The sequence below is a fragment of the Vigna umbellata genome, chromosome 9 (genome assembly GCF_029865625.1).
Source record: "Vigna umbellata cultivar VRB3 chromosome 9, Vumbellata_1.0, whole genome shotgun sequence".
Classification (NCBI taxonomy): Eukaryota; Viridiplantae; Streptophyta; class Magnoliopsida; order Fabales; family Fabaceae; genus Vigna; species Vigna umbellata.
In genome coordinates, this window is record NC_142173.1 from 1,240,860 (window position 1) to 1,364,695 (window position 123,836).

At 34.1% G+C, this 123,836-nt stretch overlaps 15 protein-coding genes, 4 non-coding genes and 2 pseudogenes across 20 annotated transcripts; 3 read left to right on the forward strand and 18 right to left on the reverse strand.

Annotated features, from left to right (window-relative positions):
• Positions 1-2,500: 2,500 nt before the first annotated feature.
• Positions 2,501-6,457, reverse strand: LOC124844449 ((+)-neomenthol dehydrogenase-like). Its single transcript, XM_088098249.1, has 5 exons — positions 6,215-6,457; positions 5,826-6,072; positions 4,512-4,571; positions 3,330-3,509; positions 2,501-3,207 (listed from the first exon to the last, which is right to left on the reverse strand). The coding sequence occupies exons 1-5, from the start codon at positions 6,229-6,231 to the stop codon at positions 2,830-2,832; spliced, it is 882 nt and encodes a 293-aa protein (XP_087954375.1). The 5' UTR covers positions 6,232-6,457; the 3' UTR covers positions 2,501-2,829.
• A 900-nt stretch (positions 6,458-7,357) lies between these two features.
• On the reverse strand, positions 7,358-9,232 carry LOC148192273 (uncharacterized). The gene has a single exon (XM_088098246.1). The coding sequence runs from the start codon at positions 9,230-9,232 to the stop codon at positions 7,496-7,498; it is 1,737 nt and encodes a 578-aa protein (XP_087954372.1). The 3' UTR covers positions 7,358-7,495.
• A 2,644-nt stretch (positions 9,233-11,876) lies between these two features.
• On the reverse strand, positions 11,877-14,963 carry LOC148192274 ((+)-neomenthol dehydrogenase-like). Its single transcript, XM_088098558.1, has 5 exons — positions 14,944-14,963; positions 14,216-14,294; positions 13,508-13,585; positions 12,409-12,588; positions 11,877-12,254 (listed from the first exon to the last, which is right to left on the reverse strand). Exons 1-5 carry the CDS (start codon positions 14,961-14,963, stop codon positions 11,877-11,879), a joined length of 735 nt encoding a protein of 244 aa, XP_087954684.1.
• Positions 14,964-24,384: 9,421 nt separating this feature from the next.
• LOC124844919 ((+)-neomenthol dehydrogenase-like) lies at positions 24,385-27,001 on the reverse strand. Its single transcript, XM_088098247.1, has 5 exons — positions 26,868-27,001; positions 26,480-26,726; positions 26,051-26,110; positions 25,006-25,185; positions 24,385-24,884 (listed from the first exon to the last, which is right to left on the reverse strand). Exons 1-5 carry the CDS (start codon positions 26,882-26,884, stop codon positions 24,495-24,497), a joined length of 894 nt encoding a protein of 297 aa, XP_087954373.1. The 5' UTR covers positions 26,885-27,001; the 3' UTR covers positions 24,385-24,494.
• Positions 27,002-30,291: 3,290 nt separating this feature from the next.
• On the reverse strand, positions 30,292-34,003 carry LOC148192275 ((+)-neomenthol dehydrogenase-like). The gene is made up of 5 exons (XM_088098248.1): positions 33,847-34,003; positions 33,459-33,705; positions 32,144-32,203; positions 31,108-31,287; positions 30,292-30,985 (listed from the first exon to the last, which is right to left on the reverse strand). The coding sequence occupies exons 1-5, from the start codon at positions 33,861-33,863 to the stop codon at positions 30,608-30,610; spliced, it is 882 nt and encodes a 293-aa protein (XP_087954374.1). The 5' UTR covers positions 33,864-34,003; the 3' UTR covers positions 30,292-30,607.
• A 5,443-nt stretch (positions 34,004-39,446) lies between these two features.
• LOC148192276 ((+)-neomenthol dehydrogenase-like) lies at positions 39,447-41,094 on the reverse strand. Its single transcript, XM_088098251.1, has 5 exons — positions 41,075-41,094; positions 40,612-40,858; positions 40,383-40,442; positions 39,912-40,091; positions 39,447-39,824 (listed from the first exon to the last, which is right to left on the reverse strand). Exons 1-5 carry the CDS (start codon positions 41,092-41,094, stop codon positions 39,447-39,449), a joined length of 885 nt encoding a protein of 294 aa, XP_087954377.1.
• A 1,189-nt stretch (positions 41,095-42,283) lies between these two features.
• LOC148192277 (sm-like protein LSM6A) lies at positions 42,284-44,182 on the forward strand. Its single transcript, XM_088098253.1, has 4 exons — positions 42,284-42,443; positions 42,801-42,935; positions 43,652-43,765; positions 43,896-44,182. The coding sequence occupies exons 2-4, from the start codon at positions 42,821-42,823 to the stop codon at positions 43,940-43,942; spliced, it is 276 nt and encodes a 91-aa protein (XP_087954379.1). The 5' UTR covers positions 42,284-42,443; positions 42,801-42,820; the 3' UTR covers positions 43,943-44,182.
• An 858-nt stretch (positions 44,183-45,040) lies between these two features.
• Positions 45,041-45,951, reverse strand: LOC148192278 (protein DETOXIFICATION 51 pseudogene; annotated as a pseudogene).
• A 552-nt stretch (positions 45,952-46,503) lies between these two features.
• Positions 46,504-48,398, reverse strand: LOC124838784 ((+)-neomenthol dehydrogenase-like). The gene is made up of 5 exons (XM_047314473.2): positions 48,244-48,398; positions 47,491-47,737; positions 47,286-47,327; positions 47,029-47,205; positions 46,504-46,941 (listed from the first exon to the last, which is right to left on the reverse strand). Exons 1-5 carry the CDS (start codon positions 48,261-48,263, stop codon positions 46,564-46,566), a joined length of 864 nt encoding a protein of 287 aa, XP_047170429.2. The 5' UTR covers positions 48,264-48,398; the 3' UTR covers positions 46,504-46,563.
• An 8,199-nt stretch (positions 48,399-56,597) lies between these two features.
• Positions 56,598-63,686, reverse strand: LOC148192279 ((+)-neomenthol dehydrogenase-like). Its single transcript, XM_088098252.1, has 5 exons — positions 63,520-63,686; positions 62,768-63,014; positions 62,562-62,603; positions 57,221-57,397; positions 56,598-57,131 (listed from the first exon to the last, which is right to left on the reverse strand). The coding sequence occupies exons 1-5, from the start codon at positions 63,537-63,539 to the stop codon at positions 56,754-56,756; spliced, it is 864 nt and encodes a 287-aa protein (XP_087954378.1). The 5' UTR covers positions 63,540-63,686; the 3' UTR covers positions 56,598-56,753.
• Positions 63,687-65,533: 1,847 nt separating this feature from the next.
• On the reverse strand, positions 65,534-67,841 carry LOC148192280 (short-chain dehydrogenase/reductase 1-like). The gene is made up of 4 exons (XM_088098250.1): positions 67,498-67,841; positions 66,361-66,402; positions 66,101-66,274; positions 65,534-66,024 (listed from the first exon to the last, which is right to left on the reverse strand). The coding sequence occupies exons 1-4, from the start codon at positions 67,759-67,761 to the stop codon at positions 65,647-65,649; spliced, it is 858 nt and encodes a 285-aa protein (XP_087954376.1). The 5' UTR covers positions 67,762-67,841; the 3' UTR covers positions 65,534-65,646.
• A 4,505-nt stretch (positions 67,842-72,346) lies between these two features.
• On the reverse strand, positions 72,347-79,724 carry LOC148192281 (NAD-dependent malic enzyme 59 kDa isoform, mitochondrial-like). Of its 2 annotated transcripts, XM_088098244.1 has the most exons (19): positions 79,386-79,724; positions 78,389-78,485; positions 78,123-78,241; positions 77,847-78,014; positions 76,804-76,932; positions 76,148-76,208; positions 75,702-75,805; positions 75,532-75,615; positions 75,306-75,412; positions 75,051-75,159; positions 74,646-74,753; positions 74,397-74,462; positions 74,169-74,241; positions 73,990-74,076; positions 73,775-73,826; positions 73,609-73,680; positions 73,241-73,303; positions 72,868-72,982; positions 72,347-72,640 (listed from the first exon to the last, which is right to left on the reverse strand). In XM_088098244.1, exons 1-19 carry the CDS (start codon positions 79,503-79,505, stop codon positions 72,569-72,571), a joined length of 1,806 nt encoding a protein of 601 aa, XP_087954370.1. In that variant the 5' UTR covers positions 79,506-79,724; the 3' UTR covers positions 72,347-72,568. The 2 variants fall into 2 exon arrangements, with proteins under 2 accessions (XP_087954370.1, XP_087954371.1); XM_088098245.1 differs by lacking the exons at positions 77,847-78,014; positions 78,123-78,241; positions 78,389-78,485; positions 79,386-79,724 and adding an exon at positions 77,257-77,407.
• Positions 79,725-79,999: 275 nt separating this feature from the next.
• On the forward strand, positions 80,000-83,666 carry LOC148192282 (uncharacterized). Its single transcript, XM_088098183.1, has 7 exons — positions 80,000-80,334; positions 81,882-81,916; positions 82,007-82,642; positions 82,745-82,873; positions 82,975-83,078; positions 83,156-83,246; positions 83,334-83,666. The coding sequence occupies exons 2-7, from the start codon at positions 81,893-81,895 to the stop codon at positions 83,445-83,447; spliced, it is 1,098 nt and encodes a 365-aa protein (XP_087954309.1). The 5' UTR covers positions 80,000-80,334; positions 81,882-81,892; the 3' UTR covers positions 83,448-83,666.
• Positions 83,667-85,286: 1,620 nt separating this feature from the next.
• Positions 85,287-86,326, reverse strand: LOC148192283 (uncharacterized). The gene is made up of 4 exons (XM_088099074.1): positions 86,195-86,326; positions 85,997-86,098; positions 85,844-85,909; positions 85,287-85,757 (listed from the first exon to the last, which is right to left on the reverse strand). The coding sequence occupies exons 1-4, from the start codon at positions 86,210-86,212 to the stop codon at positions 85,590-85,592; spliced, it is 354 nt and encodes a 117-aa protein (XP_087955200.1). The 5' UTR covers positions 86,213-86,326; the 3' UTR covers positions 85,287-85,589.
• Positions 86,327-88,355: 2,029 nt separating this feature from the next.
• LOC148192284 (protein FAR1-RELATED SEQUENCE 6-like) lies at positions 88,356-91,037 on the forward strand. Its single transcript, XM_088098564.1, has 3 exons — positions 88,356-90,557; positions 90,672-90,764; positions 90,860-91,037. Exons 1-3 carry the CDS (start codon positions 88,356-88,358, stop codon positions 90,965-90,967), a joined length of 2,403 nt encoding a protein of 800 aa, XP_087954690.1. The 3' UTR covers positions 90,968-91,037.
• Positions 91,038-100,349: 9,312 nt separating this feature from the next.
• Positions 100,350-105,447, reverse strand: LOC148192285 (uncharacterized). Its single transcript, XM_088099762.1, has 2 exons — positions 105,172-105,447; positions 100,350-100,716 (listed from the first exon to the last, which is right to left on the reverse strand). The coding sequence occupies exons 1-2, from the start codon at positions 105,346-105,348 to the stop codon at positions 100,639-100,641; spliced, it is 255 nt and encodes an 84-aa protein (XP_087955888.1). The 5' UTR covers positions 105,349-105,447; the 3' UTR covers positions 100,350-100,638.
• LOC148192286 (small nucleolar RNA snoR135) lies at positions 102,417-102,558 on the reverse strand. Its single transcript, XR_015782447.1, has one exon. It is a non-coding gene; the product is annotated as a small nucleolar RNA snoR135 (small nucleolar RNA).
• LOC148192287 (small nucleolar RNA snoR135) lies at positions 102,872-103,012 on the reverse strand. The gene has a single exon (XR_015782445.1). It is a non-coding gene; the product is annotated as a small nucleolar RNA snoR135 (small nucleolar RNA).
• LOC148192288 (small nucleolar RNA snoR135) lies at positions 103,301-103,443 on the reverse strand. Its single transcript, XR_015782443.1, has one exon. It is a non-coding gene; the product is annotated as a small nucleolar RNA snoR135 (small nucleolar RNA).
• LOC148192289 (small nucleolar RNA snoR135) lies at positions 103,724-103,847 on the reverse strand (annotated as a pseudogene).
• On the reverse strand, positions 104,133-104,275 carry LOC148192290 (small nucleolar RNA snoR135). Its single transcript, XR_015782446.1, has one exon. It is a non-coding gene; the product is annotated as a small nucleolar RNA snoR135 (small nucleolar RNA).
• Positions 105,448-123,836: the final 18,389 nt, after the last annotated feature.

The window sequence follows — 123,836 nt, forward strand, 5'->3', positions numbered from 1 at the left end:
GTTATGTGCAATTTGTTGATATTTTTATCCATATAACAATTTTGCAAGTTCTTTTATGTTGTGGACTATAAATATGCTAGTTATAGTTGTGTTTTTGGTTGTAACAATTAGAGGGTGGGTTTGGCTGAGGATTTAAGATTCAATCTTTTGTAGAGGGAAGGAGATTTGGAGGTAAGGCGTGAAATTTTACAATATTACTTTTTTTTGCATGAAATTATTGTTGTTTGAGGCAGAATGAGATAATGTTGGAACCAATTTCAATGTATAAGGTGTGTTAATGGAACCGATTCTATATTTTAAGCTTTTTGTATGTTGGTGGATCAATTCTCCAACTTTACAGATCATATTTTTCAATTATATTGTATTGTTTTGAAGGTTTTAGTAATAATAATAATAACAACGGTAATGATAAAAAGATAATTTTATATTTTAATTTATTAAAATTATTTATTTTATTTTATTTTATTATATTCATTAAATCTTTTACAAATTTTAATGATTTTCAAGTGAACACCTCCTTTTCTCCCTTTAAGGAATTTTGTTATACAAAATAAATAATGAGGGTTTTTGTTATACAAAATAAATCATATATAGGTAGTCAAGTGATGGATTTTAAGGATTTGGGTTTTTGTTTGTTTTTCTCCTATGGGATTAAGCCTTCTATTTTAGCAGATTTCATTATAAGTTTTTGAATTGAGATTCACAAAGAATATAAAATAAAAATCAAACTTAATATGAAAAATAAAAATTAAGAAATTACATTTAAAGTTTGACTTAATTATTCTATATGCGGCTTATATAACCATAAATGGTATTTATTATTTCATTCAATGAAATGGTGGTGTTGCGATTTGAGCACGCAAAGTTGTCGAAGTCCATGAGAGACATTTACTTTTGATACAAAGAAGAAATCCTTATTTTTCATAAACAAAAGTAAAAATGTTCATACTTGCAAGAAACAATCAAATGTTAAATAATTTTAAATTATAAAATTAATGCTTATTCAAATGTTTTAAGCAAAAGAATTTGACAAATATTTAAGGTGTTTGTGGTGATATGGATGATTTCTCATAAGCCAAATTTTGCATACTTTAGGCCAAAGTATAGTTTGGCTTTACGTTGAAAGGAAACTTCTTCCCATTTTCCTCAAAATAAGTTTTCAAACTTAAAAAATTTACATACAAATTCACCTTCCAAGTGCGACAAATGCGTTGAATCGAAACACCTTTTTATTTCACATAAAAACCTTTTAAGTTATTTCAAAATATTTTAAAATTATACTTTTATAATATTTTAGGTTATAAAAGCCTTTCAATGGTTAAAATTATATTTATATATTTTTTTCACTATTTAAGGATTATAGTTTAAGACATTGATGTTGATACATGGTCATTTTTTTTAAGAAAAGTGATACTACATTGTGTAGTTCAACCATGACTCTGTTATATGGTGTTTAGTATTATATTTAAAGAAATTTTAACTTTTAAATTCATTAACGTAATGAAAAATGTCATATATACTTTAAAAACTAATTAGTTTTACTTTATATTAAATTTGCATAGGATTATTGTCAGATATATAAATTAATAGTAAATTCATAATGTAATTAACATATTTTATCATAAAATCACTTAGAATGTACATACATTTTTATTTAATTTATATGAACTATTTTTAAGTATTTATAATTTTAACTAGTTTTAAACTTTTATAATTATTTGTTTACATATCAATCATTTTCATTACATATATATTATTTTCAATTAGTATATTTTTCATATGGGATATTCTACTGTTCATTTTAAACTATGTCTTAAAATATTTATAGTTAAATTTAGAATAAAGTAAGGACATCCTACTTTTAAGCATTTCATTATATTAATTCATGCAATGATTAAAAAATAGTGTAATGTAAATAAATGTATCAAAATTGGATGAATTTTAAAAAAATATTAAAAAGTATTAAACTGAAATTGAATCAGTCGTGTAAGTGATTAAATGTAATAAATATTAAAAGGTTAAAAATTAGGGTTTTAAAATAATTTTTTGAGTGCCCTTTAAAAAAATAGTCTAAGCTAGTGAAAAAACTGTTTCCCAAATACTGTCAATAAGTTCAAACAAAATTTTCAGCTAGTAAAGAATAAAAAATAAAAAAAAGACTGTAAACTAGCTGCAATAACATACATAACACAGTCTAAATTGTTTCTTGATTTGGGAGTTTATCCAAGTGTATGTAAGTTTAAGAACTTACTTTAGGATACCCAGAAAAGAGTAATAGTAGATTAACTTAGTTTCTCCAACAAGAATCATAAACTCATAAGAGTCCAAAGAGTTAACAAAAATGAGTATTCATATTGCTCATACTCTGATGAAAAGAAAATATTTTGAGCTAAAATTGCGGCACTTGATTGCTGTTAAAAGAAATAAGGCTTTGGAAGCAAGTTGCTACCATCTGGCTTTAGAGGATGTTCGGTTCCTTCATCAATTAGTTAGGGTCATAAATGGCAAGGGCATACCAATTTCTGAAGCACAGAAGTACAAATATACCATCTTTACAAATTTATAAGCATACAGATAGGTAAGTAAGCCATATATTGGCTTGCAGTAAAGACAATTCAACTCTTCCATAAACTGATCATAATTATTTAACAAACAACACAGAGTCATGTAGTTCACCACTATTGGCTGTAGTTCACCACTATTGGCAACATAATCCTGTAATGTCTGCAATTCACTGTAGGGTTGTTCTCAGCAATGATGTGTAGATATGTGTCATGACACATAGCTTGTTATTTATTCATTATCTTCTAGTACACAACAAACCTTTTGTCAAACTGATGCAACTTCACTTCGAGAAAAGAAGAGACCAGAAGGACCTCCATTAGGTAGCAGAGCCAACCTTACTACACTTTCAGCACCTTCATCAACACCAAGATAGCCACTATTGAGGTTGAGATCTGTTTTCACATAGCCAGGGCAAACAGCATTGATCCCCAAAGATGGGTACTTCTTGGCAAGAGCTCTTGTGTACGCAGTCAAAGCAGCTTTTGAGACGATATATGCAGAAAACGCAGGTGGCCACCCATTGGTTTCTGATGAACCCTCTTTAAAATCATTCAGAAACTTTTTCACAACTTCATCCACGTTTTCTTCTGTTAAGCTTTCAACATCACTTAGGACTCCTCTAGCCCATTCATTTGGTATGCTCTGCATGAACAACAGTATCAAATACATCACAATGATTGAAGAAACAGTAAATAGCAAAAGTTGGCTAGTCAGATTGTAATTCCAGACACAGTAACAAGTTCACGCATATTAGTCACGTATACCTCCAAGTTCCCAAAGGTGGAGGAAACATTAACAATTCTTGGTGAGTCTGACAATTCTAGAAGGGGAATAAATGCTTCACACATTAATTTAGGTCCATAGTAATTTGTTCTAATGCTTGCTTCTGTAGATTCATAATTTTCATAAGAGAATTTTCTCCAATCAACACTGTCAACTTTTTCCTGTAGTCAAAGAGAAGAAAGTTAACCTCTTTCCTTAACGCAAATAAGGGCAAACAACTTCAAATAAGAAAAAGAAGCAGGGCTATTTATAGTTAATATGTCTTTTTCAAGAATAAACCTTTGCAAGAACAAAGATTAAGTTCTACCCACAGAAATTTGAATATAGTAAAAATGTTACCTCAGTTATTTCTTGGAGAAAGAAATGTTTATAACAGACATGACATGACATAGAAACATGCATAAGGGAATATCATTGACCAAAGAAAAATAACTGAGTGGTGGTATGATTAAAATAAAGTATATAAACTGGGAATAATTGATAGGATCTAAGTTAAGAGAATAGAAGGAAGAGGAAATGAGAGAGCAGTTAAGAAAGGCGGAAAAATGAGAGAGCGGTTAGGAAAGGCGGGATGGGAGATCTTATATAAATAGAGTTCTATTTATTGTTAGAAGATAGCTAGCCATTTCTTACGTTTTGCAAACAGGTCTTGGATCTTGTTGAAGGGAATTAGGCTCCCGAGTTGTTATACACATTTCCTTTATTTCTCTTGTTTATTTGCTTGGGTGTTGCGAGAAAAGTTAGGTCTCTTACTTAGAAACCTAAAAATAACCCTAAACTCTTTATCTAGCTTTAGGGTTAATTCCAATTCCAAATTCTAAGAGTGAGTATATGTTATATTTTGGAAACTTACGTTCGACTATGCACATCATCATGATTAAAAGCTCAACCATTATTGATCTTATGCTAACAAATGTTAGATTATGCTAAAAATTGTCTCGTTTTATAACCCAGTACTGTAGGATATTAGTCCTATCGTCTATGCAAACTAAAAAGCTGCAGACAATACATTTCAGAAAGCCATTCACAAACTAGATCAACAGATTAATTATGTCCTAACCTAAGCCTTCAATCAAATTACTATAAATTAATATTTCCTTGTGAACTTTCAGCTTTCAGGTTAAAAGACTAAGGAAATATTATACATGACTAGGAATACATACCCGTGCAGCAGCTATAGCATCATGGTCAACAGTAGTTCCTCTTATTCCAGCATTATTCACCTAATCAGAATTCAAACATTAATCAACATCCATTCCAATTTACAAATAAGTGTGTATATGATAATGGGAAGAAAAATGAACTATACAACAGCATACACAGCAGAAAAACAGTAACATCAGCCCATCTAAGAATTGGTACAGAACAAGTGCTTGTTAACTATAAGTTTCAATCATGAATATGAATATTGATGAAGTCATGAAGCACAATGAACTTCCAAAAATGAGGATCTTGATGCTCCCTGTTCTTAAACAACATAAATGGCCTTATTATTGGGAAAAAGAAAATACACAGTTTTTGTTCTACTAGAAGAAACTAGCATGGTTGATCATATAATAAAACAAAATTGTCTTTCACTTCTTAAAGAGAGGATCCAAATCACCACAAATGATCAAAAGATCAAATTTTTTAGTTTGATTTTTTGAAATTGATTTTAAGCATTCAAAAAAAAAATGCAGGGTTAGTCTATATACAGAGGGTGTGATCCTTTCCAGGACCCTGTCATAAGGGGAGCTTTATACCACCATTTAGCCCCGCTTTTCATAGTGAAGGTGCAAGCACCAAAATAGGTAGGGAAAAATGTCACCCAGTAAAAGACTGAACCTTTCACATTATCACTCCTAAATCCAGGTCTTAAGAGATGGGCTGTGCTACTTTAGCTAAGATATCCCTCTTTGATCCGGTTTTTACTATTTAAAATGAAGACAGAGTTTCTTTCTTGACATAAAAGACAGAAAGTTAAAGACATGTTTTTTCTTTTATTATTTCTTATTTTCATTTTCTGTCTTCACTTCCCAATCATAAAAGTTTATTATTGTCAATCTGCTTCCTGCTTTTAAATTTTGTACAGAAGCACACTGAAAACAACTTTTGGGGCAAAACAAAATGACCAGAATACGGATTTGATTTTCTTTACCAACAACTACAACATTAATAACCTTTTTCTCCTTCACGGCTTGGCTTATGTAGAGGATGCAGTTATATCCTTGATTTAGAAATTAAGGATTAAAACTGTAACAAAATATCAGTTCATGTATCACAAATTATGCAGATGTTATAATTTAAACTGTTAATTTTCACATCAATAGCTGAAACTGTACTTCATCCTCCAAACTTCACCAACTCATTGCATAAACATCAAATTCAAACCCTTCTTCATAATGTTACTATCTTAATCAGTTCTCTTTGTAACACACAGGATCAACAAGAAAAAAGAAAGTGGAAACATATAATAAGATGCTAAAACTCAATCATACTAAGATATCAAGTTTCCCAAACTGGGTTTTGATGAAATTCGCAAGGGATTCAATGCTTTTAGGGTCGGTCACATCAAGCTGATGAAACACCACTTGGTCAGAAACACCAAACTCTTTCAGTTTTTCAACAGCTTCAATACCCCTTTTCTCATCCCTTGCCGTTAGCACCACAGTGACACCATTAGAAAGCAATTGCTTGCAAATCTCAAATCCTATTCCTTTGTTTGCTCCTGTGACAACTGCGCACCTGTAACATAAATCAATCCAACAAAATTATGGAAAAATAAGCACTTACATATCTTTGTTATTCTATGATTGATTAAAATTTGGGCACCATATAATATGCGGTGCCAAATGGGCACCATTATGAGAGTTGAAGAAACGTGTACCTTTTTGCTGCTGCCATTGGTGATGCAAGAAATCTTTGTGAGCTTTTTGAAATTTAACATCAGTTTTTAAGAGGTTAGTTCACCTGCTCTGTTTTTTGATGTGAACGTTTTCCACAACTTCTACATAGGATATATTTCTTGACTTTTGACCTTAGTATCGGGAACAAAAGTCACCATTTATTTATTATTTTTTAAGAATTTAATATGTTTACTTGAAACAAATAGTTTCTTGTGAATAAATACTAGACATTCATTTACTTAGATTTCATACAAATGCACAGATCTATAAAATGAGTGATGTTTTATTTTTCATCATTAATCACTCAATCTATATAAAGTATATAACAATTATTGGATTACAAAGTGCCAAAAATTCATATTTGTTAGACTCTTGAACTTCATCAAAAGCGGAGAACTTGTTTTCCCCATAACTATGCTTGCAAGGTAAAACTCACAGTAATTGCAGTCACTTCATCAACTGCTAAATGGTTCCTTAGGAATAATAACTTAATAATGAAATTCTATGAAGAAGTTTGTTAGGTTCCTGGGTTTGGAACCTAACAAGAAAACACTCAAAATATAGAAACAAAAATGAAAGAATGAGTTTTGCTATTATTCACCGTAAACGAATCTCTTTACAAGGACTGAGTTTGGGAGCCTAACCTCCCTCTAGAGAGCCTAACCTCCCTCCTCAGGATGATAAACCCTGTTAGACTACAATCAAAACAATCGACCCCCCCACTACAATTGATTATTTGCTATTTATACAACCAATAACCCCGCTCTTCCTAACTGTTAAGGCAGTTAGGCATTTAATGTTTTATTCCTTCACTCGTAAACTCTCCATCCCTAACATTACACCCCGCTGCCGAACAACCTTGTCCTCACCCCGCTGCCGAACAACCTTGTCCTCAAGGTTGGAAACGGGAGGCTTGATCTCATGGCTCCTCTTCATCATCGTGTACTCATATGAATGGAACCCTCTGGCAACTGCCCTCCAATTCAGGTCTGGAGGTTTGGGTGGTGGCAATTCCTCCTCCAATGACTTCCATTCTTCTTGGATTTTATTAGCTTCCCGCATTCTGGTCACCTCTTTTCCAGAATTATAATCCCTGAAGAAATGGTCTTCGATGTCTTTCAAAGCTTCAAAAAGTTCTCTCCCATCTGTAGGTGCCTCACGAACGGCAAGGCCCTTCTTTTGTTCGCTGGTCCACCTCTTCACAAAATCCATCCTTCTCTCCCGGCCATTGATTCTTCCATCCACCTTTCCCTCCTTAGCCTTCATTCTAACTGTAAGCCCGTTCGGCCAATTACTGAGAGATTGTTTGGACTGTAAGACCGTTCGGCCTTTGAATGTAACTGTAAGACCGTTCGGCCTTTGAATGTAACTGTAAGACCGTTCGGCCAATGACTAGTAGATCGTTTTGAGTGTAAAACCGTTCGGCCTTTGACTGTAAATGTAAGATCTTTCGGTTCCTGCTGTCCTTTCACGTTCGGATTCGGCAATTCTTTCCCGTTCGCTTCCGGACCGTTCGGTTCCTTCAGTCCTCTCGAGTTTGCAGCTTGTAGTGCTAGCCCGTTCGGCTTCGTCAAGCCTCTCTCGTTGGGTCCAGCAGTCTTCTCCTGTTCGGATCCGACAGACCGCTCGGCCACTCTCGATCGACCTGGGCTATAGCTTTTGGCCTCTGACCGTTCGGTAACTCTCGATCGGTCTGGGTTATAGCGATTGGCCTCGGACCGTGTCACCTCACCGCTCGTTCGTCCCCAAGACGACTTGTCTTCTATGGCCTCGGACCGCTCGGCCACTCCCGATCGGCATGGGCTATAACACTTGTCCTCAGACCGCTCAGCAACTTTCGATCTGCTTGGTTTATAGCAATTGGCCTCGGACCGTGTCACCTCACCGCACGTTCGTCCCCCAGACAATTGGTCTTCTATGGCCTCAGACTGCTCGGCCACTCCCGATCGGTATGGGCTATAGCACTTGTCCTCAGACCGTTCGGCAACTCTCTGGAACTCCTCAACATCCCTTGCAATCCGCATCGCCACCATCCATTCCTGCGGTTCATGCTGTCGGACTTGATTCCGGATGTCCTCTTTCAATCCTGCAAGAAAATATCCCAACAGCTGCTCGTCCGGTACCCTCTTCGTTCGACCCGCCAATATCTTGAAGTATTGTACATACTCGTCCACCGTCCCCGTCTGTCTCAATGTTGTCAACCGCTCAATAATGGTTCCAAATCTTATCACCAGGGCTTCCTTCAAATCATCCCATGAACGATTCTTGGCTTTCTCCTTCCAAGCTTTGAACCAGTAGCCAGCGCTCCCCTCCATGCTCACATACGCTAATCGTACCTTCTCCTCTTCTGCTACTCCTTGAAATTCGAAGAATCGCTCCGCCCAATTGATCCAGTTCAATGGATCTAATCCTTTGAACACGGGCAACTCCATCCTCTTCCTCCAATTGAACCGCTCACCTTCTCCAGCCCCAATTTCGTCCTTGCGTCTCGTACTCCTATTGGTGTTCACAGGCACCTGACTGTCGTCATACAGTTCCCCTTGAATGCGGTGTCGTCCCCCCGATAATCGCCTCACTTCTTGAAGATCCTGGCGTGTGGCTGCCGAGTCTTGTCGAATTGCCGCCGTTTTCACTTTCATTTCCTCCCTTGACGACTCCATCTCCGCCTTTCGTCCATCCATTGACGGCTCCATTGCCGCCATTCGTTCCTCCATTCTTCCTTCTAGTGCGTTTAATTTTTCCCCCCTTTGTCTTCGCTCTCGTTCCTCCCCCGAGCATTCCCTTCTCGTTCTCTGATTCTCGTTAACAGTATGTTGATCTTCATCTACAAACCCTAGACTGCCTTCTAATCCTTTTTCCTGGTTCCACACCCTTCCTCCAAGAACTCGCAAGAGTTCTCTGGTTTCCTGCTGCATTTCTTGCATATTTCTTCTCCATTCTGCTAGCTCCCTTTTCTGTTCGCTGATCCTCCTTTCCCAAGAATTGTCTCTTCCTTCCATGCTTCCCCCCTTTCTTGACCACTTCTTGATCCGTTCTTGACCCCTCTCCTAAGGATATCCGGCAGGTCGGACCAATTGTTAGGTTCCTGGGTTTGGAACCTAACAAGAAAACACTCAAAAGATAGAAACAGAAATGAAAGAATGAGTTTTGCTATTATTCACCGTATACGAATCTCTTTACAAGGACTGAGTTTGGGAGCATAACCTCCCTCTAGAGAGCCTAACCTCCCTCCTCAGGATGACAAACCCTGGTAGACTACAATCAAAACAATCGACCCCCCACTACAATTGATTATTTGCTATTTATACAACCAATAACCCCGCTCTTCCTAACTGTTACGTACCTGAGTACGTAAACTAGCCAAATACACCCTTTCACACTCTCACACACGTAATAGAACAATAAACTAATAACAATGGATGAATGAATCTCTTTTATTGATGGTAATATCTGAATAAACAAAGGTAAACAATAATTGGGAGCATAACCTCCTTCAATTACTTTGGGAGCATAACCTCCCTCACAAGACAATAATGTCTGTCACAAACTCAATAATCAAAAACCTGTCTTTAACCCTAGACTCTAACTTTATTTATACTAATTATTTCCCGCCCATCTCTTATTAAATATTTCTCTAGAATATATTTAATATAAATATCCCTATATTTAATATTTAATATAAATATTCCTATATTTAATATTTAATATAAATATCCCTATATTTAATATTTAATATAAATATCCCTATATTTAATATAAATATCTCTCCGTATATTATCCTAGCATATATCCTTAATTATAAATATCTTATATTGAATATTTCCCTAAATATATATTTATTTACTCTAATTAACTTATACTATATTTATTTACTCTAATTAACTTATACTAAATATTCTCTCTGCTCATATACTTTCCAACCCTTATTATTACCCCTACTTTAGATCTTAACATTACACCCCGCTGCAAAACAACCTTGTCCTCAAGGTTGGAAACGGGGAGCTTGATCTCATGGCTCCTCATCAATTCATGTCTGGAGGTTCAGGTGGTGGTAAAACCTTCTCTAATGTCTTCCATTCTTCGTCCAGCATTCTGGTTACCACTTCTCCTGAATCATAAGCCCTGAGGGAATGGTTTTCAATGTCTTTCAGTACTTCACGTCGCTCTCTTCCTTCTGCCAGTGTACCAAACAGTGCAAGCCCCCTGTTCTTTTTGTCGGCCCATCTCTTCACAGACTCCATTGTTCTCTCCAGGGTATTGATTCTTCCATCTGCCCTTCCTTCCAAAGCCTTCATTCTTCCTTCCAATACTAGACCGTTTGGTTCAGGTAGTTTTCTCACGTTCGGTTCTGGCTGTCTCCTCCCGTTCGGCTCGGTAAGTCCTCTCTCTGTAGGTTTCGTCCGTTCTTTCACGTTCGGATCCAGTAGTCTGCTATCGTTCGGTTCTGGCAGTTCGCTCACATTAGGATCCGTTAGTCCACTATCGATCGGTTCCAGCAGTCCCTTCCCATTTGGAGCTTGGACTTCATGGCGTATTCCACTCAACTCTGCCTTCAACCTCCTTAGGGACAACTCCATGTTCTTTAGTCTGTGCCCCATGCTCTCCAGTTTCCCTTCAATTGCATGCATTCTTCCCTCCATGATGTCTTTCACTCGTCTCTATTAGGATCCGGCAGTTTCCTCCCTTGACGATCCGGCAGGTCGGACCAATTGTTACGTACCTGAGTACGTAAACTAGCCAAATACACCCTTTCACACTCTCACACACGTAATAGAACAATAAACTAATAACAATGGATGAATGAATCTCTTTTATTGATGGTAATATCTGAATAAACAAAGGTAAACAATAATTGGGAGCATAACCTCCTTCAATTACTTTGGGAGCATAACCTCCCTCACAAGACAATAATGTCTGTCACAAACTCAATAATCAAAAACCTGTCTTTAACCCTAGACTCTAACTTTATTTATACTAATTATTTCCCGCCCATCTCTTATTAAATATTTCTCTAGAATATATTTAATATAAATATCCCTATATTTAATATTTAATATAAATATTCCTATATTTAATATTTAATATAAATATCCCTATATTTAATATTTAATATAAATATCCCTATATTTAATATAAATATCTCTCCGTATATTATCCTAGCATATATCCTTAATTATAAATATCTTATATTGAATATTTCCCTAAATATATATTTATTTACTCTAATTAACTTATACTATATTTATTTACTCTAATTAACTTATACTAAATATTCTCTCTGCTCATATACTTTCCAACCCTTATTATTACCCCTACTTTAGATCTTAACACTAACTGTTAAGGCAGTTAGGCATTTAATGTTTTATTCCTTCACTCGTAAACTCTCCATCCCTAACAAAGTTGTTCCGGATTAATTCCACTATCTGGTGTGTATTGAAGAAAACTTAAAGACACATAAAAGCATGAAGGCGTAAAAAATGTATTCCTCAAACATGCTGCAAACTGCTTGCAGAAACAGAACCAATATAAATTTGGTGCAGAAAATAGCCTTAATGTAGACTCTGCATAGAACTAAGTCAATGTTTTCATGATTATCTACTTACTTATTCAGAATCTTTTGCTAAATAAATGGATATTCAATGATCAAAAGGGTATTGCTTCACCCTGATAAAAGAAGCAAACAGAAGGAAGATTATTTGGCAACAGTGCCAACATTACAGGAGTTTCAGAACCTTCATCAATGCTTAATATTCCAGTGTTGTTGTTCATATAAGTCTTGACAAAGCCAGGGCTCAAAGAGTTTATATGAAAATATGGAATTTTCTTGGCCATAATTCTTGTGTAAGCATTCAAAGCTGCTTTTGACATTGTATATGCAGGAGCAAAAGCTGGCCAACCCTTGATTTCCAATGATCCCTCTTTGAAATCTTTCTTAAACTCTTTGAGTACCATATCTATTTTTTCTCTTGTAAGGTTTTCAATGTCACTGAACACTGTTCTATTCCACTCACTAGATATGTTCTAAAACAGTCATAGAACAAAAATAACGAACTATCTTAACATGCTCTATCATATGTCACTTTACATTTTGTATTCTATTTACTTAAAGAACAAAAAGAATTAAATATAAGATTACTTCAATAAATTTGTTTTCTGTAGAAGAGCTGCAATGTACCTTCAAGAGACCTGGTCTTGAGGAAATATTGATAATTCTTGGTGAAGTAGACAACTGTAGAAGGGGAATAAGAGCTTCAGTTATCCTTTCCACACCATAGAAGTTTGTTTCCACACATTGTTCAACTAACTCATAAGTTCCATACCCTACTTCACTCCAATCAACATTTTCATCATTTCTCTACAACAAATCTGACATTTATAATTAGTTTCTTCTCCATTACAGTACCCGGAGACCTAATATATGGAATATACCTACAGTGTATATGGCTCTATAACAAGGAAATGAACACATAAGTTGTTGATATAGAGTAATGAGGAGAGTGATTTTAATCTAGCTAGCTAATTCAGAAATATATTATACTTGACTTTAGAGTACAACATTTAATAGTTTGATGCAGAATATGAGTAGATAGATTAATAAAAAGAAATTGTATTAAATAAGAAAAAGAATAAGAAGCAAACAAACCATTCTAAGTAAAGCGTCACCATCTAATAATTTACCCCAGTAACAACTACATTATTCTCCTGCATCAGTACCCTTAGTGATACATTATTCTAACTCTAATATGAACTTTAAATTTAGGGTTGACTATTAAGAAATAGACTTTAAACTTAACTCAATCCCATAAAATCAGCTTGTAAGCTGAGATTTACATCTATTTATATAGTGTAAATTAACCTTATCATGTGGGACTTCCAACACACTGTTCACAGCAAGACATATACATCTCGAGCATGAGATTAATATTAATGGATGATCTGATAGCAAATGGAATAATAGATTCAACAAATAACAAACTTTGCTAAGATAGGCTCTAACTCATGACTCTAATATATGTTAAGAGATGGACTTTAACAACTTAAACCCACAAAACCAGTTTGTAAGATGAGATTTGCATTCACTTGTATAGTGTACATTTTCTTTATCTTTAGTCGATATGAAATTTTCAACACTGACAGATATCATTATATCATTTTATGGATTTACAACATTTCAAATTGTATAACTCAATATCTCTATGTGACAATCAAATAATTTTACACCAATAAGAATCAAAACTAATTTAGAAAGAAAAATAAGCAATTATGGTTCATACCAAGATATCAAGTTTCCCAAATTTGGCTTTGATGAAATGAGCTATGGTAGCAACACTGGCAGGGTCATCCACATCAAGCTTATGAAAAACCAAAAGGTATGAGAGACCAAACTCTTTCAGTGTTTCAACTGCTTTCTGTTAAGGAGTGGACTTTAAGCCTAACTCAACCCTACAAAACCGGCTTGTAAGATGAGGTTTGCACCCACTTATACTTTAAATTAGCCTTATCTCTAGTCGATGTGAGACTTTCAACACACCCCCTTACGCCGAGGTATATACATCTCGAGCATGGGATTAGACATTAATGGGTGGTCCAATAGTGGCCCGATAACGGGTGGAACAATATGCCCAACAAACAACAAATATTGCTAGGATAGACTCTAACCATAGCTCTGATACCATGTTAAGAAGTGGACTTTAAGCCTAACTCAGCCCCACAAAACCGGTTTGTAAGATGAGGTTTTCACCCACTTATATAGTTTAAATTGACCTTATCTCTAGTTGATATGAGACTTCCAACACTTTCAAGCCCCTCCCTCATCTCTAACGGTTAGCACCACCATTTTTTTTGGGATCGACAATGATAGTTGTCAGGATTCATTAGTGGGAGAGTTGAACCGACAACTCTTCTCACATCTCCTTCCAAACCAACCTTATAACTCCCAAATGTTAGTGGGGGAAGTTGAAACCAGAACCTCTCCCACTAACACCACCATAACACCAATTGAAGCCAACTTCTCTCACCCCAAAACCAATCCCTTTGTTTGCTCCTGTCACAACAGCATACCTAAAAGATAGTCCAGAAAGTAATTACTTTGTGATTAGGACTTAGAAAGTCTATTCAATTATTAGAAAAAAAAGTAAATTATAACGATAACTTCTCATAATTTCTCAGATTGCTTCTAATATTCTTTCTTTTTCTGTCCTACACTAGTTACTTAGTTTTTTAAAAATATTGTACACAAGAGCTGATTTTAGTAGGGACAGGGTAGCCTCAAACCACCAACCAAGTCGCCAAGTTCAACTTCCAAAGCTTCATTCTTCGAGAGAAGATACAAAGATAAGTTATTGGTAATTACGAAGGGTACAACTCTGCCGTATCTTTTGTTTACATGCAATGTGAGGATGATGCAACACATGTATGGGAGGAAGAGAAACCCGCCCACTCTACTTTACCATATGTGGAGGAAGATATAATTTTGCATGAAAATTAAATCTTAAAATTAGGCTTAATTTTGAAAATATTATTTTTCTCCCTACTAAAAATATTAGTTAAAATCCGTTACTGATTGTTCATCATAAATCGAAAATGTGAAATTATAAAGAAGTTATTGTAAATGTTAAAAAGTAGAAATATTATATTTAAGCTAAAAATAAGTCTCAGATGTCAGTCTAATACAGTTAGAAACAAAAACTTAGTTAAACAAAAGCTAAACCTTTTTGCTTCCTCCCCCATTGTACAGAAATTAGAAGGTGATAACTATCTACTACGGGTATGTCCCTTCAATTCATCACAATGATGAACCTTATTAATAAGCAGTGATTCTCCAACTTTGGCCTTTAATAAGAATTAAGAAATACACACAACAATTAATTACAATGTATCATGTTGTGGTTTTTCAACTGCATGATTGGAATTCAACTGCATGATTGGAATCAATTGCCGTCTTCACTATCATAATTAACAAACAGTGGGAATGCTATAACAATATTACAAGTAAAAATTGTTCAAAGAAATTAGTATAAGAAAAATAATTAATTACGAACAATGTCAATGTATGTCTTTACAAATTACAAGAACATGTTGACCAATTTCCTTCTAATTTCCTTCTGGATTTGGGTATTGTAGACGGCACTTGCAACTCATTGATTCCATCCTCAAGTCATTGAAATCTAAATTTCAACCCTTATAATTTCTTAATAAAGAGTATATATTGAAAAAAGATAAGAAAGATGAATATTATATAAAAAAATTATAAATTAATTGTTTTAAAATGTTGGATTAGAAATGATACGAATTCTTGAAGTAAATAGGATTTATGTTTCATCTATATTATATCCGATCAATAATAAAGGCCCATATATTGGATCCGTAAGGTTGACGTGACAAGGTCATCTTCGTTTTTAAATGATTTGGACTTCATTATTTGGTGTAGGTGAGTATGACGTGTCTTTTTTGTTTTGTTTTTTTTAAAAGAAAGAAATTGGCAAAAATGAATTAAACATTAGAAATGAATTTCAGAAATTGGGAATTAAATTTGTTTGAATTAGGGATTCAATTTGTTCGAATTGGTTATTGAATTGGTTATTGAATTTGTTCGAATCAGGATTGAATTTGTTTGAATTAGGAATGGGGAAAAAGGTAGTGAGGAATTAGGGATTGCCAACCACCACCTCTCGTTGTTCATCTACATTGAGTCACTTCTTCTCCATCTTCATCAACCTACAAAGGAAAGAAAGAGGAAAACCTAGCAGCATATCCACTCAAAATCCAATTTGTCCAAGTCGCACCAGTTGTGCGAGCATCAACCACGCGAGTCCACCATGGAACACTAACCTAGAACCAGGTTCGTTCCTCCTCGTTCATCTCCATGGCAACCTGCAGGAAAATCAAGCCAGCAGTCTTCCCGAGCCCTAATCGCGACACCCAGAGAATCCAGACCGCGAATATTTTCGCATAGTAACCCCAAATTTTCCAGAAACTCAATTAAACCCTAAAGTCGTGATCTGTTTGCAACACTGTCGTCCTCCATTCTCCACCGCGACGCCAACCAAATCACAAACCCAGAAAACAGAGAAAGTCCAGAATCGCATCTAACATCAATTCATCTTCCTCACGCTAGACGAACAAATTCAATCCCCAATACGTGAGCAAGACGAACATGGGCCATCTTCAAACCTCGAGCCTCTTTTTCTCAGCATCAACTATGATTAAACCCTAAATCCCCAAATTGATACCCTAATTTGTGAAACTGATTCCAAATTTGCACGAACCCTACAATGTGAGAACCAAGTTCTTCCAATCTCAATCCCTAATTCAATCAAATTGAATCCCCAATTAATTCCCAATATTTCATTCATTCTTTTCAAATTTTTTTTTAAATAAATATCCACATCAGAATCTCATAGACCTACTAATGTCAGCATTTCAATTAAAAACATAATCCACCACGTCAAGCATCCATTGACGCCGTTGACTCAATTTAGTGGTAGGGGATGTAATTGTTGCTATTTTTACAAAATAAGGACTTAGACACTGAAAAAGAAAATGAGCAATTTGAAATTTTCACCTAAAATTGGGACAAACAAATGATTAAACCTTAAAATTTCAAACAAATACAACTTCAGACGTTCAAATAACCTCTTTTTCTTCCATTCGCAGAAGACACACAATTACAGAACAAGTCCATTCTTCATTAAAAAAAATTAAAAGTGAGTGGGTTCAGTAAACATAATTAAAAATGACACCCTTCAGCAAATACACCATCCAAGTTGTTTTTCAATACTTATTTATCAAAACAAATAATCAGAATCGAGGAAAAGGTGATGCTTTTGTAATTGAAGCTGATGCAAATGCAGGATTTGAATTGGAAGGTGAGAACTTGCCTGTGAGGGGAGTGAGAAAGTTGAAGGGGACAGAGTTTGAAGCAGTTCTCCCTCCAAAGGGGTTTAAAGAATTGGTTGGGATCTGCAAGGGAGAAGGGGAGAGAGGAAGAAACTTTGTGTGGGACCCACCAGTTGGAGACACATGTGCCTCCTGATATTAACACTTTCCAAGATTAGTGTGTTAATCAATACTTGTTCTTTTGCAAGATTGGGGTTAATTTTCAGCTTTTAAAGAGAAAAAAAAAATTATGTGCAATTTGTTAATCAGTTTCTTCCATGTAACAATTTTACAACCTGTTTTAAAGGGTTTTTTCAAGATAGTTTAACTATTAAATTGTATTAACCGAAATGAAAATGGCATATATTTTTAAAAACTATTTATTTCTAGTTTATATTAAACTTGAATAGGATTATGTAAGATATATAAATTAATAGTAAATTTATAATATAAAACAAGTGAAAACCCATGTGAGTATTAATTTTTTTATAATCATAAAAAATAATTAAAAAAATATAATTATTTTTATTATTATAATTATGAAATTAAATATAAATATTTTTTTACAATTTTTTTGTAAATAGTTTTTATTTATTTTATAAGTAATTTTATAGTTAAAAAATAATTAAATTTAAAAAATTGTCATATTGAAAAAAAAATTAAATTTAAAGAAACAATAAAATTCATAAAATATATTATTCATTTAACAATACATGTGTGTATTTTATTGTATATTTGAAAGTACAATACAATATTAGTGGTACATGTATTTTAAGAAGAGAACACACTACAGGTTAATTTCTTTTACTTTAATAATGAAGTTTGTACATATCAGATCCAAAAAGTCAGTTGGCGTGACCCATCAAAAATTTAGGTTTAATATCTATTTTGGTCCTTCGGTTTGTGAGGTTTATTCAAAGTTGTCCTACCTTTTCTTAGACGTTCACAATTATCCCATATTTTATAAAAAAACGGTTCGAGTTGGCGCGGAAGCTCTGCTCTATGCTCTCAACTTATGGAAGTGACGAGCAAAGCATGCGGATGCCTCCTCGTGATCGATGACCGGTATCGTCTGATCGAAACTTTCATCGATGGTGATCTTTGTCGCACTCTCCGAGCCAGCGGGGAAGCCATTTTCAAACTCACTAACAACATAATTGATGTTTACACATTTTTCCCCTATTTTGGGCTTTTTAATTTGAGAAGAAATAAATTAAGTGGAAGTTGTAAATTGTTGATTCGCTTCTGTCCGAGGGTCTTTGCCATGAGTAAGGCTTTCTCATATCTTTGCCACAACCACCAATGCTTCCGTAAGGGTTTTGAGATATGTTCTTGATAGTTATCAATAATCAAACCCTAATAGATTTTCTAGTAATTGAATTGTGGATGAATAAGATGATGTGGATCATATATAATAGTTCTTCGTTTTTCCTTTAATGGGTATCTCTCTATTCCTCCATATCTGAATCAATTCATATTTTTTTTCCCTTTTGATTGTTCAAATCCACTTTTCCTTTTCGTGAAGTTTCCAAATTTGGGCAGTAATTTGCTTTTTCCAGTTTGTTTTTCTTTCTTGGATCATAGAAATTGACATAAGAGAGTGAGCACACATAATAGGAAGAATGGGAGTGTCACCTACGACAACGCCAAACACAGTATCGATGACGTCTTCGGTTGCACCGCAACGATAGGGGTGTTGGCATTGCTCCTTGGTTTTTGGATGAAGAAGTAAACCCTAATTATTTTGAAATACTAGGTGTCACGGCACACAGTTATTAAACTAAGAATTTATTACAGTGTCGATAGTTACTCTTGTTTCCAAAGAACAAATTATTATCTTTTAATGGTTCGTTTTAACAGACATAAGTCACTTAAATAGCTTAGGATTTCATAACTCCATATAAAATCATGCATGTATACCATCAACACACATTAAAATATATATATTCTTAATTTTTATAACGTGGATCTTTCCTTACTTTTCAATCCTTTAAAGCATATCATAAGAGTTTCTTTGGTTTAAGCACGTGTCAAAGGGTCTAACATTCAAATCTGGTAAGAATAATTCAAGTTTAAATTGATTTGTAGTTAGAGGTTTATCTTGAGGATTTAAATGAGTAAATTTTGTTCAAGATAAAATGTTCTTGAATTATTATTATTAGTCATGGGTAAAACTTATTTTTCCTTACTAGTCACTACAAAGGTAATTTGCACTTGCTATATTAAAAGTAAGAATAAAATAAAAGGATATTTAAGTATATAAATATTAATTTTTATTTCATATTATTTTTATGGTATTTGTTTTATTTTGTTTGTGTTCTTTTATTCTTTTTCTCTCTAATTATAATAAAATAAATATGCATATAATAAATGAATAGATGACATCTCCGTAAATGTCCATTTTAAAGTTCAAGGATAAACATCTACAGGGCTCTCCTTTTGTTTCTTTATATTTTTTAATAGATCACTAATTAAATCAGAATACTAATAGATCACTAATTAAAATTTTTTTAACATTCATCTTCATTTTATTAATGTCTATAAATTGATTCAATAAGTATTAGAAAGCTTTCATCGTATAACATCCCAGATTATATAAAATTATATAATATAATAGTCCATATTTTAATATAATAAAACAGTTAGAGAAAGACTTGCAGATAAAGTCTTAAGGTTACAGTCATCCCAAAATGGCTATAATTTAAAATTTCTAACACAAGAGTATTTTCAAATACACAAAACGTATATGGATCCTAACTAGGCTAAGCAGCGGTGTCATTTCCCTCCAAGGCCTGCTCCAGAAGCACCTCATCTACCTCTGCTCACATCCAAATAGATGATCATTGCAATAGAAAACACAACACAAACAAAAGACAAACACAAGCAGAAGGGTGAGCTAGATATACAAAAATCATGTTATAACAGTCACACACAACATGCAATTTAATTCACATATACATAGTCACTTAATACAACTTGTTACACTTTTAAACTTCACTCGTCCGGACTTAGAATGATTGCCGAGCTATGGCGGGTCATGCACTCGTGGTGGCTTCTACTGCTTTGCAAAGCCATTGCCAATGGGTTTCACCCTACCACACTCACAAGGTTAGTCTGTTATCACTCACCTTGGACCATACTGGAAGCACCCAAGACTAGGACCTCCTGCTACTACTCACGACATGGTTCAATCCTCTCTACCTGAGAATGATTGACCATTGTAGTTTCAGGATAACCCCCAAGACTGAGCTTCCATGCAAATCATTCTAAAACACACCAAGGACACCACCATGGATCTTCTCCTTGAAGATCATGGAATTACGTCCAATAACATAGGGCACCACCATGTAACCTCCCTTTGAGATCCATGGAATTACGTCCATCAACCATACTGTCACTTTGAAACTTAACTCAAGACATGAACAACCAAGTACCATAATACTATCACATTGAATCCAAACATATAACCTCACTGATCATACACTATCATAGATACTTCTACACCATTCTAATAATCAAAACATAGTTCAAGGTTATTAGAAAACAAGAATAAAAAGAATAAAAACAGGTTCTGGGCAAGTTGTTCAGCGTACAAAACTCATTGTGCGAATAACAAAAACAGTGAGTTTTACTCACTCACATTCGCTCAGCGCACCAAGCCTGTGCGCTCAGCTAAAGTCCATTCGCTCAGCGCACCAAGTCTGTGCGCTATGCTAAACTGAAAATTCTGCTACACATTATCAGACCCTAAACCCTCGCATAGCGCCCCAAATTCGCTATTCGAATTAAACTAGCATTTTCCCAGGCAACCACCAGTCGCACAGTGACTAGATTCGCTATGCAAATCACCAGACAAAGAGCAGCACCCTCCAGTCATTCGCACAGTGCACCAGCTCGCACAGCGAATGACCTAAACAGTGAGCACTCTCTACAGGGATTCGCTATGCGAGACAGCTCGCATAGCGACTCTGCATCATCTGCAGAACGCAAATTCTGCAGAATCATGCACTCACACTAGCCCTTACCATTTCTAGGCCATTTCTCCAATTTCTAACACCCTTAATTCATGTTTTACACCTAATTAGACTTATCTAGATGTTCCTAATCCTTCTTACTACACTTCTAAAGGGATTACACTCAACTTTTACTCCTCAACATCAATTTCCACAACTTGAAGATCCCAAACCCCATTCCACCAATTTGCACTGATTTGGACCACTTTGGTGAGTCTAACAAGTCACAATACACTTGCTAAGACTGTCCCAATAGACCATAAGATCCTTAGACCACTATCTCTCAAATTCACTATCCCACTTCTTCCAAAATAACCTAAAACACTATCAAATTCCCTCAATATACACCTAAGCTCTCACAGCAGATTCCTTCATCTAAAATACTCAATTTCAGTTCAAAATCACATCCCAATCAATTCACAAGCATCAGTTCACAGATTCATAGATGCACATGCCAATACATATCATTCCATCTACTCAAAACTTAACATGCAAACCAAGAAGCAGAAATAATACATATCTCAGTATATACACATACATGCAACTAATTATAAAGAAGTATTTCTAGCTCCCCTTACCTTAGAGTTGAGCAGCCTAGCTCACAAAAACGACTCAACAGTGCCGAACTCAGCAAGAACCTAGACAACACCCTACAACCACCACATTGGTGACAAAAACGACTCATAGAGCTCAAGATTTAGCAGAGAGTGGGAAAAGGGAACACAAGATACATGCAACCAGTAGAACTGCATGTTCTAGGTTCTAAAACAGCAGAGGAGGAGGAAGGGAAACTACTTGCCAGTTGGAATGAAGAATGGAGAAAGTGATCGGTTTAAAACAGAGCCCTCTACGCCGCGGGTACTGGGGCACCACCTGATCGGAAATCAAACGACTTAGTGAAGAGATTTGGTAGAGAGAAGGTAGAGAACTTGGAAGAACTGAGTTCTAGAAAGAGAGAGTAGGGCTTGACTAATGAACCGGGATGTTCTAAAATGTGTTTTTAAGAAAGAAATTTTTGTTTCATTAACTTAATACCTATCAGCTTTCTAATTCAGATTTTTCAAGTTCTCACACGTTGCATTGTTATGCAATGGGCAATCATATTGTCATGTTTTCATCTTCATGGGTAGCTCCTCTTTGTTTTTGATTAATATATATATTTAAAAAAATTAAGACTGAAAACTACTTTATCATAATTTAATAAAAAATGGAGAGATGTAATTACTAAAAAGAACTGTGATAATCAAGACATAATTAAAAATCAGTTATGAAAAAATGTTTTGGGATGCCATATAGATGTATAACATTTTTTTGAGTGCTAAATCTATAAAATATATTAAAATATATCAAAAAGTATTTTAAATTATATATTAATTTATACATAAAACCTTTTTGGGTATATATTATTTCTAGTTTTTTGTTTTATATTTAAATATTTCACTGTTTTTTTAATATTTTTATTTATTGTTTATTTTTTCTCATAAGAATGTTTAATTTTCAATTTAATTTAAGTATTGAATAACATAAATTCTAAATTCAGATAATATAAAAATTTTATCTTTTTTATTCTATTATTCTTAATTTGTTTTCTTTTGAAGAGCTCTTTTTGTTTTGTTAAAACAATTTTTATTATCTCTTAACATTTTAACTAGTTTGACATGTAAAGTTTTCTTAAAATTTTAAGATGTTTTTTCATCTTATCAAACTTTTAATTATATTTGTTTTTACGATTTCATTCAATACAGTTTTGATATTCTTTATATAATTCTTTTTATTTTCTAATTCATTATCATAAGTGTAATTCCATCACTATAATTGTATAAAAAATTATTTACTATAATATAATAATTTAATATTATTATTATGAATATTGTTTATCATCATTCAACATATTAAAGTTTAAAAGATAAAATTATGTGCTAAATTTTAATTATTATTAGTTTAATATTTGTTCTTTCAATGATTTATATTATAATTTTTATTAGTATATAAAAATGAGATTTTGTTAAAATTTAAAAATGAAAGTGAGGAAACATTTAAAGTATTTTTAAATTTGAACATCTATTTCATTTTTGTAATTTTTTAAAATACTTTAAAAAAATTTCAACTTTTTGTTTCGTTAACAATTGTAAATTTAATAACTGTTTTGGTTGTTGTGAAAATTTATTTGATACCATGTATATAATTATATTTTTTTTTTCTAAATATTTGATTATATTATTTTGATATTATAGAAATAAAAATATATTATTTTGATATTATAGAAATAAAAATATATTATTTTGATATTATAGAAATAAAAATATATTATTTTGATATTGAATATTTGATATTATTTTTACAAGAACTTCTTATTATTTTATAAAAATGAATTATTTAATATTAAAACAATAAAAAAAAATGTAAGGATAGAGGCACGAATGTATAACCTTGTCGAGTAACGATATAAACGAGACAAAAGTTTCATACTGATTGAATTTAGGTATGGGGATGATGATGAATTTTGTCCATCCCTAATAATGACTACATTCTTGACCATCATCATCTCCATTTTCACATCTCATCTCGAACCACGTATCTTCATTGCACGTACCACCATCACCCACCCACTATCATTGTGACCGATAATGTTATTGGTGTTGCCAGCGTCATCTTCTCCCTCGCGCATGGGAATCTTTCTTCTTCCTCTCTCTAAAACAAAACCTGCCATATCTTGTCGCTACATTCAAATCACAGCTAGAGTGTCATTCAACAAAAAATAATTAAAGTTTGAACATAATCAATTCCAATTTTTGATAAAGGACAAAAAAATATATTCAATCCTTACATTTAAAATCAAATTTGGAATAAAGTAAGAACATCCTACTTTTTTTTAAAAACGTATCATACTTTCATTATGTTAATTCATGCAATGGTTAAAAAATGGTGTAATAATGTAAGAAAAAAATATTAAAAATGGATGAATTTTAAAGAAATATTAAAAAGTATTAAGGTGAAATTTAATCAACGGTGTAAGTGATTAAATGTAATAAACATTAAAACGTTAAATACTAGGGTTTTAAAATGTTTTTTTAACTGGCCTTTAAGAAAATAGTCTAAGCTAATGAAAAACAAAATTGTTTCCCATATACTGTGAATAAGTTCAAACAAAATTTCCAGCTTGATTGGTGTTAAAAGAAATAAGGCTTTGAAAGCAAGTTGCTACCATCTGGCTTTAGAGGATGTTCGGTTCCTTCATCAATTAGTTAGGGTCATAAATGGCAAGGGCATACCAATTTCTGAAGCAGAGAAGTACAAATATACCATCTTTACAAATTTATAAGCATACAGATAGGTAAGTAAGCCATATATTGGCTTGCAGTAAAGATCGTTAAAGTCTTCCATAAACTGATGCAACTTCACTTCGAGAAAAGAAGAGACCAGAAGGACCTCCATTAGGTAGTAGAGCCAACCTTACTACACTTTCAGCACCTTCATCAACTCCAAGATAGCCAATATTGAAGTTGAGATCTGTTTTCACAAAGCCAGGGCAAACAGCATTGATGCAGAAAGATGGGTACTTCTTGGCAAGAACCCTTGTGTAGGCAGTCAAAGCAGCTTTTGAGACTATATATGCAGAAAGCTCAGGTGGCCACCCATTGGTTTCTAATGAACCCTCTTTAAAATCATTTAGAAACCTTTTCAGAACTTCATCCACTTTTTCTTCTGTTAAGCTTTCAACATCACTTAGGATTCCTCTAGCCCATTCATTTCGTATTCTCTGCATGACCAACAGTATCAAATACATCACAATGATTCAAGAAACAGTACATAGCAAAAGTTGGCTATCAGATTGTGATTCCAGACACAGTAACAATTTCATGCATATTAGTCACATATACCTCCAACTTCCCCATGGTGGAGGAAACATTAACAATCCTTGGTGAGTCTGACAATTCTAGAAGGGGAATAAATGCTTCACACATTAATTTGGCTCCATAGTAATTTGTTCTAATGCTTGCTTCTGTAGATTCATAAGTTTCATATGCAAATTTTCTCCAATTAACACTGTCAACTTTTTCCTGTACTCAAAGAGAAGAAAGTTAGCCTCTTTCCTTGCAGCAAATAAGGGCAGACATCTTCAAATAAAACAACCAGGCCTCTCTGTAATTAATGTCTTTTTCAAGAATATACCTTTGCAAGAAAAAAGATAGAGTTCTATCCAAAGAAATTTGAATATACCGAAAATGTTAAGCCTAGTTATTTCTTGGAGAAAGAAATGTTTATAGGAGACATGACATAGAAACATATATGAAAGAATATCATTGACCAAAGAAAAATTACTGAGCTACAAATTTTAAGATGGTGTGAAAGTTTATTTAAACTTTTGTTGGTGAGCCTATTAGGCCACCTATATTACTGGTCATTATAGGACCACTTGTAGATGTTTCATTTGCAAATTTCACATTCAAAACATCTCGTTTTTTAGTATGAGAGGAATGTTGAAAATCTCATGTTAGCTAGTAACATGATCAAATTAAAGTATATAAATGGAGAACAACCCTCAGCTCTTAAGCAAGCTTTGGGGTCCAATTCCAAATTCTAAGAGTGAGTATATGTTGTATTTTGAAAACTTACGTTAGATTATGCCCATCATCATGATTAAAAGCTCAACCATTATTGATCCTATGATAACAAATGTTAGTTTGTGCAAAAATTTGTCTCCTTTTATAACCCAGTAATGTAGGATTTAGCCCTATCGTCTATGCAAAATAAAAAACCGCAGACAATACATTCCAGAAAACCATTCACAAACTAGATCAACAGATCAGTTATGTCCTGACTTAAGCCTTCACTCAAATTTCTATATATTAACATTTCCTAGTAAACTTTCAGCTGTCAGGTTAGAAGACGAAGGAAATATTCTATATAATTAGGAATACATACCCGTGTAGCAGCTAAAGCATCATGGTCAACATTAGTTCCACTTATTCCTGCATTATTCACCTAATCAGAATTCAAACATTAATCAGCATTCATTCCAATTTCCATATAGGTGTGTGTATGGTAAAGGGAAGAAAAATTAACTATACAAGAGAACACACACAAGAACAGTAAGATCCAACTGATCTTAGAGTTGGTGCAGGACAAGTGCTTGTTAACTATAAGTTTCAAACAATTATGAATAGGAACATGGATGAAGTCATGAAGCACAACGAACTTCCAAAAATGAGGATTTGGATGCTCACCTGATCTAAACAACACAATTATTATTGGGACAAAGAAAAATACACAGTTTTTGTCCTACTAGAAACTAGCATGAACAAAAAGAAATTGTCTTTCTCTTCTTAATACGATGCTAAAACTCAATCATACCAGGATATCAAGTTTCCCAAAATGGGTTTTGATGAAATTAGCAAGGGATTCAATGCTTTTAGGGTCAGTCACATCAAGCTGATGAAACACCACTTGGTCAGACACACCAAACTCCTTCAGTTTTTCAACAGCTTCAGTACCCCTTTTTTCATCCCTAGCTGTTAGCACCACAGTGACACCATTAGAAACCAATTGCTTGCAAATCCCAAATCCTATCCCTTTGTTTGCTCCTGTGACAACTGCGTACCTGTAACATAAATCGATCCATCAAAATTATGGAAAATAACCACTTTTAATTCTTTGTTATTCTATGATTGATTAAAATTTGGGCACCACATAATATATGGTGCCAAATGGGCACCATTACGAGACTTGAAGAAACGTGTACCTTGTTGCTGCTGCCATTGTTGTTGCAAGAAATCTGTGAGCTTTTTGAAATTTAACACCAGTTTTTAAGAGGTGAGTTCACCTGCTCTGTTGTCAACGTTTTCTACAACTTCTATATAATATGGAAAAAGTTAATTTGACAAGGTATCACTGCTCATATAATATAGGACACATTTCTGGACTTTCACTTTCAAATATATAAATATTATATCCTTAAAAAGTATACTACAATTATTGGATTGCACTGCCAAAAATTCATATCTATTAGACTTTTAAATTTTATCAGAAAAGAGAACTTGTTTTGCTCATAACTATGATTCATATGGATTTCCTGAATAAGACCTTGACTACAATAGTTCTTGATCAAGATAAAATTCCTCTTTATAGTGTTGCATGGTCAACCTCATAGTAATTGGAGTCCCTTCATCAACTGTTAAATGGTTCCTTACGAATCTATCTATAAATAATAAAATTAAAACCATCAAGCAACTTTCTTAAGGCAACCGAAAATAGTAACAAAAAGAGAGTCAAACTTTAACTATAAGGGGAAAAAAACGTGGCATTTTCGTTTTGTATAATGTGACTTTTATTTTGCAGAATGTAGTTTCATATAACATGGACACATGACCAATAAGAAACTTGATATGAGACAACTTCAATAAACTCGATAAGAGACAAGTTCGGTTAAAACAATGTGGAGATAAGCTTGGCACATTTAAAGTATAAGCTCGGCAAATAAGAAATTCTACTCTCTTTTTATCACACAGGTTTGTTTAGGGTGTAGGAAAATTTTCACCATCCCGCCAGCCTGGCAGGTCGTGGCTTGGCCAAGTTCTTCAATTTGACCCAAATGACACTCGTGGATACAAGCTCAACAGGCGAAGCATCAACATGTAAGAGCCGTATAGCATAATGACTAGCGTAAACAACAAATCAAGAGGGGTGAACTTGTTTCTTATTGCAAATTGTGTCTTTAATAATTTTCTCTCGTAATTCAAATTTCTTAACGATAAATTAAAACAAATAAGAGAGTAAGGAAGAAAGAAAATTGCACATGTGATTTTATACGGGTTCAAATCACAAGGATCCTAGGTCGAGTTATTAATCTCAAATGAGAATTAACGATCCACTATCACAACACCAACAATTGTTTCAATCACAAAGAAATAAACAAGTTTAAGGTTTAAAACACTTCTCCTTTTACTCCAAGAGATGAAACTCACTTTCCCTGAAAGCCACAAGAGATGAACACCTCCTTCAAATGTTTCATGAAAAATGATCACTTCCTTTGGATCTTCACAAAGGATGACAAGGATTTACTCAGCAACAACAACAACAACACTCAATCACAACTTCCGTGAAAGTTCTCATTCCATGCCAACACCAAGTTCTCAAAGCCTCAACACAAGGGTTGCACAAACCCTGTAACACACTTATCAGAGGACACAACAAAACAGATAAGATTTCGTATGTCTCGTATTTTAGAATGAGAGTCTCAATCCAATATATAAAGATCTCACTTAAGAATACTTCCAAAAATTTGTTGTTAACTATTTAACGCTTAATAATCGATTATCTAAATGAGGTAATCGATTATGCATTTAATGTATGCACAACAATCAAAAACATGCTTGAAAACTCTCATAATTGCATGTGATAATCGATTATGGTAAGTCATAATCGAGTATGGATAATCGATTATCAAAATATGGTAATCGATTATTCTAGAAGAAAAACGAGTTTTTAGAAAACTTTTAAAACCTCTATGTGATAATCAATTATCTTAAGTGCTAATCGATTATTATAGAGTTTTTCTGACTCCAAAACAAATTTTAAAGCATACAATACATAGAATCAAGGATAAACAACACCTTATACATAAGTCTACTGAATTACAAGAGCTTTAACACAAAAACAAGTCTTCATGAAAGTCTTCTTGCAACTTGAGCACTTGAGACATCATCAAAACTTCTAAGCTTCATCTTTATGCTAACACTGTTGGAATTTCCACATCGACTAGAGATAAGGCCAAATTATAATATATAAGTGAGGTGCAAACCTCACCTTACAAGCCGGTTTTGTGGGGTTGAGTTAGGCTTAAAAACCCACTTTCTAATATGGTATCAGAGCCATGGTTAGAGCCTATCCTAGCGAGTTCTAAGTGGGCATTCTATTCTTCTATTCCACCCGCTATCGGGCCATTATCGGACCACCCAATTTCTACTATCACGCACGAGATGTCTATACCTCGGCGTGAAGGGGGTGTGTTGGAATTTCCACATCGACTAGAGATAAGGCCAAATTATAATATATAAGTGAGGTGCAAACCTCACCTTACAAGCCGGTTTTGTGGGGTTGAGTTAGGCTTAAAAACCCACTTTCTAATAAACACAACACAAGCTCGATAGGAGATAAACACCAAGCTTGGCAGGAGAAAAGCTTCGCAGGAGAAACGTCGACACAACCTCGGAAGGAGACAACGTCATGAAACTTGACAGGAGACAACCTCAGCAAGCTCGGTAGGAGACAACTTCAGCAAACTTAACAACATACAACATCAAACATGAGAATCTTTCTTCTTCCTCTCTAAATCAAAACCAGCCATGTCTTATCGCTACATGACTTCAAATCACAGCCAGAGCATCATTAAACAAAAAAGAATCAAAGTTTGAATAGGATCAATTCCAATTTTTCACAATAGATAAAAGATAAAAACATATTTAACCCTTATATTTAAAATTAAATTTAGAATAAAGTAAGAACATCGTACTTTTCTTTTAAAAGTATCATACTTTCATTATGTTAATTCATTCAATGGTTAAAAAATAGTGTAATAATGTAAAAAAAAAGAAATTATTAAAAATGGATGAATTTAAAAGAATATTAAAAAGTATTAAAGTGAAATTTAATCAACTTGATTAAATGTAATAAACATTAAAACGTTAAATAGGGTTTTAAAATGTTTTCTAACTGGCCTTTAAGAAAATAGTCTAAGCTAATGAAAAACAAAGTTGTTTCCCATATGCTGTGAATAAGTTCAAAGAAAATTTCCAGCTTGTAAAAAAACGACTGAAATGACATGCATAACATAGCCTAAATTGTTTCTTGATTTGAGATTTTTTCCAAGTGTATATAAGTTTACGAACTTACTTTGGGATATCCAGAAAAGCGTAATAGTATATTAACTTAGTTTCTCCAACAAGAATCATAAACTTATAATAGTCCAAACAGTTAACAAGAATGAGTATTCATATTGCTCACACTCTGATGAAAACAAAATATTTTTAGCTAAAATTGCGGCACTTGATTGGTGTTACAAGAAATAAGAAGGCTTTGAAAGCAAGTTGCTACCATCTAGCTTTAGAGGATGTTCAGTTCCTTCATCAATTAGTTAGGGTCATAAATGGCAAGGGCATAGCAAAATCTGAAGCAGAGAAGTACAAATATACCATCTTTACAAATTTATAAGCATACAGATAGGTAAGTAAGCCATATATTGGCTTGCAGTAAAGATCATTCAACTCTTCCATAAACTTATTATAATTATTTAACAAACAACACACTGTGTCTAAATTAAATTTCTCAAATTATTAATGACTCTAGTTCACCACTATTGGCAACATAATCCTGTAATATCTGCAATTCACTGTAGGGTTGTTCTCAGCAATGATGTGTAGATATGTGTCATGACACATAGCTTGTTATTTATTCATTATCTTCTAGTACACAACAAACCTTTTGTCAAACTGATGCAACTTCACTTCGAGAAAAGAAGAGACCAGAAGGACCGCCATTAGGTAGCAGAGCCAACCTTACTACACTTTCAGCACCTTCATCAACTCCAAGATAGCCAATATTGAAGTTGAGATCTGTTTTCACAAAGCCAGGGCAAACAGCATTAATGCAGAAAGATGGGTACTTCTTGGCAAGAACCCTTGTGTAGGCAGTCAAAGCAGCTTTTGAGACTATATATGCGGAAAGCCCAGGTGGCCACCCATTGGTTTCTAATGAACCCTCTTTAAAATCATTTAGAAACTTTTTCAGAACTTCATCCACTTTTTCTTCTGTTAAGCTTTCAACATCACTTAGGATTCCTCTAGCCCATTCATTACGTATTCTCTGCATGAACAACAGTATCAGATACATCACAATGATTGAAGAAACAGTACATAGCAAAAGTTGGCTAGTCAGATTGTGACTCCAAACACAGTAACAAGTTCATGCATATTAGTCACATATACCTCCAACTTCCCCATGGTGGAGGAAACATTAACAATCCTTGGTGAGTCTGACAATTCTAGAAGGGGAATAAATGCTTCACACATTAATTTGGCTCCATAGTAATTTGTTCTAATGCTTGCTTCTGTAGATTCATAAGTTTCATATGCAAATTTTCTCCAATCAACAGTGTCAACTTTTTCCTGTAGTCAAAGAGAAGAAAGTAAACTTCTTTCCTTGCCGCAAATAAGGGCAAACATCTTCAAATAAAAAAACCAGGCCTCTTTGTAATTAATTTCTTTTTCAAGAATATACCTTTGCAAGAACAAAGATTAAATTCTATCCAAAGAAATTTGAATATAATGAAAATGTTAAGCCTAGTTATTTCTTGGAGAAAGAAATGTTTATAGGAGACATGACATAGAAACATAGATACCATTGACCAAAGAAAAATAACTGAGCTACAAATTTTAAGATGGTGTGAAAGTTTATTTAAACTTTTGTTGGTGAGCCTATTAGGCCACCTATATTATTGGTCATTATCGGACCACTTGTAGATGTTTCATTTGCAAATTTCACATTCAAAACATCTCGTTTTTTAGTATGAGAGGAATGTTGAAAATCTCATGTTAGCTAGTAACATGATCAAATTAAAGTATATAAATTGAGAACAACCCTCAGCTCTTAAGCTAGCTTTGGGGTCCAATTCCAAATTCTAAGAGTGAGTATATGTTGTATTTTGGAAACTTACGTCAGATTGTGCCCATCATCATGATTAAAGCTCAACCATTCCTGATCCTATGATAACAAATGTTAGATTGTGCAAAAATTTGTCTCCTTTTATAATCCAGTAATGTAGGATTTAGCCCTATCGTCTATTCAAAATAAAAAACCGCAGACAATGCAGTCCAGAAAACCATTCACAAACTAGATCAACAGATCAATTATGTCCTAACTTAAGCCTTCACTCAAATTACTATATATTAGCATTTCCTAGTAAACTTTCAGCTTTCAGGTTAGAAGACGAAGGAAATATTCTATATAATTAGGAATACATACCCGTGTAGCAGCTAAAGCATCATGGTCAACATTAGTTCCACTTATTCCTGCATTATTCACCTAATCAGAATTCAAACATTAATCAGCATTCATTCCAATTTCCATATAGGTGTGTGTATGATAAGGGGAAGAAAAATTAACTATACACGAGAACACACACAAGAACAGTAAGATCCAACTGATCTAAGAGTTGGTGCAGGACAAGTGCTTGTTAACTATAAGTTTCAAACAATTATGAATATGAACATGGATGAAGTCATGAAGCACAACGAACTTCCAAAAATGAGGATTTGGATGCTCACCTGATCTAAACAACATAATTATTATTGAGACAAAGAAAAATACACAGTTTTTGTCCTACTAGAAACTAGCATGAACAAAAAGAAATTGTCTTTTTCTTCTTAAAGAGAGGATCCAAATCTCAAAAAATGATTTAAAACTGCGATCTTTAGTTTATTTTTTTGAAATTGATTTAAGCGTTAAAAAGAGAAGAAGCAGGGTAAGTCAGTCTATATACAGTAGGTGTGACCCTTCCCAGGACCGTGTCATATGAGGAGCTTTATAGCACCATGTAGCCCCTCTTTTACGGTGAAGATGCAAGCACCAAAATAGGGTGGAAGAAAGGTCACCTAGTAAAGGATTGAACCTTTCACATCTTCTCTCACAAATCCAGGTCTTACTATTTGAGAAAGGATATCCCTCTTTGATCCGTTGTTTTACTATTTTAAATGAAGACAGAAAGTTAAGGATATGTTTTTATTGTATTATTTCATATTTTCATTTTCTGTCTTCACTTCTTAAGTCTAAAAGTATTATTATTGTCAATCTGTTTCCTGCTTTTAAATTTTGAACAGAAGCACACTGCAAACAACTTTTGGGGAAAAACAAAATGACTAGAATATGTATTTGATTTTCTTTACCAAAAACTACAATATTAATAAACCTTTCTCCTTCACGGCTTGGCTTTGTGAGGAGGATGAAATTATAATCCCTGATTTAGAAATTAAGGGTTAAAACTGTAACAAAATATCAGTCCAGGTAAAACAAATTCTGCAAATGTTATAATTTAACTGTTAATTTTCACATCAATAGCTGAAACTGTATTTCATCCTCCAAACTTCAACAACTCATTACATAAACGTCAAATTCCAACCCTGCTTCACAATATTACCATCTAAGTCCATACAATAATTTTCATCTTGTGATAGGTTCTCTTTCTAACACACAGGATAATATATGTGTGTGCCTGGTGCTTTTACTGGGATCAACAAGAAAATAAGGAAACATATAATACGATGCTAAAACTTAATCATACCAGGATATCAAGTTTCCCAAAATGGGTTTTGATGAAATTTGCAAGGGATTCAATGCTTTTAGGGTCAGTCACATCAAGCTGATGAAACACCACTTGGTCAGACACACCAAACTCCTTCAGTTTTTCAACAGCTTCAGTACCCCTTTTTTCATCCCTTGCTGTTAGCACCACAGTGACACCATTAGAAACCAATTGCTTGCAAATCCCAAATCCTATCCCTTTGTTTGCTCCTGTGACAACTGCGTACCTGTAACATAAATCGATCCATCAAAATTATGGAAAATAACCACTTTTAATTCTTTGTTATTCTATGATTGATTAAAATTTGGGCACCACATAATATATGGTGCCAAATGGGCACCATTACGAGACTTGAAGAAACGTGTACCTTGTTGCTGCTGCCATTGTTGTTGCAAGAAATCTGTGAGCTTTTTGAAATTTAACACCAGTTTTTAATAGGTGAGTTCAATGCTCTTTTGTCAACGTTTTTCTACAACTTCTACAACTTCACTGCTCATATAATATAGGACACATTTCTGGTCTTTCACTTTCAGATTGGGAACGAAAGTCACCATTATTTATTATTTTCTAAGAAATTAATGTATTTGTTTTGAAAACAAAAAATTTCTTTACTTGATAATATTATTTGCAAAAGAACTTTTTGGCATGTTAAAGTTATTTCTGGTTTATACATGTTATTTCACAAAACTGAAAAATTATTAATCAATTTTAGTGATGGGTTCTTGTGAATAAATATTAGGCATTAATTTACTTAGATTTCATACACGTGCACAGATTTATAACACTCGTAATGTTTTAATTTTCATCATTAATCACTCAATTTATTTTATATCATCACTCAAATTTATTATTAACAATTTTGAATTAGTATTAAAAATTCATGGGTCAGTAAGAGAAAACAAATGGAAAAAGTAATAAATAACCTCATAGAAACATATTAAAAGCTAGAAAGGTTAACTTCCATGCTCTATATACCTAGTCCTGCACTAATTTATATCTCTGATACTTTGTAAATATTTAAATAGATATATTATTACAAATTATTATCATTATTTGATTGAAAAACATCATCGTGTTAAACACATATTGAAAGAGTTAAAAATTCAAAAATATAAAAACAATATTGGATAAATAAATGAAAGTTAATAACAAAACTAAATATAATTATAAATTAGAAGAATTTTAATTCATATTTTCATTGTATTCAAATTTAAATATGTAAATAGTTCTTACGACTCTCTCTCTCTCTCTCTCTCTCTCTCTCTCTCTCTCTATATATATATATATATATATATATATATATATATATATATATATATATATATATATATATATATATATATATATATATATATATATATTAAGATATACTATATCCTTAAAAAGTATACAACCATTATTGGATTACACTTCCGAAACTTCATATATTTTAGACTCTTAAACTTTATCAGAAAAGATAACTTGTTTTGCTCATAACTATGATTTGTATGGATTTCCTCAATAAGACCTTGACGATAATAGTTCTTGTTAAATGGTTCCTTAGGAATCTATCTATATATAATACAATTTAAATCATCAAGCAACTTTCTTAAGGTCAATTAAAAGATTAACAAAAAGGTCAAACTTTAACTATAAGAGGAAAAAACATGCATTTTCATTTTGAAGAACATGGTTCTCTTATTTTGTACGAAGTGGTTTCTGTTGAGAAAATTTCATGATACAAATATTTTCTTAAAATTGAGTCTCGTATTCATCGATAATTGAAATGATTTAAATAGTCGTAACACTTATAATATTACGGAAATAAAAATAAAATCTGAAAATAAAATATCAGCTATCTTAAAAATAAAATATGCTTAATCTATCATAAAATAATATTGTACCTAGATAAATTGAAAATCATAACTACGTATCCCTATTTTATCTTTGTTAAATCAAACTACATATTACTAGACCCAAAACTAATAAAATAAGATTTAAACAAATTATTAATAAAACTCTAAATTTTAAGTTTATTCCAACAAACTCTCCCATAAACTTAAATTCTTCCTTTCTTCATTCGGCTTTCCATGTGCATCATCCCACACCGGGTTTGCTTCTTTCAATCAGATTTGACTTCCTCTTTTTTCTTATGGCTCTCTTGTCTTTTACCTTGGTTGACCTCTTTAATGCTTCGACTGACTTTGGTATGCCCGACTTCTCAATAACATTGACCAACTCGTTTTTGACCTTAGGCGATTTCTCAATAATCTTGGCCGACATCTTCATCGGGTTCTTCTCAACATCTTCATCTTCCTCTTCGTCTAGTTCAAGAATATTGGATACTTTCTCTTCCTTTTCAAGAGCCACCTTCTTCAGTTCCTCAAGCTCAACCCTTTGTTTATTCATAACTTCATTAGCTTCATATAGAAGCCTTCTTATCCGCTGAATCTCTTCATCTTTTTGTTTGAGTTCTTTCTCCAGGTTTTCCTTCTCCACAATTATTGCATCCTTTACTGAGATCACATCATCCATTGTTGGAATCGAGCTCTCCATGTCCACTACATCCGAGCTTTTTGCCATCAAAAGAATTCCACACTCTTCTTCCGCATCTTCAGTAAGGAGATTGGTCTCCCCCTTTGTCTCGGTCTTGCAATACTTTGCAAGATGGCCTACCTTGCCACAATTGTAGCACTTGCTTGATCTACACTCGTTTGCATAGTGTCCATATTTGCCACACTTAAAACACTCAACTCTTGACCAATTTCCTCGACCTTTTCCTTGTCCTCGGTCACGCCAATTCTGTTGACCGGTTTTCTCTTCACTATCATTCTCAAAATTACCTCGGCCACGTCCACCTCGTCCTCGGCTTCCTCGCCCTTTGCTGCCAAGACCTCAGCTCTGAGTAATCCGAGTTTTATTCTAGTCAAACTGTATTTGTAGTGCTTGATCGTCAGATTTCCTCCTTTTCTTTCTCTTCCTCAATTCATGGGCTTTTAATGACCCAACTAACTCCTCCACAGTGAGAGTTGACAAATCTTTTGTCTCTTCAATAGTGACCACAATACTTTTAAAATCATCCATCAGATTTCTCAAGATCTTTTCCGCACCTGGTTAGGAGGAACCTCTTCTCCGTTCATTCCGAGTTGGTTGGCCATCTTCTGCACTCGAGCTATAAACTCGACAACTCCCTCATTTTCATCCATCTCCATATGTTCAAACTCTCTTTTGAGAGCTTGTACTCGGACCTGCTTCACGCGAGTAACACCTTTGTATGTCACCTTCAAAATTTTCCATGCTTCTTTTGCTGACTTTGCATTAGCTATTTTCTCGAATCCAGATTCATCCACTACATTACACAAAAAGTACAAAGTCGATCTGTCTTTCACTCGTGTCTTTTTCAATGCAGCAATCTGGTTCACTGTCTGATGCTCATCATCCGCTAGTTCATTGTACCCATCATCCACTATGTCCCATACATCTTGGGATCTAAGAAGAACCTTCATCTGTAAAGACCAATTGTCGTAATTGGTCTTTTTCGACAATTGTGGCACACTCATCCCATTGACTACCTTTGTCATCTCTCTTACAAAAAAATAAGCACTCACTTTTTCTCTCACGGTGTTTGAATCTCTCCTGTCTCTCTTTTTCTCTCTCGGTACTCAGAGCATAAAGCTCTGATACCACTGTTGAGGAAATCTCACGATACACACACTCTGATATTTTCTTAAAATTGAGTCTCGTATTCATCAATAATTGAAGGGCTTTAAATAACCGTGACACTTACAATATTACGGGTATAAAAATAAAATTTGAAAATAAAATATCAACTATCTTAAAAATAAAATATGCTTAATCTATCATAAAATAATATTGTACCTAGATAAATTGAAAATCATAACTACATATCCCTATTTTATCTTTGTTAAATCAAACTAAATATTACTAGACCCAAAACTAATAAAATAAGATTTAAACAAATTATTAATAAAACTCTAAAATTTAAGTTTATCCCAACAATTTCACATAACATGGACACTAACAAGAAGCTTGGTAGGAGACCATTTCAGTAAGTTAGGTAGTAGACATTGTCAACAAGCGTAGCAAGAGACAACTTCACCAAATTCAATAGGAGACAAGTTCGACACGTTTATAGTACAATATCAACGAACCAAAAATTTTATTCTTTGTTTCCACACATGTTTGTTTAGAGTGTAGGAAAATTTCTTTTGCCATCCTGCCAGCCCAACAGTCTGACAGGTCGCGGCCTGGCCAAGTTCTTCAATTTGACCCAAACACTAATCGTAGATACAAGCTTGGTAGGAGAAAAGTCAACACAATCTCGACAAGAAACAAATACCAAGCTCGGTAGGAGAAAAGCTCTTAGGAGAAACATTGACATAAGTTCGGAAGGAGACAACATCATAAAACTCAGCAGAAGACAACCTCAACAAGCTCGACAAGAGACAACTCAGCAAGACAACATCAACAAGCTCAACACGAGACAACCTCACCAAGCTCGATAGGAGACAAGTTCGGCAGGACAAACGTGTAAACAAACTTGACACATTTACCGTATAAGCTCGACAGACCAAAATTTCTACTCTCTTTTTTCGCACATAGGTTTGTTTAGGTGTATGGAAATTTTTTCGCCATCCTACGAGCTTAACAACACAACATCTTGCGGCCTGACCAAGTTCTTCAATTTGACCCAAACGCTAGTCATGGATACAAGTTCTACAGGAGAAAAATTTACACAAGCTTGACAAGAGAAAAGCTCAATAGAAGAAACATCGACACATGTTTGGAAGGAGATAATGTCATGAAGCTTGACAAAAAACAACCTCAGTACGCTCGATAGGAGACAACCTCAACAAGTTCGATAGGAGATAACTTAAGCAAGTTAAGTAGGAGACAACACGAGCAAACTCAACAAGAGACAACCTCATCAAGCTCGGTAGGACAAACTCACTACATGTACAATATAAGTTTGACAGGCCAAACATTCTACTCTTTATTCTTTCGCACATAGGTTTGATCAGGGTTTACTTATTCCCAAATTTTATCTCTTTGTGAAGATGCAAATGTCTTTCTTACATGTTGTTGTCAAATTTTTATTGTTTTCTTCTTTTTTTTTTTACCACTGTACATATATCTGCATGTGATATCTCTTTAGTGCATATCAACAAGTTTATTTACAACACTTGTGAATGTCAACTATTGAAAGATTTGTAATTCAACATTCGTAATTAATGCATATTTCTAAGATCTCAACTAGTCTAGCCCCACAATCATCCATACCAACGAGCTTGACAATCATCTAGGCTAGATCAGACCAGAGCAGCCTGACAGTCATAACATCAGTAGTCCAACAATAATTCAGACCAGACCAGCTCGACAATCATTCTATCCAGAGCAGAACAATCGACAATCATGACTCTGGTAGTTTGATAGTCTTCCATAGTAGCTCGACATGGGTCAGGCCATACCAGACCAGCCCAACAGTGTTCTAGACCAAACCAACCAACCCGACCGTCATCTGGACCAGCGGGCAAAACTGATGACATTAGATTTGATGCCAGGAAAAAAAAAATATACTAGAGAGCCAGCCCGTCATCTCTCCATTGGTGGGTTGTAAATTATAACCGGATCTCGATTGTTTTTATAGAAAATAAAATACCTTTGTCTTGCGTTGTACGGGTCAAAATTCTAGTAATAAATTAACAATGGAATTCTATGCAGAAGTTGTTCTTGATTAATTCCCTATCTGGTGTGTATTGAAGAAAACTGTAAGAAACGTAAAAGAATGAAGACGTAATTTTTTTTCCCTCAAACATGCTGCAAAACTTGTTTGCAGAAACATAACCTATATAAATTTGGTGTAGAAAGTAGCCTTAATGTAGACTCTGCATAGAAGTAAATCAATGTTTTCATGACTATGTACTTATTTATTCAGAGCTTTTTGCTATATAAATGGATATTCAATGATCAAAAGGGTATTACTTGACCCTGATGAAAGAAGCAACCAGAAGGAAGATTATTTGGCAACAGTGCCAACATTACAGGAGTTTCAGAACCTTCATCAATGCTTAATTGTCCAGTGTTGTTGTTCATATCAGTCTTGACAAAGCCAGGGCACACAGAGTTTATGTGAAAATGTGGAATTTTCTTGGCCATAACTCTTGTGTAAGCATTCAAAGCTGCTTTTGACATTGTATAAGCAGGAGCAAAAGCTGGCCAACCCTTGATTTCCAATGATCCCTCTTTGAAATCTTTCTGAAACTCTTTCAGTACCCTATCTATTTTTTCTCTTGTAAGGTTTTCAATGTCACTGAACACTGTTGTAGCCCACTCATTAGGTATGTTCTGAAACAATCACAATACAAAATAATAATATAAGATTATTGCAATAAATATCATTTTATGTAGAAAAGCTGCAGAGCCTAAATGTACCTTCAAGAGCCCTGCTCTTGAGGAAATATTGATAATTCTTGGTGAAGTAGACAACTGTAGAAGAGGAATAAGAGCTTCTGTTACCCTTTCCACACCATAGAAGTTTGTTTGCACACATTGTTCAACTAACTCAAAAGTTCCATACCCTATTTCACTCCAATCAACTTTTTCACCATTTCTCTACAACAAATATGACATTTATAATTAGTTTCTTCTCCATTACAATACACATATACCTGATATATGGAACATAGCTGCATTGTATATGGCTCTATAACAAGGAAATGAACACATAACTTGTTGATTTTGAGTATTGAGGACAGTGATTTTAATCTAGCTAGTTAACTCAGAAATATATTATACTTGACTTTATAGTACAACATTTAATAGCTTGATGAAAAATAGGAGTAGATTGATTAATAAACTGAATTGTATTAATTAAGCAAAAAGAAGAAGAAGAAGCAAACCAACCATTCTAAGTAAAGCTTCACCATCTAATAATTTACCCCCAGGAACAGCTGCATTATTCACCTGCATCAGTGCCAAAAGAGTGAAAATTTTACATAACAAGGTGAAAATGATACATTATTCTGACAGTAATATGAACTTTAAATACTGCAGGTGTATAACTCAGTATCTTTGTGTGAGAATCAAATAGTTTTACACTAACAAGAGAAAAATAAGCAATTATGATTCATACCAAGATATCAAGTTTCCCAAATTTGGTTTTGATGAAATGAGTTAAGGTAGCAACACTAGCAGGATCATCCACATCAAGCTGATGAAAAACCAGAAGGTCTGAGAGACCAAACTCTTTCAGTGTTTGAATTGCTTTCAAGCCCCTCTCCTCATCTCTAGCTGTTAGCACCACCACAACCCCACTTGAAGCCAACTTCTTACACACCCCAAAACCAATCCCTTTGTTTGCTCCTGTCACAACAGCATACCTGAAAGATAGTTCAGAAAGTATAATGACTATCTGGTTAGAACTTAGAAAGTCTATTGATACTTTCTCAGAATTTCTCAGATTACTTCTAATATTCTTTCTTTTTCTGTCCTACACTAGTTCATTAGTTTTTTGAAAATATTATACAAAAACTTAAGTTAAACAAAAGTCTCAGATGTCAGTCTAACATACTTAGAAACAAAAACTTAAGTTAAACCTTTTTGCTTGCTCCCCCATTGCACAGAAATTAGAAGGTGATAACTATCTACTACCAGTTTGTCCCTTCAATTCATCCCAGTGATGAACTTTATTAATAAGCAGTGATTCTCCAACTTTTGCCTTTTTCTTTGTTCTAAATAAGAATTAAGAAATACACACAACAAATGGATGTTTGTTAATTACAATGTATCGTGTTATGGTTTTTCAACTGCATGCATGATTGGAATCAATTGCCGTCTTCACTATCATAATTAACGAAAGGTGGGAATGCTATAAGAATATTACAAGTAAAAATTGTTCAAAGAAATTAGCATAAGAAAAATAATTCATTACGAACAATGTCAATGTATGTCTTTACAAATTACAAGAACATGTTGATCGATTTCCTTTTGGATTTGGATATTGTAGACGGCACTTGCAACTCATTGATTTTATCCTCAAGTCATTCAAATTTAAATTTGAACTTATAATCTTTTTAATAAATAAATATATATTGAATAGAGATAAGATTTTTTTTTATAAATTCATTATTCTGAAATATTAGGTTAAAAATATATCAATTCCTTAATTAAATTGGTTTTACGTTTCATTTATCTTGTATCAGATCAATAGTAAAGCTCTTTATATCACCATTCTTAAATTAAAGTTGCAAAATTTGAAAGCATGTATGTGTTTTTTAATTTTTAATTCTCGTTTCATTTCTTTACAAATAATTTTTAATTTCTTAAAAAAACATATAAATTTCAGATTTTAGACTCTAAAAAAAGTCTTTTTTTAATATTAAATTGTAGTTGAATCGGTACTGATAAAGTAGAATTAGTAATAATTATTATTGTTATTTAATAAGCAAAATAACATGTTAGTATTTTGTATTAATAATTAGATGATATTTAACCGAAGATAGACTAGACTTGCTTAATTTTAAAATACTAAAAAAGAAATGTATATCCACATTGTGTATTAAAATTTAATTAAATTAAGCTTGCTTATTAAAATAAAATGATAAAGACAGAGTTGAATTGAAACATATAATTTAAGCTTGATTTGCAAGATAAAATATGCTTTGTCTAATTTAAAAAAAATGAAAAGTGGTTGATCTGTAGCTTCTATTCTATCTGGTTCAAATATGATTAAAAAAAATACATTTTTAACTAATATAAGTTTATTTATTTTTTAGTTCCTTTTACGCACTGTTTGGGAGGAGCGTTACATAACTAGATTGGTTGATTTTGAAACCCTAGGGTTTTGTTTTTGGGCTTTTTCACGTTACTTGTGTCTTCTTATTTTGCCATATCTCTGTTTTCAGAAGCATCTGAGGAAGAGAAGAGAGAGTGGATCGCTGTCTGAAGACAATTCACTCATCTCAGGTACGCCCTTCTAAACCATTCTTCAAATTTTCACTCTCACTGTCACAACACTGTTCTTTCTTTCTGTTTCTTTTCTTTACTTTTCTTGTATATTGTATTATTTTTGTGAGTCTCGATTACGTAGCCTTTTCATGAACCTGGTTGAGGTCAAATTCCTGAGCTTTAATTCGAGACCGAATTAGAGAGGGTCGATTGGAATTTCGAGAGAGACTTACCAGCTCACTCCATATTTTTTGTTTTATTCTGTTAACTCCCCGTAAGGTGTTTGTGAAAATGTTTCAGTGAGGAGGCAGCTTGATTGCCTTATCCGGTGCCTGGGTGTGGAATTGATTGAAGTTATTCTATTTTCCTTGGCAGGTTTTTGTACTTAAGATAAAATGAGTGGAACAGAGAAAGGAGGATCCGGAACCACAAAAACCCCTGCTGATTTCCTCAAATCCATTCGTGGAAGGCCGGTTGTCGTCAAGCTCAATTCTGGTGTTGATTACCGAGGTTTCTCTCTTCATTTACTACTTTTTTTCGTCTTCCCTACCCTAGATACGCAGATCAAGATTGTTTGCCAAATGTTGATAAAAGTTAGAGACTGTCAGTGCCGACATGTTTTGGTTTATTTTCTGTCATGTTTTTATATTGGGTATGTATGGGTTTGTGTGCTTGTGCAAGTCCGTTGTCTGATGATTCTTTAGAATATTGGTGAATTAATGGGTATATCTTGGTTGGATATGATTTATTGATATGTTAATGCGTGGTCCATATTTTCTTGTCACAACTTTTTCTGCTTTGTTGAGAGAAAACCTGATGATTTGGTTGATTGGATGAGAAGGAAACTTCTTTATTTAGTCTAATGGTAATTATTGTTATATTTTGATCTCAGATATTGATTTAGGCTTCTGGGCAACCTATGTTTGGCCCCTGCCCAAAATTGTTGGATACGTGGAGTAATAAGAATAGAATGTAATTATTTTTTTATATATATCAAACGCTGGGTACTTCTTTTCATATAGACACGTTTTTCACTCACGATTGAAGATCATAGTTTATGACTTTATGATACGTTTCTGAGAGTACTTGAAAAGGAATTGATTGCTAATGGATTTACATTGTGAATTTGCCTATTGGTCTCATCCCCACTGTATAGTTTGTATCTGTTATGTTATGCTTCTGTGTATGCATGAAGTAGGCTCACTCTTTTTGGCTAAATCTCGCAGGTATACTTGCTTGTCTAGATGGCTATATGAATATTGCAATGGAGCAGACAGAGGAATATGTCAATGGACAACTGAAGAACAAGTATGGTGACGCTTTCATCCGAGGAAATAATGGTACTAATATTTGAAATGCAATGTTATAAACACATACACACATATTTATGGAAAATTGAGATTTTGTTTATTATACACAATAGATATTTGACTGAGTAAATAATTGGAAAATTTATTTTATTTGATGCAGTTCTATACATCAGTACCTCAAAGAGGACTCTAGCAGAGGGGGCGTAGAATGTATAGGATTGTTGATGTTTTTTAATGTTTGGAAGACGCGTATGATTTTTTAGAGACTGCCTTTATGTTGCAACTCTTGCCTATTGTAGACGATTTGCCCTGGTTATATATATATGTAAGGCAAAGCAGTATGGTCAGTTTGTAAAATGCATGTTGACACATTTTGGTAGACTTTTTAACCTACTTTGAAAATTCAAAATTGTAATAGAAACTTCTATCGCTTTGATTTTTCTTTTAGTTTTTTAAATGACATGTTACTATGTTATATATTATGCCTGTTTAAATCTTATTTGGGGAGTTCATGACTTGGTTGGATGGCTCAACTTGTTCCAACTGTCAATGTGGTCTGAACTCTAAAGTTAACCATCCTCCACCATGTGGTATATAATCACTAAGTTTGGGCCCTCATACTGTAATGATTATATTCATCGAGCAATGGATGTAGATGCAAAAGGGCGGTTATTGACAGTGATTGTCTGGTTTGATTTGATTAGCATAAACTCTGATGAATAAGTTTGAGGTTTTGTCGTTTTGTTTAACCAATTGAAATTTGATAGTATTAAAAATAAATACAGTGATACATTTGGAAGGTTAGAAATTGAGAAAGAAAATGCTTTAGTATATATCGTGAAGGGACTTTTGGGTCTGTTTCTTCCTTAGCTTATTTACTGTTTTCTTTTTCAATGCTAAAGAAAATACGGCTAAGAACATTCATGGTCGACTTCTAATTTGAAATGTTTTTCTAAATCTAACTCAGATTCGCATGATGTAATAAATAATGCTATCTTCCTCCTAAAAATTCGTGGAAAATGAAAACAAGAATTCAATGAGGGGACATGTAATATCGAATTCACTTGGGAATTTTCTCCTTTTGTTCTTTTCTTTACAACGTCGCCCATTCAACTGATAGCTTGTTAGTTTGGGATACGTGCCTTAGTATATGTTAGTATATACTAACATTTTAGTTTTTTTGTATTTTTGTCTTTAATTTTGAATCGTACTACTTTAACTACTTCAAATGCCCGTTAATTTTTTTCTTCAATAAAACATTATTCAAAATGCATAAATGGGCGTAATTTCGTTCTGATTTCTATGTAAGAAAATTCTTTAAATTTTCTCCCTCAAAAATTTAAAACTTATAATTTCAGTTTGAGAGCTACTTCCTCCACCACCCCAATTCTTCCCTCCACCTCTCCAATTTTTTTTTTAATTACAAAACTATCCTTTTTCACTTTAACTCTCACAGTAGCCCCCCAACTCTCACCCCCAACTCTCATTTTCACTCTCTCTCCAAATGCGTTTGTTCCGAACGAGTGAAAACTGCAAAACACAACGAAGAGGGAAAAACGTAAATAAAGGAAGTTGTTTGAATGAGTATACCCATGGAAGCAACGGTTGAAGTGCCAAAAGCTCACACAAAACTATCATGATCTCGTACCACCGCCACTCCAGGAAAACGGAGACACAGCTCGGCGCGGCGAGCCGGAGCAGCGGCTTCAACCCGGAGAGACAGTCTCGGGTCAGCGCGGCGCAGCGGAGGCCTGTGAGGCACACGTGCGTGGCGAGGAAGAAGAGGATGGAGAGGCTGGAGGCAGCGGAAGCTGCCGCGACGCCGGCGAGGCCGCGGCAGAGTCGCATGATGAGAAGGTAGTTGTAGGGGAAGTGGAGGAGGGTTCCAGCCAGGGACGCTAAGGTGACGGGTGGGTGACGCCCTGCGCGCGAAGGTAAATGCGGATTGGATGAAGAAAGGAGTGGGTGGGGAGGTCGGGGAGGGAAAAGATGAGGTAGGTGTGTGCCATGCGGGTGATGTTAGGGTCCTGGTGCAAAGGTAGAAGGATGTTTGAGATATTGAGCAAGAGGAACGATATTGGGATAGAGCAGAGTAGCAGAAACATTACACAGCAGTTTGCGTCGAAGGACTCGATAGCACCGACCGAATAACATGTGATGTTGGCAAAGGCTATTCCTAAGGATCCCGCCGCCAGTTTCAGGTCTCTTAATATCCGTCAGCGCCCAGACCAGGCTTCAACGGATGTGCACATCCGTTTGGCTTTGAATGAATCGGAAGTTAACATCCGTTTATATTCACGACAAGGGCAAAAAAAGAACGTGGAGGTGCATCGCACAGTATGTGGTGGTGGAGGGAGTAACTCCCTTTCAGTTTTTATAAAATAACATTTTGGATTTGGTCCTTTGCATTTATGGACTTGCGTATATTTATTGTCAAATCAGTAATTTGTTAATAGGAGAGTTTTTCTTTATCACTTTCGTGTAACTATTTTTATTATTAGTTATCAAACACTAATTTATGTCATTTGCATATAATCTTAAAAATGATATAACATTTATGCTTATTGAAAATCTATCAGTTATAGATTTAAGTTATAACAAACCCTACATATTAATACATATGCAAGTTACTTAACTATAGTAAATAGGATGAAACACGACAAAGAAAAGAGTAGAACATATTAAATGACCAACTTGCAAGTAATCCTCCACAGTTCCACTCAACACATCACGTAAGAGTAAAACATGACAAAGAAAAGAGTAGAACATATGAGCAAGAGGCCCTTTATTCAATTGCATTGTATTATTGTAACTGCATGAATGCAAATTTAAAAGTTGGACAATTCTTGCCTAACATAGAAAAGGCCAGAAGGGGAACCATCAGGAAAAAGTGCCAATCTCACAACACTAGCAGCACCTTCATCAACTGATAAGATGCCAGAGTTTTTGTTGATGTCTGTTTTCACAAAACCCGGGCACAGACTGTTAATAATCATGTTTTGATGCTTCTTTGCTAGAATCCTTGTGTATGAATTCATGGCTGCTTTTGAGACAATATAGGCAGATACCAAGGTTGGCCAGCCTTTAGTTTCTAAGGAATCTTCTTTGAAGTCTTTGATAAACTCTCTGAGCACCTCGTCTATTTTCTCTTCTGTAAGATTTTCAGCATCATTAAGCACCCCTTTAGCCCATTCGTTTGCTATGTTCTGAAACATCATCATAACAAAATTTTGCCAACGTTTAGAAGGGAAAGTAAACCATCTTTCAAATGAATTGTTTAGGCATTCTTATACCTTTAACAATCCCGATTGGGAGGAAACATTCACAATCCTTGGAGAGTTGGATAATTGCAGAAGGGGAAGAAATGCCTCAGTTACTTGCTTTGCACCATAGTAGTTTGTTGTTAGGCACTTTTCAACCATCTCATAAGTTTGAGTGAGTTCCCCCCAGTTAAATGCTGATCCCTCCTCCTGAATTCATGTTGAAGAAACTCCAAAAAACATTAACAGAGGCTCCACAGAGACAAATATACATACATATACACACTCACCACTTCATCCAGATTGACACCATTTATTCCTGCATTGTTCACCTACACAAAAATTTGTTATTCTTAAATGGTTAAAAATTGAGTTGTCATATGAAGCTAAACAATAACAATTAAGACAAATACCACATTCCATCATATTTTCAAATTACAATTCACTAATTTGCTGTTTTACTGATAGCAAAAGAAATGAGAAACTGGGTCTTACCAAAATATCAAGTTTCCCAAACTGTGTCTTAACAAATTCTACTAGAGAATGAATACTAGCAGAGTGAGTGACATCGAGCTGGTGAAAAGTCACCAAATCAGAGAGACCATAATCTTTCAATTTCCCAATGGCTTCTTGACCTCTGTTCTCATCTCTGGCAGTGAGCACCACCTTCACTCCATTTGAGGCCAACTGTTTAACAGTCTCAAACCCTATCCCTTTATTTGCTCCAGTTACAACAGCATACCTTTCACATCAAACCACACACATTTCTACAAATCATGTAAACATTCATAATAGTGTTTGATCTCATTAGAAAAAATAAGACGGGCACAAATAATTTTTCTCTCCTGGTTTTGTAGACTGGACTTTAATTCAAACTATAAAGTAAACAATCATGTTAATTCTAGAAATTGAAAGAAGCTATTGCATTAGTTTCTGAATTTAAAAAAAAAAAATTCAAACAAGTTCTTAAACTTAGGTTTCCAAGTCACATTTTTTAACTTTTGATCTAATACCACTGTAAATTTGTATTTTCAGGAAACCCTTTCTTTGGATCTGACAGGTGTTAGTTTTTATCAGCAAAAGATTCAAACTTGTTATATCTATCCCTCATCTTCAGGAACTTAGAGACGAATTTAAAAGTAACTTCAATTAAATTGGTGTTCATTCCAAGATACAAGAGTGGTACGTAGGAATAGTGTGGTCATGTCTACATGAAGAAAGCATGGACTAAAGGGGTGAAATACTAACCTTAGATTTTGCTCTGCCATAGAAATGCTGAAACTGAATGGATGTGTTAATAATGTTAGTGGTTTTCCCCAAAACCAGGTGGCAAATATAATGAAGTGTACCAGCTTATTTTATAGTCGATGATGTTTTTTTTGGTAGCTTCGTTGACTGGGACACTTACAAAGTTTTGTAGTGGCGGTGGAACATTGGTGCAAGTGGGGACGTGGGTGTATCAAACACACAATTTTTTTCTTCTTAAATACTAGTTTCTATTTTTATTGAGTTTGGTTCTTATTTTTGTTAATTTAGTCATTTGTTAATGTTATATAAATAATTAATGATGAATAATGTAGGTCAAATATCGTGATGTTTTTTACATATTTTATGATATTAAAATAAATCATTAAAATTATTATTATTGTGACAGAGAAAACAAGAAAAGGAAAATCTAAAAAAAAGTTATTTCAACAAAAAGAAAAATTATATTTAAATTTGACAATTTTATTTTATAATCTATTAATATAATGTTGTATCACATTTTTATTTAAAAGTTTGTGTGATTGTTAATCTCTTAAAATTTTAAATCAACAGTTGTCATTTTTTTTTATTTTCATTCTAATGGTAAATCAATTCTAATCTTACATTAGAAATATTTAATAAAAATATTAGTATAACATTTATATAAAAAATAAATTTAATCTCAATTTAAAAAGGGTCAAAATTGTTCTATTTTAAAAAAAATAACTCAATCGTATGAAATTAACGAATATATGGATCAAATTGAATATAAAACACTAAAACATGACACTACACTAACATGTGACACTCTTACAATCACATGGCACGCTACTCGATTAACACGAACATTTGTTAAAGTTAAAATAATTAAAAAAAGGCTTAATACCCTTTTTGGTTCCCACTTTCGTTGGACAATGTCAATTCAATCCTTATTTTTAAAAGTGTTTGAAATATGTTCCCAGTTAGTAAAATTTGAGTCTAATTTGTCCCTTCCGTTAAGTATAACCAAACAGAGTTAGTGCATTGATGAAAAAAGATATAGTTTTTTAGGGTTTTTTAATTTGGGGAAAATGTGATTTAGGGCATAGACAGGGTGGGTCTTCTTCCTCTCCTTCCCCTCAAGTCGCTACAGTAACCGTGGAGCTTCACTAGGTTCGCGTGGTGGTTCGAGGAGAGGATGAAGATCTCGTTACAGAAGGACTTGGTAGAGAACAGGATGGAGGAGTGGTTGCGGGGGAGGTACTTCACCGCCGCAAGGCGACCATCACAAAGCTGCGCAAGGTAGACGGACTCAAACCCGCCGTTCCTGATTTTCCGCTTGGGGTCGAAGTTATGGGTAGCGGCAGCATAAAAAGCCATTTTGTTCGGTTTGTATTTGTCAATCCATGTTGGGGTAAGTGTGGATTGGGAGCGGTAGCGGAAGCAGAGGACTGGTTTGTTCTGGGAGGATGAGTTGAACCCGTAGGTGTCGCTATTGGCGCGACAAACAATGCAGATAGTGAAGTATGGGTCACGACATGGTCGACATTCACAGGAACCAAATCTGCATCGGTATCCCAGGGAAAGGGTTCGGACGAAGGTTCATTGATATTTGCTATGAACATTGCTGAACCATTAGGATGCAAAACATAGTGTGCCTTCCAAAATCTTGGTTGCAATGAGAAGTTGTTGTCCCTGGAACTCCTCATAAGAGAGCAGGAGAAAGAACAAAGCCTTTCCAGGTTTGTCTTCAGAAGGTTTTCCAGGAGGCCAACCAAAAGTTCCTCCCATAAACCAGCATATTCTTGGTCATCTCTAGGAACTCGCAATGGCAACTTGTAAAGCGCAAACCTACTGTCATGCATATTTGGCCATGCCCGGTAAGAAGATAGCTTCACAGTTGATGCTTTTAACGTTAGCCTTACTGTGTCACTCAATCTAAGGAATTCTTGAAGCCGTGTATGCCTAATCTCACCGCTTGACATAAGCTTCTTCTTGGAAACTGAATGATTACCATTCATTGAATTTGATCTTCCAAGCATTTGCTTAATGTCATTCCAGAAATATCCCCTAAGGCATTTCCTCTTGATGTACTGGGAATTTTTCTCCTAATATAAAAACCCTAACTTTAAAAAACCTCAATATGGTGTTTTATTAACAGGTCAGCACCGTATAAAACAATATATTGACACGTTGCCATAACTGGTGCCAGATCATCAATGCACTAACTTCGTTTGGTTATACTTAACGGAAGGAACAAATTAGACCCAAATTTTACTAACTGTGGACATATTTCAAACACTTTTAAAAATGAGGACTGAATTGACATTGTCCAACGAAAGTGGAGACCAAAGAAGATATTAAGCCTTAAAAAAACAACTGACATATAACATACATTTTTCATTATCAATTAATTATTTATACGATGTTAACAAAAAGGACTAGATTAAACAAAACTCACAAAAATTAAGACCTAATTGAAAAAAAAATATTAGGATCAAATTGAACAATCTCAACAAAAATTGAAACCAAATTAGTATTTAAACAAAACTTTTTCATCATTACTCAAATACTATGATATGTGTTTGAAGCAAAATAAGATATATGAAATTGACTAATTATTTTGATATGTTGATCAATCTCGTTGTTCTCTGGGTCATGTTAGTTCAACTTCAGGATAATAAATATGTAATTTATGTCTCTCTTTGTTAAAAAAAATCGTGACCTATACAAATAATTTAACTCTTTAATGTGGTTATTTTCATTGAACTATAACACTCTTTAAATATGTTTAAATAGAGTCTTATGTTAAATACAAATAATAAAAACTAAAAACAATTATCAACTAACTTAAAATAAAAAACTACTTATCCCTATCTTATATCAACAAAATAAAATAATGTTATACCTAAATAAATGAAAAATCAAAACAACCTATTTCTATTTTACTTTTAACAAAAGTAAAATAAATATTACTTATTTTATTTTTATCAAAATCAAAATAAATATTACTATACTCAAACTAATAAAATAAGATTCAAACAAAATTATTAATAAATACCTAAAATTTAAGTTTATCCTAATATCTCTTATCTCTTACCTCTTTATTTTGGACCTCTTTATAGTTTTGTAATGGACTTTTTATTATAGTGAGTCTATTTACACCCCAAACTCCACTAATCTTGATTAAGGCTTTAGTTAGAATGGTTTTTTGCTTTAAATCGTTCCATTTGGACCATTAAGTTTTTCTAGTAAAAATGTCATCTTAGCCACTCTTTAGTTAGTATGGTAAAATATCATCTCAGTTGCTTGATTAATATTATAAAAATACCATCTGAGTTTGGCCAAATGATGAGTTGACTATTGGTTAACTCGTTGATCGAACAAGACATATTGTACACAAACTTTCCAAGCTCGAACATAATCAAAGAGTTATAAAAAGGTTTAAGTACAAGACAATAACTCTTAACATTGATAATATCACCTGTCACACCACGATACCTAGCATGTGAAAAATAAACTTTTTTACTAAAAAACAAAAAAAAACTACTTTGACATTGATAATAATATTAGTTGTAATATATTATCGAAAAAGAACTAATTTAGTGAATTTTTCAAAAATTGTTACTCAGTTGAAGAAAAAAAAAAATATAAGTAAAAACCAACTTTTTAATCAAACAAGTAACTAAGCCTTATATATTAACATTTTAGTTTTTTGTTCTTTTGTCTTTAATTTTGAATTGTACTACTTTTCTACTTCAAGTGTCAGTTAGTTTTCTTCTTCAATAAAACATTATCCAAAGGCGTAATTTATAATTTTAGTTTTTATAAAATAACGTTTTGGATTTGGTCCTTTGCATTTATGGACTTGCATTGTTAATACGAGAGTGTTTCTTTATCAGTTTCGTGTGACTTTTTTTTATTATTAGTTATTGTACTGTATGGCCTGTGTATTGTATGGACGGGTCGGGTCCAGGAGCAATTTCGAGACTCGGTCAACCACCAGCGTTTCTCCCATCTTACTCTTAACAGCATGGGAGGGCGGCTGTTTGTGTAGAGATTCACTTCACACGCTGTCATTTGACCGACCGTTCCACCATTCTGAAGTAATGTTGGTTTATCACTCGGACGACCTATTAACACTAGTGCAGAAACGGGCATAGACGTCCGTTCTTTAGGCCTTTTAACGTTCGACCTCCAACGGACGTCTATTCGGGTGACGTCTATGTAGACGTCCGTTGTGTCAGGTCGGACGTCTATATGGACGTCCGTTGTGTTCGGCCGGACGTCTATATGGACGTCCGCTGTGTCAGCCCGGATGTCTATATAGACGTCCGCTGTGAACCTCTCGGACGTCTATATACTACTGCAGAAAGGGCTTTATTAGACGACTTATTTAGGGTTATTTAGGATTACGGGTTAGGATTATTTAGGATTACGGGTTTGAATGTTTGTTTGTGCACTGCAACACGTCTGAAGAACAGATTCAAAATGAAAATGGAGGAAGATGGAGGAGTAAACGACCTAAAAATGTAGGCCAAAAAACGCCGCCCAAGAACACGCAACAAACTGCACCAAAATGCACCGAAAACGATTTTTAATCGGTCCAAATGAAAGATATGTCATCACTGAACAATTTAATCGGAACAAAAGTAAGATTAAATGGACCAAAATGCATAAAAACCAACCTGGAAATGCAAGGCGCAGAGGGAAAGGTTCGCATAACTCCTCGCGGGTTCGCGTTTTGAAGTGTGTATCTTTATTTTAAACGTCTTTTGAACGTCCGTCCTGGAGGGGGACGGACGTCCATATATAATAGACGTCCGTCCCCCTCCAGGACGGACGTTCAAGAGACTGACAGGGTAGTACAACCCCTCAGTCTCTTGAACGTCCGTCCTGGAGGGGGACGGACGTCTATTATATATGGACGTCCGTCCCCCTCCAGGACGGACGTTCAAAAGACTGAGGGGTTGTACTACCTGTCAGTCTCTTGAACGTCCGTCCTAGAGGGGGACGGACGTCCATATATAATAGACGTTCGTCCCCCTCCAGGACGGACGTTCAAGAGACTGACAGGGTAGTACAACCCTCAGTCTCTTGAACGTCCGTCCTGGAGGGGGACGGTCGTCTATTATATATGGACGTCCGTCCCCCTCAAGGACGGACGTTCAAGAGACTGACAGGGTAGTACAACCCCTCAGTCTCTTGAACGTCCGTCCTGGAGGGGGACGGACGTCCATATATAATAGACGACCGTCCCCCTCCAGGACGGACGTTCAAGAGACTGAGGGGTTGTACTACCTGGTCAGTCTCTTGAACGTCCGTCCTGGAGGGGGACGAACGTCTATTATATATGGACGTCCGTCCCCCTCCAGGACGGACGTTCAAGAGACTGACAGGGTAGTACAACCCCTCAGTCTCTTGAACGTCCGTCCTGGAGGGGGACGAACGTCTATTATATATGGACGTCCGTCCCCCTCCAGGACGGACGTTCAAGAGACTGACCAGGTAGTACAACCCCTCAGTCTCTTGAACGTCCGTCCTGGAGGTGGACGGACGTCCATATATAATAGACGACCGTCCCCCTCCAGGACGGACGTTCAAGAGACTGAGGGGTTGTACTACCCTGTCAGTCTCTTGAACGTCCGTCCTGGAGGGGGACGCACGTCTATTATATATGGACGTCCGTCCCCCTCCAGGACGGACGTTCAAGAGACAGGGTAGTACAACCCCTCAGCCTCTTGAACGTCCGTCCTGGAGGGGGACGGACGTCCATATATAGTAGACGTCCGTCCCCCCCAGGACGGACGTTCAAGAGGCTGATCGGTTCACTACCCTGTCAGCCTCTTGAACGTCCGTCCTGGAGGGGGACGGACGTCTACTACATATAGACGTCCGTCCCCCTCCAGGACGGACGTTCAAGAGGCTGACCGGGTAGTTCAACCAGTCAGTCTTTTGAACGTCCGTTAAGAGGGGTCTGTCGTCTACTATATTATAGACGTCCGTCCCCCTCCAGGACGGACGTCTCCACACTCAATTATTTACATTTATGCCACCGGTCAATTATTTACGTTGGAGTTTTCGTGGACGGACGTCTATGGGGTGACGTTAAAGATCAATTCTGCACTAGTGTAAGACCGACTGGCAGGTAAGCCAGGTAGTTAAGATGAAAGATTAAGGTAAATCAGGATTAGAGCTATTGGGCTGGAGTTGGGTCGTGATTAACTTTTCACTAATCCCAAGCCCATAACAAAAACTATAAATAGAGGTCAGAGGTGAGTGATAGCCAGGTTGCATTTACTGCGCATTTATTACTGTTTCATCAAAATCGCCAACAGTTCCGTACTGACTTTGGCATCGGAAAATCTTTGACAGGTTCCCCCCGGACAGTAGGAGTGGACAACAGAGTTTGGAGTGAGATCGGACGGCAAGTGCACAGGAGGACAAATTGTGGAGGCATTTGGTAACTTAGTCCCCAAATAACCGAAACAGTTATCAAACATTAATTTATGTCATTTGCATATCATCTTAAAAATGATATAACATTTATGCTTCTTGAAAATCTATCAGTTATAGATTTAAGTTAGAACAAACCTTACATATCAATACATATCCAAGTTATTTAACTATAGTAAATAGTAGGCTTAATAGCCTCTTTTGTTTCCAGTTTTGCTGTTCTTGTGCGTCAATGGAGGTTGGGTTTTCCGCTGGCATATACGTTGGGTTTTCCGCTTCCAAAACGAACTGGATCGAGGCGTAGAGGGTTCTAGCATGGAGCTTCAGCAATCCAGGGCAAGCGATTCAACCTGAATGCCGGGAAGTAGAGCAGCGAGCAGGAACAATTTTCTTGGATGCGAAAAGCACAACAGAGCAATGTGGGCAAGAATTTCGAGGCATGCGATAAGTCCAGGTTTCTCCTCAACTGGTTCAGGTTCGAAGTAGCGGGAGGAGCTTCGGCGACGCTTGGAGGGAGGACAATGAGGGGAGACATGGTTTTGTTCGAGTTGGACCCTAGAAGGTTATGGAAGGATTGGACGGAGGCGAAAATGGAATCAGAGAGGGTGGAAGGGAGAGAGGTACACAGAGGAGAGAGGGTTTAATGGAATGGATTAGGGTTTTGATTTAGGATTTTGAAGATATGAGGTTTTGTTTGGTGGATAAGGAAATGAATTCTTCCGCTGCGGACGAAGTCTCTTCTCCATCGCACTTTCTCCACTCTGTTGAGAAAATGCCCTAATTTCCCACAAATCAAAATACTCTGAATCAATTTTTTTCCAATTAAAAAAATCATATCTTTAATATCCACCTCAACGTGTAATGACACGTTATCATTAAATACTGCCAGATCATCCATCCTTAACGTCGTTTGTTTCTATTTAACGGAAGGGACAATTTTGATGCAAAATTTAATAAGTGAGGACCAAGTTGACACTTTTTTAAAACCATGAACCAAATTGACATAATCGAGCAAAAGTGAGAACAAAAAAGTCTATTAAACCTAAATAGTATGACAAAAATATTTTTGTCTCTCGATATTCTCGGTGGATAATTGCACCCATGTATATCTATTATCTACTGTTAATATGTATTTTAGTACTTATTTATAAAGAAAATGGGTACAAATATTACATTATTTTGTATATGCGGTATTTATAATTACATATATTATATTATTTGTATCTACAAGTATTTATTATCAATAAAATAAATATAAAAATTTAATTTATATTTTATTAAATTTAATTTAATTAAAATTAAAATTTAATTAAAATTAAAATTTAATTTATAATTTATTAAATTAAATATAATTAAAATTTTAATTTAATTTATATTTAATTCAATTTATATTATATTTTATATTTTTTTATAATTTTATTTATATTTTATTTTAAAAATTTACAAAATATTATTTTTTAAATAATCAAAATATTTGTGAATTTTATAAAATCTCAAGATATTTTTTCAATTAATATTCAGCGGATAACGAATTAAATTTATTTTACGAATCAAACCGTAAATAAATACTATTCATATCCAATCTAATTCGTTGTTATCGTAATAGTGAATAGATGTTGGACTAAACTTATATTCATATAGAACAAAAGAAACACCACTAGTTATTAGGTTGAAGTTTGAAAGTAAACATGAAAACAGTGGAAAGATTAACACGGCATAGTTATTTTATATTAGATTATCAAGAATGTAAGTGAGATATAGGACCATTCTGCGCAACCAAATTCAATTAAGTAATTTCTTTTCCATATATTTTAGGCTTAACAATTTACTGGAATTGATAATAAAAAATTTCTTAAACAAGGAATAGTTCATCTCATGAACTTAAACCGTAAAAACTCATAAAATGATGACAAACAGGAAAATGTGAGAAGATAAAGGTCCAACTTGTAAGTAATCCTCCACAATTCCACTCAACACATCACGTAAGAGTAAAACATGATAAAGAAAAGAGTAGAACATATGAGCAAGAGGCACTTTGTTCTATTGCATTGTATTATTGTAACTGCATGAATGCAAATTTAAAAGTTAGACAATTGTTGCCTAATATAGAAAAGGCCAGAAGGGGAACCATCAGGAAAAAGTGCCAATCTCACAACACTAGCAGCACCTTCGTCAACTGATAAGATGCCAGAGTTTTTGTTGATGTCTGTTTTCACATAACCGGGACACAGACTGTTAATAATCATGTTTTGATGCTTCTTTGCTAGAATCCTTGTGTACGAATTCATGGCTGCTTTTGAGACCATATAGGCAGACCAGAAGGTTGGCCAGCCTTTAGTTTCTAAGGAATCTTCTTTGCAGTCTTTGGTAAACTCTTTGAGCACCTCGTCTATTTTCTCTTCTGTAAGATTTTCAGCATCATTAAGCACCCCTTTAGCCCATTCGTTTGCTATGTTCTGAAACATCACATCATTACAAAATTTTGCCAACGTTTAGAAGGGAAAATAAACCATCTTTCAAATGAAGTGTTTAGGCATTCTTATACCTTTAACAATCCTGCTTGGGAGGAAACATTCACAATCCTTGGAGAGTTCGATAACTGCAGAAGGGGAAGAAATGCCTCAGTTACTTCCTTTGCACCGTAGTAGTTTGTTGTTAGGCAATTTTCAACCATCTCATAAGTTTGAGCGTGTTCCGTCCAGTTAAATGCTGATCCCTCCTCCTGAATTCATGTTGAAGAAACTCAAAATAACATTAATAGAGGCTCCACAGAGACGAATATATATATATATATATATATATATATATATATATATATATATATATATATTGTTGGATTCGAGTGTGAAACAGAAAATCTAGAAAAGAAAGAAGAGAAAACGCAGAGAGAAATGATCTGAATATTTCGTGATTGAAAAATTGATTTAATATATAGCCAATCCAAGCGACAGAAAAAAGACTGAACGATCGTAAGAAGTAGAGGCCGAATGCAGGTCGAGTACAGCAAAGATCGAGCAGCACAACCAAGAACAAAAGCGAGCGTACAAGACAGAGCGTACATAACCGAACGAACAGAAGAGAACGTTCGGTCACAAACGACCAGAACAAACCGAACATACACTAACCAAAAAAGTAACGAGCGGTTATAAACATGAAACCGAACGGTCGGCAACAATAGGAGAGTCTAAACAACAAATCTCCACCTAGACTCAACTATTACAAGAAACAAAATTACCGAATGATACACAAAAATTACAGACAGATCGCAATCCTGGACAACAACTTCAGAAACTTCTCTTTAGCGAGCAGCTTAGTCACCATATCTGCAAGGTTGTCATCAGATGCAATTTTGCAGATTTGGACATCACTAAATTCCACAATGTTCTTGACAAAATGCGGCTTGACGTCAATATGCTTTGTTCTAGAATGGTAGATCTGATGGTTGGCCAAATGTATGGCGCTCTAACTGTCACAATGAACCTGGACGGTCGTTTGATCAATACCCAATTCCCGAATCAAGCCTTTTAACCACAGTGCCTCCTTTGCCCCTTCAACGAGCGCACAGTATTCAACTTCAGTGGTTGAAAGGGCAACGACTGATTGCAATGTAGACCTCCAGCTTACAGCAATACCGAACAGTGTAAGCACATATCCCGAACGAGATTTCCTTGTGTCCATGCACCCGACAACATCTGAATCCACAAAACCTTCAATATATCCTCCACCTTGAAAGTTATTATGGAAGAGTAATCCAGTATCAAGAGAACCCCGTATGTATCTAAGCATCCACTTCAACGCTTCCCAGTGAATTTGTCCAGAATCAATCATAAACCGACTGAGAACACTTACCCCATGCGCCAGGTCAGGTCTTGTGCAGACCATGCCATACATGATGCTCCCAATCCCACTTGAAAATGGAACATATTCCATCTTCCTTCTTTCAGCCTCAGTCTTCGAGCATTGTTCTTTGGTGAGTTTCAAGTGTTGACCGATTGGTATGCCAGACGGTTTGGATTCAGTCATCCGATACCTTGAAATCCCCTTCTGCAAATAACTCTTTTGAGATAAAAACAAGTTTCCCTTCAGTTTATCTCTCTTTATGTCAATGCCCAAGATCCGCCTTGCTTCTTCAAGCTCCTTCATTCCGAAAGCACCACCCAACTTTGCTTTCATCTCATGAATCATGCTCCTGTCACTGTTGGCAATCAGAATATCATCCACTATAGAAGAAGATACAGAACCTCATTGTTACGATGCAGAGTATACACGCAGTCATCATAATTGCACCGCTTGAAGTTCAGCTTTATCAAAAAATCATCAAATTTTCTGTACCATTGTCTTGGACTTTGCTTTAAGCCATAAAGCGACTTCTGTAACAGGCAGACCCTATCATCCACAGCAAATCCCTCCGGCTGCTTCATATAAACTGTTTCCTCCAGGTCTCCATCCAGAAACACAATCCTCACATCCAACTGTTCTAGATGCAAATAGTAACTATCGCCATTAAAACTCTGACCAAACAATGCTTTACAACAGGAGCAAAAATCTCATGATAATCTACACCTTCAATCGGAGTAAAGCCTTTGGCAACAAGTCTTGCTTTGTACCTTGCTTTCTCACCTCTTGGTATAGCTTCTTTTTTCTTGAAGATCCATTTTGAACCTACAACCTTCTTACCCTTTGGCAGATCCACCAATCTCCACGTGCTATTTTTCCTCAACGCCTTCAACTCTTCCTCCATAGCACCCTACCAAAGATGTCGATCGCTGCTGTGAAGAGCCTCCTTGTAACTTCTCGGTTGACCCGAGCTTTCAAGATCTTCAGCAGCATTCAAGGCATAGCAAATTAAATCTGTCTCTCCAAACCGTTTGGTTGGCTTAGAGATTATCCTTTCCCTATCACGGACAAGTTGATAATTCCTCAATTCATCACCAGCTCCTCTTGAGTGACTCACATCACCAGATATACCATCTGTATCATCACCAAGATCTGTACGTATTTCACCCGTTCGGTTTTCCTCAAATGACCGAACGTTTTCATCTTGCCCTTCACCCGTTCGGTCTTCCTCAGTCAACGACCGAACGTCCCCATCAGTAGTATGCTCCACCTCAACGAGCGTTTTCTTCTCGCATCCAGGATTTTCAGCATGCACTGCCATTCTCGTTTCGTGAAAAATGGCATCCCTACTAATTATCAGCTTGGACGATTTAGTATCTAACCTCCATAACCTGTATCCCTTAACTCCTTCAGCATATCCAAGGAATACACTTCTCACCGCTCAGGCATCCAACTTATCTCCTTTGACATGAGCGAACGCCAAAGAATCGAACACCCTCAAGTGTGAGTAGTCAGCCGGTCGTCCACTCCAAACTTCCATTGGTGTCTTATAGTTGAGAGCCGAAGACAGACTCATGTTAATCAGGTATACGGCTGTATTGGCAGCCTCTCCCCAGAAAGCCTTTGACAACCCTGATCCAAGAAGCATGCACCGAACCCTCTCCATAATTGTTCTGTTCATCCTTTCAGCCAAACCATTCTATTGAGGAGTTCCCACCACAGTCTTGTGCCTCCTGATCCCTTTAACCTTGCAGAACTCATTAAATTCATCTGAAACAAACTCAAGACCATTGTCAGTTCTCAGACATTTTAGCCTATACCCCAATTGGTTCTCGGTCTGAGTTTGCCACTCCTTGAATTTTTTAAACGTTTCAGATTTATTCTTTAGAACGTAAATCCACACTCTTCTTGAAAAATCATCAATTATGCTTAGGAAATACGCTCCTCCACCATGAGTCTGAGTTCTTGCAGGCCCCCATAAGTCAGCATGGGCGTACTCAAATGGTCGTTTGGTTAAGTGCTTCCCTTGACCGAACGATATCCTGTGTGATTTCCCCAAGACGAAATGGTCACAGAAATCCAGCTTCTGCAGTTTATCACCCAGAAGTAAGCCCTGCTTCTCCAATTCTTCAAGATCCTTCTCACTTATATGACCCATCCTCAAGTGCCAAAGCCGAGCGGTGTTCTCAATCTTCCCACTTGCTACCCAGACATGACCAATGACTGTGGATCCCTCCAGAATGTACAAGCCATTCTTCCTACTACCTTTGGCAACCACAGAATCTCCATAATACATCCTCATCACTCCATCCTCGACTTTCATGGTGTAACCTCCAAGATCAAAGGAACTTATTAAAATTAAATTTCTCTTCAGTTCAAACACATACCTCACATCCTACAGTATCATTTCCCGGTTATCAAACATCTTCAACCTTACCGACCCCACTCCTTGCACTCAGCAAGCCTTATTATTTCCCAGCAGCATGTTTCCATGTTCCTTCTGATCCATATTCTCAAAGAACTCCTTCACCGGACACATGTGATAGCTGCAGCCAGAATCCATGACCCAGCTCCTTTGAGAATCTTCAGACGAAGCCACCAGAACACTAGCAGATTCATATCCTTCAGAAGCCTCTGCCACATCAGCAATTTCCTACGGCCGAACATTTTTGCCCTTCTCTGGACAATACTTCTTGATATGTCCCATCTTCTGGCATTTGAAACATCTCACATGTTTCATACCCTCTGGCTTCGTCTTCTTCCCATTACCAGCCTGCTTCTTCCATTTCCCTTCCACTGAAAACAGCCCAGATGCCACCTCCTCGGTTGCCTTCGAATCTTGGAGCTTTTGAAACTCCTTGGTTCGAATTGACGTCACAACCTCCTCTAGCGTGATCACCTGATCTTTACCGTAGAGCAGGGCATCCCTGAAATGCTCGAAGGTTCTTGGAAGAGCATTCAGAAGAATAACTGCTTTATTTTCATCTTCCAATCGCAGATCAATATTCTCCAGATCATCAACAATCTTGTTGAATTTTGCAAGCTGTTCTTCTATGGTTCTTGACTCTGTCATCTTGAATGAATAGAGTTGTTGCTTCAAACACAACCTGTGACCCAGCGATCTCGTCATGTACAGAGATTCCAACTTCGCCCAGATTCCAGCCGTAGTCTTCTCCTTCGCAACCTCTCTCAGTGCCTTATCACCTAGACACAGAATGATTGCGCTTCTTGCTTTATCAACCATTCTTTTCTTCTCTTCTTGCGACATCGCAGCACCCATGTTCAACTCGCCCTTCAACGCTTCATCGCATCCCTTCTGTATCAAGATAACCTCCATCTTGATCTTCCACAGCCCGAAATCATTAGAACCATTGAACTTCTCAATGTCGAACTTGGTTGCCATTGCTTCTTGAGTTTCTTGATTCACTGGCCCAACGGTGGGCGCCAATTATTGGATTCGAGTGTGAAACAGAGAAACAGAAAACCCAGAAAAGAAAGAAGAGAAAACAGAGAAAAATGATCTGAATATTTCGTGATTGAAAAATTGATTCTGAAAAACGAGGACACACTACAATATATAGCCAATCCAAGCGACAAAAAAAAGACTGAACAATCGTAAGTAGTAGAGGCTGAATGCAGGCCGAGTACAGCAAAGATCGAGTAGCACAGCCAAGAACAAAAGCGAGCGTACAAGACTGAGCATACATAACCGAACAAACAGAAGAGAACATTCGGTCACAAATGGCCAGAACAAACCGAACATACACTAACCAAAAAAATAACGAGCGGTTATAAACATGAAATCGAACGGTCGGCAACAATAGGAGAGTCTAAACAACATATACATATATATATATATATGTATGTATACATATGTATGTATGTATACATATGTATGTATGTATACATATGTATGTATGTATACATATGTATGTATGTATACATATGTATGTATGTATACATATGTGTATGTATGTATACATATGTATGTATGTATACATATGTGTATGTATGTATATATATATATATGTATGTATACACATACTCACCATTCCATCCAGATTGATACCACTTATTCCTGCATTGTTCACCTGCACAAGAATTTGTTATTCTTAAATGGTTAAAAATTGATTTGTCATATGAAGCTAAAGAATAACAATTAAGACAATACAAAATTCCATCATATTTCCAAATTACAATTCACTAATTTTTGCTGTTTTACTGATAGCAAAAGAAATGAGAAACTGGGTCTTACCAAAATATCAAGTTTCCCAAACTGTGTCTTAACAAACTCTACTAGAGAATGAATACTAGCAGAGTGAGTGACATCGAGCTGGTGAAAAGTCACCAAATCAGAGAGACCATAATCTTTCAATTTCCCAATGGCTTCTTGGCCTCTGTTCTCATCTCTGGCAGTGAGCACCACCTTCACTCCATTTGAGGCCAACTGTTTAACAGTCTCAAACCCTATCCCTTTATTTGCTCCAGTTACAACAGCATACCTTTCACATCAAACCACACACATTTCTACAAATCATGTAAACATTCATAATAGTGTTTGATCTCATTAGAAAAAATAAGACCGGCACAAATAATTTTTCTCTCCTGGTTTTGTAGACTGGACTTTAATTCAAATTATAAAGTAAACAATCATGTTAATTCTAGAAATTGAAAGAAGCTATTGCATTAGTTTCTGAATTTAAAAAAAAAAATTCAAACAAGTTCTTAAACTTAGGTTTCCAAGTCACATTTTTAAACTTTTGATCTAATACCACTGTAAATTTGTATTTTCAGGAAACCCTTTCTTTGGATCTGACAGGTGTTAGTTTTTATCAGCAAAAGATTCAAACTTGTTATATCTATCCCTCATCTTCAGGAACTTAGAGACGAATTTAAAAGTAACTTCAATTAAATTGGTGTTCATTCCAAGATACAAGAGTGGTACGTAGGAATAGTGTGGTCATGTCTACATGAAGAAAGCATGGACTAAAGGGGTGAAATACTAACCTTAGATTTTGCTCTGCCATAGAAATGCTGAAACTGAATGGATGTGTTAATAATGTTAGTGGTTTTCTCCAAAACCAGGTGGTAAATATAATGAAGTGTACCAGCTTATAGTTGATGATGTGTTTTTTGTAGCTTCGTTGACTGGGACACTTACAAAGTTTTGTAGTGGCGGTGGAACATTGGTGCAACTGGGGACGTGGGTGTATCAAACACACAATTTTTTTCTTCTTAAATACTAGTTTCTATTTTTATTCAGATTGGTTCTTATTTTTGTTAATTTAGTCATTTTCTTAATGTTATATAAATAATTAATGATGAATGATGTAGGTCAAATATCGTGATGTTTTTTACATATTTTACAATATTAAAATAAATCATTAAAATTACTATTATTGTGGCAGAGAAAACAAGAAAAGGAAAATCTAAGAAAAGTTATTTCAACAGAAAGAAAAATTATATTTAAATTTGACAATTTTATTTTATAATCTATTAATATAATGTTATCACATTTTTATTTAATAGTTTGTGTGATTGTTAATCTCTTAAAATTTTAAATCAGTTCTCATTTTTTTTTATTTTCATTCTAATGGTAAATCAATTCTAACCTTACATTAAAAATATTTAATAAAAATATTAGTATAATATTTGTATAAAATATAAATTTAATCTCAATTTAAAAAGGGTCAAAATTAAAAATAAATATTAGAATGGATGTGTTAATAATGTTAGTGGTTTTCTCCAAAACCAGGTGACAAATACAATGAAGTGTACGAGTTTGTTTTGTAGTTAATGTTGTTTGTTTTTTGGGTAGCTTCTTTGATTTGGACCACTAGAAAGTTTTCTGGTGGTGGTGGAACATTGGTGCAAGTGGGGACGTGGGTTCATCAAACACATACAACTTACTTTTTTTCTTAAACACTAGTTTCTATTTTGAATGAGTTTGGTTCTTATTTTGGTGAATTTAGTTCATTTTGTTAATGTCATATAAAGAAGTAATGGTAATCAATCCATCTCAAGTGTCAATTCCTAATTTTTTTTACACATTTACAAAAATAATCATTGTAATTATTATTGTGATAAAGAAAAAAAATCTATAAATCTAAAAATCTAAAAATTGCTATTCTCATTGATTTTTGGCTAACTCGTTGACCGGATATGACCTTCTCAGTTTCCCAAGCTCGAGTTTCATCGAAGAGTTGCGAAGTGGTATAAGTACAAGACAATGATCCTTAACACTCTTAAGTGTCCACCACGAAATCTAGCACGTGAACGACAAATTCTTTTGCTAGATATATAAAAATAAGGATAATAATACTTTAATAACATTTTTCTTATAACATTTTAATATTATTTATGTGTCATTCTGTGATTGGTCTATATTGGTGTTTATGATTATTATTATTGATTGTGGAATAATTTTGGACCAATCACAGAATGACACGTAGACAGTGTTAAAATGTTATCAAAAAAATGTTGTCAAAGTATCATTGTCCTAAAAATAATAATAAAGAAAACTAAAAATTAACATGTCACATTAATAATAATATCTTTTGTAAGGTATTAAAAAAAAACTAATTTAGTCAATTTTTAAAAAATGTGACTCAATTGAAAAAGAATATATAAGTGAAAAGCAATCTTCAACTTTTTAACCAAACCTCAAATCAAACACTTAATTAAGTCTTATATTTTATCATTAAACATTATATTATAAATAATTAATATATCAACATGCAATACATAGAATCACTTTTCATATCTTACAAAATTTGAAATTGTTGTAACTGTAAAATTCTCTCATAGTTAAGTGTAAAGCATCATAAGAACTTTGGTCGTGCTAATTAAGTGTGATCAATGTGAGAATCATAGTCTAGAACTGGCATGTATATATTCTTCAGCAGTTATGAATCTATCGTGGAAAAGAAAAAAAATAATTATTTCATTTATTTGAAACAAAAGAAAATACAATATCCTCTCCTTTAAGGATTTCTTATTAGTATTCTCTTCCTTCCCTTATTCCTAATTCCTATATCAACAATGACGCAAATATAAAGGTAAGAAAAATATCATCAAGAGGCACATTCTCTGGTTGTTCTTGAATCTGCACCATTTATATGCATTTGTAATGATTCAAAAATTTGACATTTCTTCCCTACTATAGAAGAGGCCAGAAGGGGAACCGTTGGGAAGCAATGCTAATCTCACAACACTAGCAGCACCTTGCTCAACTGATAAGAAACCAGTGTTTCTGTTTATGTCTGTTTTCACAAATCCAGGACACACACAATTGATGCAAAAGTTTGGATATTTCCTTGCTAGAATCCTTGTGTATGAATTCATGGCTGCTTTTGAGACCATATAGGCAGATAAGAAGGTTGGCCAACCTTTGTTTCTGAATGAACCTTCTTCAAAGTCTTTCATAAACTCTTTCAGTACCTCATCTATTCTATCTTCTGTAAGATTTTCAGCATCATCAAACACCCCTTTAGCCATTTTGTTTGCTATCCCCTGAAACATCACCACATATCACAATTTTTCTAATGTAAAATCATATTTCAAGAGCAAAATTATAGCATTCTTGTACCTTTAACAACCCTCCTTGGGAGGAAACATTAACAATCCTAGGTGAGTTAGATAGTTTCAAAAGGGGAAGAAATGCCTCAGTTGTTTCCTTTGCACCATAGTAGTTTGTTCTTAGACACTTTTCTGCCATTTCACAAGTTTGAGTAAGTTCCCTCCAGTTAATTGTTGACCCTTGCTGCATATGTGGAAGAAATTCAGCTTCAATAAAGGTTCTACATACAACATAAATCCCTCACATTAGACAAAAAAATACACACTGACCATTTCATATGGATTTACACCACTGATTCCTGCATTGTTCACCTATACAAGAATGTCAGATTTTTCAGAGGTTAAAATGATTAATTCAGATAAAGTTGAAGGGAAACAAATAAGATGACTTCTATAATTTAGACATTCTTATAAGCATGAAGAAAAACTATTTTAAGTACTTTTTTTATGGTTTTGTGTATAGTCATAAGAAGTTATGAATGCTGATAAACCATATTTGAAATTGCTAGGAACATTATAGAATCGAGTACTTGAGAATACATTTTTTTTATAGCTAAAGGAAAAAAACTTTGCTATAGTTAATAATGGATACATACGCCAAATTTTATTTCTTTCTATATGATTTAAAGGATACAGAATGAAACAGCCTAGCACCATAAAAAAATGCTCTTAGACTTGCAAGGTGTACCACTAGACAAATTATAGTAAAAAAAACCTTATAATATTTGAAGGTTTTAAAAGAGTATATATATTGCACTTTATAACTCTATCCAATAATTTTATATTGTTTAGAAATTCTGTTAGAAACAATTTAAAAACATATTTTCTCTCGTAATCCTTCAAGATAACTTATAAAAACAAAACTATATCGCTTAGAAATTCGGTTACAAACAATTTAAAAACATATTTTCTCTCAAGAGTCCTTCAAAATGTTTTATAAAGATAAAATTTTTAAAGAAATTTGACTTTAAAAGAAACAATACCTTAAATAGGATCATTATCTCTCGTTACTATCTCAAGATATTTGAGGTAAAAAAAAAATAATCAACCTATATTCACTGTAATTTCCACATCTAGTAAGGAAATACACAAAACTAAAAGTGGTGCACTTTCACAATTTATACACAAGGTTAACTCCATTCTGGTTTCAATTTTATCCTATTTCTCTTTCCTGGAAAGCTTAGATTATAGTCTCCCAATCTTAGATTATAGAGCCCAAAAGTCATGTGTTGTATTGAAAAATTTACCTTTGTATTTGGAGAAGGAAAAATAAGAAAAAAGTTATATAAAACAGTTTAAGATTTTGATGTGTGTACATTAAGGATATATATAGAATGGTTCCTAATGATGTAATAAATTCTAAAGTATAAGATATTGAAAATGAATTCCACTAGCATGTGTTCTTACCAAGATATCAAGTCTCCCAAACTGTGACTTGAGAAACTCCAGGAGTGAATGAATACTAGCAGAGTGAGTGACATCAAGCTGGTGAAAAACCACCAACTCAGAGACACCACATTCTTTCAATATCTCAATGGCTTCATGCCCTCTTTTCTCATCTCTGGCAGTGAGCACCACCTTCACTCCATTTGAGGCCAACTGCTTAACAGTCTCTAACCCTATCCCTTTGTTTGCCCCAGTAACAACAGCATACCTGAAAAACAACCACATTCTACAACATCATTCTAACATAGAAAGAACATGCAAAATGAATCGTTGCATGTGAACAATGTTGTTTCACTTGACTAAACAACCTTGGTTTTGGTTCTATCATAGATGCTGAATCTTGATGAACTGCTTAAGGAGAGAAATGAATATATGTATAAGAAAGAAAGAAATGGCGGCTAGTCAAATGGGTTAGTTGTGTTGTTACCTGTTACTGCAGTTGTTGTTGTTGTTTATTCCACAGCATCATTGTTCAAGATATGAAAAAAAATTGTTAATGTTTGTTGCACAGTGTGGTGCATGATGAAATGGAATATTAGATGGTATTGTAAACTGAGTGACCACAGCATGTGACGAAAGAGACAATGCAAAAATCCAAAGAATGTTTTACCTAATCTGGTATGGACATCCGTAAGTAAAATATAAGTTTTCATGTTTGTAAATTTAAATTGATCAGCCAAATTTAGGATTTAGGGCTAGGTATCCTAATCCAAACTAAAGTTTTTAAATTTTTTATACCCATTTAGAACTTGAGTTTTTTCTAACCTGGATTCCAATTACCACCTTTTTAAAGTTATTTTAAAAGTATATAAATTATAATATTTAAAAATATTTTTATAAACAATGAATTAATTCATAACTTAAATCAAATAAGGAAATAATGAATTGATAAATTAATTACCAATAATTTAATAAAAATAATTAATTATTAAGTAATAAAATTATAATTAAATGATAATAATTATTAAGTAATAAAATAATAATTAAGATGGAAGTTTTTTTCCATCTTTCTTGTATATTTTTTTTTGTTGTATTAATTTATATCTTGATGTTTAATAATTTTGTTTATTGTTTGTTGTGGCTTGATATAAACCATAAATTAGTTGAATTTTATAGAAATTGAAATTTTATTGTGAGTTGTTGACCTTTAAAATAAGAGCATTGATAAATTATTTGTTTGAGAACGAAGATTGACATATTAATGATCTTTAGTCCTTGAAGTTAATGTTGAAAATTTATTTTACTAAGTTGATAAGGAATTGTATAAGATATACCTAAGATTTATTCTAAGAGATTCAAGTATAATTTTTTTCATGATAAGGATTAATGGAGTTATTTCTAAGAAAAGGAAGATAGACCAGAAAGAAAAAGAAATTTCTTTACTTTTTAGCTTACTGAAACAAGAGTGAGGTTGTGAAGTATAATTCGAACAATATCCATATCATATATTTTTATCATAAAAAAAAAACTTTATCATTTTCAAAGATAAAGAAATAATGTACTATTTAATTTTAACTTTTCTTTTAGGTTTTTGTTGTTTAATCTCATTTTATGTTCTATCAATTTATTTTATGCTTATTAGTATAAATTTGGTGTAGCTTTTACTATCACACTAAATCTCTACAGATTCGACATTCTTATTTATTTTAAATTTAAAAACTATTCACCACAATAGTGCCCCGTTTAAAGTTAATAATGCTGCAAAAGTTGATTTACTTGTCGATCATACATTAGTGAATATCATAATTATTTAATGTAGGTGACAACAATTTATTAACTATATAACAAATATGATTTTATTTTCTTATTTTTCAAAACATTCTTTTTTTAAATTTTTGTTAAACAAATTAAAAGTTACATTTAATTCATTAACAATACCAACAGACAACATCTCCCTCAAAACGTTCAACACATAAAACATCACTTTGGTTTATAAAATGAGATTTGTCTTTATATATATTTTAAATTAATTTTATTTCTAATGAACGTGGAACTTTTAACAATGTTAATTTTAACGTGTTCAATAAATTTAAATTATTCAATACAAATAAAACCTTGAACTATAAAAAAAAGAAACCAATGTAAATGTTAGAAAAACACAAAGCATTTATATAATTCTACAAAATTTGAAGGTGATTACTGTACTTTGTATATTTTTAATATATAGTCTAGTTTGACTGGTTTATTATAATTGAATCGTAAATAAGGTTGAATAAAATATATCCATCAAGTTTCATTTTAATCTTTCAACCTTCTTTCATTATGACAATCTTCTAGAACCCACACACACATACATCAATCGTCTCATTCACCAAAAAATTGTCTCTTGTGAAAAATTTTATGCTCAAAACTGCAACTGGGAGCTGTTGTTTGTTGATCAAATAGTAAGTGGAATCACTTAAAAACTATTGTTGGTCAATTCAGTCAACTTTCTTACACTTCAAAGATTGAGATCATTCTCAATATATACTATATTATGTGTCACTTGTTCTTTAAAGTTTAATTTTTCTCTCTTTTCTTTAACAGGAGCCGTGTGGCCTAGGAAACAAACTACTCTCATATATCATCAATCTTATTTGTTAGCAACTCGATGTGGAAACTGTTTTTTTAAGTTACAAACAAAAATATTAAGTTTTAAAAATATACTATCTTTTCTGATAATGTCTCATAAGTGATTATGCATATCTAAAATTAGTGTTGTGAAAACAATCATTCAATCTAACTTGGTTTGGCCTGACTACATATTGATCACTTAGTGAGTTAACCTAACTTGACTCACTTATTAACAAGTCGAAAAAATTTGAATTTTACTCGACCCACTGCATATTGATGGATTAAACGATTTGACTCACTTAATTATAAGTTTTTAATTCAAATCTAAATAAAGGAAAATGGTCTTAAATTATATTTATGATCAATCAAACATAATATTTCATTCACGCAAAGATATCATAAAATCTCATCAACAAAATTTTTAATGGTTTCATAGCGATTCAAATTTTTTTCTGCATAAAAATTGAGTTACTAAGTATAGATTTGTGACTTTTTTATATTACCTAATTATTCCATACAAAAATAATTTCATACGAACTTCTGTTTCAATATTTTTTAAAAATGATTAATCTAACAATAAATACTTATTAGAAAAAACTAGGTAGGTAGGTGATCCAACCTGACTCTTCTGGATTAAATTAGGATTATTGGTAAGTCAATTCGGCTCAGAATGAATTCAACTCGGATTAGCTGGACTCAAAATTAGTCCTATCAAAATTTTAATTTCTTTTTTCAATTCAACCCAACTCAAAGTTATGATGGACCAAGTTGACTCATAGTTCCTTCCAACCCATTTTAACATCACTATTTAAAATTCAAGTTAGGTTATTTGACTCAATCACCAAAAACATTCCACATAGTGTATTTAATTTGGATTGTGTTAATTGGGTTATCTAATATAAAATATGGTTGAATATAAGAACAACACTTTTATGTCGTGACATTACAACAGTATTGAAACAATAGCCAAGGGATAAATAAAAGGAGAGTCACGTGCCATGAATTAATTATTTTTCTCTTGCCATTATAATAGGAAGAATAATGTATTTATATATGCATAATTATCATGTATTTAAAGTGATGTCATGTTGGATATCCTACATCTCAAATGAATTATCAATTTATAGAGTCACACTAACTTAATCGAGAAAAAGAAAAAGAGACATTTTTCTTTATGTACTCCAACCTATTAAGCAATTTAAAATTATACAATCCTTTACATCAGGTTTTAGGAGGGAAATAGAAGGGGATAGATTTAAACTGTAAACACCTCGAGTCAGAAAAGAAGAAAAAAAAAAAGTCTCGAGAGAGTGAAGAAAAGAGTAATTAGTGTATCTGTGCAACTCTATGCAAAAAAAGCTAACTTGGAAAAAATGTTTTATTCCACATCTCATGTATCAAAATTTCTTATGTTATTTTAGCTAAGTACTAATTGGAGTTTTCTTATCTTATATTCTCTTCTTTGGAAGTTCTAAGAGAATTTTAGGTATATTTATTAATTCTTATTAATGAAAGATTTTATTAGATTAGGTCTACTGGAGTTTTCCTCCATGTTGAGGTTTTCTAATATTAAAAAGTTTTGGTGTCTTCTGTTGGGTTATCTCTTCCTTATTTTTGTGTATCTTATTATTTTGCATGTTATTTTTATGTAGAAGATTTTATCTGATTTTGCTTTTAGTTGTCATTTTGTTATTTTTTATTTAATGGATATAAACCAACCAACGTGATCAACTAATGTTATAATGAATTTAAGATATATATATATATATATATATATATATATATATATATATATATATATATATATATATATATATAACGTAAGAAAACTAGTTTTTAGCAAGATCTTAATCAAAAATATAAATTTAACTTTGAATAATTTCATAATTTTAAATTCTTGTGTAAATCAACATGTTTAATAATCAAGATAAATGAATCGTATTATAACAAATATAGTAAAAATATTGACATTTTATTAACAAGTTAATCTACTACACAAAAGGTTTTTATTTTACCTTTATAATCAAGGAAGTTACTATAAAAGTTTAGATTTGATTTAATTCTTAAAGAGTGAATTCTAGGTAGGCCTAATGAAGTAATGTAAGTTAAATGATAGGTCACTTTTCTGATTCAAAACATTACAAGTAAACTCTATTAATATTGTTGAAAACAAATCATTGTCCACGACCTCTCTATAGGTATCTTTGAAATAAATTTTAAAAATGAATCAGATTGTAAGAATGCGTGGTTTTCAGTATTGTAAATGTTAAAAAGCAAATGATGCGATTAGAGAAGCAGAAATTAAGAATTGTCTATAATACTAGTGAAGCTTCAAAAAGAAAGGGAGTACACAGAGAATTCACTGCCTACGCGGCCTTTTCCCCTTCTCACAACTTCAACTATCAAAACCTTGCTAGTCATCAATAGCTAAGATAAAAAATGAAAAATAGCAAACCAACAGGCCTTCCTTCAAACAATTTCATTTTTCATGAACAAGGGGGCTATACTCAGGGTACCACATATTGCCTCGCACATACTCCACAGTATCTTCCTGCAACCAAACCAACAAGCATCAGTTACCAGCAGCAGAATATACATCATACCAAGTTGCCATCGACATGCTGAGAACTAAAGCACAAAATATGGGAACTAGTCAATTTGCAATATTTAGACGCAAACTGCAACTGTATTTAATCTTCAAAACTTCACTATCCGCTCACACCATGCAAAATTAACAATACACTCAACCAGAATATGAGAAATCTGAAATTTGCATACTTTTGACATGTTTGCTAGTTCTCTCAACCCTATATCACCATATCCTTCAGCCTGATTTTCTGCAACCGCAGCACCAATAACAGCAGCTCCAACCTCAGCTGTAACATTCCGAATACTGCCAAACAAGGTACCATTCGATTACAGAAGGCCACAATGAACATCTTTGTTAAGAGATCAGTAAACCAAAACTATATTGTTAGATTTAGTACCGTACATGGCATCCAAATCCAATATACATTCCAAGAATCAGTTTTAGTGTCTATACAGATTAAATTTTAATTCTCATAGTGGTTCAGAAAGGATCCATGGAAAAGGAGAGGAGAGCCGTGAGAAAATGAAAACAAGTCGTAACAAGGAAAAAAAGGAACGTTACCAGTCAATAGATGGAAACAAGATTCCTTTTTGGACCTCCTCATCTGTCATATATGAAGCAAGGCTGAGAGGATAGCAGCAAGTTAGTAATGTATTTAAAAAGGCCCAAAGTGGCATCTCATCAGGGGGGAAGTTATTTATTAATGAGCGGCAATGTACACCCAGAAAACGTATTATAAGCTTTTTAAAGTAGGCACAGAACAGATAAAATGATTTAGACAACACAGAATACAAGGTCAGACTGCTCAATTGTTATGCCTAACACGGGAGCAGCCCTACAAACATCAAGAAAATAATTCACTAAACTTCCATTGAAATCGAGTCTAATAGCTTTTGTTGGAACAAAAGAACTGTACAAATTAAATATACCATTCAGCTGCTGCTCGCAACATTTCGTCTGTTATATGACGAGCACCGGATAGAAGTGTACCCAAACCAATCCTGAATGAAATGTTGCAGTATAATTACGCCAATGTTTCCACTGAGTGCATGATTTGTGAAAAAAATAAATATAGAGCCACAAAGGCACGCTTACCCTGGGAATAGGTACATATTGTTGGCTTGATTGACATGGCCAACTTCATTTCCTGTACAAAAATTCATTTGGAGGCTATGGTAAAACATAATATTGAAATGAACGTCAAAAATGTAAAGAAACAAGATTCTTCCTACGACAAAAAGCCTCCGCGGCTTCGAACTTGACAAGCATACTTCCAAAACCAATTAATCATATTACAGAATGATAATTACCGAGATCTACATCGTCAAAAGGGCTTCCACTTGCAAAAACGATATTTTTTCCAGCGTGACTGAAAGCTTCAATAGCAGTGCACTCAGCTGTCCCAGTGACAACGAAACAAGTGTCAAAATGAAAAACATGGACATAATTAAGCAATTGTCCGTACTGAATAAGCCTTGTACAAACAAACCATTCACGGTGGGATTAGACATTGCAAAGATAGCAGGTTTTGTTGAAGCAGATTCTCTCATTGCCTTGAGCACCTGAGTTGAATCTCAACCATTAAATTGAAGAAAACCAATTACAATAAAATGAAGGAAGCAGAACCCAAAGATATTAAAACAAGAAATCTTTTCAAAGCATGTGTATTTCACTTAATCAAATATACTTTACTGAGGAATAAACATAAGGTAATTACCTCCGTGTCAAAAACACCACCAACTCCAGACAATCCAAGTAGCACGTGTGGCTTAACCTTCTTAACCTAAGGACCATTAGGTTCAACAAATGAAATATGGATATCAATTAGAATGCATTTTTTTATTCTTCATAAGTATTATTTAATTTACTCTTACACAAAAATAATTGTTCATTATGATATAAATGTAAAATAAATAACATATCGAAGTGAATGAAGTTTTTCTCAAACAAATTCCGTAGCATTTACCACTTCAATTATACTAGCACCCTCTGTAAGCCCTTCAAGATCTCTTGGATTTTTGGCAAATGGAACAGCAGCTGGATCTAGATTGCTCCTTTCCGTGGTGACAAGACCCTACATTCAACAATCACATCATTATTAAAGATTATCATAATAAAAATAGAAAAAATAAGCATGCACAGAAATAAAAGAATCCAAAAGAGGATGTCAAAAAGAAAATATGTATGACGATGTTAGTCATATAAATGAAGAGAATTTAAGACAGAATATGAAAATAAAAAATGAAGATATTTGGATAACAAAAAGTTGAGTCAAAATCACGAGGGATCCAGATAATATATTATTACGAATACAATTTTTATTTAAGTTGCAACTTAAAGCACACTGAAAGCAAAGAGCATGAAAGCATACATTTTTATCAATTAAAAAAAACGGGCTGTTAGCAGTGGCCGCAGTTCCACTGCCCCCTGACATTCTTGAAACAGCCTGGGCAGCCATCTTAAGAACACCAAGCCCTGCACTGCCCATCAGGCAAGAAAGTGTCACGTATAACAGAATTTTGGCAGCAAGATTTAAGCTAGAAAATAATAATATAACGAGCATGATAGAACAACGAAACAAACTGGATACCCAACAAAGATACATCAAAATTAGTTTTGCAAGTACCTCCCTGCTCCAACAACAACTATCTTTTGTTTCAAAAAATCAGACAATGGTCGACCTTGGGATCTTATAGTTCCCAATAGCCCAGCAAGTGCAACACCGGCGGTGCCCTATTAAACAATGGAAATGAAGAAAAAATGCACGTTTTAGAAGTCACTTCAAGAAAATAACGCATTACTTAGCACCTTGAACATTTTAAATGTAACAAAATATAATATCACTTTCTTACCTGTATATCATCATTAAACATGCAAAACCTTTGTCTATATCGTTTAAGGGTTTCAAAAGCCCACTTCATTTGGAAATCCTCAAACTGAAAAAATAAGCTAATTATCCGGTTACTAGATAAGTAAATTATAAACTGAACAGAGAGAAAAACGTTGTAAAAGAAAAGCAAACCTGAACAATAGCCTTAGGCCATCGAGCGTGTACAGCTTCCATGAATTCATCAACAATCGATAGGTACTCTTCACCTTCCAACCTAGGCTGTCGAACTCCTAAATCTGACAAACGAGAATCATGTCAGAATACAGTAACTTTCATGATGTCAAATACGTGGAATTACCATATTATCTTTTTGTATGCTCAAGAGATCAAGAATGTCAAAGTAATTGAAAAATCCCACTCCAACTCATCATTGGAGCATAATATAATTAGATAAACTTAGCTAAATAAAGCAGAAAAGCCATTCATTAGTTACAAGATTATATTACTCAACCACAAAATCTAGGATACTGGAAAACATGACATCTTCCTCACTTTACAAAGCAAACATACCCATGTAAATGAAAAAGTGAGACAAACAACAACCATAGAAATGAGGAGCAGAATTGAGTTATACTCACAAAGGGGATCTTTGAGTAGCTTTTCATTGTTTGTACCAACATCTAACATAACTGGAAGTATCTGAAACAAGTGGAAAAAACAGCATACTGTACAAGTTAAATCAGAGTTACTAACTTTACCAAGTAGCAGTTAAAAAGTAAAGAAAATAAAAATTACAAGTTTATAACAAAAGATCTCTTAGACAAACTTCTCCATAAACACTCTTAAGAGAGAAAAATAAGGAGAAAAATTTAAATTAGCTTCCCCATAAGCTAATTTGTAGAAGTTTTTTTATAGAACTTTTCTAAACTAATTCTTTTAAAATTGTAGATAAATTAATTTTAGATTATAGAGAAGTCCGTTTCATTTTTTTTCTCCTAAAAGTACTTGCGGAGAAACTCATCTAAACAAACCCAAAGTCAAGATTTATGAACTCATTTCCAGTTCATTTGTTGATTACGAGTAATTGTACAAGATAAACGTACAAATATAAACATAAACAAAATTAGATTTATTCAGCATCATAAAACAGTTAACAACCCAACCCACCGTACAAAAATTCAAGTATCCATTTCACTAAAGAAAAAAATCTCAGTCCTGGGTCACCAGTAACACATGATGAGTCCAAGTTATGAGGAAATTCAAGATACAAAGAGAAAGGAAGGGGAAAACATACTTTTCGTGGGTTGATACCAGCAGCAGCAACATACATGTCAAGTTTTCCAATAGGTATTCCTATGCCCTGAACGCCAAGGTCACCCAAGCCAAGAATACGGCTACCATCTGTCAGGACAATCATATCTACCTGAACCAAGGAAACAAGATGATTATAATTTATAACCAATGATATATCAAGTCAGGGAGAAATTTTGACCCACGTAACCGAAAAGTTCCTAAATTTTCGCAATGCATGTAAATAGTTGAACTGTACCCAGTTACCAGAACATTTATCATTGAAGTCGGGTAAAGTGAGAAAACACGAAGTAACCACAATCACAACTAAATACCAAAATCACAAGAAAAAATCAGTAAAAAACTAAAACAATTATCAATTTCATGCAAGGCACATAATATGAAACCATAGAAATAGTGTCACTTAACGACGACGAAACAAATATAATATACTCACCCTCATGAGCTACCTATTTAGGAGGGAGAATCGAATATTTAAATACTCCACTCAAGATCCCATACTTTCTTGATGAGAGTTAGGCACCCCACGATACCCAGGTTCTTATAAACGTTCTAGATTATTCTATTTTTTCAACTGCCTCCCCTCTGTTTTATAAACCTAATACCTACGTAGACCTCCCTCTAACGAGAAAATACACTAAAATTCTTGTCCAAGAAAAGTCATCTTTGACACTAATGAAACAATAAATGGACCCTCACAAGATGAAACTACTTCGGGTCCCTGACAAATCTGTCAATTTTTTACACACAATTTTTTCAACAAAACTAAAAATACAGCACTATCCATGAAGTTGAATTCCAGTTTATCCCTCAGGGCGTACAAATATACTAAACTCGGCGACATAATTAGAGAATTCCAGTAAGTACAGAATTCACCAAGTTTCAATAATTTTAACCCTTGCATGTCAAAACCTTAAGAAAGCTGTATGGATTATAAGGGAAGAATGAAAAATAAAAGTCACTTCCATTTTCTATCATGAAGGAAAAGAAAAGGAAGGCAGAATTTTACCAAGACGAGTTCAATACCTCGTCAGCAGGCCAGTTATAGATCATTGACATCATCTCTCCTTTATCTTTGACACTAAAATACATACCCCGCGGGCGTCTAAATAACCCTGAATAATTTTCACACACTAATCCAACTGTGGGAGTATATATTATAGGAGCAAACTCTTTGATGTTACGGATAAGAACCTGAGATAGAAAAGGGTAAGCAAGATAAAAAGCACATAATAATAATAATAATAATAACCTTTGTAATATATTGTCATATCCGCAAGGCAACTTCATCATCAAACTCACTCGGTAATACAGAATCTCATTCCTGTCATGCAATCTATTTAAGATCCTCCATTTGGATAAGGCAACAAATTTATCTGATTGGCCCCGTGTATTCTTCTCCAAAGATCTATATGAATCCACTGAAAAATAATAATATATTAATATAATCAAAGAAGAAGCAAACATGAAGCCAAACACACAAGCGGAGTCTAAAGATGAGCAAGCAATAATTCCTGAGACTGAAGAACATATGCACATAGCATGAAACGGTTAGGTTTAAAACTTACTAAACCGATCATATTGATGCTCAAATGAAATGACACGAGGTGGAAGAAGGCCCCGAAGTCCCAATCGATCCCTTTCAGTTATGGGAAACCCAGTATCCTACACATAAAAAATTAATTAAGTAAATGAAGTTTTAGAATCCCAGACAGTGATCAAGCACAGCCGTGAGTAGCTTCGATTTTTAATGTAAGAGATGGTAAACATAATATATTTATATCAATGAAAAGCATCTTTTAATGAATCCATATTATGCATCTACCCGAATTAACTCAAAACAGATACCACCAAAATATCAATAACGAATTTTCTCCACTTTAGATTCTACATTTCATGCATGTCACACGAGGCTCCCGATTACACACTTTCTACATAAATAAAAAAAAAATTACAGAGCTACAAATTTATACGAAAAACGCATTTGGAATGTTACTCAAATTATGTTTAATACAACCTCTCTGACTTAATTTAGCGTCCTCTAAAACTAAAACAGTGACAATAAAATAATTAAATATTCACTTTCAACCTTTCTAAAAAAAAGCATGTATGGGGAAAAATTTATGAGATGCTCTGATTCATATGGTCTGGTCCATTCTTAACGTGACACTTTTCAAATTGTAGGAAAAAATTAACAACACCAAATTATAAGTGATGATCCTGAACCGCTTAACAATAACTTCATCTTGTTACGTATAATGCTATTAGATAAAAATATTCTCCTTTGCACCTATAAACTCAAGGTTCAAACTCAGAATCACTCGTTAAATTGAAACAACTCCACACAAGTTGATGCAGTGGTCTTCTTAAAATAATTATATTGTATGAAAAAATAATAATCAATCGCTTCCATCTCTTTTCAGGTTAAAGCTTGTTTCCTTTCAACCAAATAAACTACACTAACAAACAAACAAATTCACCAACACAAAAAAAAACATTAAATAAATAAATAAAAAACAAAGTTAGCGAAGTGAAAAACAGTGTCTATCGAAAAACAGTGCGAACCTTGTTGAACCACGGATCATGGAGGATATCAGTGCCCCGCTTGTGGACCTTGCACGGCCCGGGAATCGCCGTGGAGAATCGCCGTGATCTGGACGCCGCGAATCGCACAACCTTCCACATTCTTGTAAATCGAAATCGAAATCAAAATCAAATGCAGCACCCAACAGCACCACCTATAACACTACGATTAAGCGAACTTAAAAGAAATTTGGATTTGGTTTTGTCTTTATGAGCTGCAAGAAGCGCATTTTCTACGAAGGAGGAGAGAACGATGTCGTTTGTGAGGTGCGGATTGAGGAAGGTGGAAACGAGCGCCAGGGTATTTATAGCGTCAGGAGCTTTCTCTCTCTAGCTTTCTCTCTCCTATGTTTGTTTCCGAGAGTTGAAACAGTTTGAAGCAGTTGGTGTTGCAGGTGCTACTACCCAATGAATTCGGGCAGTGTAGGATGGACAGTTACAGCAGGAAAATCTGCCCCGGAGAGATTCGGGCAGGGTTGCCCAAAGATAGCGACTAGCTTAACTCGAATGAATAAAACACGTGGACTATTTTCTTTATCACCCAAAAAAAGTGTTTTATTTATAGAGCAGTAATACAATGACACGCTTACGTGTCACTTACATTCATATGACACGCGCCACGTCATTTTTTTTTTTAAAAAAAGGTGTACTGATTGAGGGTAAAAATGGGAAAAAGGTAAATTTGGGTTTCCTTCTTCTTTCCCTGGTGAATGAAAAATACCATCTAGGTTTACTTTCTCTTACTTTCCTCTCTCGTTGTCCCTCCTTGTTCATTGCTTCCCATTTGTGTTTTTGCATTGCTTCCCATGTGTGTTTTTGAGGTGGTTGAATCGGTGGTTGTGGAGGTTTCGGGTGGGTGTGCAGTTGAGGATTGTGGAGGTCTCCTGTTGGCGTTTTGATTTGTGTCGCTTGTGTGGTGTGTGACTTTGAGGTAGGGTTTTTTCCAATTTTTTTCTATGGTAGTTTTACCGTTTTGAGCACTTGGGGTCATGGACCCATTTATCTGTCGATATGTGTAGACAGCATGTATGTGTTATTTTAGCGGGGTCGATTGAGGTCTAAAATGGGGTCCATTTGTTTCTTTGTTGGGGAGCTTGAGAAAGGCAGTGATAATTTTTCATCTTCTTTTTGTTGTTCATCTTCTGCCCCCTTCTGATAGATGGTTGTGGGATTTGTAGAGTAGGCTTGTTCTGGTTTTGCAGCATATGTCAAACGTTTTGAAGCATCAAACTGTATACTAGTAGCCATTATTTGTGTAGAATATAACTTTTTTTGTGTTGTGTATATTGAATTGTCTCCTTGTTGTAAGTTGCAGCAGAAACACATTTTTCTTAATATTTTTGCTAATAAAAAGTTGTGTACATATATGCAGACTCAAATCTTTATATTGTTGCAGCTTATGGTATCTTTAGTAGAAGGAAAAAAAAGTTTCATCAATTAAACCTTTGAAAAAGTGCATGTCAATAAGCATATGGTTGTTTAATATATATCTGATAGTTTTATGATATGTGATGGTTCTTTATTAAGACGCCTCTTGGAATATTTGCACTCAGAGAATGTGGGTTGTAACTCCGTTAGTGTATGGGGTCCATTTGTTTCATTGTTGGGGACCTTGAGAAAGGCAGTGATAATTTTTGATCTAAGAACTTTATTGACCGTGGTGGGTTTGGGTTGTTTCTTTAATTCCTCTGTCCTGATTAGCACTTTAGGAATGAAAAAGCTTTATTATGACATAGAAAGAACAAAGGGATGGAGACCTCTTACCTAAGTATAAGTTATTTTTAAGTTCCATTTATTCATGATATACCAAGTACTGTTTTTAGTTGTAATAAAAATACTGATGTTGTGTTTTTATAAAAGCCAAAGTGTGTTCTTTTATAAAACAAATTGTACACTAAAATGGTGGTACTTTGTAGTATATTTTGAGTTCTTTATTTGCATCGAAATAATGTTGTTTACGGTGTTTTGGGCTGATTAAAATGTGATAAAACCTTGTTGTCCCATGCTGTTAAAAATGCAGTAAAATTCTTGTTGTATTGTGCTGTTAAAAATGCAGTAAAATCCTATACTGTTTTAACATAAAAATGCTGCAGAAATTGTTGTTGTATGTTTTTGTTTTTAGCTTCTTGTTTCCTACCAAAAGCTTTGTTGTTTGCTCCCAAAAGCCTTGTTGTATGGAACCAAAAAGCTTTGCTATTTGTTGTTATGATACATATATAAAAGCTTTGCTATATTGCTGTAAATTATGCAGAAAAATCTTTGATGTAATGGTTAAAAAGCAAGATAAAATATTTGTTGTTGGTTGTTATAAAACTGGTATAAAATCTTGCTATTTTTCTAAAAACAATACTTCTTGAAATTGAGTGAAAAATCTGATGATATGAATGAGTTAAATACATATTATTTTACTAAAATATTAAATTGAACTTGTCACTCTCATTATACAATGATGTTGATTGTGTTTGGTAAAATGTGCAGGATATAGTGATATGGACAGAGAAGTTAATGAAGCTGTAAGTATGCTGTAATTGTTTGAATTTAATATTTATTAGGTAGATTGTTGCATTTATTATACTAAGATATGGTTTGGTTTATACTTGCAGGGTAAAGTTAGAGTTAGGCACCGAGTACAAACCCAACCTATAGTTGAATTAAATGCTTCCCTGTCATCCTTTCATAAGGAAAGAATAAAGTCGACACCTTTTAAATTTATAGTCGATTTGGTGGACAATATCGTTATTTCTAGCCCCATTCTTGTAGAATTAATTAGTAGGTGGGATGTCGTACATAAGGCTTTTAGGATCAGAGAGAATTTAGTCCCTTTTACAGTTGAGGATGTGTGTTTTTTTTTAGGTTTGTCAAATTGTGGTCAAACTTGTAATCTAGAAAATGATGTCGGTGGCATTGTTAATAACTTTTTTAGGGATGAGGACATAACAAGTTTGACTATAATGGAAAAGTTGAGGGATAAGAAATTTAAAACAAAAAAAAATGTTGACAATTATTGTAGGTTGTATATATTGTTAACATTTGGAATATTTTATTTTCCTAGGAATAGTAATGTGATAAACAGTGTCCCTTTTAGTAAATTAGATAACATTGATGAACTAAATATATACAACTGGGGTGATGCTGTATATAGTTTGATAAAAAGTAGTTTGAATCGGGCAGCGGATAAATACAACCGCAAAACATACCATGATGCTATACACATAGCTGGTTGTGCAGCAGTATTACAGGTGTGTTTTAACATCTGAATTTGTAAGTATATGTGTTCTGTTATAGGTTTATCATACCATGTGTTGTTGAATGTATTGATGTTTGTGGTTGTGGTTGTTTAGTTATTTGTGCCCACTGTTGGTGATGACCATTGGTGGTGCTATGCTGTAAACTGTCAATCAAGAGAAATGTTTATTTTGGATTCTCTTGGTCACAAAAGGCGGCGTAGAAAAAGTATTGACAAGGCTATGGTAAGACATATTTTGTTGTATTGTTATTGTTTTAAGTGCACTTGACTGTTACAATAGAAGATTTACAAGAGTATTGAATGTGTTCAATATCAATTTGTAAGGTTGCCACTTTGCAACAATTATTCAATATGATTGACATAGACTCAAACTGTAAGGAGCAGGAATTGAAAGTGATCGAAGAAGATTTGCCTGTGCAACCAAATACGTTAGTGAACTTGCTGGTGTTGACAATTTATTAAGTTGTGTCATATGATCACTTTATAATATTTGTTTAATTTGTAGGTATGATTGTGGTATATTGGTCATCAAGTATATTGAGTTATGGGATCATACACCTAAATTTGATGGGAAAAAAATGCCCGATTACACAATGGTTAGTATGATTTATGTATATGCTTAAATATGATTTATGATAAAACGTTTTTTAGTATAAAATTTAACAAGAGTATTGTTATTGCAGGAACAATTACAAGTTCTGCGAGAACAAATGGTTTGTCAGTGGGTATTACATGAAGATAATGTTCATCGTACAAGGGTATTGCAGAAATGTGGGATGGGATCCTTTAGGCATTGATTAAGGCATGAAGTAGGACAACATTAGCAACTTCAATACATTGAAGTAGGGGAACAATTAATGTACATTTTGAATAGAATGCCCACAAAATATGATTGATTAGGATTCAATTAAGGTTACTGGTTTTAAAGTAGTTTAGTTTATGTAATGAAGAATATGTTGTACTATTTAATGTTGATGAATTTTATTATTGGTTATAAAATGGTATTTTGATGAAAATTTAAGTTTGTTTATTCATACAAGTTTGGGTACCAACCATATTAATGAAATTTGTCGTAAGAAATGTGATGATTGATATTAAAATAAACCACTTTTATTGGTGTTGAGAAACTCTTTAAAAAATAACCATATACAACATAGTACATAAGCACTTACTGGACCTAAGAAATCAATTATTGATATTCAATTAAACCAATTATATTCTGGTTCGTAACTTCTTTCATAAATAACCACATACAACTTAGTAGATAACCACTTACTGCAACTAAGAAATGAATGATTGATATCCAATTAAACCACTTGTATCCTTGTTCAGAACCTCTTTCACAAATATCCACATATAACATAGTACATAACCACTTACTGCACCTAAGAAATGAATGATGTATATTCAATTAAACCAATTATATTCTTATTCAGAAGGTCTTTCATAAATAACCACATACAACTCAGCATATAACCACTTACTGCACCTAAGAAATGAATGATTGATATCCAATTAAGTCAATTGTATTCGTGTTCAGAACATCTTTCAAAAATAACCACATACAACTTAGCATATAACCATTTACTGCACCTAAGAAATGAATGATTGATATCCAATTAAAGTACTTGTATTCTTCTTCAGAACCTCTCTTAGAAATATCCACATATAACATAGTACATAAGCACTTACTGGACCTAAGAAATCAATGATTGATATTCAATTCAACCAATTATATTCTGGTTCGTAACCTCTTTCATAAATAACCACACACAACTTAGTAGCTAACCACTTACTGCAACTAAGAAATTAATGATTCATATCCAATTAAACCACTTCTTTTCTTGTTCAGAACCTCTTTCACAAATATCCACATATAACATAGTACATAACCACTTACTGCACCTAAAAAATGAATGATTGATATTTTTTTAAACCAATTATATTCTTGTTGAAAAGCTCTTTCATAAATAACCACATAAAACTTAGCATATAACCAGTTACTGCACCTAAGAAATGAATGATTGATATCCTATTAAATCAATTGTATTCGTGTTCAGAACATCTTTGAAAAATAACCACATACAACTTATTAAATAACCACCTACTATACCTAAAAAAAGGGATTATTCATATTGAAATAGACCACTTTTATTCTTGTTCAAAACGTCTTCCACAAATAAGCACATATAAGATAGTACATATCCACTTACTGCACATAAGAAATTAATGATTGATATTCAATTAAAGGAATTATATTCTTGTTAATAACCTCTTTCATAAATAACCACATACAACTTACTATATAACCACTTACTGCACCTAACAAATGGATGATTCATATCCAATTAAACCACTTCTATTATTCTACAATACCTCCTTCATAAATAAGCACAGAGAACTTAGTAGATAATGCTTACTGCACCTAAGAACTGTGATTATTCATAATGAATTAAACAACTTTTATTCTTGTACAGAAACTAATTAACAAATCACCACATAGGACTTCGTGAGCAACCACTTACTGCAACAAGGGAACATAAGGGAATAGTGGAACTGTATAACACGTCAGTTTCTCAAGGAACAACACGGATTATTCAATAATTGTTTTGAAACTGTAAGGTGTGTACCGAGACTTGAAACTTATTTAATTAAAGGACATGTCTTAAAACAATTGAACATAATTATATCACATTACACTTCCATCATTTCTACATTGTTAGGATGCATAATAAAGGAACATGATATCAATCTTCGAACATTGCATACATTACATCAACACTTAAACCAGCAACACATTGATTGAACTAACATTAGTCCTTCAGAAATTGTACTAAATAACACATCCGTGTCAACACACACAAAATACGAAATAGTCAACAACAATAAAACGAGAATACAAATAAGGAAATTATGAATGTCCTCAATTTGTTCCACTATTAATTGTTGTTGTTAGATCCACTGCCTTCAGGTTTGTCATTGTGAACAGGTGGAATCAATTTGCTAAGGATATCATCAACGGAACGTGTTGGCGGGTTGTTCATAACAATTGGTACTGTTAGACGTACTAGGTCATCAGTTGGGCAGCCAATATCACTTGGAAAAACCTACACATACGGGGACTGTCATTCAAACTGGTCAAAACAGTTTAGAAAATATATAACACCACAATACAAAAGTATGTAAACTTTACCTTAACAATATTCCTAAGAGTTATGTTAAGATAGTATGTTCCGCGTATTGGTGAAAATATTGCAACCTATTCATACATTAATGGTTAACTGCATAAATTGTTGTGGGAATACAAGGTCAATAAGTAATTATTGATCACAAAAAATATACTTACATCTTGTAGGATTATCACACTTCCAACTTTTAAGTGTGGACCTATTTCAGGATGATCAATGGCCTTGTGGTGAACACTTGCTTTTACAGTCCCTGTTGGATCCTGTCAAGAGGTACATTTTTCCTAAACACAGTTCAATATGGTTTTCAAAATAACTAAACATTCCACTAAAGCCATTTACAATATACATCAACAAACCCGAATTGTTATTTTCATGTCACCCAGTCCGTTATGTTCAGTGGCTTTAACAAGACATCGCAACAAGGACACCTTACAAGTTCCTTTCAAGGAATCAAGGGTTGAGATATGCTCAACCTCATGTTTAAGCAATAATCCTGCAAATCAAATTATTATTTCCATAATGTTCTTGAAATAAAAAATGAATGTTGCGTATGAAGATGAATTCCCAATTATTGTACTTACCATGGATGTCAATGAATTTTTCAGCCCATACCCAAGCATTGGATGTGAAGTCACGTTCAAAACTGGCTTTTGCAATGTCACTCAAAAATACTTGTGTCGAAATGTTTTCATTCACTTGGCGGTTAATCATGGCTGCCTCAATGACACCAGCAGGGCCCGGAATGACATTGTTATTGGAATTGCAACGGCGAATAAAACTATCAAGATCACTTTCATCAATATCAAGTTCTTCCCAAGCTTCCATGACTCTCTGTTTATGTTGAGAAAAAAACATCAAATGAAGACGAAGTCAACTAACAAAAATTATACCATGTAACCTAAACATTGGGTATACATAAAAACGAATTGGTTTTGTGTAGGTAATGTAACCAAAAGATTGAGAATACCTAAACACAAAACATAGAATCGCCAAACTCTGTTTTTCTTTATTAAAAGATAAAAACAAGAGGAAGGGAAAAAAACAAAGTTAATCCATGATTTAGCTATTGAAAGAGAACGTTGGGGCTGAAGGTAACGTAACCCTAACAGTGGACATACCTCCAAAACGTGAATAATGTTGGTTCCCTTGCACAAAAGTGTTTGCTCTCCCCACATGAGCACAACTTTTAATAACATTCAACCGAAATTACGAATATGCCCCGTTAAGCATTAATTAACATTTCTTGTGATAGAAGTCATCGAATGACAACTCCATTTAATGCCTCTGCAAAATTTTAAGGCTCAAGACACTTTTTCAAGTTTCGACTGCAATGAGAGGTGGGGGAGAAAGTTTTTCCAGCATTTACTTATTAGGCAACCGTAAACCCTAAAATTGATACAAGATTAAATGAGTGAATGAAGTGGTCTACACCATTTATTGAGGTCCATATTTGTCAACAACCATTGAAGTTCTATTAAATAGGTGAGTGATTACAAGTTTTTTGTGTGCAAAAGAATAAATTTTTGTGTTGCCCAGGAGGTTGTTGAAGTTATTTAATGTTTGGATTTATATTTGTCATCTTACTTCAACTTGACTTCTTCTTCCGCGTTGAATTATTTAACTTTATACCCATTTTCATTTAATGAGATAGCATAATGGTTTGTAATGTTAACTGTGAAGTTATTGTTTCGAGAGTGGTCATTTAAAATAAAAATTCAAAATTAACGGTGCAGTAAGTGGTTATTTGCTCATTCATAAGTGGCTAGTTCTTATACTGGTTATGAGCATCTAAAGAAATGATTAAGATGATTATCAAACATGTTATTAATTAGGCCAATAAGTAGTAATTATTCTTCTATTGAATTGTTTTAGGAGAAGTACGGACAATGACCATATAAATACATATTTGGATAATATTCAATTTCATTAATAACTTTCACAGGTGCAGTAAGTGGTTATTTGCTCATTCATAAGTGGCTAGTTCTTATACTGGTTATGAGCATCTAAAGAAATGATTAAGATGATTATCAAACATGTTATTAATTAGGCCAATAAGTAGTAATTATTCTTCTATTGAATTGTTTTAGGAGAAGTACGGACAATGACCATATAAATACATATTTGGATAATATTCAATTTCATGAATAACTGTTACAGGTGCAGTAAGTGGTTATTTGCTCATTCATAAGTGGCTAGTTCTTATACTGGTTATGAGCATCTAAAGAAATGATTAAGATGATTATCAAACATGTTATTAATTAGGCCAATAAGTAGTAATTATTCTTCTATTGAATTGTTTTAGGACAAGTACGGTCAATGACCATATAAATACATATTTGGATAATATTCTATTTCATGAATAACTTTGACAGGTGCATTAAGTGGCTATTTGCTCATTCATATGTGGTTATTTATTATTGTGGTAATGGATATCTACAAATTTTATTAAGTTAAGCATGTTATTAATTAGGCAAGTTAGTAATAATTATTCTTGTATTGAACTATTGTAGGAGAAGCATGGACATGGACCATACAAATACATCTTTTGATGATATAGAATTTCATGAAGAACATGACAATGTAGAGCAAGAATTAAATGAAAACCATATTCAACCTAAGTCAATCCCTCCAACAGTTGGAATGGTGTTCGAAACTATTAATGAAGTCAAGTCATTTTATAGACAATATGCAATATCAAAGGGTTTTGGAATTCGAACAAGGACTTCAAGGAAGAACAACAAGAACGAATTATGTTACTTCATGATGGTGTGTTCTAGGGCTGGAAAATTTATGTCCCCCATTGACAATCAAATGATTGCACGTCCAACACTGGCTAATGATTGTGCAGCTCGAATGATTGTATCAAAAAGAGATGAGAAGTGGTACATTTCAGCATTTGATGATGTACATAGTCATGATCTTAGTCCAACAAAGTCAAGATTGTTCCGAGGCAATAAAAGGATGAATCTTAACATTAAAAGAACACTAGACTTGAATGATGAAGCAGGAGTGAGGATTAACAAGAGCTTCCGGTCCTTGGTTTGTGCTAGAAGCGGTTACGAGAACCTCGAGTTTGTCGAACACGATGTTAGAAATTATGTGGCCAAACAAAGAAGAGCATTAACAAAAGATGGTGATGCAAAGGCACTCTTAAACCATTTCTCTTCCATGAGACAATTAAATAAGGATTTCTTTTTCGACATTGATGTTGATGACGACAACCGTATATTGAATGTGTTTTGGGCCGATGCACGAAGTAGGGCAGCTTGTCAGTATTTTGGTGATGTCATATCTTTTGACACAACATACTTAACAAATAAGTACGATATGCCATTTGCTCCTTTCGTTGGTGTTAACCACCATGGGCAATCTATATTGTTGGGTTGTGGTTTGTTATGTTCAGAGGACACTGATTCATTTGTTTGGCTCTTTAATTCATGGCTTCGGTGCATGTCCAACAGACCACCCCAAGGAATTGTTACGGATCAGTGCAAAGCAATGAAGAAAGCAATAGAAGTCGTGTTTCCTAACACTCGTCATAGGTGGTGCTTGTGGCATATAATGAAAAAAATACCTGAGAAGTTACAAGGTTATGCGGCTTACAAAGATATCAAGCGACAACTTAAGCAAGTTGTCTACAATTCTGATTCAGTTGATAGTTTTGTTTATGAATGGGAAAGGATGATAACAATTTTTTCACTACAAACGAATGAATGGCTTTCTTCACTTTATGAAGAACGACAGAGGTGGGTTCCTTGTTACTTGAGAAAGACTTTTTGGGCAGGCATGTCAACCACTCAAAGAAGCGAGAGCATGAATGCATTCTTTGATGGATATATTAACTCACAAACAACTCTTCAAGAATTTGTTAAACAATATGACAATGCACTACAACACAAGACAGAAAAAGAGAGCCTAGCTGACTTCACATCATTAAACACAACTCTTCCATGCGGGTCACAATCACTCATAGAGCGACAATTCCAAAAGCATTACACACATGCTAAGTTTGCAGAAATACAGTCCGAATTTAGAGGTAAAATTAATTGTTTCGTTGATGGTGTTGTGGTACAAGATAATTCATTGTTGTACAATGTCATGGAGGACTCCATTCATAACGAAATAAGGGAAGAGAGGGTATTCATGGTTACATATCAGCGAGACACAATGGATGTTAATTGCAGTTGTTTGCTTTTTGAGTTTAGGGGCATTATATGTAGACATTCTATATGTGTTTTGGCACAAGAGCGAGTAACAGAGCTTCCTGCTAAGTACATACTCACAAGATGGTGTAAAAATGTCCGCAGAAAGCACACGTATATTAGAGCATCATACCACAACAAGGAAAAGGATCCCCATATTGAACGGTATGATAACTTATGCAAGAATTTTGGAGATATTGCTGAGATTGCCTGTGAGTCAATACACTTGACACAATTATTGGTTGACAACCTTAGTTCCTTTGTCAACAAGCATGGATTACAAATTTCACCTTCACCAAGCGTCAACAACAATAGCCACACACAAGAAGAACACCTACATGATAGTGAAATACGCCATGATGTTGACACAACTATATACAATGTTCAAATCCAAAGCCCAAAATCTGTGAAGCGAAAGGGTCGACCTAGGACAAGAAGGTTGAAATCCACAACGGAGAGAATAACAAGGAAGAAACCATCAGCAAAAGCTAGTACTCTAACATCCATTGGTATTGTTGTAAGTATTTATTTCATTATTTGTTACTGTTATAAATTGCAATAAATATTTGGTGTTATTAAAGTTCTCACACTAAAGAAATTTAAACTACCTTCATATTCACTACTGATACAGGAAACTATGATGGAGGGACCAAATACAACATTCAGCAACAACATTGATGTGACACTGAACACACATTACACAACACCCAACTCAATTGGACCGGTAAGATTCAATTGCTTTTTCATAGTTTAATGATTTCAAATTTACTACAACCTCCATATATTTTAATCTCATGCATTGGATGTTCTGTCATGTAGGCATCAACTGTGCAATCCTCTGGGTTCATGTCACTGTTGACATCATTACACAATGACATGCAAAACACGCAATCATCCACTAGTAATATTGACAATGTATTTGGATAACAAAGTTTACACTTACGATTAAGTTCCTGACATGTATGTTGAGGAAGATTTTTTGGTCATGTGAAAGTGTGAGATGTCGTTAAAATGAATGTCATATTTATGCAGATTGTAGAAATATCTTATATTTATACTTTGCCAGTTATATCCATTTCAAGTCTTTTGTTTTTGTACAAATTGTCAGTGACAACCAACCACAAATTTTGAATTCAATAACCACATAATACAGCAAAAAACCAGAGTAGTTTAAATGACCAAATAATTATTATGCATAACACCATTCCATTTAAACACGTCATTTGATGCCTCAGTCAACTTTTGATATAAAAGTAATTAAAATAAGGTTTATCAATTTATTGTTATACGAAATGTTTGTCACAACCAACCACATATGTTTTATGAAATAACCACTTACTGGAGGAAAAAATCAAGTGTTTCACAGGATTGACTGAAATCAATTTTATTTTTTATTTATCTCTGACGAAGCAGCAATTTTAGTTTTTATTTTTCTCTATGAAGCACAAGGTTAATATAAACCCATAATTTAATATTAACTTTTAAGATGAATGTTCAATTTTTCCTCTAACTTTTAATTATTCATTTTTCATTTAAAAGTCAAATTATATGCAACCAAATAAAATTTTACCTTTTATAATAAATGCTAAGGTAATATAATTAAAATTAGAATGACTGAAACGAGTTATATTAAGTACAAGCTTTGGTTTACATAATAGTAACTCATAAGTATAGAAGTTTTTACATAATAGTAACTCATAACTATAGAAGTTTTTAATTCCATTTGTCTTATAATGAAAAACAGCTAATAGTGATATAATAAAGAATTTTACATATATACTTGATCAGAATTAAAAATAAGATAAGTTCACCTTTTCTATATCTTTATAAACATTTAAGTATTTTGAATTACAAATGGTTATAGAGTACGTCCATGTATCTGAACTTAATTGAAAAAAAATGTATTCAATTGTCATAATACTAATATGTATAGTTATTTGATTTGATGTCTATAAGGGTATTAAAGTATTTCATAGCTGCTATACAAAAATGAATTCATCGTTATTCTCTCTTTTCTGTTCCATTTTTCTTAGTCTGTCACTCTTGACTTATATTATCTTGGTCGAAAATTGTGTTAGTAAAATTAGACCATTGAGAACTTGTTCATTCCCAACATAACACAAATCTAATGTGTATTTCCTCCAATCAAGAGAGTTCTATTTGCCACCCACCAAAATCAAAGTATGTGTATTTACTCGATTATAAATTTAACAATCAAATAAAACACAAGTTTCTAAACAACTTATCATGAAGGATGAATAATTTATGAAGCTAAGGGTGAGCAGTTGCAGGCCAAAAAAAATTATCAATGCAAAATTTGATGATAATTGGTTATACCAAGTTGCTAATATTTTTATCTAATACAATCCCTAATCTGGTATCTACAGCCATATGAATAAATATTGTTGCTTAAAGAACCGTTATATAGTAGTATACTAATTGGAATTTTCCAGTAACATGTGTAGTAGCTGCATCCTTTATACTTGACTCAGATGTTTTCATGGCACTGTCAGATAATTTGAGTTTTGTAAGGTTCCTTCTAAGGAATTGGAATTGCAACCCTTTAGGTTTTATCTTCCCAAGCAATTGCCATCTTCTAGGTGTAATCTGTCCTAGCATTTTCATTTGCTCCTTTCTGAACTTCTAAGTTGCATACCAGCTTCCACCCCTCCATCCTAAGGCATACCTGTATATCACCTAAAGTCAGAAGAACTCATAGCAAAAAGAAAATCAGAATGTTTAAAACCACTGATAGCAAAGTATCAAAGACAATAAAAGTCAATATGAATGGCTTATGAAACAAGCAACAACAAATCAACAGAGGAGACATGTTCACGTCAAACATGTACGCCAACACCTACAATCGATCAACATGTCAAATGCATGGCAGTATTTCCTTTCACAGATTAATACATTTTTAAGTGATTTTAACTGAGGCATCTTGTCCATATAACGAATAAACTTGACATCATACTGGAACAATATTCCAAATTCAAAAGCAGATCCACTAGAAGAATGATTTGAGTTTGAGAAAACAAAACCCAAACATAAGAAATGGAATGACACCTCCCCCCTCCCCTCCCTGTTTTCCTCCCACTGTTAAGCCTCACTCCTGCTCACCTAAATCGGAAATAGCCATCAAGTATGAACTCATTTTGGCACATACAAGAAAATTAAAGTGACAGATATTGTACCTGAAAAGACAATATCCAATCTTCAACGACATCTTTTATACTAATTATCTAAACTCAATGATATAATCTATTTGAAAACCCATCCGCCCAACCGAGTAAAAGAAAATAATTAGAAAGAGAAACAAATGCAATCCCTTTCTTAAACATATGTTCTTCTACTACTGACTTCATCTGAAACCATGGATAGATGTGAGTGCTTAACCATGAAACGCACCTACCTAAAGAAGAAGGACATAAAAGAACACGTATCAACAATAGAATGTAAAACTGACATACAAGACTGATAAGCGATACTATTGCAGGAATGACATAACCACTAAATACTTCAAATTATTTAAACAATGAATCCTTACCCTTTATTTGATTAGTGCCTGGCATTTTTCCTATCTAACCTTGTCCAAGGGGTTTTCAAAGCTAAACTTTTCACACGCTTCCTAGGTTGAGCTTTTAAACGCGTGTACATGTTAGATTTTTCAATATCCATGTCTTCATCACCTAAAACATCACCACTCTCTTCATGGACACTTTTTCCACCAGCATCAGGTGTAATGTCAAAAACCTTTTCAAAATTCGACTTCTCAACATCATCACCTTCCATTTGTAATTCTTTCTTAGAATTTGACTTCCCAACAGATGAAAGAAATACCTCATAATCTTCCTCTGAATTAGTGGTCCCAAAACCATCAACTACCATGTCATAATCTTTATTTGAATAACAGTTCCCAACATCAGCAGACTGTTGCCTCTTTTGTGCAGCAAACATTTGTAGCTTCTCTACTAATTTCTCAAGCTCGACAATGGATGCCTCTTGGTCACCAATGATAGCACGCAGACCTTCATTTTCAGCAACAATATCAGCTAAAGATTTCCTTCCGTAGTTCTGCTTCACTCTAGCATTATGATGACCATCTAAGGCTTCTTTAACAATTTCAGTTGCCATCTCTTCCTTGGTTACATATACCTCAGTAATCATCTATAAAAAAAAAGGAAACAAATCATATTAAAATGAATACAAATTACATAACAAGTAATTACTAGAAGCTATTTACAACTCGCTATTTACAACTCACTTCATTACACAAAAAGGCTTTTTGAACTTCTTCTTCACCAACCTTAACATGAATCCAATGAAGAATTCTAGGTAAACAACTTTTTCTTTTAGCCAACTTCTTCTGACCAAATAAAACATGTTCCATTGCCCACATCTGTTACATACAAAATTCAATTTCCATTAACTAACAATTATAAATTGTAACACAAAAAATTTTCTTACAACAACCAAAATATACCTGTAATGCAAATACACAACCAACCACATGAAAGTGTGATCTTTTTTGTCTCTTCCTTACACACAATGCAGCATCACACAAACTAGAAACCAAATACTCATAAATAACACCCCCCCAGTTATACTTTCCCATACATGAAAAATCATCTAATAATTCAAATAAACCAAAATGAACTTTTCCACCTCTATTTGGAAACAAAAACTCAGTCAACCCTAGCAACAAATACAATCTACAAACATCAGCCACTTCATCCCCTTTTATATGCTTTTGAAGCTCTTCATAAACATGATGTATAGTTACATCATTTGTATCAAACAATCTTCTACTATAACAATCAACTTCCTCCTTAAACAACTTAAACATGTCTCCATTAACCCTAACACCTAAACCTAAGCAAATGTCTAACTTGGTGAATGGAATAAAGACAGACCTAACTTCAAACCCACCCCTCCTCTCTGACCATCTACTACACAATTCTATAAGTAGTGTCCTACTCATTTTAGCTTCCACATTAATGGACAGTAGCCATCCAAAAGGAGTTCTTTGTATGAACGTCTTCTGCACGTCCGTTAATAATGTATTCACATGTGCCAAGTATTTTGTCCTGCATGAATGTCGTGCATAAACCTATATATCAAAGTAAACAATTCAACAAGTGAAATACACCACTTCAGGAAATCAATTTTAAACACAAAAAATCATCATGTCCATTCAAACCTGTTCTTCCATAATGATTGTTCCAACTATCTCTATGCTTTGACTGCATGTCCATAAAATAAAAAACTTAGACTTCTAGCCATAAAATATTTAACTGGAAGACATATATAGACACATCTCTCACAACAAAATCACATTCATAAACCTTACATAATAAGTATATTTTCAACCTACTCAATTTCATCTGCCACTCATATACCAAAAAGACATCCAACTTATAAGAACCATGGTGGTTGTGCATAGAAAATACATCCAACATTATTAAAATTAATTAAATAAATTTCACATTATTACAAAGCGTTTTTTTATATTACACATATACATATTTTAAAGCATTATCAAACAATAAATTTCATTTGTTTATATTAAATGAGATAAACTTGATTACAACAAATTTTATACAAATAATTACAAACGCATGGCCAATGCATAATTACAAATTTCAATTAATGGAAATAATTCCCATATTCTTTTTCTACATAGCAAAAAATCCAAGTCTGCACATTCTATCTAACCAGGCTCAATAATTATGATAGTTACTACCTTGAAAAAAAGGATGGAAAAGAGATATGCTATGTCTGTGATAAGGCATGCCTAAATTTTCTAAGTGCCTGACTCATCAATTCATGTGAGCATCACCCATTTCACCATCAACATCACCTTTAGGAACAAGTGCAGCCACCTATCATGAAGAGAATGCAAAAAGTTAGTTGCCAGTGGACGTGCATTTAAACTAATTCAAGAAGATGTTGATGACATTGTATAAACCATACACAAGAAAAAACAAAACAAAAGGGAGAAATGCATACAATGTTCAAAGAGGAACACTAAAATTGCTTTCATTGTTACCATCTGAAAACCAAACTAAACAGGTCTACAAATAAGGGTTTTCAGTTGATAAAATCCAAAAAGTCAAAGTTATTTTACTCAAAAGCTTCTAAATATTGGATGATTCAATGTGAGAAATACTCAAGCACTACGAAAATTCACTCTCAACAGCTACCTATTCAGGGGAGAATCCAAATGTAAATATTCCACTTCAATCAACTCCCTCGTTGGTTACAATCCTTAATAGGTATCCCTTTTTCATACATTGACAACCACCTCTAATAAAATGCATCCCTCCGAAAACCAGCATTGCATTTCGCACGCATCAGGCACGACACAAGTTACAAATCAAGCAAACCAGATTTGTCATAAATCAATATTAGTTTACAATACAGGACGATCAAATTTGTCAAACAGGGAAACTAACCAAAATAATATGCCAAATTAGACATTTAAACAAAATTTTCAAATTAGACAGAGATAACTCCCCAAACCGTCTTCTCTCAGTGCTTGTCAAGGATTGAGAATTTAGTGTTCTCCCTACCGCAACTCTCCCTCAGACCACCTTGCCCCCTTTAGTCTAGGGTTCACCAAAATGAAGCAAATACAAATGGAAAAATACAAAAATCATGACAAAAGAAGAAACAAAGAAGAACCATACACCATCCGATTAAGTGGCACCCATGGAGTCTCGTCTTCTCTATCAACCGAACCGAGGAGTCTCGTCTTATCTATCAACCGAACCCTACCACAGCACGCTCTTCCACTTCTCCGCTTCTCTATCACCCCCAACCCTAGCAAAGCACGAAGAGCTCTTCCAAAATGTAAAATTAGACAAACTGGAAAACTTAATACAGAGAACACCCTAAATAAAACGCAACGTTTCATTTAGAGGGAAAATGACAATATTACCCTTCTGTACATTCAAGAAATTTGGGCCCCACCCCGTGTCATTTGAATGTCAAATACTTTGGCCGTGTCAAAGTATTCTTTTTCTTATTTATATCCAAGAAAAAAAAGAGATTGGTGACGATGGCAATGGCAAAGCTTAGATAGTTTTGTCTATGTCGTACTTTTTGTCTTTTTCTCCATGAAATTATTTAGATTCTAAACTTTTGGTTGATGAAATAATACCCATTAACCATAAAATTTAATGGTTAAAGGATGAAAAAGTTAAGGATTAAAAATAGTAAAAATTCAATTTTGATTTGATTAAATATATAATTTTCACAAAATATTTGTATTTTGTATCTAATTTTTAATAAGGTTTTATGATTCGTACAAGATGAGCAGACAAATCATAACAACAATTATATTTATTATTTTAAGACAGAAAAGTAATAATATATATTTGGGATATTATTTTTCAAAATAATTAGACTTTACATTGATTAACTTATCAATTCTATTATCAAAAATTTTATAAAAAAGAAATGAATGATAAAGAAACGAAACACGGGCAAGAAAGGGGAGTAGAGACCACTCAATAAATGAAATAGCTGCTAAAGGCTTGGTTTTCTTTTTAGTTTTTTTAGAATTCTTCAAATTGAGTTATGGAAGTAAAAATAGAAAGAGTTTTATTTTCAGAAAAAAATACGAAAGAAAAATACTTAATGATAAAATGTAATTATTATTAAGTGAGTCATAATTAGATCGTTAGTTTATAATTTATTTCAAAATCTATAAATAAGATAAGAAAATAAATAATGATATTTAATACAAATTTATTGCTAGAATTATTAAATTTTTATTGACTTTCTTTGCCAAGACTATGACCAACCGCTAAATTAGGACAAACATACATTAAAACTTTCAAAACCAAGTAAACAATTAATATTGACTCTCAAAACATTAATTGTTTAATCCAAAACATAATAAGATATTAATTTAATGAAAATAAAACAGTGAAAATTTTTAATACTGTCCTTCATATAACATTATAGTAGTTTCTTTAAAATATGGAGACTAAATTAATTTCTCAAAGATTTATGTTCATTTTATTAGCCTACCGAATTTTATATCAACAAATGAATCTTTCAAACAATTGATTTGTTGATAGTTGTTTCTTAAAAAAATATAAATGTCACTATGTTAATCCATATATATATATAAGACTAAAATGGAAAAAAGAGAGAATATTTGAGAATTTGAATTAGTAATTAATATTAAAGGTAAAATATTCAAATTTTCAGCAAATTGATCCTTATAGAACTAAATTGGTAATAAAAAAGAATATAATTTCATTCACTAATTTAGTGAGAAATTAAATATTAAAGAAATATATTTGGAGCAAATTTTTTAGTGATAAATTTTTTTAGAAGATTAATGTGATGACAAATATAACTTTGAAAATTTCAAAATGAGAATTAATATAAATATTATCATGTCACCGACCAATAAGTTGGCTTGTTAAAAGTAATGACAAATAAGTGAAAACATTATTTTTTATAATTGTCCCATCAATCTCTTTGTCGAAAACAATGTGTAAGAAAATAGATATAACACGCCACGAAACAACAAATTGACTCAATAAAAATAATTAAAAAAAAATACACACAAAACATTAATGAATTCTTATAACAAAATTATGGACGAAAAGAATGACATATCACAACGAGAAAAGTTGACTAGGTAAATAAAATTAACAAATACATAAAAAAAACATTGACTTTTATAATTGTCCAAGCACGTTAGTGCCTCTTTCACAATACCATTCTTAGGGTTTTGGATAACCCAATGATTTATTTTAAAGTTGAAAACAATTGATTTTTAAATAGTTAATCTATACAACAACTTGTATAATATAAAGTGAGGAAAAAGAAAAGTATGCGGTGTAATTAATTATATGATAGAAAGAGATAGAAAAAATAAAATATAGATGAAGTAGGTTTATTTGTGTTAAAAAATACTTTTAAGTGATTCTTATATAAGTTTAAATTGATGTGTGTGAGTTTAAGGCAAAATAACATATATCTTTTCTTATCCATCTGCTTTTTATAATAATTAAACTTCTAGTTACTTCTTAAAAAATAGATTTTTTAAATAAGTTTACTCAAACTTACTTAAAGTTATAATAAATAATTATTTTATTTAAAATTGTCACTTAAAAAAAAACTAAGCAGACACCTTATGTCCTACAAATAATCTCATTATATGTGCAAATCACTTGTAAAGTTACACTTTTAGCAAATGTGAGTACTTTTAACTTTTGAAGGGAAGTTTTTGCCACAGTTTATGTTACTAACAAATTCAGTATGAAATAGTTAAATGTTGTAATAGAAAGTTGTGTAGAACAGTAACATGGTTTTATTTTTTAACTTTTTCATTTGTTTGAATTGTTGTTGCTCTGATTGTATGTCATTTCCTTGTGGATAAGTTTGACAGGCTAAAAGTGAGCATGTGAGTTTAAGTTTTAGGAAGTGGTGTTAAGAATATGCCATGTCCATATTAGATGGCCAACAATAGCAATACTACCTTCTAATGAAACTGGTCCCCTACAAGCACATGCTCAGCAAACTAAACCAGTGGTCTCTCAAAACAACACAGACAACAGTAATATTTGTTGTCAGAATACATTCTTCATGTTCCTTTTCAAGTGGTTAAAATTTCTCTCCATAGAATAAAACCCATTTTTCTCTTTCCATATTAGCAAGAGAATATGGTTCAAGCGGATGAGAGTCTGTGAATGAAAAAATGAATGCTAAAGAGGATATTATCTACTTGGACTAAGTTTAATAAGAGCAGGTAAAAAATACTAAGAAATTGACAGAAAAATAGGCTTGCAATGGATGGATATAGCTTGATCTTTCTAAACCTTGGAATCAAATCTGTTCATTCTATTATTTTATGACTTTCAACTCATTCGTTCAGTTGGCAACTGGGTATTCATTATTTGGCGATAGCATCGTAGAAGAACCAAAGTTGTTCACGACTTCACTGACTAGATTACACGTGTACTTATGCAAATACCTCAGATTGTTTTTCATAATACATACTCGGGTATTTCTAAATTTGAGAAACCTGTAACATAACAAAGCCAGTGCTTTATGCTTAGCAAGGCTATTTCTGTGCAGGCATGAATTCTAAACATCAAAATCATAAGGTCATGCATGCACCTAAACATAAAATTATGAATTTAAAGAAATCGGTATACTTTTAAATATTCGATCGTGCGGGTTGGAATAACTTCAACTTTTCCATTAAAAACATAAAATTCTACTTTCTCTTTTTCTACATGGCATTTAAATGGGGAAAGAACTAATGCGAGAAGGTATAGGCAAATTGATAAAAGCACAATTACAATAATTACAGTAACGAGTAATATCGGTTTCAACAGGCTCTCGAATCAAAACTTCAGAAAATAGCACTTATTTAATTTCATAATTTCTAAAATGGATGTCCATCAAATATAGCCAAAAAATAATGTCACTACTTGATGCTAGATCAAAGTCTTGGATAACATCAACAACAGCAACTCTTTAAGGCTGTTCATATTCTTAGAGCATATAACAAATAATGTTTGCTTGACATGATGTGGACTCCCACACCAGTGATGCAATTGTTATTCCGTTCATTCATAATCTTTAGTTCCAAAGTTCTTGCACCAGAGTTGAGAAGGGATGGGGCGAACAGGATGATGCGGTCGTTGCTGAAAGATAAAAAAAAAAAAATTCTTAGCCAATCCATACAGTCACGAGCAAACATAAAAGAACAAATTATAAGAAATGAATAAAGTAGAAAAAAAAATGAGTACACCATATAGCATCATCCCAGCAAGGTCACAAGGCAGCAACTCGAGAAAATAATTAATCTGTGCCAAGACTCACCCACCCTACCCTCACATTTACAGAAATAAAGAACAGCACTAAAAAAGGTTGAACCAGATTCTTCCACCACTTACATAATAGAAATTCAAATCAATCATCTACTCAGGCATATCAAACTAAACCATAGGAAATTAATCAGGTTGATGCAAACGCAAAATATTAATTTTATATGCGCATAAATCTAGAACCAGAGGCATAAGATCTAAATAATGGACAAAATATGCTCCATAGTATGTAACTATCAAACACGGTTTATATGCTCAATAATTTCAAAGTATTTGATGCCCAAAAAGCATCCAAATGAAAGTGGTCAAGACAAAAAGTACACATCCAATTGTCTGTCAATTATAGAGTTAACCATAGCATCTTGAAAGTCACAGTATCAAGCTATGCTAATTAATATTAACCTTCACCTCCCCCAAATATGTTTTTCAGGCTGTTGTTCTCTGATCAGGAACACAGAATACCTGCTCAGGACAAAGCCCTACTTTATAGTTAGTTTGTGGAATCTTATAGGCTTTGTCTCTGACTAGGGAAAGTTTGAGTGTTGCTTCTGATTGGTAGCTTAAGCTGTTTGCTGTTGGAAAATGTCATCGAAAATGCTAATGCTCCTTCAGATTGGTTGTAGTGCACCTGCAGTACTAGTACCCCTACTTGTGCTGGTGCTCCTACTGTTTTGAAAGTTTAAAGTTTTAACAAAAAAATATATTTTATAGTTCCATTATTCGAGCACAAGAAATAATTGAAACCGTATGTGACACCATGTATGATTATCTCCATCCCTCACTTCTATCCTTATCTTGTGCACACATCTTAAATATTCCCCAAAATCAAAGGAGTTAACAACAGTTTCCCACGAAAGTATTGCAAAAGCATTTAGAAATTACTCATGATTGTCATCGTCTTACTACTATCTTATTTGCATTATTTTATGTGTATATATTCTAAAATATAATTTTACATCTTGTCTTGAATTATGATCTCAAATTCTAAATTTCTACCCGACGTCTAATCCAAGGAAGGGTCTACAATTTTGACAACCATGGTTAGAATATTTACAAAATGTTACACAATATCTTGATAGTATCTAGAAAAAAAAAATTAGACTATCTTAAATTATCTCCCATGATGGTTCTCATATTTCTTTTTATTTCTTATTTTGCTTCATTATCTGATTTATGAGTCTGAATTCCTATAGAAACTAGTGTTTCATATTTTGTATCATATCATTATCATAATGCATTTACCATACAATATCTTGTATTCAGAGTCTATATCCATTACATAAAGCCAACAATTTCTACAACTAATAATAAGTTTAGCAACATATAGTAAATAGTTATCACTAACAAGTTTAACATTATACTTTAAGTGATGTTACCAGTCTCACGCCTAAGAAACTTAGCACAACCTTGTGGAAAAGAATATAGCAACATATGCCTTTTAGAAAACTAAATAACATAATTAAAGCTAGCAGTAGAATCACCAAAAGAAAAAAGAAATGTGCTCCATGTAGAAAAAAAAATGTGAGGGAGATGATTGTTGTTATTTTCACATCAAAGTGAAACAAAACTGCCCATCTTCCCCAAATTTGTTTTCAGGGAACTCTTCCAGGGTAATGCAAAATATGACAGCACAACACTGTTACACAAAATCCCCACCAAAACAACAGGGCCTCTCCACCCCAGTTTATCATCCTACACCTTTTGGAATTGATTTAAACAACACTTTTTTGCATACCACACAGAAAGTAGTCTAACTCATATTCTTTTAAAGAAGAAAAAGTTAAGGTAATAAGGATACTTGACATATACCATGAAATAATGTCCAACTTAGCACAACCGTTTGAACAGGAATATAGCTATGTATTTCTCAAAAAATTAAAATAAAGATAGTAGCAGATCACCAACTTACAATACAAAAAAAACTCACTGACAAAAAAAATTATTTGACAATTGTTTCCTCTTATGGAAAATAAAATGTAGTGGAGATGATTGTTGCTATTTTCAACTGTAAACTGAAACACAACTGCCCATCTTCCCCAAATTTATTTTGCAGGGAACACTTTCGGAATAATGCAATGATTGTAGCATAACACCATAACACAATCCCTGCCCAAAACAAAGTCCTACTTCACTATTTGGAATTGATTTAAACTCTGCATCCTTGTATACCACACAGGAAAATGAGTCTAAATGATTTCCTTTTAATTAAAGAAAAGGTCAAGAGGAATACTGGATAGATGATGACATTTGCTGACATAAACTATAAAGTAACGTCCAGCTAAACACAACCTTGTAAAATGGGAAAAAACATTGTATTTCTTAAAAAAATAAAATATAAGCTAGCAAAATCACCAACAGAAAAAGAAAAGGTTTGTAATTTGTTTCCTCTTTAGGAAAAAAAATATGTAGTGGCGATGATTGTTGTTATTTTCAACAGCATGCTGAAACACAACTGCCCATCTTCCCCAAATTTGTTTTGCAGGGAACTCTTTCGGAATAATGCAATGATTGTAGCACAACACCGATACACACAATCCCTGCCCAAAACAAAGTCCTACTTCACTATTTGGAATTGATTTAAACTCTGTATCTTTGTATTCCACACAGGAAAATGAGTTTAAATTATCTCCTTTTAATTAAAGAAAGGTCTAAGAGGAATACTGGATAGAAGACATTTAGTGAAATAAACTATATAATCCAACAAAGCACAACCTTGTGAAATGAGAAAAAGCATTGTATTTCTTAAAAAAATAAAATAAAAGCTAGTAAAATCACCAACAGAAAAAGAAAAGGTTTGTAATTTGTTTCCTCTTTCGGAAAGAAAAAAAATGTTATTGTTATTTTCAACAGCAAACTGAAACACAACTGGCCAAATTTGTTTTGCAGGGAACTCTTTCAGAATAATGCAATGATTGTAGCACAACACCGATACACACAATCCCTGTGAAGAACAAAGTCCTACTTCACTATTTGGAATTGATTTAAATACTGCATCTTTGTATACCACACAGGAAAACTAGTCAAAATGATATTCTTTTAATAAAGAAAAAGGTTGCGAGGAATACTGGACAGATGACATTTGCTGACATAAACTACGAAAAAATGTCCCACCTATCACAACCTTGTTTAAGGGGAAATAGCATTGTATTTCTTAAAAGAGAAATATAACAAAAGCTAGTGACAAAAGATAAAAAACAATAGTGCTTAATTTGTTTCCTCTTTCGGAAAAAAAAAATCGTAGTGGCGATGATTGTTGTTATTTTCAACAGCAAACTGAAACACAACTGCCCATCTTCCCCAAATTTCTTTTGGAGGGAACTCTTTTGGAACAATGCAACGATTGTAGCACAACCCCGATACACAAAATCCCTGCCAGAACAAGGCCTTTCACTACCGTTTTTCGGTCTCCACTGTTCGAAATTGATTTAAACTCTGCATCTTTTTGTAACCCAGAGAAATAATAGTATACCTTATCTACTTTTAGGGGAAAAAAAAGTTAAGGGGATTACAGGATAGATGAAATTTACTGACCTATATGAAATTATATCCTTTTAAGTTTGAGATATCCATTTTGGTGAAAGGAAAAAAATATGGCCAATCTGGGCAACTATATTAGGCTAAAAAAGGGCACTCTATTCAAGGTTGATTTCTTCCTGAAACTAAGAAAAAAAGGGTGAACTCCTTAACCCCCATTATCAATAAAAACGTCGGTAAATTGACCGATAGGTATTAAGTGTCTAGCAAGAAAATAAATGAGCTCAGCCAGCTAAGTGATTGATGAGGCCAAACTGGGGTGAACTTGCGCAAGAATTGCAAGCTATCAGAACCTAGCCAGAAAATGGAGGAGTCAAAGTGCTGAGAGGAAATGTTTGCATATGGAGAATATTCAGCTACAATTTCACCACCATTCTTACACCAATGAACACAACCTCGGCATGACAGTAGCACTATTTGCCACATTGATAACTTAAATCGCGACACTGCGGGCTTGGGGCAACATAATCAAGAATCAATAGAATAAAAAAAAATAACATCGGAGAAAAAGTCCACAACACCATTTGAAAAATTCAATTGAAATAAAGCCACTATTGGGACAACATAATATTGCCTCATTGAACCTTATAGTTTGCAAATATATACATTACCATCCATACAATCAATCATCAAAATATAGCCGTGAAAAATCATATAAAAATCCGTTTACTAAATCGAATCGAGGAACCAGATCGGTGTGTGCGTGTGTGTGTGTGTGTGTGAGAGAGAGAGAGGGACCTCAAGTTCAGCGGATTTCATGGCGATGGGGATGCAGACGAGGACGACGCCGAACATGGCAATGGCAGTGTTTCGCTTCCAGTGTTTGGGACGACAGTAAGGGCCACCTGTCATACTCCACACCTTGGTCCTGAAATCGCCGTTTCCATGGCCGTGATCACCGCCTCCACCGCCCATTTCTTCCGATTCCGATTTGGTCTGGCTGAAAATTTGAAACCCTACTCACTCGCTCACTCTCTCTCTTTGGGATACACGCACGAACAAAGTTGTGAGGACAAGAGAGAGGAACCAAGGTTTCGTTTCGTTCAGGCTGAGATCCCCTGAGGGAGTGTCTAACTGCCTTATGCTACTCTCCCCTCTCTTCACCAATCAGGAGTCAATCAGGATAACCGTCAATTGAATAACCACGCATTTTAACTTTTCTTATTTTACAATTTTGTTCTCCTTCTCAGTAGTTTTAAATCACGGAAAAAAATAAATAAAATTTTTTGGGTATATAATTTGATTATAAATAAAATTAACATAAAAATTTATTTATTAATTTCAAAAATATATTTATAAAAATACAAATGATAAATTTTGTAAAAATACAAATGATGAAGTATATATAAAAATATATAATAGTTTTTCTAAAAATATAAAAATATAATTTTATTTTTTAGAACAAATAAGTTTAAAAATAAATTAAATAAATAAGTAAAATCATTTTTATGATAACAAAATAAATATAAATAAAAAATTAAAAGGTTAAATATGTTTTTAGTTCCTCAATTATCAAGCGATTTTATTTTTCGTCCATCTCTCAAACTTTGTACACTTTGATCCTTCTCATTAAAGAAATTATAATTTTTCGTCCTCCAAAACCAACAACGTTAAAAAATCAGCTGAGTTGGCTAACTTTTGGCCACGTGTCAAGACATTTTTTCATTCTAACGTTTGCCACTTTGGATTTGTTCAATGCAAGTCTTCTTCTTCGATCCACACCGGTCACTGCAGCTTCAAACCAAAATGACGTTAGTTGCCTTTCTTTTCCCCTGGGCAAAATAGGAGTCATTACCTCTTCTTTCTCTGTGAGAACAACAACACCCGCCGAGCCAACACCTACCAAGCCCCGAACCCTAGTTTGCAGCTTCGTGCATCGCTTCAACCTTTCCCCTTCATCCACGCACATGGCATGGTGGTTCTCAGATTGAACCTGCCAAGCAGGTAAAAGTGTACACTTTTCAATCTTGTAATCTCCCGTTCTCTTATCTAGCCTCCTAATTCAACTTCTTGTTAAGTGGTTTCTTTATTTTGCATATGGATGTCAACAATCAATTGATTGGGGCAGAAATTCTTTCACTAGTGGAGGCAGATGTTCCCTCTGGGGATCTTGTCTTCCACAAGTTCTACACAAACAAAATAAGCTCTACTTCTAAATTGAAGAAAAAGAAAAAGAAGTCAGCTGATGAGGAGGCAGCCGAGGAGTTGTTTGATATTGATGATGGTGAGGTTGATGGTGGGGATGAAAGTGCTAATGAAGAGATAAAGAATATGTTGATTCTACCGATCCATCTTTGGGACCAGACATTGACTATGATTATGATGATTTGGATGAAGTTGCCGGTAAGGAAGATGATGACTTGATTGGTGATGTTAGTGACGGTGAGATGGGTATAGGGGAGGAAGATGATGCTCCAATTGACAATGTTGGCAGTGATGATAATGTTAATGCTGATGATGATGTCATTGATATTGAAATTGCAAATGTTGATGATTTGGAACTAGTCTTCTACTTTCCAACATAGTCTTCTACTTTCCAACATCATGTTCACAAGAAACCCCTGGAAAATAAAAAAAGAAACTTGAATACATCATGCCTAAATCACAGCAGTGATAAAAGAAATGAGTTAGCATCAGCATTTAACCGTGGAATCTGAACTTTTCAGTTACTAACATACACGTGGACGCAACTTCTAAAATAGAAACATTATTAGCACCTGCAAAGTGCGAAAAATGGCAGAGTCCAACAAATTTCTGGCAGTGGAAGGATCATTATCAGAATGAGAAGAAGAAGCAATCAAAAACTTATGGAAGGTGCGAAATGCAACAACAGTCTCAGTTCTTTATTTGGATGTATCTTTTTGTGCAATGTACAATTTAGTCAACCATGAATCAAATTTTAATTTATCACTGGTTTTGTTAGCTATCATCTTTGGTGGTAATCACACACTTTTAAATTCTGATAAAAATGTCAAGTAAAGAAAAGATCAAAATGAAGTGTTTGAAGAGGATTCACCATTGCAAATGCAGTGTTTTGAAATTAACAACATATTTACCAAAAGCATACAATCATATCCGAGCACATTAATAAGGTCATACTCATCACCTGCAAATGATCAATTTCACTGCCACTATGCTACAATAGTGGCAAAGTCATCACTAAACATCTAACCGTATCTGAACGCATTAATAAGGTCATACCCACCACCTGCACCGCCCAAGATCAATTCCACTGCCAGTATGCTACAACAATGGCAAAGTCATGATTTTGAGGAAGTTCAACATCCAATTGGTGAATCAGCGAAAGAATTTAATTATCTTCCAATTAATTTCAAGCGGTGGTGACAATATCATTAAGTGTAACTTTGTAATGATAGTTTTAAGGGTAACCTCATACACATGGCCCCATTACCATATTCCACCATAACATAATTCACCATATAACGCAGACACAAAACCATCTACACCAAATGCCAATAATTAAAATAACACCAAATATTCCATGCTATACATTTTAATGAAAAATCCTTTGTAATTATCATAAGTTGGGATGGGGCGAAGGATGGTAACAAGAATTTGCCTTCACCTTTTAGAGATGACGATGTTGGAAAGAAGGGATTTTGGAAGGAGGGATTATTAGGGTAGGAAACAGAAGCCCTAGAAGCCTTGGAATAATATGGAACCTTATGGTGATCGGAATCGTGAACAACTCAATAGAATCAGAGGTGATTCTATTCAGAGCTTGGTTTCAAGGTCAGCATTTTCCTCGGGTGATAAGTGTAACACCCGAATATTTTAAAGGGTATTACTGATAGTAGAGACTAAATTAATTTGATATCTCATATAAACAATCAAACTTTATTTCAATTACTCCAAAGTACAATACCAAACTTACAAACTTTAAACAATATAGTCTTCACCATTGAAATTTCAACTTATAAATTTTACACAACATAATCTTCCCAATACAAATTTATTCTTTTTACAAAAATCCCTGAAAGTTTTTCCCCGCATCTCTCTCATCTCTAAGCTTTTTCAACCGCATCTGCAACATTATCTAATCACATATAACATGAGTTATATGATCATAGTACAAACAAATAAGGGTAAGCCAACCATATCATAAAATCATTAAACTTGTAACAAAAATATTAAAATCAGGTATTTCTGCAATTGATAAAATATCATTATTCCGATGTCATTAATTCATCATTATCAAAATCATCTTTCTCATTTCCATAAATCTTACAAGTGTACCATGCTTACTCATGAAGCCTTATGGTCAGACCGCTCTCTGCCTGCTTCCTTAAGCCTCACTTACATACTATGTCTTACTTTCTGAAGCCTTATGGTCAGACCCCTCTCTGCCTGCTTCCATAAATCTCAGGTGTTACTTTGCTCATACCAAACTCTCATGGTATAACTCGAACATACTACTCCCGGTAGTAAACATCATTTCATAAGTAATGATTTCTCATATCCACTCCAACATTTCATAAAAACCAACAATTCATACCCTCTTATCCACCTAACTCAATCATGTTCATTCTTTAATCATGAATTCATAATAACCCGTTTTGGTATCGATAAATTAAACACATTGACAGATATCATGCTTCATATTATAAACTCATTTTGCCCATAACGAGTATAACTCAACATATTTTCACCAAACAAAGATCATGGATCAACCAAAATACATCAACATATCTTAGGAACTACATATTAAAGTCTGGGTTCAATGTAATGATAAATAAAATATATATGAAATTTTTACCATGATAATATTATGCATCTACAATCAACTTGTTTTATTTTATTTTCATCCTAGTAGAGATTTTTCTTTACCCCAATTGGTCACCGGAGAGGACCCAGATGTCTGAACGCATCAAACTCACCTTCGACGCCAGCACATATGACTAGTCACAACTGACTGGACCAGGCCAGGGCTGCTCTATGATCAGGGATGTGCCAACTCAGGTTTTTAAGGTTCCTCTATCCTACCAACAAAGGGAGGCCTTCAATAATTAACAATTTATTTATTTAATTTATCTACCTTGTTTTCTTATGCTCTAAATCTTAAAATGCCTAATTTTACTTCCTCTCACAACAACCTCAAACACTGTATATATATTTAATACCCATATACAAGCTATTATAGAACCCTTATTCCAAACCTTCCAACAAGATTAATTTCAGCCAACAAACTCATTCAATAAAATCATCACAATAAACATCCATAATAGAATTCATACAAGATAATTATAAACAATTAACAATAATAAAACATTACTATAAATGGTCATAGAAGAATACAATATTTGACAATCATAAAAATAATCTTAATATAAAAATTCATGGGGAAACAAGAAGTTGAATCTGGCAGAGCCGGTTAGACAACTTCTAATCCATCCATCAATACAATATAATTAAATAACAAGAACAATACATGTCTGGGGAAATAAGAAGTTGAATCTGGCAGAGCCGGTTAGACAACTTCTAATCCTTCCAAAAATGCAATAAAATAAATAAGTAAAGAAATAAATAGTTTGGGGAAAACAAGAAGTTGAATCTGGCAGAGCCGGTTAGACAACTTCTAATCCTTCCAAAAATGTAATAAAATAAATACGGAAGGAAATAAAAAAAAGTTTGGGGAATCAAGAAATTGAATCTGGCAGAGCCGGTTAGACAATTTCTAATCCTTCCAAAATACAATAAAAATAAATAAGGAAAACAATAAAATGTTTGGGGAAACAAGAAATTGAATCTGGCAGAGCCGGTTAGACAATTTCTAATCCTTCCAAAATAAAAATATAAACCACTAATAACATACAATTGACATAACATAATCAATATCACATTTTACAATTATCACACTTGGATATTAACACACAAAAAAAACATATTCTCATTTAAAATTCAAAATCATACAGAAACAAAATACTCCATATTTAAGATTTAAAATCAGACAAAAGAAAAATATAGCATATTCAAGACTCAAGATAATACAAAAAGAAATACTCAAAGTTAGCTTCCCTTACCTCTATTCCAGACTTAGTTTCCTCTTCTCAAACCGTTCTCCGGAAACTTCCAGAATTTCCCCTCTTTAACTAGAATTTCCTCTAACTCTCTTCTCTCACAATTTCTCTAGAATTTTGGTGTAAATCTTCAGCCTCCCCCCCTTGGCTATTTATAGCCAAAAATTTTACTATTCATTTTTACTATTCATTTTTACTATTCACTTTTACTATTCATTTTTACTATTCAAAAATTATTTTTTATTCACCATTCTTATCTCTGAATGATTAATTCTACGTGGAGTGTTCTCTTCCATAATTTATTTTAATATTTTTTTTTTAACTATTCACTATTCACTATTCACTATTTACTATTTACTATTCACTATTCACTATTCACATTTCTAAAAAAATCCTAAATAAGTTATCAAAAATTTGAAGCTCTCCCTCCAAAATTACTATAACTTTATATCCAAAAATTTACATTTTTCTATCCATTAAAATTATTATTACCAATAAAATGTTAAAATTTACTATTATAAATATTTTTTTTTTTTATGGATCTTACATTTTAACATATAAATATTTTCAAGGATCTTACAATCTCCCCAACAACAATTATTTTCGCCCTCGAAAATTATTTATTTAAACAAAGACTATTTAACAAAAAAAAATTACTTACAAAAGAGATATGGATATTCCTTTATCATAAATTCTTCCAATTCCCAAGTCATTTCCTGTGTGTCTTCATTCCAAAGTACCTTTACCGTGCGAATATCCTTCCCTCTTAACTTTTTCATTTGAACATCTAGTATACGCACTGGGCCAACTTCCATTGTTAAATTTTCCTTGACCTGAATTTCATCAACTTCTAACACATGCTTTGGATCTGGAATATACTTCCGCAGTTGGGATACATGAAAAACGTTATGCAAATATGTCAATCGAGGTGGTAGTGCTATCTCATAAGCCACTGGCCCAATCTTTTTGAGAATTTGATACGGTCCGAGAAATTTTGGTGTCAGTTTCCTCATCTTGATAGCTCTTCCGACTCCTGTAGTTGGCGTTACTCGTAAGAATACATGATCTCCTTCTTCAAATTCTAACGGTCTTCTTCTTTTGTCGGCATATGACTTTTGTCTACTTTGAGTTGCTTTCATCCGATCTTGGACTAATTTTATTTTTTCTGTGGTTTGTTGTAATAGCTCGGGTCCCACTGTCAGTGCTTCCCCATCTTGAAACCAACACAACGGTGTTCTACATCTTCTTCCATATAAAGCTTCATATGGTGGCATACCAATACTGGAATGATAACTGTTGTTGTAAGTAAATTCTACTAATGGTAGTATCTCATTCCAACTTCCAAGATGATCTAATACACAAGTTCTCAGCAAATCCTCCAAAGATTGAATAGTCCTTTCTGTTTGACCATCAGTCTGAGGGTGATAAGCCGAACTCATCTTCAACTGTGTTCCCAGAGCCTTCTGTAGCGTCTGCCAAAACCTTGAAGTAAACCTTGGATCTCTGTCTGACACAATGCTTGTAGGTATGCCATGCAACCTCACTACTTCCCCGATGTATAACTCCGTCAGCTTTTCTAGTGACATACGTTGATTAATAGGCAAAAAGTGAGCGCTCTTGGTTAGTCTATCAACGATAACCCAGATAGAATCGTGACCTTTTGATGATTTTGGTAAATGTGTTACAAAGTCCATCGAGATACTGTCCCACTTCCATTGAGGAATGTCTAACTGTCGTAACATCCCTCCCGGTTTTTGATGCTCCATTTTTGCTTTTTGACACACCAAGCAGGCTGCTACAAACTCGGCCACATCCCTCTTCATTCCATTCCACCAAAATGACTCTTTCAGGTCCTTATACATCTTAGTCATACCTGGATGTATGCTAAGACGACTTTTATGGCCTTCGTCTAAAATTAAATGTTTTAATTCACTCTTTGCAGGGATACACACTCTGTTTTTAAATCGAAGTATGCCATCTTTACTTAGAACGAACTCCTTAGCTTGATCGGTGTCCAACAACCTGATCTTTTGCTGCAACTCTTGATCCATCGACTGCTCAACCTTCACTTGTTCTAAGAAGTCACTAGTGATTACTAAATGACTACACCATATGTGATCTGGGTTTAACTGCAACCCCAAGTTCATATCACGTAACTTTTCTAACAGTTCTAATTCCTTCACCATCATCGTTGTTATCTGAGCTTGTCTCCTACTCAATGCATCTGCCACCACATTGGCTTTTCCTGGGTGATATAAAAGCTCGAAGTCATAGTCCTTCATATATTCCATCCATCTTCTTTGTCGCATGTTCAATTCCTTTTGATCGAACAAATACTTTAGACTCTTATGGTCACTAAAAACTTGGAAACTTGCCCCATAGAGGTAGTGTCTCCATGTCTTTAATGCAAATACTACTGCTGCAAGTTCGATGTCATGCGTTGGGTAGTTTTTCTCATGCGCTTTTAATTGCCTAGATGCATAAGCTACAGGTCTCCTTCCTTGCATTAGAACGCACCCCAATCCTTGATATGACGCATCGCAGTACACCTCAAAAGATTTGCTAGAGTCTGGAATGATTAATACTGGTGCTGATGTTAGTCGTTGCTTCATATTTTCAAAACTGGCTTCGCACTTGTCAGTCCACAGAAATGGTTGATCTTTACGAGTTAACTGAGTTAGAGGACCTACAATCTTGGAAAACCCTTCGACAAAACGTCGGTAATAACCGGCTAATCCTACAAAACTTCGTACTTCAGTTACAGTTTTCGGCCGCTCCCACTTTAGCACAGCTTCCACTTTTGCTGGATCCACTGAGATTCCTTGAGCAGAAATCACATGACCCAAAAATTGTACTTTCTCTATCCAGAACTCACACTTTGATAGTTTCCCATACAGTTGATGTTTTCTTAAAATTTCCAACGCCACCCTCAAGTGTTCTGCATGCTTTTCCTTATTCTCTGAATAGATAAGAATATCGTCGATAAATACTACCACGAACTTATCTAAACATGACCGAAATATTCTGTTCATGTAGTCCATAAAAATCGCTGGGGCATTCGTCACACCAAACGGCATTACCACGTACTCAAAGTGTCCATAGCGAGATCTGAAAGCCGTCTTTTGTACATCTTCCGTCTTGACAAGAATCTGATGGTAACCAGATCTGAGATCAATTTTTGAAAACACCTCTGCTCCTCTCAACTGATCTAATAGATCATCGATTCTTGGCAAAGGATATTTGTTCTTTATTGTAACCTTGTTCAACTGTCGATAATCCACGCACAACCTTGAACTTCCATCCTTCTTCTTCACCAGCAATACAGGAGCTCCCCATGGAGACACACTTGGACGGATAAACTTCTTCTCCAACAGATCTTCGATTTGCTTTTTCAACTCTGCTAGTTCGGCAGGAGCCATTCTGTATGGAGCCATAGAAACCGGGCCAGCTCCGGGCACTAGATCTATTGTGAAATCGATCTCTCGACTAGGTGGTAAACCTGGCACTTCTTCTGGAAAAACATCAACATATTCTTCTACCACAGGTATTCCGATGATTTGTTCTTCAGTATTCTCTCTTTTCTCCTGAGCTAACACCACATAGCAGGTAGCTCCATCTTTGATATCCTTCGCAGCGACTCGAGTTGAGCTTAGTTCTAAATTGTTCAAATTTAGAAACTCTATCTTTTGTTTCCCACAATCAATAAGAACGTGATTGGCAGTCAACCAATCCATTCCTAAAATAATGTCTAGATTTTGAAGGGGTAAGCAGATCAAGTTCACTTTGAACTTGCGTCCTGCAATTTGGATCGGGCATCCGACACAGACTGAACTGGTCGTAACTGGTCCCGATGCTGGTGTAGAAACTACTAATTCACACCCTAGATCAAGCATCGGTAATCCGAGTCTTTCTAAACATGCTAGAGATATAAAGGAGTGTGTGGCTCCAGAGTCAAACAAAACATATACGCATTCTCCTAACAGCATACAGGTGTGTAAGATTAATGTACCTGGCTTAGTAGCCTCTTCTGCAGACATTGCGAATACTCTTCCTGTTGCCCGGGGCTTTACTTCGGCAGAATCTTGTTGTTGTGGTTCTCCCACCTTCTTTTTCTTTGGACAGACATTAGCAAAGTGTCCTGGATCATTGCAGATGAAACATCTCTTCCCTTCAACTCTTTCCCCAGTAAGTTTAGGGCAGTCACGTCTGAAATGTGCCCCTCCACACTCAAAACACTTCACTGTTCCTCGATATGATAATTGTGGTTTTTCATAAGGTTTCTTGTTGAATTTCATTGAAGATTCTCCCTTTGCAAGTCTGGAAACTCTACTTGGATCCAACTCCAACAATTCTATCATTCTGGCTTTCTCTACCAATGCTGGAAACTCTTGTATTTCCAATGGCATAAGTACCTTCTTCAGTTCATGCCTTAGTCCTCCCTCGAATTTTCGACATCTCCATTCTTCTGTGATATTCTGAGTATAAAACCTCGAGAGATAATTAAATTTTACTACGTACTCTTGTACTGATAACCTTCTTTGTTGTAAGGTCAGAAACTCCGCCTCCCTTGCAAATTTTGCACTGTTTGGAAAATATTTTTCCAAGAACCTTATCTTAAAGTTCTCCCAATTCACAGTCTCACCACGAACCGTCATCAACTGTTGCATACTTTCCCACCAATATTCAGCCTCACCCACCAAAAGAAATGATGCATAAGTTAATTTTTGTTCTTCTGAGCAAGTTATTACCCGAAAAATCTTCTCGTTCTGCCTTAGCCAAGAGTCAGCCTCATCAGGAGTAGCCTCCCCATTAAATTTAGTTGGATCATGCCTTAAGAAGTCATTCAAGCTAGAATGATTTTGAGGTACTTGATCAACTTGTTGTTGCTGCATCTTTGTCGAGTTTAAATGATTTCTTCAAAAAGATAACAATACAATTTAGCATATGATATCAATTTCCTCCAAATAGTCATTTTCATCATAACCATTAATAGTTTTAATAAGAATAATAATTTCACTCCCCATAGTCCCAAAATACTTTCGAAAACCATTGCTCTGATACCATAATGTAACACCCGAATATTTTAAAGGGTATTACTGATAGTAGAGACTAAATTAATTTGATATCTCATATAAACAATCAAACTTTATTTCAATTACTCCAAAGTACAATACCAAACTTACAAACTTTAAACAATATAGTCTTCACCATTGAAATTTCAACTTATAAATTTTACACAACATAATCTTCCCAATACAAATTTATTCTTTTTACAAAAATCCCTGAAAGTTTTTCCCCGCATCTCTCTCATCTCTAAGCTTTTTCAACCGCATCTGCAACATTATCTAATCACATATAACATGAGTTATATGATCATAGTACAAACAAATAAGGGTAAGCCAACCATATCATAAAATCATTAAACTTGTAACAAAAATATTAAAATCAGGTATTTCTGCAATTGATAAAATATCATTATTCCGATGTCATTAATTCATCATTATCAAAATCATCTTTCTCATTTCCATAAATCTTACAAGTGTACCATGCTTACTCATGAAGCCTTATGGTCAGACCGCTCTCTGCCTGCTTCCTTAAGCCTCACTTACATACTATGTCTTACTTTCTGAAGCCTTATGGTCAGACCCCTCTCTGCCTGCTTCCATAAATCTCAGGTGTTACTTTGCTCATACCAAACTCTCATGGTATAACTCGAACATACTACTCCCGGTAGTAAACATCATTTCATAAGTAATGATTTCTCATATCCACTCCAACATTTCATAAAAACCAACAATTCATACCCTCTTATCCACCTAACTCAATCATGTTCATTCTTTAATCATGAATTCATAATAACCCGTTTTGGTATCGATAAATTAAACACATTGACAGATATCATGCTTCATATTATAAACTCATTTTGCCCATAACGAGTATAACTCAACATATTTTCACCAAACAAAGATCATGGATCAACCAAAATACATCAACATATCTTAGGAACTACATATTAAAGTCTGGGTTCAATGTAATGATAAATAAAATATATATGAAATTTTTACCATGATAATATTATGCATCTACAATCAACTTGTTTTATTTTATTTTCATCCTAGTAGAGATTTTTCTTTACCCCAATTGGTCACCGGAGAGGACCCAGATGTCTGAACGCATCAAACTCACCTTCGACGCCAGCACATATGACTAGTCACAACTGACTGGACCAGGCCAGGGCTGCTCTATGATCAGGGATGTGCCAACTCAGGTTTTTAAGGTTCCTCTATCCTACCAACAAAGGGAGGCCTTCAATAATTAACAATTTATTTATTTAATTTATCTACCTTGTTTTCTTATGCTCTAAATCTTAAAATGCCTAATTTTACTTCCTCTCACAACAACCTCAAACACTGTATATATATTTAATACCCATATACAAGCTATTATAGAACCCTTATTCCAAACCTTCCAACAAGATTAATTTCAGCCAACAAACTCATTCAATAAAATCATCACAATAAACATCCATAATAGAATTCATACAAGATAATTATAAACAATTAACAATAATAAAACATTACTATAAATGGTCATAGAAGAATACAATATTTGACAATCATAAAAATAATCTTAATATAAAAATTCATGGGGAAACAAGAAGTTGAATCTGGCAGAGCCGGTTAGACAACTTCTAATCCATCCATCAATACAATATAATTAAATAACAAGAACAATACATGTCTGGGGAAATAAGAAGTTGAATCTGGCAGAGCCGGTTAGACAACTTCTAATCCTTCCAAAAATGCAATAAAATAAATAAGTAAAGAAATAAATAGTTTGGGGAAAACAAGAAGTTGAATCTGGCAGAGCCGGTTAGACAACTTCTAATCCTTCCAAAAATGTAATAAAATAAATACGGAAGGAAATAAAAAAAAGTTTGGGGAATCAAGAAATTGAATCTGGCAGAGCCGGTTAGACAATTTCTAATCCTTCCAAAATACAATAAAAATAAATAAGGAAAACAATAAAATGTTTGGGGAAACAAGAAATTGAATCTGGCAGAGCCGGTTAGACAATTTCTAATCCTTCCAAAATAAAAATATAAACCACTAATAACATACAATTGACATAACATAATCAATATCACATTTTACAATTATCACACTTGGATATTAACACACAAAAAAAACATATTCTCATTTAAAATTCAAAATCATACAGAAACAAAATACTCCATATTTAAGATTTAAAATCAGACAAAAGAAAAATATAGCATATTCAAGACTCAAGATAATACAAAAAGAAATACTCAAAGTTAGCTTCCCTTACCTCTATTCCAGACTTAGTTTCCTCTTCTCAAACCGTTCTCCGGAAACTTCCAGAATTTCCCCTCTTTAACTAGAATTTCCTCTAACTCTCTTCTCTCACAATTTCTCTAGAATTTTGGTGTAAATCTTCAGCCTCCCCCCCTTGGCTATTTATAGCCAAAAATTTTACTATTCATTTTTACTATTCATTTTTACTATTCACTTTTACTATTCATTTTTACTATTCAAAAATTATTTTTTATTCACCATTCTTATCTCTGAATGATTAATTCTACGTGGAGTGTTCTCTTCCATAATTTATTTTAATATTTTTTTTTTAACTATTCACTATTCACTATTCACTATTTACTATTTACTATTCACTATTCACTATTCACATTTCTAAAAAAATCCTAAATAAGTTATCAAAAATTTGAAGCTCTCCCTCCAAAATTACTATAACTTTATATCCAAAAATTTACATTTTTCTATCCATTAAAATTATTATTACTAATAAAATGTTAAAATTTACTATTATAAATATTTTTTTTTTTTATGGATCTTACATTTTAACATATAAATATTTTCAAGGATCTTACAATCTCCCCAACAACAATTATTTTCGCCCTCGAAAATTATTTATTTAAACAAAGACTATTTAACAAAAAAAAATTACTTACAAAAGAGATATGGATATTCCTTTATCATAAATTCTTCCAATTCCCAAGTCATTTCCTGTGTGTCTTCATTCCAAAGTACCTTTACCGTGCGAATATCCTTCCCTCTTAACTTTTTCATTTGAACATCTAGTATACGCACTGGGCCAACTTCCATTGTTAAATTTTCCTTGACCTGAATTTCATCAACTTCTAACACATGCTTTGGATCTGGAATATACTTCCGCAGTTGGGATACATGAAAAACGTTATGCAAATATGTCAATCGAGGTGGTAGTGCTATCTCATAAGCCACTGGCCCAATCTTTTTGAGAATTTGATACGGTCCGAGAAATTTTGGTGTCAGTTTCCTCATCTTGATAGCTCTTCCGACTCCTGTAGTTGGCGTTACTCGTAAGAATACATGATCTCCTTCTTCAAATTCTAACGGTCTTCTTCTTTTGTCGGCATATGACTTTTGTCTACTTTGAGTTGCTTTCATCCGATCTTGGACTAATTTTATTTTTTCTGTGGTTTGTTGTAATAGCTCGGGTCCCACTGTCAGTGCTTCCCCATCTTGAAACCAACACAACGGTGTTCTACATCTTCTTCCATATAAAGCTTCATATGGTGGCATACCAATACTGGAATGATAACTGTTGTTGTAAGTAAATTCTACTAATGGTAGTATCTCATTCCAACTTCCAAGATGATCTAATACACAAGTTCTCAGCAAATCCTCCAAAGATTGAATAGTCCTTTCTGTTTGACCATCAGTCTGAGGGTGATAAGCCGAACTCATCTTCAACTGTGTTCCCAGAGCCTTCTGTAGCGTCTGCCAAAACCTTGAAGTAAACCTTGGATCTCTGTCTGACACAATGCTTGTAGGTATGCCATGCAACCTCACTACTTCCCCGATGTATAACTCCGTCAGCTTTTCTAGTGACATACGTTGATTAATAGGCAAAAAGTGAGCGCTCTTGGTTAGTCTATCAACGATAACCCAGATAGAATCGTGACCTTTTGATGATTTTGGTAAATGTGTTACAAAGTCCATCGAGATACTGTCCCACTTCCATTGAGGAATGTCTAACTGTCGTAACATCCCTCCCGGTTTTTGATGCTCCACTTTTGCTTTTTGACACACCAAGCAGGCTGCTACAAACTCGGCCACATCCCTCTTCATTCCATTCCACCAAAATGACTCTTTCAGGTCCTTATACATCTTAGTCATACCTGGATGTATGCTAAGACGACTTTTATGGCCTTCGTCTAAAATTAAATGTTTTAATTCACTCTTTGCAGGGATACACACTCTGTTTTTAAATCGAAGTATGCCATCTTTACTTAGAACGAACTCCTTAGCTTGATCGGTGTCCAACAACCTGATCTTTTGCTGCAACTCTTGATCCATCGACTGCTCAACCTTCACTTGTTCTAAGAAGTCACTAGTGATTACTAAATGACTACACCATATGTGATCTGGGTTTAACTGCAACCCCAAGTTCATATCACGTAACTTTTCTAACAGTTCTAATTCCTTCACCATCATCGTTGTTATCTGAGCTTGTCTCCTACTCAATGCATCTGCCACCACATTGGCTTTTCCTGGGTGATATAAAAGCTCGAAGTCATAGTCCTTCATATATTCCATCCATCTTCTTTGTCGCATGTTCAATTCCTTTTGATCGAACAAATACTTTAGACTCTTATGGTCACTAAAAACTTGGAAACTTGCCCCATAGAGGTAGTGTCTCCATGTCTTTAATGCAAATACTACTGCTGCAAGTTCGATGTCATGCGTTGGGTAGTTTTTCTCATGCGCTTTTAACTGCCTAGATGCATAAGCTACAGGTCTCCTTCCTTGCATTAGAACGCACCCCAATCCTTGATATGACGCATCGCAGTACACCTCAAAAGATTTGCTAGAGTCTGGAATGATTAATACTGGTGCTGATGTTAGTCGTTGCTTCATATTTTCAAAACTGGCTTCGCACTTGTCAGTCCACAGAAATGGTTGATCTTTACGAGTTAACTGAGTTAGAGGACCTACAATCTTGGAAAACCCTTCGACAAAACGTCGGTAATAACCGGCTAATCCTACAAAACTTCGTACTTCAGTTACAGTTTTCGGCCGCTCCCACTTTAGCACAGCTTCCACTTTTGCTGGATCCACTGAGATTCCTTGAGCAGAAATCACATGACCCAAAAATTGTACTTTCTCTATCCAGAACTCACACTTTGATAGTTTCCCATACAGTTGATGTTTTCTTAAAATTTCCAACGCCACCCTCAAGTGTTCTGCATGCTTTTCCTTATTCTCTGAATAGATAAGAATATCGTCGATAAATACTACCACGAACTTATCTAAACATGACCGAAATATTCTGTTCATGTAGTCCATAAAAATCGCTGGGGCATTCGTCACACCAAACGGCATTACCACGTACTCAAAGTGTCCATAGCGAGATCTGAAAGCCGTCTTTTGTACATCTTCCGTCTTGACAAGAATCTGATGGTAACCAGATCTGAGATCAATTTTTGAAAACACCTCTGCTCCTCTCAACTGATCTAATAGATCATCGATTCTTGGCAAAGGATATTTGTTCTTTATTGTAACCTTGTTCAACTGTCGATAATCCACGCACAACCTTGAACTTCCATCCTTCTTCTTCACCAGCAATACAGGAGCTCCCCATGGAGACACACTTGGACGGATAAACTTCTTCTCCAACAGATCTTCGATTTGCTTTTTCAACTCTGCTAGTTCGGCAGGAGCCATTCTGTATGGAGCCATAGAAACCGGGCCAGCTCCGGGCACTAGATCTATTGTGAAATCGATCTCTCGACTAGGTGGTAAACCTGGCACTTCTTCTGGAAAAACATCAACATATTCTTCTACCACAGGTATTCCGATGATTTGTTCTTCAGTATTCTCTCTTTTCTCCTGAGCTAACACCACATAGCAGGTAGCTCCATCTTTGATATCCTTCGCAGCGACTCGAGTTGAGCTTAGTTCTAAATTGTTCAAATTTAGAAACTCTATCTTTTGTTTCCCACAATCAATAAGAACGTGATTGGCAGTCAACCAATCCATTCCTAAAATAATGTCTAGATTTTGAAGGGGTAAGCAGATCAAGTTCACTTTGAACTTGCGTCCTGCAATTTGGATCGGGCATCCGACACAGACTGAACTGGTCGTAACTGGTCCCGATGCTGGTGTAGAAACTACTAATTCACACCCTAGATCAAGCATCGGTAATCCGAGTCTTTCTAAACATGCTAGAGATATAAAGGAGTGTGTGGCTCCAGAGTCAAACAAAACATATACGCATTCTCCTAACAGCATACAGGTGTGTAAGATTAATGTACCTGGCTTAGTAGCCTCTTCTGCAGACATTGCGAATACTCTTCCTGTTGCCCGGGGCTTTACTTCGGCAGAATCTTGTTGTTGTGGTTCTCCCACCTTCTTTTTCTTTGGATAGACATTAGCAAAGTGTCCTGGATCATTGCAGATGAAACATCTCTTCCCTTCAACTCTTTCCCCAGTAAGTTTAGGGCAGTCACGTCTGAAATGTGCCCCTCCACACTCAAAACACTTCACTGTTCCTCGATATGATAATTGTGGTTTTTCATAAGGTTTCTTGTTGAATTTCATTGAAGATTCTCCCTTTGCAAGTCTGGAAACTCTACTTGGATCCAACTCCAACAATTCTATCATTCTGGCTTTCTCTACCAATGCTGGAAACTCTTGTATTTCCAATGGCATAAGTACCTTCTTCAGTTCATGCCTTAGTCCTCCCTCGAATTTTCGACATCTCCATTCTTCTGTGATATTCTGAGTATAAAACCTCGAGAGATAATTAAATTTTACTACGTACTCTTGTACTGATAACCTTCTTTGTTGTAAGGTCAGAAACTCCGCCTCCCTTGCAAATTTTGCACTGTTTGGAAAATATTTTTCCAAGAACCTTATCTTAAAGTTCTCCCAATTCACAGTCTCACCACGAACCGTCATCAACTGTTGCATACTTTCCCACCAATATTCAGCCTCACCCACCAAAAGAAATGATGCATAAGTTAATTTTTGTTCTTCTGAGCAAGTTATTACCCGAAAAATCTTCTCGTTCTGCCTTAGCCAAGAGTCAGCCTCATCAGGAGTAGCCTCCCCATTAAATTTAGTTGGATCATGCCTTAAGAAGTCATTCAAGCTAGAATGATTTTGAGGTACTTGATCAACTTGTTGTTGCTGCATCTTTGTCGAGTTTAAATGATTTCTTCAAAAAGATAACAATACAATTTAGCATATGATATCAATTTCCTCCAAATAGTCATTTTCATCATAACCATTAATAGTTTTAATAAGAATAATAATTTCACTCCCCATAGTCCCAAAATACTTTCGAAAACCATTGCTCTGATACCATAATGTAACACCCGAATATTTTAAAGGGTATTACTGATAGTAGAGACTAAATTAATTTGATATCTCATATAAACAATCAAACTTTATTTCAATTACTCCAAAGTACAATACCAAACTTACAAACTTTAAACAATATAGTCTTCACCATTGAAATTTCAACTTATAAATTTTACACAACATAATCTTCCCAATACAAATTTATTCTTTTTACAAAAATCCCTGAAAGTTTTTCCCCGCATCTCTCTCATCTCTAAGCTTTTTCAACCGCATCTGCAACATTATCTAATCACATATAACATGAGTTATATGATCATAGTACAAACAAATAAGGGTAAGCCAACCATATCATAAAATCATTAAACTTGTAACAAAAATATTAAAATCAGGTATTTCTGCAATTGATAAAATATCATTATTCCGATGTCATTAATTCATCATTATCAAAATCATCTTTCTCATTTCCATAAATCTTACAAGTGTACCATGCTTACTCATGAAGCCTTATGGTCAGACCGCTCTCTGCCTGCTTCCTTAAGCCTCACTTACATACTATGTCTTACTTTCTGAAGCCTTATGGTCAGACCCCTCTCTGCCTGCTTCCATAAATCTCAGGTGTTACTTTGCTCATACCAAACTCTCATGGTATAACTCGAACATACTACTCCCGGTAGTAAACATCATTTCATAAGTAATGATTTCTCATATCCACTCCAACATTTCATAAAAACCAACAATTCATACCCTCTTATCCACCTAACTCAATCATGTTCATTCTTTAATCATGAATTCATAATAACCCGTTTTGGTATCGATAAATTAAACACATTGACAGATATCATGCTTCATATTATAAACTCATTTTGCCCATAACGAGTATAACTCAACATATTTTCACCAAACAAAGATCATGGATCAACCAAAATACATCAACATATCTTAGGAACTACATATTAAAGTCTGGGTTCAATGTAATGAT

Coding starts and splice junctions, on each gene's coding strand:
- LOC124844449 (XM_088098249.1), bottom strand. Junction 4,572..5,825: donor TTGGGAAACTTGATATCTTA/GTATGATTGAGT, acceptor AATTCTGATTAG/GTGAATAATGCTGGAATAAG. Junction 3,510..4,511: donor ATGCTATAGCTGCTGCACGG/GTATGTATTCCT, acceptor CTTTGACTACAG/GAAAAAGTTGACAGTGTTGA.
- LOC148192273 (XM_088098246.1), bottom strand. CDS start 9,232: ATGGAAGGAAGAGACAATTCTTGGGAAAGGAGGATCAGCGAACAGAAA.
- LOC148192274 (XM_088098558.1), bottom strand. CDS start 14,963: ATGGGGGAGGAAGCAAAAAG. Junction 13,586..14,215: donor TCAATTGGTGTTATGGTGGT/GTTAGTGGGAGA, acceptor GTTTTTCATAAG/CTTGATGTGGATGACCCTGC. Junction 12,255..12,408: donor CAAGACCAGGTCTCTTGAAG/GTACATTGCAGC, acceptor TGACTGTTTTAG/AACATATCTAGTGAGTGGAA.
- LOC124844919 (XM_088098247.1), bottom strand. Junction 25,186..26,050: donor ATGCTTTAGCTGCTACACGG/GTATGTATTCCT, acceptor CTTTGAGTACAG/GAAAAAGTTGACAGTGTTAA. Junction 24,885..25,005: donor CCACCATGGGGAAGTTGGAG/GTATATGTGACT, acceptor TTGGTCATGCAG/AGAATACGAAATGAATGGGC.
- LOC148192275 (XM_088098248.1), bottom strand. Junction 32,204..33,458: donor TTGGGAAACTTGATATCCTG/GTATGATTAAGT, acceptor AATTCTGATTAG/GTGAATAATGCAGGAATAAG. Junction 31,288..32,143: donor ATGCTTTAGCTGCTACACGG/GTATGTATTCCT, acceptor CTTTGACTACAG/GAAAAAGTTGACACTGTTGA.
- LOC148192276 (XM_088098251.1), bottom strand. CDS start 41,094: ATGGGGGAGCAAGCAAAAAG. Junction 40,443..40,611: donor TTGGGAAACTTGATATCTTG/GTATGAATCATA, acceptor GCACTGATGCAG/GTGAATAATGCAGCTGTTCC. Junction 39,825..39,911: donor CAAGAGCAGGGCTCTTGAAG/GTACATTTAGGC, acceptor TGATTGTTTCAG/AACATACCTAATGAGTGGGC.
- LOC148192277 (XM_088098253.1), top strand. CDS start 42,821: ATGAGTGGAACAGAGAAAGGAGGATCCGGAACCACAAAAACCCCTGCT. Junction 42,936..43,651: donor TTCTGGTGTTGATTACCGAG/GTTTCTCTCTTC, acceptor TAAATCTCGCAG/GTATACTTGCTTGTCTAGAT. Junction 43,766..43,895: donor TTTCATCCGAGGAAATAATG/GTACTAATATTT, acceptor TATTTGATGCAG/TTCTATACATCAGTACCTCA.
- LOC124838784 (XM_047314473.2), bottom strand. CDS start 48,263: ATGGCAGAGCAAAATCTAAG. Junction 47,206..47,285: donor GTGTCAATCTGGATGAAGTG/GTGAGTGTGTAT, acceptor ACATGAATTCAG/GAGGAGGGATCAGCATTTAA. Junction 46,942..47,028: donor CCCAATCGGGATTGTTAAAG/GTATAAGAATGC, acceptor ATGATGTTTCAG/AACATAGCAAACGAATGGGC.
- LOC148192279 (XM_088098252.1), bottom strand. CDS start 63,539: ATGGCAGAGCAAAATCTAAG. Junction 63,015..63,519: donor ATGGCAGAGCAAAATCTAAG/GTTAGTATTTCA, acceptor TTGATGTGAAAG/GTATGCTGTTGTAACTGGAG. Junction 62,604..62,767: donor TTGGGAAACTTGATATTTTG/GTAAGACCCAGT, acceptor ATTCTTGTGCAG/GTGAACAATGCAGGAATAAG.
- LOC148192280 (XM_088098250.1), bottom strand. CDS start 67,761: ATGTGGTTGTTTTTCAGGTATGCTGTTGTTACTGGGGCAAACAAAGGG. Junction 66,275..66,360: donor GTGTAAATCCATATGAAATG/GTCAGTGTGTAT, acceptor CCACATATGCAG/CAAGGGTCAACAATTAACTG. Junction 66,025..66,100: donor CCCAAGGAGGGTTGTTAAAG/GTACAAGAATGC, acceptor GTGATGTTTCAG/GGGATAGCAAACAAAATGGC.
- LOC148192281 (XM_088098244.1), bottom strand. CDS start 79,505: ATGTGGAAGGTTGTGCGATTCGCGGCGTCCAGATCACGGCGATTCTCC. Junction 78,015..78,122: donor ATGAGATTCTGTATTACCGA/GTGAGTTTGATG, acceptor TTTCTATCTCAG/GTTCTTATCCGTAACATCAA. Junction 76,209..76,803: donor CTGGTATCAACCCACGAAAA/GTATGTTTTCCC, acceptor CACTTGTTTCAG/ATACTTCCAGTTATGTTAGA.
- LOC148192282 (XM_088098183.1), top strand. CDS start 81,893: ATGGACAGAGAAGTTAATGAAGCT. Junction 82,643..82,744: donor GTTGTGCAGCAGTATTACAG/GTGTGTTTTAAC, acceptor GTGGTTGTTTAG/TTATTTGTGCCCACTGTTGG. Junction 82,874..82,974: donor AAAGTATTGACAAGGCTATG/GTAAGACATATT, acceptor TCAATTTGTAAG/GTTGCCACTTTGCAACAATT.
- LOC148192283 (XM_088099074.1), bottom strand. Junction 85,910..85,996: donor GTGTGATAATCCTACAAGAT/GTAAGTATATTT, acceptor ATGTATGAATAG/GTTGCAATATTTTCACCAAT. Junction 85,758..85,843: donor CTCTTAGGAATATTGTTAAG/GTAAAGTTTACA, acceptor CCGTATGTGTAG/GTTTTTCCAAGTGATATTGG.
- LOC148192284 (XM_088098564.1), top strand. CDS start 88,356: ATGGACATGGACCATACAAATACATCTTTTGATGATATAGAATTTCAT. Junction 90,558..90,671: donor TAACATCCATTGGTATTGTT/GTAAGTATTTAT, acceptor CTACTGATACAG/GAAACTATGATGGAGGGACC. Junction 90,765..90,859: donor CACCCAACTCAATTGGACCG/GTAAGATTCAAT, acceptor TCTGTCATGTAG/GCATCAACTGTGCAATCCTC.
- LOC148192285 (XM_088099762.1), bottom strand. CDS start 105,348: ATGGGCGGTGGAGGCGGTGATCACGGCCATGGAAACGGCGATTTCAGG. Junction 100,717..105,171: donor TGAAATCCGCTGAACTTGAG/GTCCCTCTCTCT, acceptor TTTATCTTTCAG/CAACGACCGCATCATCCTGT.